The sequence below is a fragment of the Bos indicus genome, chromosome 20, assembly GCF_029378745.1.
Source record: "Bos indicus isolate NIAB-ARS_2022 breed Sahiwal x Tharparkar chromosome 20, NIAB-ARS_B.indTharparkar_mat_pri_1.0, whole genome shotgun sequence".
Classification (NCBI taxonomy): domain Eukaryota; kingdom Metazoa; phylum Chordata; class Mammalia; order Artiodactyla; family Bovidae; genus Bos; species Bos indicus.
Window position 1 is genome coordinate 62,242,080 of NC_091779.1, and position 124,252 is coordinate 62,366,331.

The window sequence follows — 124,252 nt, forward strand, 5'->3', positions numbered from 1 at the left end:
CAGTTGATTATAGAGATCATCTATGATAACAAACAAGCAAGCATAACACCTCAAAAAATCACAGGAATGAGTGAGAAAGGAGGGTGGACTTACCAGATATTAAAACACACTATAAAGCTTCTATAATCTGAAAAGTTTGCATAGGTGCTTGAATAAACAAATCTGTTTGTTGTTGTTCAGTTGCCAAGTCATATCTGACGCGTTGCAACAGCATGGACTGCAGCACGCCAGGTTTCCCTTCCTTCACTGCCTCCTGAAGTTTGCTCAAGTTCATGTCCAATGAGTCAGTGATACTATCTAACCATCTCATCTTCTGCCACCCTCTTCTCCTTTTTCCCTCAATCATTCCTAGCATCAGGGTCAGCTCTTCAAATCAGGTGGCCAAAGTATTGGACAAAGTATTGGATCTTCAGCTTCAGCACCAGTCTTTTCAAAGAGTAAGTACTGAATGGACAGAGAAGCCTGGCACGCTACAGTCCATGGGGTGGCAAAGAGTTGGACATGACTGAGCATGTGCACACACACACACACACACACACACACACATTTCTTGGAAAATACGCTTTTGCATGTCTAGAGTGGAAATACATGAACTGAGTTTGAATATTTTTTGCTATCTGGAAAGCTACACTCTCAAAGGTAAGCTAGGATCTACCAAAAAGGTAAGCTTAGGATCCAAGTGAAAACAACCCAAATGTCCATCAGCTGGTGGACAGACACACGAACTGTGGTACACCCATGGTGTTGTTGTTCAGTCACTCAGCCACGTCCGACTCTTTGCCACCTTGTGGATTGCAGCACCAAGGCTTCCCTGTCCTTCACCATCTACCAGAGCTTGCTCAAACTCATGTCCATTGAGTCAGTGATCCCATCCAGCCATCTCATCCTCTGTTGTTCCCTTCTCCTCCTGACTTCAATCTCTACCAGCATCAGGGTCTCTTCCAATGAGTCAGCTCTTCATATCAGGTGGCCAAGGTACTGGAGCTTCAGCTTCAGCAGTAGTCCCTCCAATGAATATTTAGCATTGATTTCCTTTAGGATTGACTGGTTTAATCTCCTTGCAGACCAGGGGAGCCTCAAGAGTCTTCTCCAACACCACAGTTCAAAAGCATCAATTCTTCGGCGCTTAGCTTTCTTTATGGTCCAGCTCTCACATCCATACGTGACTACTGGAAAAACCATAGCTTTGACTAGATGGATCTTGTTAGCAAAGTAATGACTCTGCTTTTTAATATACTGTCTAGGTTTGTCATAGCTTTTATTCCAAGGAGCAAGCGTCTTTTAATTTCATGGATGCAGTCACCATCTGCAGTGATTTTGGAGCCCAAGAAAAAAAAGTCTGTCACTTTTTACATTGTTTCCCCATCTATTTGCCATGAAGTAATGGGATCAGATCCCATGATCTTAATTTTTTGAATGTTGAGTTGTGAGCCAGATTTTTAACTCTCCTCTTTCACCTTCATCAAGAGGCTTTCTGCCATAAGGGTGGTGTCATCTACATATCTGAGGTACACCCGTAGAATGGCCAAGTCCTTAAATTCATAATAATACTAAAAAGAAAAAAATCTTGGTTATCTTTGGGAAGCAACTAATTATTATTAATATTAAAATCAGTAGGTAAAAACAAAAAATACAAGGCTTTATCCTGCCTTTCCTAAATGAACTGTCTCTGAAGATAATTACATAGGCAATGAGGGAAATCTTCTTTATAGAAATAATTCAACAAATAAAAGAAGACTAAAGACAGACCATCACCATTTTGCAATCTGTAATGAATTAATGTATTTGGTGAGTCAGGGATTGTTCCTACAGCCCACCAGTGATTTTTATCAAGAGTTCTAAAGCAAAACAAAACAAAGGAGGGCGTGCTCATCCACGGTGCTCAGCACCACGGAGAGAGCCAAGCGATCTTTGTGTACCTCTCTTGGAAGGAAGGGGGCTTCTTCGTAGCTCAGCCGGTAAAGAATTCACCTGCAATGCAGGAAACCTGGGTTCCATCCCTGGGTTGGGAAGATCCCCTGGAGGAGTGCATAGCAGCCCACTCCAGTATTCTTGCCTGGAGAATCCCCATGGACAGAAGAGCCTGGCGGGCTACAGTCCATGGCGTCACAAAGAGTCCGACACGACTGAGTCGGACAGTTGGAAGGAAGTTCACCCCAGCGCCTAAGGAGCAGCCTTGCCAAATAAACCAAATTTGAATCTGATCATTCATCTACCTACCACTTCATAGGAAGAACAGCAGACAGAGGGACAGGATGAATATCACAAGGGAGAAAAATCAGCTAAATCCAGGCTGCTGGAGACCCTACAAAATAAAGACCCAGACATATCTGCCAACAAGTGCAAGAAAAACCTGTGAATGAAGGCAGATGTTAGAGAGATGTCACCCAATGCCCTGCCAGGACTGTTTGCCTCCTGATTCAAACGAACAGATGGAGGAAAACCACAGAAATGAACAAGCCAATCAGGAAAGAGCAGCCCTGCTGGGTGTTTAATGATATGAAGACATTCCTGTTACTTTTGTTGGGATGTTACAATACATAATGCATAACACACATATACGTGATCGGTTTTAAAGTTGCCCTAAAACCAGCGTATAGAGCAATCCACCCTGTATACCACCTGAAAGTCATCTCTAACTTGCCTTCCAGCACCGGAGCCCAAGTCCCTCCAATGCACCGCAGCCTCCTTCTCACAAAACAAGAAGAGACAAAGGTGCCCCCACAAGTGTGTCTACTCTTTGGGAACCGACCAACCCCCACCCCCTCAAGGCTAAAGTGCCTTCAGTCAGGAAGAAACACTGCTTCTTTTTATTCTCCAAAGAGCAATGCAGTTTCTCCCTCCTCAACATCACACAACGGGAAAATGAAGTCACTCAGGCATGTCCGCCTCTGTGTGACCCCATGGACTGTAGCCTACCAGATCGCTTTGTCCATAGGATTTTCCAGGCAAGAATACTGGAGTGGGGTGCCATCTCCTTCTCCAACATCACACAAGGAGGCTGGGAGAACCCACTTGCCTCCCAAGAACCTGCCTCAGAACCTCAGAAATGGCTACAGTCTAGGGGGTCCTATTCTTACAAACTGTCCCCTATGCAGAGCTTTCCAGAAAGTGTGTTGGTCTTTAAGCATGGGTGGAAAGGACTTCTGTAAACGCCTTCAGTCCTGCCCTTGGGGTCTGAGATTACTGGATACAGGACATGCAGCCTGAGGGAAGCGGGGAGGCCACAGCAGTGGGGAGAATTCAGGGGGTACCCCAATCCTGTCCCCTCCCCCCATGACATGGAGAAGTAGGGCCTTTGTGATCCAGACGCCTCTGCAGTCATATTGGGTTGGCCAAAAAATTCATTCTTTTTCTGTAACAGATTACAGATGACTTGAAAGAACATTTTGGCCAACCCAATACTTCCTGTTTCCACTTCTAATGCTGATCCTACATTTCCCACCGTTCTGTTTCCACAATGACACCACTTCTTCCAATCAGAGACTATGCTGTCCCCATTCAAACAGGGGAGGAGCATGCTTGCATCTCCAGTCAGGCCCCCTGCCCTTACCATGATCCCGTCCCACCCACCCAGCCTGCCTGAGGCCCCAGGAACTCAGAAAAACTTTCCCCCTTTCCCTGCCTTTCACCTTCTCCTTACTTTTTCCACTCATCTCCTCAGTAGCATGGCCTCCTTGTGGAGAAAAGTGCTTTCCCAACAGGAATCTGTGCTAAGATACGACTGTTTAGCAGCCTTTAGTGCTTTCTGAGAATTATCTCCTCCAGAGGCTGCTGCATTTGAGGAGAAGGTGCCAGAAGAAACCAGTGGTGACAACTAAAATGACCTCACAAGGGCGCTTGCTTTTCAGTTCTATGCAGCGTGGAGGCCAGCGGTGCTCTCCCCAGGTTCTTCTGACCAGCCTGTAGCTGCACCCAGCCCAAGCTGCTGAAAAATGTTGGCTGGTGTTATATTGAGTTGTGCCACCCCAAACATTCTTGTGTTGATATTCTGGCCCCCAGCACCTCATACTGTGACTTTGTTGGAAATAGGGTCTGAACAGAGGTTCAGTTCAGTTCAGTTCAGTCGCTCAGTCGTGTCCAACTCTTTGCAGCCCCATGAATCATAGCACGCCAGGCCTCCTTGTCCATCACCAACTCCTGGAGTTTACCCAAACTCATGTCCATCGAGTCAGTGATGCCATCTAGCCATCTCATCCTCTGTCATCCCCTTTTCCTCCTGCCCCCAATCCCTCCCAGCATCAGAGTCTTTTCCAATGAGTCAATTCTTCACATGAGGTGGCCAAAGTACTGGAGTTTCAGCTTTAGCATCATTCCTTCCAAAGAAATCCCAGGGCTGATCTCCTTCAGAATGGACTGGTTGGATCTCCTTGCAGTCCAAGGGACTCTCAAGAGCCTTCTCCAACACCACAGTTCAAAAGCATCAATTCTTTGGCGTTCAGTTTTCTTCACAGTCCAACTCTCACATCCATACTTGACCACCGGAAAAACCATAGCCTTGACTAGACGGACCTTTGTTGGCAAAGTAATGTCTCTGCTTTTGAATATGCTATCTATATTAGTCATAACTTTCCTTCCAAGGAGTAAGTGTCTTTTAATTTCATGGCTGCAATCAAGTTCAAATGAAGTCATGGGAAAGGTGGTTCACCCACTATGACTGTGGTCTTTATAGAAAGGTCCCCTTTTATTTGGACACTTAGGGGAACATGACATAAGGAGACACAGCAAGAATATTCTTTTTTAGATTCATTCGTTTTTTTGATAGTAGGTTGTTATAAGATATTGAATATAGTTCTCTGTGCTTTACAGTAGGACCTTGTTTATCTGTTTAATATATAGTCATGTATCCATTAATTCCAAACTCCTAATTTATCCCTCCCCCATCACCTTTCCCCTTCGGTAACCCTAAGTTTGTTTTCTATGGCTGTGAGTCTGTTTCTGATTTGTGAATAAGTTCATTTGTATCATTTTTTTAGATTCCACTGTAAGTGATATCCTATGGTATTTGTCCTTCTCAGTTTAAATTACTGCACTTAGTATAATCATCTCTAGGTCCATTCATGTTTCTGCAAATGACATTATTCTATTCTTTTCATGGGTGCGTGACATTCCATTGTATATACGTACCACATCTTCTTTTTCCATTCATCTGTCGATGGACATTTAGGGTGCTTCCATGTCTTGGCATTGTGAATAGTGTTGCAATGATGAACACTGGGGATCTTGACTTTGGACTTCTGGCCTCCAGACGGTGAGTCAATAAATTTCTGTTGTTTAAGCACACTCCTCACCCCACCCCTGGTCTATGGTCTTTTGTCCAGCAGCCTGCATGGATTAATGTACCAATGCATTTTGTCCCAGCTGCCTGCATGGACTAACACAGCTGGTAATGCACCACTGGCCTCATCTGCTGAGCATTCCCCTTGCCCCAGTAGAAGCTGCTCCACTCCTACCCCATGACCAAATATGATATACAGGGCCAGCCTTCTTGCCTCTAAAGGGACCAACCATGCGGTACAAGGCCTGCTCTGGAGTTCCCCGTGGGATCAGGCTGAAGCTGGTCTCCAGTGGAGCCCACATTCTCACCTGGCTCCTCCCCCAACTTGCTCTCTCCTGACTCCTCCTGCCCTTGTCCCGAGAGCACTACCTCAACAAACACCTTGAACAACGTCCTGTCTCAGGCCCTGCCTCTGGGCTGTCTGATATAAGACACTCAGCATCTGAGTCAGGCTGTCTGAGTGGCCGGAGGTCCTTCCAGCCTCCCCCAGCCCTTCTCAGCACAGAGGCACATCCTTGTCTCCACCTCGCCATCCCTTCTCCCTGAAACCTCATGGCTCTGACAGCTGGGACTCTAGAGTACCCTGGAAACCCAGCTCCATCAGGGAGTCTCAGGGCCAGGAAGTCCCCTTCCCCTCCATCTAGCCACATCTTGGGGTCCCAGGGACAGCAGCACATGTTACTCCCCATTGAGGGAGAAAAACTACTGCATGGCTCCTTCCCCTCGAGCACAGCTGCTCAAGGCATGTGTATGTCACTGTTCTGGGGAGGCCTGCGGATCATCACAGATCCTATTCAGGGCCTGCCAGCAGGCCTCACTAATGGGACAGACAAGGGGGGAAGGAAGAAAAATAAAGGTGCAGGGTGGAAATGGTACTGTTTTGAGATTCGCTGCTGCTGCTGCTAAGTCGCTTCAGGGGAAAAAAAAATCCATCCATTTTCCCATTAGATTTCACGTCGTTAAGAGTTTCATCTCTCGGTTTTTTCCTGCAGTAGTGAAAAGAAAGCATTTTTCCTCTCATTTTGCAGGCGTTTTGGAAGAGAGGTAATATTTTTGTTTTTCCTTTTCCTTTTTCTTTTTTTTACCTCTAATTGGGTTCTTCACTCTCATGACAGCCAGAAAGCAAATAGGAAGGGAGAGCTGGTGTAAATCACTCTCCCTTTGATCACGTTTCAGCAAGTCCAGGCCAACCCACACGTGCAATTTATTAATGGTTCCTGTGTGTGTGCAGAGCAGATGGTTTTAAGGGTGTAGCTTTGCACTCAGCAGCCTGCTCCCTGCTGAATACTGTTGCTCTCGCACGCTGCGAAGCATCTCAAAGGCAAGCTAATTTCAGAGGAAAACGACAGAATCCCCCCTTGCCCTGCCCCCCATCCAGCCACCTTTCCGAGGCAGAGCCTCTGTAGGATTGTCTCCAGAGATTAAATGTTTTTCTCACAGAAAACATTCCAGGATACTCAGGCAAAACGCTGTGCTAAGTAGCCTCTATTTTACAACATAGCTACAATAGCAGGTGAAGTAAATTGTGTATTCAGGGTTTCTCCACCCAGAGTTTCACATATTCCTCTGGGTCATTCCAGAAGGGACACAGTTCAAATTCATCTTTCCTGTTTCTTGCTTTTCTAATGGGATTATTTTAAAATTTTGGCTCCTAATTACAAAATAGAATCCAGGGACTTCCTTGGTGGTCCAGGGGCTAAGACCCTGCACTCTCAGTGCAGGAGCCAGAGTTTGATCCCTGGTCAGAGAACTAGCTCCCACAAGCTACACCTAAGAGTTCTCATGCCACAGCTAAAGATCCAGGGGTCGCAACTGAAACAAACAAACAAACAAACAAACACTAAGACTTGGGGCAGTCAAATAAATAACTCTTTTTTTAAAAAAATAGAGAATAGCATTGAAACATGTATATTACCATATACGAAACAGATCGCCAGTCCAGGTTCAATGCATGAGACAGGGTGCTCGGGGCTGGTGCACTGGGATGACCCTGAGGGATGGGATGGGGAGGGAGGTGGGAGGGGGGTTCAAGATGGGGGACACATGTACACCCGTGGCTGATTCAAGTCAATGTATGGCAAAACCACTACAATATTGTAATTAGCCTCCAATTAAAATACATAAATTTTTTTATAATAGTAATAAATAGCATTTCAAAATGGAGCAAAATTGGACTTCCCTGGTAATGCAGTGGTTGAGAACCTGCCTTGCAAGTCAGGGTACACAGATTCAATCCCTGATTGGGGAACTAAGATCCCACACTCTACAGAGCCACTGAGCCTACGCACTGCAACAGATTATCCTGTGTGCCACAGCGAATCCTGGATGCCCTAAATAAATGAATAATTGAAAAAAAAAAAAACAGAGCAAACAAATTATGAACAATGTTATTTTACCCCACTTATCTTTAGGAAAATATGCTATTCATTTACCTATCCTTGAGCGAAGAGGGAAGGCTGAGCAACATGCGGAAGCTGTGCTTAAGAATTTCACAGTCACATATTAAGGTGATCCAAAAAACACTAAGTAGAACACAGGGCAGAATGTGATGGCTGTCATGAGGATTTTACAGAGCAGTACAGGCAAGGGAAAGAGTGGCCCCACCGAATCGTGGGTTTGGGAGAGCAAATGGCATTATAAAGAAGGCATTATTCAGGTCAGACTTGAGTAATAGACATGGTTTCGGCAGTTAGAGATGGAAGGGGCATGGCGTGGGAATGCAAACCTGTTTTCCATAAAGGGAACAACCTGTGTGCATGCCAGGCCACAGAGGCAGGAGATCTCAGGACATATTCACTGCATGAAAATCAGTCCAGAGTTCTGGGCTGATTCTGAGCTGAAGCACAGAAAGTGGATGCATAAGCAGTGAAGACAGTAAAGGCAGGTCAATTTCAGATCCTAAGGTCCCAGAAAGGCCTCCGGGAGGAAGTCTGCTTAATGCTAAGAAACTAGAAACTGTCAAAAAGTTTTGAACAAATGACTGACTTGATCAGAGCTATCTATATTTGTTTCCTAGAGCTTCTGCAGCAAAGTACCATAAGACAGAATGTGTGGTTTCACTTCAGTTCAGTTGCTCAGTCGTGTCCGACTCTTTACGATCCCATGGACCACAGCACGCCAGGCTTCCCTGTCCATCCTCAACTCCAGGAGCTTGCTCAAACTCATGTCCATTGAGTCGGTGATGCCATCCATCCATCTCATCCTTTTCCATCCCCTTCTCCTCCTGCTCTCAATCTTTCCCAGCATCAGGGTCTTTTCCAATGAGTCAGTTCGCATCAGGTGGCCAAAGGATTGGAGTTTCAGCGTCAGCATCAGTCCTTCCAATGAATATTCAGGACTGATTTCCTTTAGGATAGACTGGTTTGATCTCCTTGCATTCCAGGGACTTTCAAGAGTCTTCTCCAAAAGCACAGCTCAAAAGCATCAATTCTTCGGTGCTCAGCTTTCTTTATAGTCCAGCTCTCACATCCATACACGACTACTAGAAAAACCATAGCTTTGACTAGATGGATCTTTGTTGGCAAAGTAATATCTCTGCTGTTTAATATGCGGTCTAGGATGGTCATAGCTTTTCTTCCAAGGAGCAAATGTCTTTTAACTTCATGGCTGCAGTCACCATCTGCAGTGATTTTAGAGCTCAAGAAAATAGTCTCTCACTGTTTTCATTGTTTCCCCATCTGTTTGCCATGAACAACTGAAATTTATCTGGAGTTCTGGAGGCTGGAAGTCCAAGCTCAACATGGCAGCCAGGTTGGTTTCTTCTGTGGCTTCTCCCCAGCTCTTTCTCTGACCCCAGATGGCCATCTTCTCTCAGATTTCTTCACATGGTCTCCCCTGTGTGCACACCTCCATGCCTGAATCTCCTTTTCCTGTAAGGACACCAGTCATACTGGATTAGGGTCTGCCCCAATGACCTCATTTTAACTTAATCATTTCTTTAAAAGCCTTGTCTCCAAATACTGTCATGTTCAGAAGTACTGGGGGTCAGGACTTCAACATTTGAATGGATGGGTTGGAGGTACAACCCAGTCCGTGTTGTAGTCTGTGCAAAATATACCCTTAAAGAGGATGGAGACAAAGAACAAGAAGGTGGTGGTGTCATGGAGGCCACTGGAGGCTGGCACCATGGGTCCAGGGAGAAGCAGTGACCGGACAGGAATGAGGAGGCATTGTGAAAATGGATGCTTAGGGCTTGGCACTGATGGATGCTGGAAATGCTGAGAGGGAAGAAACCAATGAAAACTTCATGCATTTCCATGGGCCAGCCTGCACTGGGCATATGATAGTGCTAGTCACTCAGTAAAGTCTGACTCTTTAAACCCCATGGACTGTAGACTTCCAGGCATGGAATTCTCCAGGCAAGAATACTGGAGTGGGTTGCCATTCCCTATTACAGGGGATCTTCCCGACCCAGGGATCGAACCTGGGTCTCCTGTATTACAGGAGGATTCTTTCCCATCTGAGCCACCAGAAAGTAAAATTCACCAGTAAATTGGAAAGAAGAAATGGAATAATGGGGGAGAAGACTGGGGCAGGGACTAGTGTGGGAGGCAAATTTGCTTTTTTTTTTTACTTTCTGTAATTTATTTTTTGCATTTATTTTACTAAAATATAGTTGATTTACAATGCTGTGTTAATTTCTACCATGCAGCATAGTGATTCAGTTATATATATATATATATACACATTCTTTTTCATGTTCTTTTGCATTATGGTTTATTACAGGATATTGAATACAGTTCCCTGTGTTGTAAAGTGGGACATTGTTGTTTACCAAACCTACTTTTAACAGTACTTTTGTGTTGTGGCTTTTAAAAATTTTTGTGTCAATTCAAAAAATCAAAAACAAAAGTAAAAAAAAAAATTATGGAACTTCAAAGGGTTTTCCCTTCTGGTCTGGCTTTTTATATCATTGGACTCTCTCCTAGATCCCTGGTCATGTATGCTGAGGACATCGTCCAAGATAACAATCCAGGGAAGACATCACCGAGGTCAGAGGTGAGGCCAGCTGCTAGAAAGAGCAGAAGAAACTCACCAGAACCACAACAAAACTGTTATTTAGAGAGTAATTTGATATAAGAAGAATTAAGCCTGGACTCTTCCTAGGAGTTTCAGTTACTCAAGGTCCACCCCTCTTCCTCCAAAACCTTCATTAGAGGGGGACTCCTGGCTGTTGAGATGGTGAATGAGATGACACCTATAAAGCGCTAAGCACCCCACGTGGTACCGAGTAACTGCCCAATATGTCATCATGTCACTGTCACCATGGCACTGACAACATCCTGTCTCTGATGTACGCCTTTTTGAAGAGCATCTCCTGTGAAGCACACGGACCAGAGGGAAGCAGTGGTCCCTGGTTGATGCCCAGCCAGCTCTTTTCTTGCAGCTTCCCTTGTTGCCTGCCATCAGAATCCCAACTGTGTTCAGGGATTAGAAGGCCCTGTGCTTCTGTGGACGAGGCTCACTCTAGTTCCTGGGACAATCTTGACTGGTCCAAGCCAGTCAAGCCATGTTACTCCCCTTGTGGATGATGGATGTAGGTTTGGCAAAGGGATGCAGTCATGGTCAAGGGCAACAGGGGGAGGAATCTGCCAGGAAATATCAGAGAAATTATTTCCTGCTCTTACAAAGGGATAGAGATGATGTCATCTGTGTGATATGATGGGAATCATAGCAACCACCGTTGGACTATGCGGGAAGCCAGTTTAAAAGGACAAACCAAGCCACCTGGCAGCTTAGACCGTAAAGAGTCTGCCTGCACTGCAGGAGACATGGGTTTGATCCCTGGGTCGGGAAGATCCTCTGGAGAAGGGAATAGCAACCCACTCCAGTATCCTTGCCTGAAAAATCCCATGGACAGAGGAGCCTGGCAGGCTACAGTCCATGGGGGTCACAAAGAGTCAGAGACGACTGAGCGACTAACACGCTTTCAAGCCACCAGGGGCAACAGAGACAGAAGGGGGAGTAAATTGAGTCTTAGATGATTCTGCTGAGCTGCTGAAGTAATCAGTCCTGGCACTGGCCCATCTCGGGGCTTCTTTTTAAAGGGTAATGAATGACCTTAGCCTTGCTAGTTGTCTGTTATTTGCGGCCCAAAGCGCCCTAATTAGTATAACTCTGTATGGTCCACATGGAAAAGTTCGTTCAACTCCTCTTCCTCTGGAGCATCTCTGTCTTCTCCGCCCAGACTAGGGGTGGAGTTTGGACACCACTTTGCGGGGCTCTGTACACCAGCCTCCCCAACTTCAGAGCAAGGCACACATCCTGGAAACAGCCACCTCTTGGAGGAGCCTGGGAAAACAAGTGCTATTTTCTGGGAGCCAAAGTTCACACACCCACTCCCTTCCAATCTGGATCTTCCATTCCGGAGTGACTCACATGGCTTTCCCCTGGACTCCTTTCAATGCTTTCAGCATCCTAGTGCTGGTGTTTCTAAATCCCAGTGCAGAATTCCAACTGTGGGCTCGTCAGCCTTCCCCAGACTATTTTCTTTGTGTTTATCGCCTGGCTTCTTTTCTGATCTGAGTCACAATGCTTTGCCTATGTTTATCTGCTGATAAAGAAACAAGTCCTCCTCCCCGCCGGCCACCCTGGGCTGTCTGCCATTTTTCCCAGATCCAGTCTCCCCTGCTGGACCTGAAATAGTAACAACCACAACAATGCCTCATATTATACTATGGAGTTCTTGATAGTTTACAAGGCATTTCCAACATGCCATCTAATGTCACTCTTGCAATGATGTATGAGATAACTAGAGCAGACAGAATTATTCCTATTTTGTGGAAGAAGAAACACATTTACAGAGGATGACTTGTTGGGCCACGGTCAAACGGCAGATACCTGGCACCAGCAGAAATCAAACCCAGAATTAGACAGTTTCTCTCCATCTAATTCCATTCCATTCCCTATGTATTTACTCTGTCTTCCCTCTGTGCTCAGCATTTGGGGGCTCTCCTGAGACAATTGTGAGAATGAGGACTGATGTTCCTGCTTTAAAGAGATAGAGGGAGGTCAAATTGATACCAAATTGCAGTGCCTGGAATTGAGTCGCCACTCATCTTGTACTTTCGTGTCAACATAATGTAGTCCAGCAATTTAATATACTCTCCTCTTTCTCCCACTAGGAAGGAGCACTTTGATTTGTTTTTCTTTTTTCTTTTCTTGGACTCTATATAGGAAAATGAAATGTGAAGAGTAGATGATGTCTAGTATTTATGAAGCTGACAGATGCATGTACTTAGCACAGAGAGCAGAAGTAAATGAGGACTAGAGTAGGGAGACCCACGGGATGGAGACTCACAGTGGCAGATCCAGGGTTTATTTGATGAGCTGAATAAAAATCTAAAAACATTATCTATTTTCACAAACACTTATTGTGCTCCAAGTGTATCAGTTAGTTACTGATGAGTAACAAAAAGCCTCCCAAATTGTGTGCCTTAAAACCACAGCCATGTATTAATATCATTTCTGAATCAGCTAAATGGGCTTGGGTGTCGTTGGCTGCCATGCTCACGTGTCTGCAATAGGTGGGGAGCGTGGCTGGGGATGGGCAGGTCTGTGATGGTCTTGAGCTGGGACATCTTGGGTCTACTTCACATGATCTTTCATCTTCAAATGGGCTAGCCCGGCCATGTTCTCATAGAGACGCATGAGAGAGAACAGAAGTGCACAGGGTCTCTGGAGGCCCAGAGTCAGGCCTGTACCCACAGCCTCATCTGCTGCATTCACTGAGTCACTGCAAGACATAAGGCCAGGTCATGTGCAAAGGTGGGGAAATACACGTTACCTCTTGATAAGCAGAGATGCAAAGTCACCTGATAAGAGGCTGGGAAAGAGGGAGGAGTAAAGAATGGAGGCCCATCCCATGGGCTGAATTTGGAGGGCTGAGAGAAACCGGTGCGTAAGACTGTCTTAGCCCTTCAATGTGCAGACAATTTCAGGTCAATCTTAAGACTGATTCATGCAGGCCATGTAGGATTCCTTAGAAAAGTACCAGCTGAGGCGTCTTTGATGATCACAAGGTCAAGGGGATATTTTCGCATGAGAGAGGGTAGCAGTTCCTACACCTAAAAGATGAAAGAACAGACCAAGAGGTGGCTTTAGCCAAGGTCAGGGCTGCGATCTTGACCTTGACCTTGTCACTTCCTCCTGGGAAGTGCCCCTTGGGGACTTTGGAATGCTCATACATCCAGATGTGGCTCACGCTCACGTGTGAAGAGGACATCACACACACTGTTGTGGGTCATCCCCACAACACCTGGTAGTAAGGACCATTCTGAGATTTGTTGTTGAGTTTTATTCAGCACACCTTTGAGAACTCGGAGGCAGAGAGCAGATGTCAGGTTCGGCTGAGCTCTACTGTACAAGAAAACCTCTTCCTCGGAAGTGAAGGGAAAAAAAAGAGTCTTCTACACTTTGTGTAACACAAAAGGAACCTCCATGTTTCCACCCAGGCCACCCAGGCTACAGAATATTTTAAAGCTTGACAGTCTTCTATACAAAACAAAAGTGAACTGTTAGGAAAATACAGCATCTGAAGTGGATGTTTTCGTAATTATCTAGATATTAATAGAAGTTTCCCTGGTGGCTCAGTGGTAAAGAATCCGCTTGCAATGCAGGAGATCCCAGTTTGATTCCTGTGTCGGGAAGATCCCCGGAGAAGGAAATAGCAACCCACTTCAGTATTCTTGCCTGGAGAATCATCCCATGGACAGAGGAGCCTGATGGGCTACAGTCCCTGGGGTCATAAAAGAGTCTTAGCAAACTAAGCAATGACAAAAAATACCAACAGTCAAATGTTTTATGGCCTGCTGAAAATCAGATTTGATCTAACATCTACTAACAGTAAACAGGTTGGGACAAAAACACACCTCTCCACGAACCCCGACATGTCAGTGCCCTTGTTCTATTACAAAGAGTTTCAAAAAAATAATAATAATAATAAAGAACTGCTGTCTTTGGAACAACTGTCGCCAGGAGGGAGATGTGGAATTAGCCTGGAGACCCTGCTGAAAATCGAAAATATATGAAATTCATGAACCTGTAAAATTTGAGCATATTCCCTTTCACAGGCAGGCAGCAAAATGACAGCCATGCTCAAACAAAACAAGCAATTCCAGTTAAGGAAAGGAGTACAGCCAAGGCTTTATTTGGTCCAGGCTGAGGTTAGACTTGTTAGAAGAGGCAAGATTGGAAAAGAAACCATAGAAGACAGTCAAGCAGGTGCTCCCCCCCACCCCACCCCCGCCACCATCGGGGCTGTTTACCCCTCCTTGCTCTGTTCATCAATCGATGGAGGTTTTAAGCACCTGGATTCCTGGGTTGGGAAGATCCGCTGGGGAAGGGATAGGCTACCCACTCCAGTATTCTTCGGCTTCCCTGGTGGCTCATCTGGTAAAGAATCCGCCTGCAATGTGGGAGACCTGGGTTCAATCCCTAGGTTGGGAAGATTCCCCTGGAGAAGGGAAAGGCTACCACTCCAGTATTCTGGCCTGGAGAATTCCATGGACTATATAGTCCATGAGGTTGCATGCAAAGAGTTGGACATGACTGAGAGAATTTCACTTTCACTTTCACTTTAGGAGGGCATCACCTCGGAGGTAAATGTCTCCCTCTAGCCCTGCGATGGTTCTGAGAGGTCTAGGGGGTGAGGGTGGGCATGGAGGGCCCAAACACCCGGCCTCCGGCAGCCATGGGCTTTCGGTTCATTTCACTGATGCCCACACAGTGCCCACCAATGACACACATCCAGGGCCTCACGTGGCCCTGCCCACCAGGCACCTGGGACATTGCTGTATCTCTTCCTAGATGGGCCCTGTCCTCCTGCAGCAACTCCTGGAGGATGACAGTGGTGATTTCCCACTGCCTTTCAAGCTTCTCATGCACCCACCCCCACCCCCAGCAGTGCCCAGAGGTACCCTCTTGTACAGGGAGGGTACCCTCACAAAGGTCTGCAGCTGGCCTGGTGGAATGTGAAGTCCACAAGCGTCCACAATCTCTACTCACTAGGCTGTAGTTTCCCCCCGAGCAGAGCAAGGGGCAGATTCGGGGAAGGACTCCCACCTCCCTGGGCCCTGCCTGCAGAGTCTAAGAGCAGTGGTCTCCCCAGGGCAGCACAGTTGCACACGTAATGCAGGAAGAGTTAAAGGCTCCTGAAGTCATGGATTCCTCTCCTGGCCTGGGGAAGCCAGCGTTCCTAGGTCACATGTGAGATTCTACATCGGTGGGAGACAGAGTCAAAGGAACCCACAACTAAACTGAACACTTGCCTCTGGCCCCTGAGAGACTGAATGGTGATGAAGGGCTGGAACTTTGGCCTCCAGTTCTGCTTCTCCCACTTGCTGGCTCTGAGATTTTAGACAAGTTACTTCAAGTCCTGGAATCTGTTTACCCACCAGGGAAATGGGAATACGAGTTACCTACCCCAGTGGAGCTGGCCTGATGGATGCGAAGAACTGACTCACTGCAAAAGACCCTGATGCTGGGAAAGACTGAAGGCAGGAGGAGAAAGGGACGACAGAGGATAATATGGTTGGATGGCGAGTCAATGGACATGAGTTTGAGTAAACTCTGGGAGTTGGTGATGGACAGGGAGGCCTGGCGTGCTACAGTACATGGGGTGGCAAAGAGTCTGACTGACTGACCCCAGTGGATCCTTGTGAGGTTTAAGACTTCTATGGTACATAAAGATTGTAGAGAAATGCTGGCAAATAGTAAGCCCACAAAAGGACGGAGCAGCCTAGCCTCGGGGCACAAAGTGGAGGCCGGGGCTCCTGCTCACATCTCTCACTCTGGTGATGACTCAGGCCTCTACCCCGAAGAGCCTAAGCAGTATCTACAGAGGTAGAGGTCAGGCAAGAGCCAAGAGCTCACAAAGGTTCAGTATCCTCAGGTCAGTCTGAATTTTCAGTGATGAGGAGGAAGAGGCCCAGCTGGAAGATTCTGGAGAAGCCAGGAGGCTCTGACACCATGGCCGGTCCAGACTCTCACCCCACTCCCACCCCAACTGCCTGGCATCAGGCCACATCAGCTTTCCCTCCCCCATCATTCCCCACCAATGCCCCGGCCAAGGCATCTTCTCCTGTTTAAAGGGCCCAGAATGTTAAGTTTAATGGGCAGGCAGGAGCGGTGGAGGAGAGAAGGGGAAGGATGTGATTGGCATGGTCCCAGCCTCACATTGCCCTAGGGGTCACTCTTCACTCCCCAAAAGCGTGTTCAGCTCTGAGCAGCTGTTTGCCCATTTGCCTGGCTAATGAATGCCCCACCAGGTCTGGCAGGCTCAGGCAGGGAGGGAAGGGTGAGGAGGAAAGAGAAACCATGCAGAAGGGAGGAGTTGCCTGGGCCTCGGCCACACGCAGAGGCTCACTTCAGTGTTCACACGGGCACATGCACAGGTGCATGCATGAATGCATACAGAGGTGCACACTTGTGCACACACGCACATATATACCTTCTGGCTCACTGATGGCAGAGGCAGTGGTTGTAGGACCATCCAGCATTCTCCTCTGTTGGTGAAACCCCAGACCACGTCCCTGGATGATCACTCTTTGTCCAGCGCTTGTAACATGTCTTCTGGGGCTTGAGTCACTGAGATGTGACAGCCGCAGGCACTGGGCAGCTGTAAATATTTAACAGACTTAATGGCACCCCACTCCAGTACTCTTGCCTGGAAAATCCCATGGACGGAGGAGCCTGGTAGGCTGCAGTCCATGGGGTCACTAAGAGTCGGACACGACTGAGCAACTTCACTTTCACTTTTCTCTTTTCATGCACTGGAGAAGGAAATGGCAACCCACTCCAGTATTCTTGCCTGGAGAATCCCAGGGACAATGGAGCCTGGTGGGCTGCTGTCTATGGGGCCGCACAGAGTTGGACACGACTGAAGCGACTTAGCATAGCATAGCATAGCATAGGGAGCGGTGGGTGGGCCATGATTTGTTACTGTTGTTGTTTAGTTGCTAAGTCATATCTGACTCTTTGCAACCCCAGGGACTGTAACCCGCCAGGCTCCTCTGTCCATGGGATTTTCCAGGCAAGAATACTGGAGTGGGTTGCCATTCCCTTCTCCAGGGGATCTTCCTGGCCCAGGGATTAAACCCAGGTCTCCTGCTTGGCAGGTGAATTCTTTACCACTGAGCCACTAGGGAAGCCCGCCATGATTTGTAGGGCTTGCCAATTTCTGGGGTGTAAATGCTCTCTTGAGGCTAGTTTCAGGCCCTGACATGTCACTGAAAGTGTGGTCAGGAAGAGACTCCTCAGACCAACTGTGGTGAGCATCCCTTCTGCTCGGGTACCAGGGAATCACAGGTGATGTGAATGCAAGTTAAAAGACCACAGTACTCAACCCTCGCAAGAAACAGAACCAAACACCAGCCCAGCTGCTGGCCAAAGTTTGTTTGTTCAACTGACAATATTTATTGAAGTAAACAAAAACCAGGGATAAATCTTAGGGGGAAAAACAGTCCTTTTGACTTTTGCCAAAATACATAATTAACACTGACTCAGTGGACATGAGTTTGAGAAAACGCCAGGAGATAGTGAAGGACAGGGAAGCCTGACGTGCTGCCATCCGTGGAGTTACAAAGAGTCAGCTGTGACTTAGAGACTGAACAACAACAGTTAACGTAGGTGGGATGCTTTTCAGTCTAGAAATTGGCAGGATAAACATCACCAGGTAAGCGTAAGCTCAGGGAGACATCATCTCTTGAAATTTTTGTTTGTTTTGGTTTAGAATAACTTCAAAAGGCTTTATAATGCACAAAGCCAGAAAAGAACTTACTAGAGAGGCACCTCAATCTAACTGAGGTCACGTGGAAGGAGTCTCTGCCTCAGATGTGTGGGATCGCTTTGTATGAAGGGTGAAGGGTCGTGTGAACCTTCTGGAGTGACTAGCTGGGGTGGGCAGATGTAAACTTCCCCCTCCTGAGAAAAAAACTAAGTCCTTCTGTGAGCAACAGCCTCGTCCCATTGTTCTGCAAAATCCTCACCAAACAATTTCTTTTCATTCCTCTGCTTTGGCCTAGTTGTGTGCAGCTCACATTTTTATTAGGTTTTTTAAATAAACCTGAGATGACTCTCAATGCAAACAGAGAAAGCCTCGGTTACAGTCCATTTGAAAAACCGCTCACTAGAATAGGGGAAGCGAAAACACATTTTTGTATTTATCTAAAAGCAATGGAGCCTCAAACAGTAGTTAAGATTATAATATTCTTGAGGGAGGCAAAATCCTCAATTCCAATATAAACTATACAATTGGTTATCTCTATACTGTTAAGAAAGTGTCCCTGCCAAATGAGCTAAATATACTCTGGACAGCCAGGATCCTTCACAGAACAGCAATCTGAATGAAGGCAAAGAAGAGATAGAAACAGAACACCACCCCCAGACAGTAACCCAAAGCAGAAGACTGTAAACCTATTGGAAATGTGGGTTTAATGTCTCATCCTCCAGGAGCTCATTAGTGACACTGTTGGGCTATCAGAGCCTAGATTTATGAGGCTCAAACTTTAGGACTGACAGACACAAAAAGGTGAATGTCCAGCCACAATCCCACTGTGGGAGGTAGGAGTCAGGACCAACCCCAAGTTCAAGCTAAATTGGGTCAGGAGGGCATGCAGATGCTGCCTTATCAAAGCGTTCTTTTCAAAACCTTTCTTTATAAAATAACTTCCACCTCTTGAATTTGAAAGTTACAAGAATCCTATCTTGTACATTTTTCCAGAAACTTGGACATTGAATGAATGGAGGTGAACCTGCTTTTCCAGGTAATGGGGGATAGAACAAGAAAAGATGCAGCCTTGTGTTCCTCAAAAGTCAAGGCATGAGGGTCCTGGAGTCCTCTAGTTGATTCCTTCTTCCACCATTTTGAAGTTGTACAATCCTTGGCAAGTTACTTAACCTCTCTGAACCTCAGTTATCCTCATCTGAAAAATAGAGGTAGTAATAAGTATCATCATACGTAATCAGCATTACTGTTGAAATTATTCATTGAGATACACCAGGCACGTGGTGAAGGCTCACCAGTTGTCAGCCATTGGTTCTACATTTCATTGCTCCAGTTCTCCCACATTTTACCATTTCTTCCATGCATATGACAGTCTGCAGCATCCTGGCACTGTGTCAAACTTTAACTGCACATCTTACAATCAATTGAGTCTTGGTTTGATGAAACACAGTGTTGTAATTATCAGTACTATTATTACCAAAGAGATCTGACCATAAAACAATAATGAGACTGCTTTCACGGGCTGTGGACAATAAGCAGCCTTATTATTTTAAAACAGTGTGGCACAGACTTCCCGGCTGGAAGACTCTCCTGGGGGCCTCCATGCTGTGGGAAAGAGGGATGGATGTTACCTTCTAGCAGTAAGTGACTTGCTACAGATCTGTCTTGTCTTAAGCAGCTCAAGATCTGAAAATCTGGATCTCTAATTTAAAAATTAACTAGCAGATCATACTTTAAAATAGAGACCTTCACAAAAGTATCATCCATTTAAAGTAATGTTTCTCAACTCAATTTTTATCACCTCTACCCCTCAAAGATTCTTTTTAGATATTTTTGTCCTAATTACTCCCCAGTGAAATATTAAGACTAAAGACATACTGTATATCTACTTATGTATTATATATCTGTGCTTTGTTCATAAAAAGCTATACAAATGATGCACTAAAAAATGATTTTTCACCCCCCTTTGAGTGCAGAATTACTCCCCTTGAGAGTGCATGCTTTAGAAACAGATCTTAGAGAGCATTTGAAATACTACATGACAGGACAGTTTTATTTGCGCTCAATTTTTACATGACATGTCAACTCTGAAAGGAAGGAAACCCAAGTACTCCTTGGAAGGAAAGTTATGACCAACCTAGATAGCATATTCAAAAGCAGAGACATTACTTTGCCAACAAAGGTCCATCTAGTCAAGGCTATGGTTTTTCCGGTGGTCAAATATGGATGTGAGAGTTGGACTGTGAAGAAAGCAGAACGCCAAAGAATTGATGCTTTTGAACTGTGGTGTTGGAGAAGACTCTTGAGAGTCCCTTGGACTGCAAGGAGATCCAACCAGTCCATTCTGAAGGAGATCAGCCCTGGGATTTCTTTGGAAGGAATAATGCTAAAGCTGAAACTCCAGTACTTCAGCCACCTCATGTGAAGAGTTGACTCATTGGAAAAGACCCTGATGCTGGGAGGGATTGGGGGCAGGAGGAGAAGGGGACGACAGAGGATGAGATGGCTGGATGGCATCACTGACTCAATGGACGTGAGTCTGGGTGAACTCCGGGAGTTGGTGATGGACAGGGAGGCCTGGCGTGCTGCGATTCATGGGGTGGCAAAGAGTCGGACACAACTGAGTGACTGAACTGAACTGAACTGAAGTAGCATATTTGATAAAATGTTCACAGTGAGATGTCCACACCGTGTTCATTACAGGCCAGTGTCTCTAGTTGTTTTTTAGACCATGCTACCTGAGCAATTCACCAGGAAGGTGGGACATACATCAGCTGGATTTGCCTCTACAATTAATGTAAGCTTGTCTCAAAGTTAGGTTGACATTTTTTGATATGTATAAGTGTTTATTCACCCCGTGACAAGTAGCCCTGGATCATGTCACTCATTCATATGATAGTTATTGAAATCATTTCTGCAGTAGCTCCGTGATAATTTTCCTTATCTCACCTTGCTTTGTCGCTGAAATCAGCATCCTGGTTAACCATCTTCCTGAATATTTTCTACAGTTTAGCTCCAAGGGCAGGATTCTCTACATCCCTAATCTCACTGGTCTTGACCAGGATGAAGTTTCTTGGGCCCCAAAGGAAGGAATCTGGAAGCAGCAGAAACAACTGCTTCCTGCTTCTCACTTCTCACTTGCTGCTTCTAGCTTCTCACTTCCCACTTCCGGCTTCCAGTTTTGGCCCAAGCTTCCGGTGCCTCTGCCTAGAGGCAGAGACTTAGTGTAAAGATGGACAGATGATACTCAGGAAATGAGCTCTGTGGAGCTGAAAATCTTTGCACAGGAGGAGGAAAGAACAGAGGCTAAAGGAAGGGGAGGAATGAGGGGAGAGGGAGCCACAGCCTCTGTGAAGGCAGCAAAGGGAGGGAGCCAGTGGGGAAGAGCCAGGAAAAGGGGTGGTCACCCCACAGGGTAGAACTCCAAGGAAGTTGGAGTGGACTTGGGCCTGGGGCTGCAGCCGGGGGAGGCCCCAGCCCCTGCTTGGATTACCCCGTCAGTAGCCCAGAAGTAACCGAGATGACCTGACCCAATCCAGAGACCACTCAGAAGCAGGCTGGGAGGTTGCCCTGGGAACTGCTCCACCCAGAGCAGGGTCTCCCAGGGACCCAGAGGCTGGGCTCAGGACAGCACCCAGACTCCCCACCCCACCCCCAGTGCCCAGCAGACAGGCAGCTTAGGTGGCTCGTGTCTGAGATGTCATTTAAAGAGGGTAGGCCCTCCCACTCCACAAGAGGAGAGTGGTTCCTAAAATGTTAATTTTAAAAAACAGCCTGACATCATTTTCCCTGAGTTATAGCCCAAGTAGGGGCTCTAGGACACTCAATATGACCATCAGCTCTGTCCTGTCGAACCTCAGGGAAAAGGCCTGAAAGAGCCTTCTCTCCATCCCCGGACTTGAGGGCCTTTGCCCTCCATGGAAGGCAGTATTTGTTCTGATACGGATCCCATCCCTGGCTGCCTTGTCTGGGCCTTACTGATGTAGACGGGGCCAGCACTGGCCTCATAGCTCCTCTTTCCTTGTATGATGACCTGCCAGGGTCCCTGACCTAGAACTTGCTTGGCAAAGCTGGAGGTCCTCAAGAATGAGAACTGTGGAGGTTACTGAAAAATGCACTGTTATTCCTGAAGAGAGGGTCCCAGGCCTGGTAACCATGACCCTGATTTTCCTCCTAATCATAAATAAATGATAGCCTCTTTTTTCTTGTTTTGATTAGTGGAGAGGATCCAGGATGAAGAGGGCTGAGAGGTGGACAGGGGCATTGCCAAGGAGTTGAAAGGGCAGAGGAACAGGAAACAAAGACCATCTTGCTGGACTCTGTAATTTCTCCAGGGCTCTGCTCTGCTTCCACCAACTCTCACAAAATAGAGGTGGTGTTGAGGAGTTCATATCATATCTGAAGTCCAGAATCGTGCCGGGCTGACTGAAAACATTGGCAGGAACCACTTGTAGTTTTAAGCTGATTGATTGCATATTTAATTTAACTCCACTATTGGGGTAAATTCAAAAATCACTTTGCAGATCTTCACCTGACAAACGAAGGGGGCTGAAACAGGTAAGCTGGTACTGACACAGGATGTATCAAGAGACTGTAGGTCTGCTAAGAAAGCAAAAATTAGAAGCTGGAAAGTTGAGCACTGGACAGACTTGGTAGAAGAAGGCTCACACACACACACACACACGCACACACACACACATACACCCTTTGTTATCCTGTTTTATTTCCATCATTGCGGTTAACACAACCTGAGCACACGTCATGGGCTTACTTCGTTTGTCACCTGTCAACCCACCATTAGAACGCCCCTGAGAGCAGGAACCCTATGTGTCTTGTTCAACTGCAGGGACCCCAGAATCTAGAACACCTGGAGCCAGAGCTCATCACTGTTTGGGAGGGAAGGGAAGGAGGGCTAGCAGCTGGGCTCTTGTCCCATTATAGACGCTGAAATCAACCACACTGAACAGCCCTACACAAGCTGGTGATGTCAATCTCCTCCATACGCATCAGGCCAAGTACAAAACCATGGATGTGGGACAATGACCATCTCTAGAATTCTAAGGTTACCTAAAGGGCAACTGTACAAACCAAAGAGAGTAAGATGGAGAGAAGGAGAGTCCTTCCCAGTTCCAGAGGCTGGAATAAGCCCTGGATAATTCCAAATAATTCCAACCATGATAAACCCGCTTAAGAGGGGAGTTTGTGGTCGGCACTGTACAGTGAGCTGGAAACCCCAGAAATGGTCCCATCAGTAGGGTCTTGTCCCCGGAATACTGAGGCTCACTTTCCTTGGTCTGTAACTTTGCCCTGGTCAACACAGTGGGAATGCATTGCTTAGGGTGATGTATACATAGAGTCCTGGCCCACAATGTGTGCTTAGCCCATATTCTGATGTACTTACGTGGAAGGAACAGAAGCTGTGTGGTCTGTCTTGATGGGACAACAAGCACACTTGACTGGGAGATGTTTCTTTACTCTGAGCATAATAAGCCAGCTCATTTATAGCAAGACTGTGTGTAAACCTAGCTCCAGTCTACACCGGGACAACACATTAAGATGCATATCAGCCAACCGGAGAGTCCAAGAGGCGGACTGTGGTCAGAGGATGCTGGGCATGCACCCAAGGAAAGAACAGGGGTGTGGACCCTGGAAAACTAAGGGCTCAAAAGGGCCTAGAAATCTTATGGAAGCATCTGACAATGAGGAAAGAATGTAGTCACTCAGGCTACAGAAGGGGAACAAAAAAGTTAGACCTATGAGATAGGGAAGAAAAACCAGCTAAATGCAAAGAGGCTTTGGTAACAATTAGAACTTAAAGAAAGCTGAGCACCGAAGAATTTATGCTTTTGAACTGTGGTGTTGGAGAAGACTCTTGAGAGTCCCTTGGACTGCAAGGAGATCCAACCAGTCTATCCTAAAGGAGATCAGTCCTAAATATTCATTGGAAGGACTGATCCTGATGCTGGAACTCCAATATTTTGGGTACCTGATGCAAAGAACTGACTCATTAGAAAAGACCCTAATGCTGGAAAAGATTGAAGGCAGGAGGAGAAGGGGACAACAGAGGATGAGATGGTTGTATGGCATTACCGACTCAATGGACATGAGTTTGAGCAAGCTCCAGGAGTTGGTGAAAGACAGGGAAGCCTGGTGTGCTGTGGTCCATGGGTCTCAAAGAGTTGGACATGACTGAGCGACTGAACTGAACTGAACTGAAAACTTCATAACAATTAATGTACAATAGAGAAAAGGATGGCTTCTAGAATTGTTCTGACCTGGACTGGGGCCCTAATCTGTGTCTACTACTTCTGAAAGTGAAAAGTCACTCAGTCATGTCCAACTCTTTGCAACCCCATGGACTATACAGTCCATTGAATTCTCCAGGCCAGAATACTGGAGTGGGTAGCCTTTCCCTTCTCCAGGGGATCTTCCCAGCCCAGGGATCAAACCCAGGTCTCCCACATTGCAGGCGGATTCTTTACCAGCTAAGCCACAAGGGAAGCCTTAGTTCTGAGGTCTTGGCCAAATTACCCAATTTCCTTATGCCTCAGGCTTATTATCTCTAAATTAAGAGACATGACAGCAATTTCTTCAAAATTTGCTGTGAAAGTTAAAATTGTATAATGCATATAAGACACTTTGCACAGATAGTAAGTGCCCATAAACATAGCCATGATCATGTTATTATTGTGGAAAATTCAGGACATACTATTATGGGCTATCACCACCCAGCAACCCATGGTTTCTCAACACCTCAATATTGACTGTTGAGGCAGGGAGCTTCTGGAGGAAGTGAAGGGTAAAACTCCAAAGTTTGGAAAAAAGTCAAAGTTGAATCCATTACCATTCAAAGTATTCAATGGGTTGAATTGTATCCCCAAAAAGACATGTTAGAGTCCTGACCCCAGTACCTCAGACCATGACTGTATGTGGAGAGAGGGTCTTAAAGGCTGTAATCAAATTAAAATGAGGTCATTAGTGTGGGTCCCAATCCAATAAGATGGGTGTCCCTATAAAAAGGGGACATTTGGACACACACGGGGCAAGACCCTGTTGAGAGACACAGAGAAGACGGCTGTCTACAAGCTGAGGAGAGACTCCTGAAATCAAGTTCTCCCTCCCAGCCTCAGAAGGAACGAGCCTGCAGGCATCTCGAGTCTGGACTGCTGGCCTTCCGAGCTACAAGACAGTAAACACCTCTGGTTCAAGCCCGTGAGTCTATGTGGTACGTTGTTACGGTGTGTTTGCTCGGTTGCTCAGTCATGTCTGATACTTTGCAACCCCATGGACTGTGGCCCGCCTGACTCTTCTGTGCATGGGATTTCCCAGGAAAGAATAGTGAAGTGGGTTGCTGTTTCCTCCCCCAGGGGAATCTTCCTAACCCAGGGATCAAACCCATGTCTCCTGTTTCTCCTGCATTGGCAGGTGGACTCTTTACCATTCCGCTACCTGGGAAGCCTGTTAACAGCAGCATAAATAAACTAAAACAGGTCACCACTCACCAAACATATAGGGCCGCTTGGGTGGAGATGGCTATGGGCAAACTACCATCCGTCGTAAATACAGACTCCTGGGCGCCAACACCAACAACTGATCCAACTAGGTCAGGACGGGACTCCAAATCTGCATTTAAAAATCACCCCCAAGGTACGGCAAGGGATGGTCGGTTTAAAGGCACTGGATGGACAAGCTCCAGAGGACTCTTCGGCTCTGTTAACCATCCACATGAAGCAAACATGAGATTGAAGGTGTCTGCACACACATATGTGTCTGCGTGTGTGTCCACGTGTCCAGGGCTGTGTGCTTTCTAAGCATATACCCATGTTCAGAAAATAGCTTCAAGATTCTGCAGATGAGAATGACCGAAGAAGAGCAGAGCATACAAGTTGAGTTGATTTGTCTTTTCCAGAAGCAGCTTATCTTGGGCCAAGCAGCCCTGGCAGCTGAGTCCTGCTCCCGCTGCCGGCACAGCTCTGGCTGACAGCCACTCAGGCAGCTGCCAGGGGTCTGAGGGGCAGCGGGGTGAGCGGATCCAGCTGGGGTGATGCTGGGGCAGCTGCAGCTGCCCAGTGCCCGCTGCGCACGGCTCCTCTGCAGAGCGCAGGTGCTAGAAGCTGCTGGGCACGACAGCTGTTCCACCAAGTGAGCATGGGTCAAAGCGGGAATGTTTGCAAAGTCCACACCTGTATCTGTGATGTGCCATAGTTTCATTTTCAAAGAAAGAAATAGCAGCAGCTCAATACAAAGTAAGCATTTTTCTGGCATTTTCTTTTGTATAAATATTAGCCAGTTCATATGTATAAGGCCATTTTTCCACAGGAGCTTAGATATTAGGTCTGTGCATAAAGATAGCTGAAGACCCAGCACACTATGCAAACCTATGAGAGGACAGTGAGCCCCAGCATGTGTTTAAAAATAGGTGGGGATGTCTGAACTCATGTCAAATTAACAGTCTGCTTCTAAAGGGGGATAATTTATTAATAGCTGCATAATATTCTCCAATTGCATTTAACTTAACTAAAGCAGACTGAACAAATTCTATCAAGCTGAAAGCTATACCATTCCCTCATTCAGCTCTGGGTTGTCGTTTTTTTTTGTTTGTTTTTTTTTTTCCTCCTGTGTAATGGTTATCTATAGCTGCATAACAAATTGTCCCCAAAATGTAGCTACTTATTAACAGATGACTGGATAAAGAAGATGTGGTGCATATATATAATAGAATATTAGCCATAAAAAAAAGCACAAAATAATGCTATTTGCAGCAACATGGATGGATCTAGAGATGATCATACTAAGTGAAGTAAGTCCGACAGAGAAACATAAGTGAAAGTGAAGTCACTCAGTCATGTCCGACTCTTTACGACCCCATGGACTGTAGCCTACCAGGCTCCTCCCTCCTTGGGATTATCTAGGCAAGAGTACTCGAGTGGGTTGCCATTTCCTTCTCCAGGGGATCTTCCCGACCCAGGGATCGAACCCGGGTCTCCTGCATTCCAGGCAGATGCTTTAACCTCTGAGCCACCAGGGAAGCCCTACCCCTTGCAGCTTTTTACATTTAAGAAAAAAGATGTAAAAAGATAATATCATATGATATCCCCATATGTGGAATCTAATTTTTTAATGATACAAATGAATTTATTTACAAAACAGAAATAGGCTCACAGATTTTTAAAACAAACATGGTTACCAAAGAGGAAACATGGGAGGGAGGGGTAAATTAGAAGCTGGGGATTAACATACACACACTACTATATGTAAAATAGATAACTAACAAGAACCTACTGTATAGCACTTGGGAAATCTACTCAATATTCTGTAATGACCTATATAGGAAGAGAATCTGTGCTCGCTTGTAACAGACCACCCCTTGTAGTTTTTTACATTTAAGAAAAAAGGTCTCAGGCTGATAAACCGGAGACAAACAGACCTGATTACTGGGCTACCTGACAGCAGCTTTGTTTTGAAAAAAGGCAAGAAAAAGAAGCAGGCAAGACTCTCACTGCTTTGTTCCTTACCATATACCCCGGACTGTGAGCTCCACCTTTGTGATCCCCCCGACTGCCCATGTTGGGGGTGGGGCACAGTTCTTGAGATGTAGCCTGCCGTGTCTTCCCCCCGTGACTGGCAGAGGAATAAAGCCATCTTTCATTCCCTCCAAACTCTGTCTCTGTATTTCTATTCAGCATCGGTTACAGGGAGCCAAGACTTTGGTGACATGGGCAGAGCTGAAACAGGAAAGAAGCAGCCTTTACCTGATTTCACGTCATAAAGAAGCCAGTCTGTGCCTAACCCTTGAGGCTGTCTCTCTTGGTGTCATTAAGTGATGCAGTTGACAGGGGTGGGCAAACTTCCTGCAAAGAATCAGACAGTAAACTTTTTTTGGCTTTAAAGGCTATATAACCTCTGTCCCAGCTATTCCACCTTACCATGAGAGCACAAAATCAGCATTAAGTAATATGTAAAAGAGTGGGCATAGCTGTGTTCCAATAAAACTTTACTTACCCAACAGGCATCAGGCAAAATTTTGTTCACAGGTGTAGTCAGCCAAACCTTCAGTTGAGAAAAGCATATATTCTATTTGGGAATAAAATAAAAATTAGCAGTAAAGGTACAGTAGTGCTAGTATGATCCTATTTTGAACAAAGGTATTTTGGTCATATGTATAAAATGCTTCATCACAAACAGATGCAAATCATATTGAGTCCGTAAGGATAATCACCGTCCAAGTAGAGGACACATAACCGGCGAATTCTCCTGTTGTTTTTCAAGTCGTGTGACAGTTGAATCAATGGGGTGACCATGGGAAGACCTGAAATTACCTGATACTTTCCCTTTGCCATTCTAATAATGAATTTCTACCAAATCAACCAGAAGAGGAGTACTATTTATGTATTTATTTCAGTTAATGATATAACAGAAAAACATCGTGCTGTCCATGAAAATCCTATGTGTTTGGGGGGTACAGATGAAAGACAAAGCACATGATGGAACTTACTAAACCTAAAGCTGAAACTCCAGTACTTTGGCCACCTCATGCCAAGAGTTGACTCATTGGAAAAGACTCTGATGCTGGGAGGGATTGGGGGCAGGAGGAGAACGGGACGACAGAGGATGAGATGGCTGGATGGCATCATCGACTCGATGGATGTGAGTTTGAATGAACTCCGGGAGATGGTGAAGGAAAGGGAGGCCTGGCATGCTGCGATTTGTGGGGTCACAAAGAGTCAGACACGACTGAGCGACTGAAGTGAACTGAGAGTGAAGACAGAGGAAGAAGGTTGATGGAGCTCCTTTGAGTCTGAGCACCTGGAAACAGGAGTCAGGCCATTATCACAAGATCAAGGAAGTTTGATGGAATCTTTCTGTTAGGGGGACCACTGACCCAAACTGCCCACCGTGGCCAGGCACAGTAGTAACCACTTACATTAGTTATCTTATGACAGGATGTCCTGGTAAGGAACATGGAGCTAACAAGCTACCACCAACTGGAAGAATGTGGGAAAGATTAAGAGTAGAGAGGAGATTTCAGTCTGTATGTCCTACCGACCTCCGGAATCCTTCTCACTGGAACCCATTTGACTGAGTGATGCATGTGCCACCAGGAAGGACCCTGAGTCAGACTGATTGGTCAGAGAAAACCCAGAAACTAAACAATTACCGTAAAGCCTGAGACTGTGAACCATGTGGCAGACCAGTCCTCCTGGGTTCCCCAACCCTACTACTCTCCACTTCGGTGTTCCTCCTCAGTGATGTCTCTTGCTTTGTCAGCGTGTGTTATCTCCTTGGAAAATTCATTTTTGAGCACTAGATAAGAGCTGGCTTCCACAGTGGCTCCGACAGTAAAGAATTTGCCTGCAAGCTCTTGCTCCTTGGAAGGAAAGCTATGACAAACCTAGACAGCATACTAAAAACCAGAAACATCATTTTGTTGGCAAAGGTCCATATCAGTTCAGTTCAGTTTCCCAGTTGTATTCCATTTTTTGCCACCCAATGGACTGCAGCATGCTGGGCTTCCCTATCCATCACCAACTCCTGGAGCCTGCTCAAACTCATGCCCATCGAGTCAGTGATGCCACCCAACCATCTCATCCTCTATCATCCCCTTCTCCTCCTGCCCTCAGTCTTTCCCAGGATCAGGATCTTTTCCAAAGAGTCAGTTCTTCACACCATATGGTCAAATGATGGAGCTTCAGCTTCAGCATCAGTCCTTCCAATGAATATTCAGGACTGATTTTCTTTAGGATGGACTAGTTGGATCTCCTTGCTGTCCAAGGGACTCTAAAGAGTCTTCTCCAACACCACAGTTCAAAAGCATCAATTCTTCAGCACTCAGCTTTATGGTCCAACTCTCACATCCATACATGACTAGTGGAAAAACCATAGCTTTCACTAGATGAACCTTTATAGGCAAAGTAATGTCTCTGTTTTTTAATATACTGTCTAGGTTGGTCATAGCTTTTCTTCCAAGGAGCAAGTCTTTTAATTTCATGACTGCAGTCACCATCTGCAGTGATTTTGGAGCCCAAGAAAATAAAGCCTGTCACTGTTTCCATTGTTTGCCCATCTATTTGCCATGAAGTGATGGGACCAGATGGTATGATCTTTGTTTTTTGAATGTTGAGTTTTAAGCCAACCTTTTCACTCTCCTCTTTCACTTTCATCAAGAGGCTTTTTAGTTCTTCTTCACATCCTGCCATAAGGGTTGTGTTATCTGAATATCTGAGGTTATTGGTATTTCTCCCAGAAATCTTGATTCCAACTTGTGCTTCATCCAGCCTGGCATTTCACGTGATGTACTCTGCATATAAGTTAAATAAGAAGGGTAACAATATACAGCCTTGATGTACTCCTTTCCCAATTTGGAACCAGTCTGTTGTTCCATGTCCAGTTCTAACTGTTGCTTCTTAACCTGTATGCAGACTTCTCAGGAGGCAGGTAAGATGGCCTGATATTCCCATCCCTTGAAGAATTTTCCACAGTTTATTGTGATCCACACTGTCAAAGGCTTTGGCATAGTCAATAAAGCAGAAGTAGATGTTTTTCTGGAACTCTCTTGCTTTTTTAATGATCCAATGGTTGTTGCCAATTTGATCTCTGGTTCCTCTGCCATTTCTAAATCCAGCTTGAACATCTGGAAGTTCATGGTTCATGTACTATTGAAGCCTGGCTTGGAGAATTTTCAGCATTACTTTGCTGGTGTGTGAGATGAGTGCAATTGTGTGGTCATTTGAACATCCTTTGGCATTGTCTTTCTTTGGGATTGAAATGAAAACTGACCTTTTCCAGCCACTTCTGAGTTTTCCAAATTGCTGGCATATTGAGTACAGCACTTTCACAGCATCATATTTTAGGATTTGAAATAGCTCTACTGGAATTCCATCACCTCCTCTAGCTTTGTTGGTAATGATGCTTCCTAAGGCCCTTGACGTCCATGTATTCAAAGCTATGGTATTTTCAGTAGTCACGTACAGATGTGAGAGTTGGTCCATAAGGAAGACTGAGCACAGAAGAATTGATGCTTTTGAATCACAGTGCTGGAGAAGATTCTTGAGAGTCCCTTGGACTGCAAGGAGATCAGACCAGTAAATGCTGGTCTGGAAAGGAAAATCAACCCTGAATACTCATGAGAAGAACTGCTGCTGAAGCTGAAGCTCCAATACTCTCCACCTGATACAAAGAGCCAACTCAGTGGAAAAGATCCTGGTTCTTGAAAAGATTGAAGGCAGAAGGAGAAGGGGGAAACAGAGAATGAGATGGTTGGAAGGCATTACCAACTCAATGGGCATGAGTTTGAGCAAACTCAGGGAGATGATAGTGAAGGACAGGGAAGCCTGACATGCTGCAGTCCAAGGGTTTGCAAAGAGTTAGATGCAACTTAGTAACTAAACAACAACAGATAAGAGCCACTCTCGGACCCTGGAAGGGGTCCTCCTTCTTGCAAAATTTTCACTCATCATTCATCTACATAACCAGGAAAATATTCCAAACAATGGACTAAAGGCTTCCAGTGCTCACTCTTCCATTTCCTCATTTAGACTACACTTTGGAAATCCCAAACATTCAAACTCAGAGTGCCAAGAGGCAGGGGGATTTTTCCTTTAAAAGAGGGTAATAGTGGGTAAAAGTTAGCAGCCTCAGGGGCAGCATCAACCTTACCCTCTTGTGCCTATACATTGTTGCTTTTATTCAGTTGCTCAGTCATGTCTGACTCTTTGCCTTTACATGGGAACCTGTAATGAGACTCATTCACAGCCTCCTGGGATAATATGGGGAGTTGTTTGTAGTCATGGAGCACTAATACACATAATCAATCAATGTCTTCTCCTCAACTGTGATCAAAAACTGAAGAGATTTAACTTTTAAAAGGGAGATTGATGTGATGTTCATAAATCAGTGAGCTAAACATTAGCCCTCGTAAGTGTCATAAAATCAGTTAATGATCCTTTCTGTGGTGAATACAGTTCTTAATCAGTAATGCCATTACTGTATATGATGCCTCCCTTAAAATGTCTCAGCCAATGCATCTCAACATGCAGGATTCACTTTCTTAACAATCACGTGAAAAAATAAGGGTATATCAGGAATTCAAAGACTGCTTTGGAATTTCAACTTCCTAGCAGGTCCTGAAAAATTATAGAAAAAAAAAAGTCAAATGTTTGATGGTTCTCAAACTTTAGCATGAGTGGGAATTAACTGGAAGGCTTGCTAAAATACAGGTTACTGGGCCCCATCCCAGAATTTCTGACTGAGTAGCTCTAGGGTTGAGAGCTTCCATTTTTGCGAGGTCTCAGGCGACGCAGGTGCTGCTGGTCCGGGGACCACACTTTGAGAACTGTCGACTGAAAAGAATTGCACAAGCTAAAAATTAGAAGATGAGCATTCTGCATCTCTGAATGTTTGGAGACCTCCCTTCTCTTCCTTTTCTTAAGCTCCCTTATTTCCTTTCCATTTATCTACTAGTCAAAACCCCACTCACTGTGCTGATGGTGGAGACATTAACTGAAGTGGTGACTGGGGATGATACAGGTAAGAGGTTGAACAGGAAGGATGTGAAGGCAGAGCTCTGGGAACCTGGGCTCATGAAGGGTGAGACTGAGGGGCTGGGACAGAACCCAAGAAACTTCATGGAGCTGGGGACATGGATTTCCAAGGGAAAGAAACTCCTGTTGCACAGAGTTAAATTCCCTGATTTTGGCGGTGTCCGAGTGCTTGTGAGCGAGATACTAGAATTCAATAGTACAAAAGAGCAGGCAAGACTGTCACCTGGAGAAACCAGGGGTAAGCAAAGTGAAAAGCCCCCAAACTGACACAACTTGTTGACTTGAAAAGATCCACAACCTAAAAGCTGAGAATTGTGTTTTATTTGGCAGACACAACTGAGGACGTAGGCCTGGGAAGCAACCTCTCAGACAGCTTTGAGGGATTGTTCTCGAAGATAAGGCAGGAGCCAGGATATATAGGGAGATTTGCAACAGAGACCAGGCAGTCAGAATATCAAAACGCTACTGTTAAACAAAGGAAACCAGACATCTCAAGTTAATGAATTTAACTTGAATTAATGAATTTCTCTGTCAGAAAACTAAGATCATGGCATCCGGTCCCATCACTTCATGGGGAAACAGTGGAAACAGTATCAGACTTTATTTTGGAAGGCTCCAAAATCACTGCAGATGGTGACTGCAGCCATGAAATTAAAAGATGCTTACTCCTTGAAAGGAAAGTTATGACCAACCTAGATAGCATATTAAAAAGCAGAGACATTACTTTGTCAACAAAGGTCTGTCTAGTCAAGGCTATGGTTTTTCCAGTGGTCATGTATTGATGTGAGAGTTGGACTATAAAGAAAGCTGAGCACCGAAGAATTGATGCTTTTGAACTGTGGTGTTGGAGAAGACTCTTGAGAGTCCCTAGGACAGCAAAGAGATCCAACCAGCCCATCCTAAAGGAGATCAGTCCTGGGTGTTCATTGGAAGAACTGATGTTGAAGCTGAAACTCCAATACTTTGGCCACCTGATGCAAAGGGCTGACTCATTTGAAAAGGCCCTGATGCTGGGAAAGATTGAGGGCAGGAGAAGAAGGGGAAAACAGAGGATGAGATGGTTGGATTGCGGCATCACCAACTCAATGGACATAAGTTTGGGTAAACTCTGGGAGTTGGTGATGGACGGGGAGGCCTGGTGTGCTGCAGTTCATGGGGTTGCAAAGAGTTGGATACAACTGAGAGACTGAACTGAACTGAGCTGAACTGTGTATGGAAAGATGCAAGAGTCTGGACTCACTGAAATCATTCCTTTGATCTGCCCTCAACTATCTGGGGCCAGAATCCTCTTCTTTCCCGCCCAGATGCCCTCAGGGTGCACAGTTGGGGGTGGCTGCAATCACAGAGGCAGCCTGCTTGGCTCCATCCTGAGTGCCCTCAAGGCTCACCACTGGGGGCAGCTGCAGTGGCTTGAAGGCTGCAACTTTCTTTGTTTACTGATGGCAGGCAACATTTTTCATGCACAGACCCATTATTCTGAAGGAGTCTGTAAACTTTCTATGAAGGCTCAAATAATAAAATTTAGGCTCTCCAGCCTGCTTCATATCTACCATATCTCAACTCCAGCACTGCAGCATGTGGCTAGTAACCATAGACAATACACAGATGAATGCACATGGCTGAGTGTCTATAAACTTTAATTAAAACCAGAGGCAGGTTGGACTTGGTTCATGAGCTGCAGTGTGCCCATCCCTGCCCCAGAGGAGGAAGGACCCTCACCAACAGACCTACCCTGGCTCTCAGGGTCTGAGTCACATCTGAAAGGCATAAATCCCTCCACGCCCACAGTTTCTTCCTGAAGGGTCTCGCTTGACCTGAACAGAGAACCACAACCACCAGCACACCTGGATTTTATCTTTTAAAATGTGTCCCGGAGGAACTCTTTGTTCAGTACACCTGCACAAACAACACGGCATGTTAACATCTCAAAGCTTCAGGATCTGGGGAGTTGGCCGGGGTTCAGCTGGTTTAGAGCAGAATATCAGAAGCTGACCTCTGTCACTTGTCACCTTGCACCCTTTCAGCCTCCAGTCATCCAGAATATAAGCTCTAAAAAAGCTGAGAAAAGTGAAAAGGAAAGCGACCCCATGGACTATACAGTCCGTGGAATTCTCCAGGCCAGAATACTGGAGTGGGTAGCCTTTCCCTTCTCCAGGGATCTTCCCAACCCAGGGATCAAACCCAGCTCTCCCTCACTGCAGATGGATTCTTTACTAGCTGAGCCACAAGTAGCCCCCCAAAAGCTGAGAATTTATCTTCAATTTCTAGAAAAGTGCTTGGCATGGAGTAGGTCCTCAAAGGTGTCTGCTGAATTAAAGAAAGTCTATAAAATCAGGAAACCCCTTTTTAGTCTTGAGATTTCTAGGTCTGTCCTCAGAGTCTGGTAAGGGACTGTAGTTCCCTCCTCCTGCCCTTATAACCCTGGGATGGTAGCGAAACCGCTTAACTCAGATAGAACTCAAACCCAGCCAAAACCCAGACAGGGGCCTGAACCCACGGGCTGGGATTCAAATCCACCATCTTTTAATTAAAATCACACCCCTGGTCTCAGGACTTAATGAAGCTCAGTTTTTGTTTTTGTTTTTGTTTTTTTTTGTTGTTGTTGTTGTTTTTGTCTCACCACAGAAGGAATTTGGTGAGAGGGAAAGTACATGGGTTTACTTAGTGAGAAAACACATTCCGTAAACAGAATGTGGTCCTTCTCAAAAGAGCAAGAGTGATCCTGGGAAAAACACAATTCACAGACAGAGTATGGGCCATTTCAGAAGGCAGGAGGCTCTGAAATACTGTGTGGCTAGTTTTTATGGGCTGGGTAATTTCATAAGTTAATGAATGGGAGGATTAGTCCAACTATTTCAAGGGCAGGGATTTCCAGGAATTGGACCACCACCCAGTCTTTGGCCTTTTATGGTCGGCTTTGGAACTGTCAACTGGCGGGCATGTCATTAGATGCTAATATATTATAACAGGGGTTTGTTGTTATTTTTCAGTTGCTAAGTCATGTCCAACTCTGTGACCCCATGGGCTGTAGCACGCCAGCCTACTCTGTCCTCCACTATCTCCCAGAGTTTGCTCAGATTCTTGTTCACTGAGTCAGTAATGCTATCTAACCATCTGATCTCTGCTGCCTGCTTCTCCTCCTTCCCTCCGGCTTTACCAGCATCAGGGTCTTTTCTAATGAGTCAGTTCTTCACATCAGGTCTAAAGGATTGAAACTTCAGTTTCAGCATCAGTCCCTCCAATGAATATTCAGGATAATTTCCTTTAGGATTGACTGGTTTGATCTCCTTGTCCAAGGGATATAGGCTATTGGAAGTCAAATCTTTCACTGTCTTGGACCTAGTTGGTTCTAACCAGTTTATGTCACATCTCTAACAGTAATGTCATTCTTTTAAAGGTTATGCCTTGCCCTCTTCCCTTCTGGCTCAGTAGGAAGGACAGGGCTTCCGGGGGCAGGGGGCCAGGGGTCGGGGCGGGGGGGCGACTTGGGGCCAGTATATGTGTATCAGGACCATCCCCTGTGAGTGGGTGATAAGGACAAGGTTCCTTCCTCTTTCTCAGCTACAGTAGCTGAGGATCCTGCTGGAATCTCAAGGACCACTCAGTTCTCCAGCCATGTAAGTGACATTGGAAAAACTTGTGAAGAACACCAGGGAGGAGCCCAGGATAAAAGCAGAGCGCTGTGGGCAGCTGATGGAGAGCCTGGAACCAACACTGTGTCTCATGGGATGGGGCAGATTTTAGCACCAGAAACTCCAGCAGGGTAGTATCAAAAAGAGAGTGGCTGAGGGGAGCAAACCTTCTATTTATGTCACAGATCCACTAGAGACAATACTTTTTATTTACCTGCAACCTGCAAGCATGGAAGGAGAAAAAACTAGACCCTGAAGTCTGAGAATCTTCCAACAAGCAAGAGATTTGACATAAGATATATAATCTATGGTGGTGAGCTAAATTGATACAAAGCCAGGGAGCTTTTGCAGCTTGAGTTCCTAACAGTAGGCGTGATTTATGCACTAGCACTATTCCTCACTAGGTGTGGGTTTAGGGCTCGATGCAATTCTCTTACACGTATTTCTGACTTGGTGTTATACAAGGAATGGGGTTAAAGATTACATTCCCCAATGAGTAAGCAGCAGGTAACAGGAGAACCCTGACTAGTACACTACCTATGGGAGGTCTTTTTTTTTCCCCCCCATTAAGACCTTCAACTGGTTGGAGGGTAAGCTGCTTTACTCAAAGTCTACTGATTTAAATGGTAATCTCATTCTTTACATGTCTTCAGAGAAACATTTACAGTGCTATTTGACCGAATGCCTAGGTGCTGTGGTCTAGCCAAGTAGACACAAAGATGAACATTTGCCTGGAGTTATCCTCTGATGGTGTTGTAGAGAGAGAAGCTCAGGTATTGGTCCACGTTTCTTCCTGAAGTTACAGGAGCCCTCTCCTTAATTCCACGAATTCTTCCAGTATTCTACAAGATTCCAGTAAATATTCAGAGTTGGTTTCTCTTTCTGAGAAGAAAAAGGAAGAAGAGAGGGGAGGGGAGGGGAGAGAAGGTGGGAAGGGGAGCAGAGGAAAGAACAATAACATCCTTAAGTGAAAAGGGAGCAGTGAATAAGCCAAATCCAGCCCAGGTGTGGCCCAGTAATTACTCTCCCATCTTGCTGGAGTGACATCACACCACGTTTTAGCTCTTCTGTGGACCCTGCAAGGATTAGCTTAAGTGTAACTTTTCTTTACCCAAACGTTCCATGGTTCTTTGTTTTTCTTTTTTTTTGTGAAGTTGCTCAATCATGTCCAAATCTTTGCAATCCTGTGGACTGTAACCTACCAGGCTCCTCTGTCCATGGAATTTTCCAGGCAAGAGTACTGGAGTGGGTTGCCATTTCCTTCTCCAGGGGAATCTTCCTGACCCAGGCATCGAACCCAGGTCTCCCGCATTGCAAGCAGACGCTTTACCGTCTGAGCCACCAGGTAGGGAGATGAACAGTTACGTTGTAAATTTCCAGCTACTGAAAGTTGTATATTTTCTTTTATCTTTTCTATAGTCAGTGGCAGTTTATTAATTAATGTCAGTGAAAAACTCTGAATGGTGCCCTGGGGGCCCCTCCAAACCTGAAGGATCAGCTCAGGGTATGTTCTTATCTAAATTAATAGCAATCATATTTCCCAAGCTTGGACCTTTTTTTAAACATTGAGCAACAGTTGAGCTGACTTTTCTTGCAAACACGGTAAGAGCTAGGATACTGGCTAAAATCATCACTTACAGACTTCTCTGGTCTACAAAAATCACACACAGATACTTTAGCCTGCATGGAATAATTAATCAATTATTTGGCTGAGATAAAAAGATGGCTTAAAAAGAAACCAAGGTAACTTCAGCAGGGAAAATAGGCTTTAAATTTGTAGAAGAAAGTACTTTCTATTTCTAACCCCAGAACTGTGAGAGAGAAGAAAACTGCAAATGAAAGAGCTCAAAAGTTATCTTCCAGAATTAAGGCCAGGTATACACTTATTAATAGACTATTATCAGTTTTTTTGGAGAAGGCCATGGCACCCCACTCCAGTACTCTTGCCTGGAAAATCCCATGGAAGGAGGAGCCTGGTAGGCTACAGTCCATGGGGTCTCAAAGAGTCAGACACGACTGAGCGACTTCACTTTCACTCTTCACTTTCATGCACTGGAGAAGGAAATGGCAATCCACTCCAGTGTTCTTACCTAGAGAATCCCAGGGACCGGGGAGCCTTGTGGGCTGCCATCTATGGGGTCACACAGAATCGGACATGACTGAAGCGACTTAGCAAAATTATCAAATTCAAAAATTATCAAAATTAGCCAAATTATCAAAATCAAAAATTATCAAATTCAAAAATTAGCAAAATTATCAAATTCAAAAATTATCAAATTAGGCAAATTCAAGATTAGGGTATAAAAAATTTAGTGTATGTTCACACTGATTCCTAATAAAGAGCTGAATTCATGAACAAATTAACCTAAATCTATAAAATATTTGTGCATACTCAGTTGTGTCCAACTCTTTGTGATTCCATGGATTATAACCCACGAGGCTCCTCTTCCCATAGAGTTTTCCAGGCAATAATACTGGAGAAGTTTGCCATTTTCTACTCCAAGGGATCTTCCTGACCCAGGAGTGAACCCACACCTCTTGGGTCTCCTGCATTGGCAAGTGAATTCTTTACCACTGGGCCACCTGGGAATCCTTATAAATCTATAAAATAACCATATTTAAAACCCTTTCTGAGACACATGTACCCCAGTGTTCATCACAGTACTGTTTACAATAGCCAGGACATGGAAGCAACCTAGATGTCCATCAGCAGATGAATGGATAAGAAAGCTGTGGTACATATACACAATGGAATATTACTCAGCTATCAAAAAGAATGCATTTAAATCAGTTCTAATGAGGTGGATGAAACTGGAGCCTATTATACAGAGTGAAGTAAGTCAGAAAGAAAAACACCAATACACATATATATGGAATTTAGAAAGATGGTAACAATGACCCTATATGTGAGACAGCAAAAGAGACATAGATGAACAGACTTTTAGACTCTATGGGAGAAGACGTGGGTGGGATGATCTGAGAGAATAGCATTGAAACATGTATATTATCATATGTGAAATAGATCACCAGTTCAGGTTCCATGTATGACAGGGTGCTCAGGGCTGGTGCACTGGGATGACCTTGAGGGATGGGATAGGAGGGAGGTGGGAGGGGGGTTCAGGATGGGGAACACATTACACCCATGGCTGATTCATGTCAATGTATGGCAAAAACCACTACAATATTGTAAAGTAATTAGCCTCCAATTAAAGTAAATAAAATTTTTTTAAGCCAGTAACAAAAAAATACAAAAAAAAAATAAATAAATAAAACCCTTTCTATTGGGGAGGTGATCTAGGTGAACATCATCAACATAAAAATGAAACTTCACTTATGTGGCCTTCCATCCCAAAACTCATAACCTCTGTTTAACAATGAAACAACAAGCAAACATAAATTGAAGGATAATTTACAAGATGATATAGTAAGCAAGAATCCTTATCTATTTTTTTCCTGGAAGCCTGAGGGAACATACAAAGAATAAATGATAGACTCTAATGCCTCCAGGGTTATTGATATGTAGTGATTCACTTTCTCCTTTGGACATAGAGAATACTTCTATTTAGTTTTTCCAAAGTATATTGTTTTCATCATTTTTCAAAACATATTCACAGAAAGTATTTCTTGAAAGCAGTCAAGACATTCAGATTGCCTAATGAGAAAAAGGCACATTATGCAGTTTGGAAGAGAAAAATATGGCCAAGAGTATCCTGTTTGAGGTTTTTGCCATTCCTTACTTAAAAGCCTGTGAAAAATGGGTTTTTCTAGTTCTGTGGACAATGCCATTAGAATTCTGATAGGAATTGCACTGATCCAAAGATGGCTTTAGGTATTATGGACATTTTTAACAATATTGATCCTTCCAATCTATGAACAAGGGATATCTTTTCATTTGTTTGTGTTTTCTTCAATTTCTTCCATCAAAGTCTTGTGGTTTTCATATTCATTTCCTTGGTCATATTCCTAACTATTTTATTGTTTTGCTGGAATTGTGAATGGGAAAGACCTTAAGGGCATTATACTAAGTAAGATAAGTCAAACACAGAAAGATAAATATTGTATGACATCACTTACAAGTGGAATCTAAAGGAGCTAAACTCATAAAAACAGACAGTAGAATGGTGAGGGTAGGGGGGAGTGGGGAATGGGAGAAATCTTGTTCAACGTACAAATTTGAAAAGTGAAAGTGTTAGTCACTCAGTCATGTTTGAATCTTTGTGACGCCAGGGACTGTAACCCGTCAGGCTCCTCCGTCCACAGAATTCTCCTGCCTAGAATACTGGAGTGGGTAGCCATTCCATCCTCCAGGGGATATTCCCAGGGATCGAACCAGGGTCTCCTGCACTGCAGGTGGATTCTTTACCATCTGAGCCCCCAGAACTAGTACATAAAATGTCTTGGAGATCTAACACACAGGATAGTGATTATAGTATCTGTATTCTAAATATCACAGTTCCTAGAAGACTACATTTTAATTGCTCTTACCACAAAAAAAGAGAGAGAGAGAGAAATGATAATTATATGACATTATAGAGGTGTTAGCTAACGCTAAGGTGGTAATCATCCTTTGATATATAAATGTATGAAATCAACACATCATAAGTGTTAAACTTACACAATGCTGTATGTCAACTACATCTCAATTTTTCAAGCCTGTGCAAGGCAGCCCTTTTGAAAAATCATGTCAGCGACACTATTAAAACTTGGAGACTGCTCAGACTGCCTTTTCAAAGGCAAACAGCACAGCGGGTGAGTTGTGTGAATCCAGAAACAGCTGTCATGAGTGGGGAAGCCCATCTCTGAAGGCCATCCTCACACTTTCCTCCCAGCTGACATCGCTGGCCCAAGGCCAGTGAGTCAGCCTAAAAGAGGGGAGCCCCTGAGAGTCCCCCTGCTGCCTTGGGCCAACCTGGGGCAACACCCCCAAGCCATTGTAATCCTGGCCGGTTGTAGGGTAGACATTACCACTGACTACAGTGTGGTGATTGTATTTTAATCCAAACATAAATATTTTTCCTATTGTTAAATCAACAAGTGTCTGAAGAATGATCTAGGACAGCAGTTCTCAAAGTGTGGTCCATGGAGGTTTTCTATCTATCCACGGCACTTGTGAGGTCAAAACGAATGTTTTTAAATACTACTGAAATGTTATTTGCTTTTCTTTCCCCCCTCTTATTCTCTCTTAAGTGTACAAGGAAGTTTTCCAGAGGTTGTGTGTGTTAGTTGCTCAGTTGTGTCCAATTCTTTTGCAATCCCATGGACTGCAGCCCACCAGGCTCCTCTGTCCATGGGATTCTCCAGGCAAGAATACTGGAGTGGGTTGCCATCCCTTCTCCTTCCCAGAGGTTACATGACATGATATTGCAAGAGACTGAATGCAGAGGCAGAGATAAGAGCCCAGCGGTCTCTTCAGCGGGACTTAAACCAGGACCTTCTGGTGCATCATTACTCCCACCTCACGTCAGGCCGGACCAACCAGGCCTCTGGCACGTGGGCTGCTGTTCCCTCCACGTTTCTCTCCTGGGGTAACGCCCTCCTGCTGCCTTCTGTCACCAGGAAGGTTCTGTTCCACACACTCCCTCCCTCGAAACCTATTCCTTATCACTATTCCTACCCACTCACAAACCTGCGGGAATCTCCTTTCTGTCCTAGAACTTTCATTGTCTGTTTTGTATTTTAAAATAAATGCCTAGTTGGATGTTGATCTAAAATCTCTAACAAGTAATGTGCTTTGGCTAAACTCATGCTTAGCCCTTTAAAGTGTAGCCAGAACTTTCAATGCGGTGTCACGTGTATAATACTTTCTGTGAACATTCTAGAGGGGCATGTTACGATCCCCACCTTTAGGTGAGGGCGCTGAGGCGCACAGCGAGTGGTTTCTCTGATGTTGCACATTTCGTGTGTGAGAAGGCTGAGACTCAAACCTCAGCCATTCACAGGTTCTCCTCCTCAGACTGATTTCACATGGAAAGCTGAGTCGAGGCTTCTGGGCCTGAAGAGAAAGGAGTGAAGCCTAAGTGTCCTTTGGCTGGTCATCTGTCACTTAAGCTCTCTAAATGTGACATACTCACAGCCTTTCACACACACGCACACACAAACTAAGAAGAAAAGGGTAAAATAATGTCTTAGTACCACTAAACCTGGATGAAAGTGAAAGTTGCTGGGTTGTGTCTGACTCTTTGCAACCCCATGGACTATACAGTCCATGGAATTCTCCAGGCCAGAATACTAGAGTGGGTAGCCTTTCCCTTCTCCAAGGGATCTTCCCAACCCAGGTCTCCTGCATTGCAGGCAGAGTCTTTGCTAGCTGAGCCACCAGAGAAGTCCAAGAATACTGGAGTGGGTAGCCTATCCCTTATCCAGCAGAGCTTCCAGACCCAGGAATCGAACCGGGGTCTCCTGCACTGCAAGTGGATTCTTTACCAACTGAGCTATCTGGGAACCTGGCTAGATTCTTTAAAAAGAAAAAAAAGCTAACAAAAGTACGTTGTTCTTCTATTTCAGGTTTCATACTCCCTTGAGATGATTTTATCCTGCTGAAAGCCTCTTTATTCTTGATATCTTTGTCATGTTTGTTTTTCGTACTTATAGCAATTCATATACGCTTGTAGGACATTTTATACAAGGGATAAATGCTAAGACATAATACTGAGTAACTATTTGAATCCCCGCCTGATAGGTGTATTATTGCCTCCACTATAATCACAGAATGTGGAAGTAGCTTGCGCAAGGTCAAATAATGACTCAGTGAAACAGCCAGAAACAAAATTATCCCTACCCTCCACCCTCATTTCTTGCTAAAACACATTTTTCATAAAGAACTTACGTAGCATTTGCAATTCTGTGCCAAATCAGTATTCATGGTTGTCGTATTCCCATCTTTTTTGCAGTTTCTATTCTCCAACTTCCAAATAAAGATAAGAGGAATATTTTGCTGAGATTTGGGCTGGTTTTTTTTTTTTTTCTTCAAATATCCTCAGCTAAAGGATGACCTCAGATGTGATGAAAAGTGACCTTAAGATCCTCTACCAGCTGTTGAATTACTTTTGCAAAATGCCTCAAAATGCTTTTCAATTACCCTGTGACTAACTGACAAGTTGGGGTCCAATGAAACCCTGAAGGACTCCGTGTGTGTGTGTGTGTGTTTGTGTGTGTGAGAGAGAGACAGAGAGAGAAAGAGCCGGAGGGAGGGAACGAAATAGCCCACCATTCTTATTTGGCTTTGGGACATGCTTATCTATCTTCTTCAAGTATTGTATGTGACTTGTGGGTGTCAAAGAAATTATATTTAAATAAATATTACTTAAACCCCCACAACATAATATACTGAGAAACATCCTGGATGTTACAAAGCAAAGTTCAGAGTGGCTGCTGCCCTCACCTTCCAAGCAAAATCAACAATGGAAGAGAAATCCTGTGAGGTAAGTAAGAATATAAAAATTCTCATCCATTAGACAACAGCACAAGAAGACAGAGGCATGGGTCAGCACGAAATGAAAACGCAATGTTCATCAAACTGATTGATAGGTGCGGTTATTTTAAAACACCGTGGGATAATTCTTGTATTTAATGAATACTACCCAGACAGCATATTAAAAAGCAGAGACAATACTTTGCAAACAAAGGCCCATCTAGTCAAGGCTACGGTTTTTCCAGTGGTCATGTATGGATGTGAGAGTTGGACTATAAAGAAAGCTGAGCACCAAAGAATTGATGCTTTTGAACTGTGGTGTTGGAGAAGACTCTTGAGAGTCCCTTGGACTCCAAGGAGATCCAACCAGTCCATCCTAGAGGAGATCAGACCTAAGTGTTCATTGGAAGGACTGATGCTGAAGCTGAAACTCCAGTACTTTGACCACCTGATGCGAAGAGCTGACTCATTTGAAAAGACCCTGATGCTGGGAAAGATTGAGGGCAGGAGGAGAAGGGGATGACAGAGGATGAGATGGTTGGATGGCATCACCAACTCAATGGACATGAGTTTGAGCAAGCTCCAGGAGTTGAGGATGGACAGGGAGGCCTGGCATGCTGCAGTCCATGGGGTCGCAAAGAGTCAGACACGACTGAGAGACTGAACTGAGCTGAACTGAATAAGAACTGCATATAGATTGCATCACCGACTTAATGAACGTGAATCTGAGCAAACTCCAGGAGATGATGAAGGACAGGGAAGCTTGGCATGCTGCAGTCTATGGGGTCACAAAGAGTTGGTCTATGACTTAGTGACTGAACAACAACGAGAACTTCTTCTGCAGTAACAGCAGTACATACCATAGTATATTCTACTTATAAAGCACTTTTAAAGGTGCATCCAAGGACCGTGGCAAGAGCTGGGCTCTCCTGGGTCTCCCCAGTTAGCTACCAGTCCCTGTGCTTGGCCTTTCACATCCCTGAGGACCAGCCCGAGTTTGGCCTTTCATAGGCTTGGCTCCTTCATCCTTGAGGGCAGAGAAGCTCTGGTATCTCAGGATCTTATGGAGAGCAGATGATGGAGAGCTATATGGGTGTGCAGGGGGCACTGGGAAGGCCCTGGATTCTCCAGGCCTGAGGGAGGGCAGCGTTCACATCTCCAACTTGCACATAAGGAAACTGAGGTTCGGAATGTTTCAGGGACGTAACTGAAGGCACAAAACACACACACACAGAGGAGAGAATCTGCATTTTCTGTTTCTTCTTTGAATACTTTTCCAGTGTTTACAGCATTCATATTAAGTAGTGTCTTAGATTCAGTGCCATTTTCCCCAGTATCATTTGGGATGACAAGAGAGCCTTCTTAAGAGAGAAAGGGAAAATTAGCTCCCAAAACTTACTTTAAAAGGCAGCCAGTGGTGGGAGGCAATGGGTTTGGGGCTTAATGCTCTGGTTTCTGGTACCAGGATGCACTCAACAGGGTTGTGTCCCACATAAGTCCAACGATCCTTTCTTTTCCCTTTTGTTTGCCTTTTTTCTTGGTAAAAATGGGTCAGCCTATCTTACTCCCAGAGGTATGGTGCACTTGTAAGATTATTCACTCAGGAATTCTAATATTTATTGTGTGCACATCCACATAAAGAGTTGTGCCTGACATTTATCCTCAGGATAGAGGACTTGTGTGCCTGGACACACACACACACACACACACACACACACACACACACACGAACATATAACACACAGAGGGACAAATGTACTTATGAGTGAAAGTAGAGTATCAGAAGAGACTCACGGCCACCTGAACTCGCGCCATCTCCATTTGCTGTTGCTGTTCAATCACGAAGTTCCATCCAACGCTGCGACCCCATAGACTGCAGCACGCCAGGCTCCTCTCTCCTCCGTGACTGTGTTTAGTTCTCGTTCTGTGTGTAGACCTCATTTGCTGCTCTTCATTTATGCAACAGTTGTGAGAAAGTAAATGTATCTACACTCCAGAATGATGGGGGAGAATGTCTATCTGTGCCCACCCCGGTTTTGGGTGCTGAGAATGCAGCGGGCAAGCTGGACAGGAACTCTCTCCTTGTGGGGCTGAAACGGACTGTGCATCAGAGGAGAAAGACAGCAATGCCCAGGCAGAGAGATGACTGATGAGGATGAAGGCAAAGTGGTGAGAGTCAAGGGCCTGGGCTGCCTTCTCTAGATCAGGACCTTCTCTAGGTCAGGCTAGGCTCTTTCAAACCCTTATTCAAGAATGGGGAGGTGTTAGCCATGCAAGAATCTGGGGGAGATGATCCTAGGTGGAGGGAACAGCTAATGTTAAGGCCCAGAGGGAAGGACTAGCTTGTCACATGGGAGGAACATCAGAGAGGCCAGTGTCCAGAGTCGCGGTTACAGAGGAGCTTCTGGGGACAGGCAGGGCCCCATCACCGGGGAGGGGTTGCATTTAGCTGCATGTAAAGATACCATCCACAGAGGCTGGATCTAACAGGGGTCTGTTTTCCACAACAGTCTGGAGGCAGGGTCAGCTGCTCTGTAAAGCCTCCACAGAATCTCAAAGCCCCACCTCCATCTGTCTTCCTGCTCTGCCACCTCTTGCATATGGCTTATATGCCTTTGGTTGCCTCATGGGTGCAGTACAATCACTCTGGCTTCTACCTTCTGTATGAATTCAAGGCCATCTGAACAATGAAGTCAACAGGAAGAAGAGTGGTCCTCTTTCAAAAATGTAGAAACTTCCCCAGAAAACCCCAGTCAACTTCCACTTGTATTTCAATGGCCGGAACTGTCTCTTGACCACTCCTAGCTGCAGGGGAAATATCGGTATTTTTTTTCAAGCTCAATTCCTTAAATAACAGTATTTTCTGCAGTAAAATGCAAGGGATTAGGCAGGTACTCCCATCATAATGAATAGTCTGGATTCTCCTTTAGATGGGAAGGTCTCTGTGGGTAGGTGGGTGACTCAAGAGTTCAGGTTCTACATATAAAACTAGGCACAGCTGTTATACCAGAAGGTCTTGATCAGTGTAGTCCCAAAACAGGTCTCAGGCAAGTATATGGATACTCTCAGTCCTCATTGCAGCCCAGTGGGGACCAGAGCCTCCAGGGCCCCTGGGTAGTTAATTCCTTCCTCAGAAGGTTCCTTACCTCCAGGGTTACTTGCAGTATCATGGGTCACTGAATCTAAACTGCCATCACTCTTAACATATGACTTTATGTGCCACTAAGGGGAAAAAAGCCATACCAAAATCAGATTGGTTATATTCTTTGCAGCCAAAGATGAAGAAGCTCTATACGGTCAGCAAAAACAAGACTGGGAACCAACTGTGGCTCAGATGATGAACTCCTTATAGCAAAATTCAGACTTAAATTGAAGAAAGTAGGGAAAACCACTAGACCATTCAGGTATGACCTAAATCAAATCCCTCACGATTACACAGTGGAAGTTACAAATAGATCCAAGGGATTAGATCTGATAGTGCCTGAAAACTATGGACGTAGGTCCATGACATTGTACAGGAGGCAGGGATCAATACCTCGCCCAAGAAAAAGAAATGCAAGGCAAAATGGTTGTCTGAGGAGGCCTTATAAATAACTGAGAAAAGAAGAGAAGCAAAAGGCAAAGGAGAAAAGGAAAGATATACCCATCTGAATGCAGAGTTCCATAGAATAGCAAGAAGAGATAAGAAAGCCTTCCTCAGTGATCAATGCAAAGAAATAGAGGAAAATAATAGAATGAGAAAGACTAGAGATCTCTTCAAGAAAATTAGAGATACCAAGGGAACATTTCATGCAAAAATGGAAACAATAAAGGACAGAAATAGTATGGACCTAATAGAAGCAGAAGATATTAAGAAGAAGTGGCAAGAACACACAGAAAAACTATACAAAAAAACACGGCTTAATGACCCAGATAACCACGATGGTGTGATCACTCACCTAGAGCCAGACATCCTGGAATGTGAAGACAAGTGGGGCTTAGGAAACATCACTAGGAACAAAGCTAATCGATGTGATAGAATTCCAGCTGAGCTATTTCAAATCCTAAAAGATGATGCTGTGAAAGTTCTGCACTCAATATGCCAGCAAATTTAGAAAACTCAGCAGTGGCCCCAGGACTGGAAAAGGTCAGTTTTCATTCCAATCCCAAAGAAAAGCAATGCCAAAGAATGTTCAAACTACTGCACAGTTGCCCTCATCTCACATGCCAGCAAAGTAATGCTCAAAATTCTCCAAGTGAGGCTTGAATAGTACATGAACCAAGACCTTCCAGATGTTCAATCTGGATTTAGAAACGGCAGAGGAACCAGAGATCACATTGCCAATATCCACTGGATCATCAAAAAAGCAAGAGTCCCAGAAAACACCTACTTCTGCTTTATAGACTATGCCAAAGCCTTTGACCATGTGGATCACAGCAAACTGTGGTACATTCTTAAAGAGATAGGAATACCTGAGCATCTTACCTGCCTCCTGAAAAATTTGTATGCAGGTCCAGAAGCAACAGCTAGAACTGGACACGGGACAACAGACTGGTTCCAAATTGGGAAAGGAGTATGTCAAGGCTGTATACTGTCACCCTGCTTATTTAACTTCTATGTAGAGTACATCATGTGAAATGTTGGGCTGGATGAAGCACAGCTGGAATCAAGATTGCCGGGAGAAATATCAATAACCTCAGATATACAGATGACACCACCCTTATGGCAGAAAATGAAGAACTAAAGAGCCTCTTGATTAAAGTGGAAGAGGAGAGTGGAAAAGTTGGCTTAAAACTCAACATTCAAAGAACTGATCATGGCATCCAGTCCCATCACGTCATGGCAAATAGATGGGGAAACAATGGAAACAGTGATAGGCTTTATTTTCTTGGGCTCCAAAATCACTGCAGATGGTGACTGCAGCCACAAAATTAAAAAGTAAAAGACGCTTACTCCTTGGAAGAAAAGCTATGACTAACTTAGACAGTATATTTAAAAGCAGAGACATTACTTTTCCAACAAAGGTCCATCTAGTCAAAACTATGTTTTTCCCAGTAGTCATGTATGGATATGAGAGTTGGACCATAAAGAAAGCTGAGTGCCAAAGAATTGATGCTCTTGAACTGAGGTGTTGGAGAAAACTCTTGAGAGTTCCTTGAACTGCAAGGAGATCCAACCAGTCCATCCTAAAGGAAATCAGTCCTGAATACTCATTGGAAAGACTGATGCTGAAGTTGAAGCTCCAATACTTTGGCCACTTGATACAAAGAACTGACTCACTGGAAAAGACCCTGATGCTGGGAAAGATTGAAAGCAAAAGGAGAAAGAGGTGGCAGAGGATGATGCTTAAATAGAATCACTGACTCAATGGATATGAGTTTGAGCAGGTTCCGGGAGTTGGTGATAGACAGGCAAGCTTGGCGTGCTGCAGTCCATGGGGTTGCAAAGAGTCAGACATGACTGAGTGACTGAATTGACTGACTGAAGGGGAAAAAATGAGTCCAGTTAAACTATAACACAGTGTTTTCTAACCCAGAATGTTTTTCCTGTACTTCTTAGAAATGGTTCTTTTAGACTTAAGTTTTTAACTATATAGCACTCACGGAAATTATTCTTACAATTAATTTGGTTACATGTCCTTCAAGTGTCTATTTAGAATCCAGATCGTCAGTGTCTGTGTATTCCTCAGTATGTTCTATCAATAGTGTTAGTGATGGAGCATCTCTTAAAAGTGTCCCACTATTGATTTCGGATTTTCTTCTAAGCTGCTGACACCTGTCTGCAAGTTTGGATGTGAATGCAAGACAATGACAACTAGATCATGACTGCTGCCTGGCCAACAGCTCTCTTGCTACTAGTGCTACTGAAATGGGGGGAATAGTTCCAGATCCACCCGTAGTGTGTGCATTTCTACACGTGCCCTGAAGCAAAGAGCTGGGCAGCACTGGGTGAGACCTCCAGTTAGGGAGGCTGAGGGAGCAGTGGAATGTGAGCCTGGCGCTTAGTGGAGGGACAGGTGTAGAAAGATAGGTTTGCAGATTTGTGACCCACAAGCACACAGATAATGGGCCTCATGGGCCAAGGAAGCCAAGGCAAGGCGGAGAAAAGGGTTGGTGTTGAGCCTTGGGATTCTCAAGTGTTTAGAAACCTACAAGAGGAGCCAACCAACACCACTGAGAATTAGCAGCAGGTATCCAGTCCAAACCCTGGATATCAAGGCAGTGATAGTGAAGCCTGATGTCAGTTAATGAAGAGGGGCACAGTCAGCGAGGTCAAGTGCTGCCCAGAAGTCAATGAGGATGAGAGCTGAAGAGTGACCACTGGACTGGGCAGCAGAGAGGACATGAGTGACATTGATAAATGGACCTTCCTGGTGGGTGGCAGCCTCTGTGGAGCTGGATGACAAACAGATGGATTGGACTGGGTTGAGGAGTGAGAGTGGGTGAGGTGGTCTTCAAGCAGCTGTGCTGTCAAAGCTAGACATACGGCCAAGAGAGATCACGGTGTTTCCACTTCAAAACCACATGACGTGTGGATACTAACAGTACAGTGGGATTGACTGTGCAGGAGAGGATACGAGTCGTGGCAAAGTGCTTGAGAAGGTGAGAAGGACGTGATCCAGAGCACGAGACCAACTCAGCTTTGGGCAGAACCAAGACCCATTGCAAAGCCATCATCTTGGCACAAACACACAACCTTCCAAAACCTTTATCCAGGTTTCCAGGCTTCACAGCACTGCCTCATCTTCTTTCGGGGGTGGGGGACACCCCCGAATGTCCTGTTTCTAGCATCTTTTCAATAAATCCTGCAGCCATGAAATTAAAAGACGCTTACACCTTGGAAGAAAAGTTATGACCAACCTAGACAGCATATTAAAAAGCAGAGACATTACTTTGCCAACAAAGGTCCTAGTCAAAGCTATGGTTTTTTCAGTAGTCATGTATGGATGTGAGAATTAGACTATAGAGAAAGCTGAGCACCTAAAATTGATGCTTTTGAACTGTGGTGTTGGAGAAGACTCTTCAGAGTTCCTTGGACTGCAAAGAGATCCAACCAGTCCATCCTTAAAGGAAATTAGCCCTGAATATTCATTGGAAGGACTGCTGCTGATGCTGGAACTCCCAATACTTTGGCCCCCTGATGGGAAGAACTGACTCATTTGAAAAGACCCTGATACTGGGAAAGATTGAAGGCAGGAGAAGGGGACGAGAGAGGATGAGGTGGTTGGACGGCATCACCGACTCAATGGACATGAATTTGAGTAAACTCTGGGAGTTGGTGATGGACAGGGAGGCCTGGCGTGCTGCAGTCCATGGGGTCGCAAGGAGTTGGACACGGCTGAGTGACTTAACTGAACTTCAATAAATCCGGGCTATTCTCGTACCCCTGGTCGGTCCCCGTTGGTGTCTCATTTCCTAACTGCGGCTCCAGATGTGAGTTGGACGACGTGGCAGACCGGCCGGTTCCCCGACGACGACACGCACCACCAGCCTGGGCGCCCAGCTCTGGAGGCTCAGCTTCCCCACCACGGTCACAGTCCTTCTGGCGGGTTGGCGGACCACCGCCCACGTGGGTGACACCCTCCCGCTGGACTACGCTCACCCAGTCTCCCGCTCCTGCCTCGCCAGCATAGCCAGCGTCTACCGACGCCCAGCCCTCCCCGCGCCCCCTTCTTCCTCCTCAGCTTCAAGCCTTGGCGTCCTACGTGGCGCTAAGGACTGCGCATGCTCAGTCTACGGGGCGCGCGCGGGGGCCGGCGGGGCGGGGCTGGGCTGGGAGAGCGCGGTGACGCCACTGCGCAGCCGCGGGTGGGCGGGACCGTGCCACGTCGGCGCGCGCCGGCCGCGCCCCCTCCCGGCGGCCGCGGTCGGCAAGTCTGTGCGCGACCCCGGAGCGCAACGCGCGCGCTTCTCGTTGTCGGCGCGCTTCCCTCCTGGCCGCCCGAGCCCGCCGCCGCCTAAGTCCGTCCGAAACCGGCTTCGCACCATGTCTTCGCCTCCCGAGGGGAAGCTGGAGACGAAAGCTGGACATCCGCCCGCCGGTACGGACGCATTCCCACTTTCTCTCCTCTCGCGGGTCCGGAGGGCGGGCTCGAATCCGCGGGCATGGGGCGCGGGGCACGCGGGGCACGCGGGGTGTCGGGCGGGGAGGCGGCGGCCCGCCGGTCCGCTCGTGCGGTCTGAGGTAGACTCAGCCCCGCGCGGGCGACACCTGTTTTCTTTACGCGAAAACATCGCAAGTCCGTGGGAGTTGCGTGCAGATTAGACTGACTTGAAAGAAGCCCAGCCGAACAATGTGTCCCCAAAAGTTTGTGCGGTGAATGCTTCCTTAGAATGCACAGATGCTTTAGAAAGGAAAACGAGGAGCCGAAACAATGACAAATCACAGAGTTCTCAGCGTCTTGGCGATGATTAATTGTAAGCTGACAGCATTACAAAAAAGAACCAAAGGAGTGGAAATCTTTTTTTTTTTTTTCCTTTCGTTAACCACTCAATATGACTTTTTTTCCCGCCCTCCAGTTTCTTTCTCATTCTGCTTTTCCTCAAAAGTGGTTTTGTTTTGTTTTGTTCTGCTTTTTGCTTCTATACATCCTAAACTTCTGAGACAAGGAAGTTAAATGCTGGAGTCTTTTTCTTCGAAAAGGAGACTCTGAGCAGCCTTTATTTTCATATCGTCTCCTCCCCCTTTTGAGCACAGTTCCTGTTTGCTCTTTCGAATCTGCCCAAACGGGTCGATTGCTTTTTTCACCTCTCGTTTGAAATGACCATCAATCCATATGGACGGGCACTAAGGGAATCAGAGGTGACTGACTCCCAGTGGCTTCGGCGTGTGGGGTTTTTAGGGTCTTCATTCCACACGTCAGTGAAGAGTATCAATTCAGTCTGCTAGTAACAGAGGCCTGAGCCAAACATGGCTGCTTTCTGTGGAACATTTATGCCATCTTCTTGTTGAAGGAAAGATTTCCCCAATTTCTGCCTGCCGTCCCCACCATAGGGCACTAATTCTTTGTCTCCACAGTGAATATAGCAGTTCCTTAACATATGTTGCATTCCAGCGTAGGTCATACTTTTCATTAGTGAAACAAGCTCTCAACAGCAAGACAGGCACCAGGAAAGAAAAATGGCTAACCGATGCATGGGGGTGGGGGTGTGAGAGGCATGGGATTGTAGAAAACAGTTCCACTGTAATGGAAAATAGATTTTGGGGACCTCTGTGTTGAATTAGTTTTAAGTTAAAAAAGAACTTCAAAGCGTTTCCTTTCATGATAACTCTGGCCTATAAGTCCTACCACTGCGGGTTCTTGCCCAGCTGCCTGATGACCTGGGCAGCCAGGCAGGAGGGAACACCTTCGTTTACACTGGTGACCCTCAGCCACACAGCCGCAGTCTGCTTGGGGCTCCCCTGTCCCCAGGGAGTGAGTAGCAGTAGAATGTCCGTGTTGGGACGATACCAAAGCAAAGTGGCAGTAATTGCATACAGAGACAGCCATATGGAGATCTTTAAGATCTGAGGAATAAACTGTTGCTATTAACTCCCTGGGAGAAATTTCACGAAGGACTCTGAGTTTTCTCTGAATTGTAAACAGCTAAGCTGTGTGAATCACGAATTAAGTATCTTATTTATGTCCAAGGAGAAGGGAGCCAATGTATTTGTGCTGGCATAGCGGTGAACTTGAGTTCTGAGTTTGAGGCTGGTCACTTCTCTAGGGCTCGGTTTTCCTAATCCGTGAAATGGGAGGTTTGTGCCAGATGGTCCCTGAGGAGATAGCAGGGCAGAGCTTCCTTTCTGCGCTTAATGTCACCATCTATAGGATTGGAGCCCAGGGACAGTCAGTGCCTCAGGTAAACTCCTCCAGTGACTTCAGGTTAGTGACTCTTTAAGGCTTTGAGACCCCAGTCCAGCAGGAGCCACTAAGGAAGCCGTCACTGTCATCCTGGCTTTCGCAAGGGTGGTCACACTTGGCCAGAGCTGGAGGAAGGGCCTGGCATTCTGGCCCAGGGGTGCAGGTTAGAAAGAGACCTTTTGTTGGTTGCAGTGTCTTGCCTCTCAGTTAGTACCGCACAGAGACCTCTGCGTGGAAGCCTTTTCTGGCAGAAAGGTCTGGGTGGTCTTGTTTACTCCAGCATGACCAGAGAACAGACAGTTCTGCAGAGTGAACGTTAAAAGAAAAAAAAACATCTACTATAATAAAGCGTAATCATCACGGATAGCCCAGAACCCAGTTCCTAAGTCAAAATAATAGCCTTGAAACATTGGAAACACTTTCATTAAGTGCTTAAGTTGGATGATAAAATCTTGCGCCTAAGTCTGCAATCAAAAACAATAAAATTCTCCTCCGTGACTCTCTTCATGTTCTTTTGTGTTTTCTCATTATTGTTCTCTGAACCAGGTACGCTTCTCTGCATCCCACAACCTCTACCTGTCTGCCTGTGCCCCTTGCTTCTGGGCCTGGGTCCCGTTGATGAGCAGGGCCTGGCTCTGTGATACCTAATAAATAGCTTGTGAGTTTCTCCACATCCTCTTACTGCCTCTCACTTCCTCCCTGGCACGCGAGGCCCACAACTTCCCTCCACTGCTGAGCTGTCTCCAGCGTGTCCTGGTGGTGCAAGCGGGACTCTCAGCCAGCTTAGGCAGCAGCAGCATCATGGAAATCGTAACTCATGTTTGCCGAGTGTTACAGGGCGTGGGGTGCTTCCCGGGTGGCACTAATGGAAAAGAACTCGCCTACTAGTGAAGGAGACGTAAGAGATGCAGGTTCCATCCCTGGGTCAGGAAGATCCCCTGGAGGAGAGTATGGCAACCCACTCCTGTACTCTTGCCTGGAGAATCCCATGGATGGAGGAGCCTGACAAGCTATGGTCCAGAGGGGTGCAAAGAGTCGGATAGGACTAAGTAACTTAGTATGTGTGCATGCTTAGGGTGTGGGGTATAGGGGAGAAAAATCACTTTCCCTTTATCTTTCTAGGTTTCTGGCTGAGATCCCCCTTATGATAAAGAACAGACTAATAAAGAAAAAGAAGCAGTTCAATAACATATATCTCTCCTGTATGCATAGCAGATGCTCAAGAAAAATGAGTGACTCCCAAGCCCCACCTTAAATACTAATGATAAAACATGCCCTAAAACATGCCCTGGAGAGGAGGTTCCCCTTGTGGGAGGGAGCCAGGAAATGCCTGGTAAGCCAGGGGAAGGTCGTTATGCAGAGTAGGATTCTCCTGTGACTTAGTCATCTTTCTCTTCCTGTTAGAAAAAGAGATACTTACACGTGGAGATCTCCCTTTGGAGTGTAAAAGTTCCCAGCAAGGGTGACTTCTCTGTATCCAGCTTTTCCTTGTGTGCTGTTTCTTAAATCAACTCAAAATCATACTTGCCCAAGAGTCAGGTTTTGGGGGTGGCAGCCTGCTCCCCTTCACCAGTTAGTTCTAAGTGCTTGGCACTAATGAACAGTCACCTTGCAGTTGGGATCAAGGGGACAATGCCGTTTTTAAACCTGGCCAAGCCCTCTGGAGTGTTGCCGACACCCCCAAGTCAGTGACTTCAGGGTGGCTCCCCTGGGCGGGGGGGCGGGGCTTTGCCTCCTGGAACCTCAGCTGCTGCTGCTGAACCTCAGCAGCCCTTCTCAAAGGGGCTCCATTCTTCACCAGGTCCTCCTTCCGGGACGTGAGGTTAACGAGGCTCCTAAAGAGACTCGGAGGAAGGGGACTGTGTGCATAAATACAGAGTCCACCCACTGAGTGCTGGTGGGCACTGCCTGGCATCCTGTGATGTGCTGGTGGCTGGGTCCTCTGTAAAAGTAGCCAAGTCTTCATGATTTGAGAGCTCGCCACTGCTCTCGGCGACCAAGTATTTGTGGAGAAATGAAATGAGATTGCTGCTTTTCTGGGAATTCTTGTAAATAACAGATGAACCGAGTGAGTGAGGTTCTGTTTCATCTAATAGCAGAACTCTGATCCCCAACAGAAGGGGGGACTCGGTGACAAGCCACACTGTGACTCACTCCTGCCAGTTTCCGTGGGTTTCTGGCAGTGGTGGGAATAACGTCTCTTCATAACATACGTTTTGCCAACCCTGGTCCCCTCCCATTTCCCCAGGGGATGCAGACTGTATGTCAGGAAAGTCCTCATAAATCTAGTACGTGATGGCTTGAAGTGTTACTAATCTTGTGTGTGGTTTCCTTTCGAGAGTAGACTTTATGTCCCTTCTAGAACTGAGTCAAATGGAAATACAAACACAATTCTATTCATTATAGTGGAAAAAAGACCACTTTGTTTTTCTTTAGTAACTTCAAAATAATTCAGTTCTCTGGTCTACTGATCATTCAGGATGCATTTAAAAGGTTGTGGGTGACACTTCCCCCTGAATTACCTCCCTCTGGAGGTTTCGTATTATCCAGGCCACTCTGTTGCTAGAAAGGCAAGACTGATTTGGTTTTTATTATATTAGCCATGAAATCAAAGGTGTGCTAATCATGCCCCCCAGTGTGCTCAACCCAGTCACACTGATCAGCGCTTGAAGATACAGGACAGAGGTGTCTGCCTTTGCTCCTGTGTGGGTGTGCTCTGTTGCTAAGACATGTCCGATGTCCGACTCTTTGCAACCCCGTGGACTGTAACGCGCTAGGCTCCTCTGTCTATGGAGTTTCCTAGGCAAGAATACTGGAGTGGGTTGCCATTTCTTCCTTCAGGGGATCTTCCCGACCCAGGGATAGAACCCACATCTCTTATGTCTCCTGCAATGGCAGGCAGGTTTTTTTTACCACTAGTGCCAGTTGGGAAGCTCGCCTTTGCTCCTGAGATGCCAAGTAAAAAGAGAGACCCTTTTAGTCACGGCATTTTTTTGTTTTTTTCAAGAGCTTCCAGTTAGGGTGGACCAGGCACTTCTACGACGTGTTTAAGATTTCCCCTCTGTGCTCTGAGACTTTGGCTGACATGTGCCTCCTCCCCCTCACTTCTGTGAGTGTCCTGTTCAATTCATAAGATGCCTGCACACTCTTACTTGGTCTTGTGAATGGCCTCCCCTTCCCAGCTTCATAGACTCTTTTGTTTGTATAGGGACTATACACTTTTGTATCAGGTCCTGTATTAGTTACAGTTATATCAGCTGTATTACGTTGTATTCACTGTTGTAACAGACAGATCCAAATCGCAGTGGCTGAACAAGTCAAGGTTTGCTTCTGTCTGGACTCCTCGGAGGGGACTGAGTGCAGGCTGAGGTGTGGGGGCCTGGAGATGCCACCTGCAAATGCCAGGTGTCACTGTGTTAGTTTCCCGTGGCTGCTGTAGCAAAGGACGATAAACTTTGTTGTTTCTAACAGCACCGCTCTATCGTCTTACGGTTCTGGAGGTGAGAAGTCCAAAATGAGTCTCACTGGACAGACATCAAGGCATTTGCAGGGCTGGTTCATCTGGTGGTTCCAGGGGAGAACCCCGTTTCTGCCGCTTCCACTTTCCAGACGCCCCCACGCTCCTGGGTGCACGGCCCCTTCCTCCACCGCAACAGTTGTTCCAGCCTTCCTCACAGTAGGCACGCTGATGCTCCTGTGTCACATTTCAGGTTCCCCTTGTGGACACAGTTGCCCAGCCACGTAATCTAGAATAGCCTTCTTATTTTGAGGTCAGCTGATTAACAACCTCAGTACCATCTGCAACTTTAATTCCTCCTTGCCAAGCATAGTCACAGGTGGGGGACTAGAGTGTGGCCAGCTTGGTGGGGAGGGGGACATTACCCTGCTTACCGCAGTCTATTTTCCCTGGAATCAGCCACGACACAGGTAAATGGCCCCACTCACTGCAGGGAAGACTGGGGTTGTGGTCAGTGAACACTGTCGGGCTGCCTGTCCCCGAGAACCTCCAGGCAGGGATCTTGCTCTTCCCTGGGCTTTCTGAAACCAACCTCTCTGAACTCAGAGTTTCCCGTGTCTGCCTCTCCCACTCCTCACCTTTGGACCAGTCACTGTGGCGGGTCTTGGCCCCGTCACCACACGAGCTGAGCACCGAAGAATTGATGCTTTTGAACTGTGGCCCTGGAGAAGACTCTTGAGAGTCCCTTGGACTGCAAGGAGATCCAACCAGTCCATCCTGAAGGAAATCAACCCTGAATATTCATCGGAAGGACTGAAGCTGAAACTCCAATATTTTGGCCGCCTGATGGGAAGAGGTGACTTCCTGGGAAATACCCTGATGGAGGCCACGAGTTGAAGTAGCCAACAGAGGATGAGATGGTTGGATGGCATCACCGACTCAGTGGACATGAGTTTGAGTCAACTCCAGGAGATAGTGAAGGACAGGGGAGCCTGGTGTGCTGCAGTCCATGGCGCCATAGAGTCGGATAGGATTGAGCAACTGAACAACGACCAGGCACTCTGACCTCTGGGTCACAGCCGCAGGGGGATGGAGCCCGCACTGCGTGGAAGACCGAAGGCCTCTCTAGTCCCAGCCCACGCGCGAGGTCTCTGAACCTCACCCCACCTCTGGAGAGCGAGCAAGGTTCCTCCGTGTCAGTTAAGGGCCTTCCCACCCTAACACCTTTCGCCTCTGAGTGGAGAATAGCAGTTTCCCTTCTTTCATCCTCTGTTTTCTCAGAGAGGAAGCCATCAGGGGTGCAAGTTCAGCAATTTATCGGGGACTCATTTTTTTCGGGCAAGCATCACCCGTTGTGGAAAGCCCCTGTGGGGACTGACAGAACGTGGCCGCGGGGCTGGGGAGCTCCCGGGGTCCCCTTAACTCAGAGCCGCTGCCCCTCTTTCTCCCACTCCTTGCGGCGCGCCCCTCGCTCAGGACGCCAGCCTCCCTGGATGGGCGTGGCCTCTTTGTTGGCCAAGGAGCCCCTCTCCGGGTGGGGCCCCTCCTCTTCGCTGAGAATGACCGCCTCCCTGTGCCTTGGTCCCACCCACTGTCCCCATCCCAGGGCCGTCCAGTCTCGTGCCCACTTCGCTTTCCGGCCACAGCGCTGCTCTACCTGGGAGGATTTGGTTCACCCCTGATCTGCACCTTGGGCGTCTCTGGTTTGCTTGCCTTTTGTTCTCGCCGGAACAATTCTCAGAGCCTTTCCTGGCTTCTTTTTGGTGGGTTTGCTTTCCTTTGAATCACATTTCAATAGCACTTCCCTGCAAGAGCAAAGGGAAGCCTCTGCTCGGGGGTCCTGCCCTGCTGGTCCCCGGGGCTGGCCCCTCCCTGGCTCCGGGTGCTCTTACCGTCTCAAGCCCGCTGGGGACACCCTCCTCTTCACCCTGCCTGGCCTGCAGCTGTGGGTCTTCCTGGCCTGCTGTTGAGGGGATGGAGCCGTCTGTTGGGGACCCTTTCACAGCCAGGCACCCCTGCACCTGGGGGGGTGGGGGCTGCCCCGCCCCAGGGCGCACTGTCCTCGGTTGCTTCCTCCCCTGACAAAGGCCGAGGTTTCCTCCGCCCTCTTTGCTCTGTGGGCAGGAAAAGCTGCTTCACAGAGAGCTTTCCACATCAAACGCACTTTCTTCCTGGGCAGGTTGGGCCTAGAACCTGCCCAGAGGCATCTCTCTGAGAAGCACTGATGCTCTGTTTCCTGGAATGTTCAAGCAGGAAAAGGCCTGTGGGGTGAGATTAAGGGCACCGGCTACCTCTGCTCGCTGTGGCTTCCCCTCCTCCTGGGGTTGGGGTTGGGGGGTGATCTGCACCACAGGGTTAGGGTGAGGTGGGTGGGGTGGTAACTGGCCAGTGGTTAGAACCGAGCCTGGCACGTGGCCACCCAGTGGGAAGGGTTATCCAGGGTCCTCAACTCTTCCAAAAGCTTCCTTAGATGGTGATGGGCTGAGGACAGTCCTGGAGGTGGTCAGCTGCTGGGGCGGGGAGTCCCTCACCATGGAGGGCGCACGGCTCCCTCAACGATCTGGTGTTCAGGTCCTGCCACCCCCACTTCACACAGAGGAAACTGGGAGGAGGTGGTAAGCCACCAAGGACACACACACAGAGGGCTCTGAGCGCTGGGTGCTCAGTGTTAAAACAAACCTTAATAACAAACTTAACTAGCTTAATAACAAACCTAGACAGCATATTAAAAAGCAGAGATATTACTTTGCCAGCAAAGTCAAAACTATGGTTTTTCCAGTAATCATGTATGGATGTGAGAGTTGGACCATTAAGAAAGCTGAGTGCCAAAGAATTGATGCTTTTGAACTGTTGTGTTGGAGAAACTCTTGAGAGTCCCTTGGACTGCAAGGAGATCCAACCAGTCCATCCTAAAGGAGATCAGTCCTGAATATTCATTGGAAGGACTGATGTTGAAACTGAAACGCCAATCCTTTGGCCACCAGATGTGAGGAGCTGACTCATTGGAAAAGACTCTGATGCTGGGAAAGATTGAAGGCAGGAGGAGAAGGGGATGACAGAGGATGAGATGGTTGGATGGCATCACCAGCTGGATTGACATGAGTTTAAGCAAGCTCCAGGAGTTGGTGACGGACAGGAAAACCTGGTGTGCTGTAGTCCATGGGGTTGCAAAGAGTCAAACACGACTGAGCAACTGAACTGAATGAGAGTAGCCAGGAGTTGAGCATTTGTGGGAGTCAGGCCCTGATGGAGGTGTTCCATGTGGGCTCCCTCTTCGGTCCTCAGAAAACCTCTGGAGGTAGAGCATTGCCACCCTTTCTTCACAGATGGGACCCGGAGGCAGAGTGCCAGCAGCTTGCCTGGACACTCACAGACACACAAACACATACACATGTAGAGCTGGCACTTGAACCTGGGGATCTGGCTCCCAGAATTCATAACTAAACCTTAACTTCTGCCCAGGATTCCTACCAAGAGGAAGCTTGTTATTCTTTACATTTGAAGCTCACATTTGAATAACAACCATCACAACAAAAGTCTGTTTTAGTTTTTACCACTGTCTCAGAAAAATACTTGCATTTGCAAATAATTCTGCAAAGATTTCTGCAGAAGTAACTCTTCCTTTGTTTTTCTGACCAATGAAGGGTCCTAGTGACAGTGATAAAACAATCGATAAATATATGCTGTCATATTTTTTGGCAGTCATGCAAGTTAAAATGAATCTGTCTCAGCCTTGAGTTATTATTATTGCCACTTTATTGCAGCATTAATCACCACCCATACTGTGAGAGACTGATGAAGTTAATTGTTTTTATAAACTGGATTAAATGAAGTGCTGAAATGGAGGTGTGGGTCTGGGAGTGTGTGCCTACTTCAAGAGAGGAGTGGACAGGCTCCCTGCGAGCTTCTCAAGACTTGATTATTTTGAACATCACCTTGACATTCATCATCTGTTCCTTTTGTAGTGAGTTGCACACCCTTTTTACTTTTAGCCAGTTGATAGAATACACCCGGGACTTACAGTGTCAAGGTGTTTTGTCTGCCAAGTTGAAATGATTCAGAGATTATTTTTAAATGGGCATCTGTATTACTTTGTGCAGGCTGCTATAACAAAATAGCACAGACTGGGTGGTTCCATCAACGGAAATTTATTTTCTCACGGTCGTGGAGCCCAGGAGTCCAAGATCAAGGTGCCAACAGGTGTAGTTTCTCCTGAGGCCTCTCTCCTTGGTTTGCAGATGGCCACCTTCCCTCTGTGTCCTCATGTAGCCTTTCCTCTGTGCACGTGTGTCCCGGGTGTCTCTTCCTCTTCTGATAAAAAGACCAGGCCTATCAGATTCGGGCCACCCTGTGTGTGTGTGAGTGTGTGACTCTGTGTGTGTGTGAGTATAAAGTCAGTCGTGTCCGACTCTCTATGACCCCATGGGCTGTAGCCCGCCAGGCTCCTCTGTCCATGGGATTCTCCAGGCAAGAATACTGGAGTGGGTTGCCATTCCTCTCTCCAGGGGATCTTCCCAACACAGGGATCAAACCCACGTCTCTTATGTCTTCTGTATTGGTAGGTGGATTCTTTACCACTGCACCAGCTGGGAAGCCCTAGGGCCACCCTAACAGCCTCTTTTTCACTTGATTAGTTCTCTTTTTTTTAGCTGCACTAGGTCTTTGTTGCAGCATGCGGGCTTTCTCTAGTTGAGGTGCCTAGGCTTAGTTTTCCTGCAGCATGTGGGATCTTAGTTCCTGAACCAGGATCAAACCCAGATCCCTTGCCTTGGAAGGCAGATTCTTAACCACTGGGCCACCAGGGAGGTCCCCTTAATCACCTCTTTAGAGGCCTGTCTCCACACCCAGTCAGGTCTAAAGTTCCAGAGATCAGGGCTTCAATGTACGAACTTGGGGAGGTCATAGTTCAACTCATAACAGCACCTTTGATCCATTTCTTATGGACATGGGATAGGATTGGGATAAGTGGGGCAGGAAAATGCTTTTTTTTTTTTAATGTTTAATGGGACGATTCTAGCCTTATTGTTCAAACAAAAGCATTCATAATCTTACATTTCAAGAGAGTGGGTAAAGAATAACGTAAACATAATTGTAGAATTTTCAGTCTCCATTTCTTAAGGTTTGGCAGGCTTCATAACCCTGGAAATCTTGAGAAGCCACCTGAAAATGGTATTTTTGTTTTGTTTTTCTTCTTTAAATCTTAGCCCAAAGTGAGGGTGATCTCTAGGAGCAACACCCAAAGAAGAAACTAAATTGAGAACGGTTAGTCTGAGCCTTGGGCCCCCAAGAGGCAGGAAGTGACTTGGTGTCTCCTCTTCTTCCGATAAGAACACCAGTCGTGTTGGGCTTCCCTGGAGGCTCAGATGGTAAAGAATCTGCCTGCAATGCAGGAGACCTGGGTTCGATCCCTGGGTAGGGAAGATCCCCTGGAGAAGGAACGGCTACTCACTCCAGTATTCTGGCCTGGAGAATTCCACAGACAGAGGAGACTGGCAGGCTACAGTCCATGGGGTTGAAAAGAGTTGGACATGACCGAAGCGACTTTAACTCATGTTTAATTAGGCAACCTCCCCCCTCCACAACACACACACAGCCTCATTTAGCTTAAGACCCCAGCTACAAGCTGGGTGCTCAGGAGCCAAACCCGTGGAGAAAGGGTGCAGGAAAGTGTCCAGCAGCACAGTGGGTTGGTGAGGAAGCTGGTGTGTTTCAGCCTGGCCTCCAGATGGAGAACTGAGTCTCCTTGAGAATTTGTAACTGCAGATCTGCCTGTACATGGGCAGTCTGTTCAGATTTACACTTTGGTCTTTCCTGTCCTGAGAAATCAGATGTAAAAAGGATTTTCTGCTGCCCTTACCCTTGGTTTGACAGAAGCATGCATAGCATCTTTCCAAGGGGTGCTGCCTAGACCACCCCCGGAGGATCCCCACAGACAGAGGCTCACTGAAGACGGTCCCCCTAAATGAGCCAGATTCAGAAAAACGAACAGTGGGGGTGAGACTCCTGATGATAAAATAATTACATAGGACTCCCGGGTGGTACAGTGAATAGGAACCCACCTGCCAATGCAGGGGTCACTGGTTTGATCCCTGGTCCAGGAAGATTCCACATTCTGTGGAGCGACTGAGCCTTGCCCCACAACTTCTGAGCCGAGCTCGAACCTGCGAAACTCCTGAGCCCGTACTCCACATGAGAAGTCACCTCCATGAGAAGCTTGTGAACCACAACTAGAGAGGTGCACAGCCCCAACTAGAGAAGCTTGTGAGCAGCAACTAAGACCCAGCACAACCAAAAGTTAAAACTAAAAAAATTAGGTATACAACCATAAGACAAGTATGCCTAGAATGATAAAATGTATAAAAGAATCAAAAACATGGGAAACAAGTAAAATGCTCTCAAATAAAGACCAGATGAATTCGAGGGGGGAAACGCTCTAGAAATGAAAAGATAAAATGATTGGAATCAAAATCAGTCAGGATAATTATTCCTACTTCAAAAAATTTCAGGATAAAATCAGATTTTTGAGAGAATTACTGGACAGGATTATACTTCTTTCTTAACAAATGGAATATCCACACTGAAAAGAAGTGGTGGCGGCAGCAGGGAGAATCTCGTCCCAAACCTAGGCCAGCAGACGTGTCATTAAATGCAGTCTTTTATTTCTCATGCCTCTGCTTTACCTTCCTCTGAGCGAGTGCCTCTGGGTACCACTGACCATGCTGCAGCCACCAGCAGCTTTCTGAGTTCTCCCAGGGAAATTGAAAACTAATAAACCTCAAGTGTATAAGCCTCAAGGTGTCTCACATTCTCCTTCCTGTTTGCAGCATCACAAAGAAAGCAGTCCTGAGCTGTCATCAGCAGGGTCCAACTTAAATTTGGCTGTACCAACTCAATGGACATGAGTTTGAGCAAACTTCAGGAGATAGTGAAGGACAGGGAAGCCTGGCATGCTGTAGTCCATGGGGTCACAAAGAGTCAGATGAGACTTAGCAACTGAACAGCAAGAACAACTTAATTTGAAACGCTGGAAGAAGTGGCCTGACCAGCTGGCTGTACTTTGTGATCGAAGCAGGGCTGTGACAGAACATGGAGTGGCTGTCCTGGGGCAGAGGGGGAGGGGTGTGGGTAGGTTGGGGGGTGGGTAGTGCTGTGAGCCCCACATACGAACCCTGGACAGTGAGCTCAGTTAGCAAAGTCTGCTTTCCATTAAGTGCTGGGAAGCTGCCGTGCACCTCTGTCTTAGTCTGTTTGGGCTGCTACAACTGAATACCATCGACTGGTGGCTATAAACAAAGGACATTCTGGAGGCTGGAAGTCCAGGGTCAGGCCAACAGCAGATTCAATGTCTGGTGATGTCCTGGTTCACAGACAACTATATTCTCTGTCCTCCCTGGCAGAAAGGGTGAGGGAGCTCTCAGGGGTCTCTTTAGGAGCGCGCTAATCCTGTTCATGAGGGCTCCACCCTTATGACCTAAGTGAAAAGGAAGGAAAAAAGTGAAAGCCACTCACTCATGTCTGACTCTTTGCGACCCCATGGACTGTAGCCTGCCAGGCTCCTCTGTCCACGGAATTCTCCAGGCAAGAATGCTGGAGTGGGTAGCTGTTCTCTTCTCCAGGGGATCTTCCCAACTCAGGGACTGAATGGTCTCTTGCAACAAAGGTGGATTCTTTACCATCTGAACCACCAGGGAAGCCTGATGACCTAAGCACTTTCCAAAGCCCCACCTCCAAACAGCATCACTTTGGGAGTTAGGACTTACAGCTTCTCTTCTCATCTAAACTCCTCCAATTTAGGACGTGGCTCTTAACCCCTTTCTGGAGATGAAGCATTGAGACTTTGAGCAGCTGACTACTCTGAGAACATGTAGCTGAGGACATGGAGGGACCTGCTGACTCTAAAACACAACGCTGTCAACTGCTGTGTGACACTGGCTATTCATATAAGGCCAGCATTTCCAAACTTTATCCCGTGGAATACAGGAGTCCGAAAGGATGATAACCAGCATTACTGGGGAAGGAGGGACATTCTGTGGTCAAATACACTTGGGAAAGACTGCATACTCTGTGTGCCCATGTAAAGCTTACAGTGCATGCTAAAGGCAGAATATCTGTCTTGAGGAAACCCACTTAGTTTGTTCAACCTAGCTCTTTCCACACTTACTAGATCCTAGAATCTCCATTTTTATTGCTGCTTTTTCTCTTGCAAAACAGCATTAACGTATTAATTATTAAGGAGATACAAGTAAAACTATAATAAGATACCACACCTACTAGAACAACTATATTTACAAAGAAATGCAATAGCAAGAGTTGGTAAGCATGTGGAGAAATTGGAACCTCCACTGGTTGGAGTGTAAAACAGGGCCATGGCTTTGGAAAGCATTTGAAGATCTTTCAAGAGAGTGAATATGGGATTACTATGTCACTCAACTATTCCACTCCTACATATGTACCAAGGAAATAAGGGTATAAGTCCGTGTGGCCACACAAAACTTGTGCATACACAGTCGTTCATAATGGCTTTATTCCCAGTAGCCAAAATGGAAAAAGCACACATGGCCATGCACAGATGAGTGCATCTTAAAATGTGGGCTATCCATGCAGTGGCATATTATTCAGCCATGAAAAAGAATGAAGGGACTTCCCTGTCGGTCCAGCGGTTGGGACTTTATCTTCTAAATTCAGGATGTGTGGGTTCCATCCCTGGTTGGGGAACTGGGATCCCACATTTCTCGAGGTCAAAAGGCCAAGAGAGAACCAAGACAGTGTTGTAACAAATCCAATAAAAACTTTGAAAATGGTCCACATCCAAAAAAAAAAAATCTTTACAAGAAAAAAGGAATGAAGTACTGACACATGTTACAACGTGGGTAAACCTTGGAAGCATGATGGTAAGAGAAAAATCTTGTCACCAAAGGCAGCGTATTTTACGAATCCATTTGTCAGATGTCCGGAATAGGCCAGTGCAGGTGACTGGTTGCTAGGAGCTGAGGGGAGAGGAGGGGTTGGAGAGGGACCCTTGATGGGTTTCTGTTGAGGGTGATGATATTGTCTGACAATGATTGTGGCCACAGTGGTGTGACTCTGAATATACACAAAACTGCTGAACTGTACACTCTAACTAGGGGGACCACATCGTATGCGAATTATATGTCAATAAGGCTGTTTTTTAAAAACGAACTTACCTTCTGCCAACCCCAGGGTTTCACAGCACAGTCTGGGAAAGGCCGTAACCAGAGCGGGCTTTGTGCTGTGACATGGCCGATGTCCTGTGTCGCCTGTGGCTGTATCCCCATCAGAGCACCATCGGCATTTGAGAGAATGTCACAGGCAGGGATGGAGTGGCCGCTGCTGCCTCACAAAACCGTACAAAACCTAAAAGCCGGCGGCCGCTTTCTCCACATGGTTTGTACTCTGGTACCACCGCTGCTCTTAACCAACTTGAAAGGAGACCAGACACACAGATGAGCCTTGGAAAGTTTCTAAGTGGCTCCAGAGCACGAGACAGTGTTGAGCATCCTATCATACTAAATCTCCCACAACAGTACTGGGGCTTCAACACGGTTCAGTCCCTGGGTTGGGAGGATCCCCTGGAGAAGGAAATGGCAACCCACTCCAGTATTCTTGCCTGGACAATCCCATGGACAGAGGAGCCTGGTAAGCTACAGTCCACAGAACTGCAAAGAGTCAGCTGTGACTTAGTGACTCAAGAACTGCAATAATAGCACTATTCTCCATGATTAATAGCTGTCACTGCCAGCTGGCCTGGACTTGGGGCCACAGGACAGCCACACACCTTTGAGTAGCTCCCCTGCCATCTGGTGGTTGCATGTCCACACTGATCACACACCTTCGTCTTCATTTCAGTGAAAGCTGGTGGGATGCGAATTGTGCAGAAACACCCGCATTCTGGAGACACCAAAGAAGAGAAGGACAAGGACGACCAGGAGTGGGAAAGCCCCAGGTAGGAAAGTTCTGGATTCACAAGTCACCCTTATTCGGTTAAACATTAACGTTTGTTCTCTGCTGCTTGCTTCTGATAAACCCTGAGCTCCTGGGGCCCTGTGCTGTGAGCTTTTCCTCTCCTGCTCAGTGAGGAGGGGGTTCTGTCCCCCAGACAGAGGAGAAACAGGACAGCTGGGGCACGCCTTCTTCTCTTGCCCCGAATAAATCTAAGTGGATTCATCCGTCTTTGGGCAGAAGCCCTCCACCACCACATTGAAATCACCCACAGACCTTTGAAAATGCTGTTGTGGTTGAGTCTCTGGGCTGTCAGGGCAGAGAACCACTGATTTAAATAGTGTTCACAAGCGTTAGAGCTTTGCCAGTTTCAGCCAAACCTTGAATCATTGAGGCCACACCCTGATGAGTAACTGAGTACCCTTAAATGACGTCTTTGCCCCCAGATCCCTGGGTCCCCAACAGCTCACCTTCCTGCAACACCACCATCTCTGTTTACACCTGATTTCCTTGCAGGTTCTGATGTCAAGTTTGGTCCAAAGACCTTGTTACAAGCCCATCTCCTTCCACCTGTAACACACAGCCACACGCCACCAGTCCCCACCTGTCTGAGCGTGTCCCCAGAAAGGGAAGTGAACACTAAGCTTTGCACCATGTAACTCATCTCCAGCCGCGTCTCAGCCAGAAGAAAAGGAAGTGTGGAGAGCAGCCAGCCCATCTTTGTGCATTTCATTCCAAAAGTCCTAAATAGCAGGTGGAATGCTCCCCAGGTTACCCATGGGAGACTGAAGTCCGCAGAGGCCAGTGCTTGCCACACTGAGTAGGAATGAACCCCAAGCCCAGGGTCCCGAGCAGGCCAGGCTTCCAAAAGAATAGCTCCTGACATCAGGCACCCTCCGAGAAGGACGTGCATGGGTTTGGTGACCCCACATATCTGCTTATGTATATGCTGTGCCATTGGGTATTTTCTGGAAAACGTTGAGTGTCACTTAGGGCGGTCCCTGGAGGGGAGGACAAAATCTGGGGAGAAGTTTCTGAGTGATTATTGCCCATTTTAAGTCATGAGATATCAGCACCAGGAAAATCAGCTCAAGTTCTGGTTTTTTAAAAGAAGAAGGTGGTTTAAAGAAAAGTCTCGAATTTTCTTCCACTAACTATTTTCACAGATTTGTGTTTGGAACATAACCACATCACGAATTCTCCTACAGGTCCACGGTCCTGTATCTGAAAACCGTGGGGCCTAATTTATATCAGAATTCAGAAATTCTAATGTCTTGGGAGAGGAAGCAGGTTTTAGCAGAAAAAGACCATATGCATTTCATACAGTACCCATTGTGGGGTCTCGAGCAGCCTGTTGGAATCTGTGTATGATATTTACACCAGCTGAGATGCATTTTAAAGATTTACAGACTTGGACCAGTTCAGGGTAAGTTTTGCCTGCATAAAAGAGTTAGAACGTTAGGTGTTGAGAACATTCTTGGACTTGGAACCGAGGATAAAAACATGTGACCTGTAGCATTCTTCCACTAGAAACCTGGAATGTCATTTCCCTTCAAATCCATGGGTTCCTTAAGAAGGAAGAGAGAGGATGAAACAGAGAGCTGTATCTGGGGGGGGGGGGGGGGCGGGAATCCTGGGAAATTAATGAAATATGCTTTTCTGCATGTTTAAGTGGAATAAGGGACAAATAGCTACTTCTGTGTGTAACACAGTGTCAATACAGTGACAGCTGATCATTTCTTATCGTGTTTAGAAATAACGACAGAACAGCCCATTCATTTTCTATTGATTTTTTTTTTCTCATGAGATGAAATACAGCATTTATGGAAGATGCACAATGTGAATAAACGTTCCAGAGGGTGAATGATTGCAAGAGAAAGGAGGGGGATACCCAGCACCCTAGGTTTTAGTCTCTTACCCACCATGAAGGCTGGTTTGCTCTGGAACCAGGTACTTTTGAATCAGGCTGACTGCAGGGCGGGGTTTGCACATGAGCCAGGGTATGTTTGTTCCCTGCAGTCACACTGTTGCGCCATGTTCCTGGTCCGGCTGATGGCTCTTGTCCTCTGGACAATGGCTTCTCTTCTCGCTGCTGTGGGTTAAACCCCCCACACACCGTTGACAGAGGCGAGGAAGCCTCTGTAGACGCTGCAGCTCTCGGCATATGTTGCCAATACAACTTCCAAACTCCCCGCACCAGACCTGGTATTCTGTGTAACAGTCCACTTCCACCACCACGCAGCCTCCGTTTTTCTAGGGGCCTGATTGAATAATTATAGTTAATAACGATCACTGATGGTATTACAGAGTGCAGGGAACCTAGCCCAGTTCTAATGGGGGCTCTGCCCATGTTGATTCATTTGATCCTTGCAACTACTCTATTCTCATCCCCCTTTGGGAGTTGGCTTTTCATTATTATCCCCATTCTGGATTACTACTCCCACTTCAATCACTCAGAGAGATTAAGTGACTTTTGCAAAGTCACACAGCAAGTAAGGGGCAGAGCCAGCATCCCAGACTGGAAGCTGGGTTCAGAGCCCCCGACTCTTAGCCCCTGGACTATGTGTACCAACTGAGTGTCTGTTTTGTGCTGAGCACTTAGTAAGTGCTCCCCATTGGGTTTAATGTTCACACCACCTAAAAGCTGCCCATTACACAGATGAAGAAACGAGGCTTAGTGAGCTTATCTGACCCAGTCAGTGGTTCAGATAAGGCCAGGATTCAGCCCTAACTCTGTCTTGACTTGGAGTCCCGTGTCCCTCGTGTCATCGTGAAGTCGCTCAGTCGTGTCCAACTCTTTGCGACCCCATGGACTATAGCCTGCCAGGCTCCTCTATCCATAGAGTTCTCCAGGCAAGAATGCTGGAGTGGGTTGCCATTCCCTTCTCCAGGGGATTTTCCCAACCCAGGGATCAAACCCAGGTCTCCTGTATTGCAGGTGGATTCTTTACCATCTGAGCCACCAGGGAAGTCCTAGATCTCTCTATAAAATAAACACTGATTCTGGGGTTGCCCACAACCTTTCCTATATTCCTCAAGCCCACAGTCCCACCCATGCAACCTCACCAAAGTAGATGGCCTAATTACAGCTTGTAACAAGCTTTTGGGACACTGGGCTGGTTTTCCTTTACATATGGAAAGGCCATAGTTATTTCCAGAAATTAGTCAGACATGTGATGTTTTACATTAATTTCTTTTGGAAATGTCATGGCATGTGACTTCAAAATTCACATTACCCTCATCCTAAAGTTTTCTATTGTATCGTGTTTTGAGCCAAGCGTTCTCCAGAAATGAAAATAAACGCATAATCTCAGATGCCAGTTTCCTCCTTGGGTCTGCATTTGCAAAACTCTCTGCTTTCCTTCCTAGATATTTAAAGCTGGCTTTGCGTTTACTGATTCATCTCTGGTGGCTTCCTTTCCCAATCAGAAAATCAAATACTGATTGCAGAGAAAATGAACAACTGGAGCATTAAAGAGGTTGTTGTATGACCCAAAAAAACCTCAAAGCCCTCTTACTTGTACTTTTCTTTTGCAAATCTTTATGTTACCCTTTGTCCCCTGAGTCCTATCATTTTTCATATATTAAAAAGATAATTCCTTATACCACCAAATTGTTTTAAAATGCTATTAAAAAAAAATAATGTAGCAGAAATTTGAAAATGTTTTCCAAACATTCCCATCAGGCTGAATTCTAGTTACCTGCGGCCCTTTGTATCCAAGACGAGTAAGAGGTTTCATTGTTGTGAGCTCATACTTTCCTGAGTGGGTGCAAGACTCGATCTCAGAACTGACCCAATCAAGGAAAGCTGTGATTGTTTTCTCAAATCTGTCTGCTGAGCATATTAAGTCAAAATGTCCAGTTTCATTATGTAACAGAGAAACTGCAGACATAGAATGGACTTCAGGGGTCATTAGCACCCACTAACATACAGTGTAGTGGCGAGCATGCGCTGAGGCCCGAGCGTGAATCGAGCTGGGTAGAAAGTATTTTAAAAGGTAGGCGGCAAGAGGAGTAAAGTAGAAGTGGAAAGGTTAGGTGTGGACTGGGGGTGGATTGGAAAGGGTTAGAAGGAGTGAGGTAGGGGAAAGGGGAAGGGTCAGGAAGGAACAGCCCTTCCTGAGCTCCACAGTTTGTACAGGACTGACTTAGGGCTGTGATGCTGTCTCATGTTCACATACCTCCCCCATCAAAATAAGCAAACAATTCCAATCTTCCAGGATGTGGGAAATACCCAAGATGGAATACACACAGTAACAGATGGCCCTAAGTGTAACACAAATGCTTAGTGTTATCGACTGCAAGGAGTACAGTGGAAAAAAATGACCTAACCTAAGTAACTTCAGGAAACATTATTTTGACTGGATACTATAAGGCTAAAGACAAAAAAAAAAAAAAAAAGGCAAAAAAAGAAATGCATAAATGCTACACTCCAATTAGTCAATGTTTCATACAGGACTTTGGGTTAGTGATTCTGAAATTGCTTTATGTGTGCACCAAGATTGAACAAAATAAATATGTTGTGACTGATGAAGAGTCAAGTTTCTCACGGTCAGAAAAAGGGGAAGACTAAGATAACTGTAATATTTAATTAGAATTAGAGGTATTAGTATGAACTCAGGCTTCCCTGGTGGTCCAGATGGTAAAGAATCTGCCTGCAATGCAAGAGACACAGGTTCCATCCCTGGGTCAGAAAGATCCCCTGGAGAAGGTAATGGCTAACCACTCCAGTATTCTCGCTTGGAGAATCCCATGGACAGACCAGTATTCTTGCCTAGAGAATCCCATGGACAGAGGAGCCTGGAGGGCTACAGGCCATAGGGTCACAAAGAGTTGGACAGGACTGAGAGACTAACACTTTACTTCAGTGTGAACTCATAGCTTAACTGGATGAATAGATGGATGGATGGATGGACAGTAGGTATAGATGCGAACATACATATGTAAATAAACATACATGGAAGAGATACATACATCCGAGCTGTGTTCACTGACAGGGCATTAAAGAACTGTCACCACATAGCCATGAGCACCCTCTAGGGCCAGGATCTTGGTTTCCAAACACCATTCCCCAGTCAAGGGTATTTTGGCTGCTGCTGCTGCTAAGTCGCTTCAGTCGTATCCGACTCTGTGTGACCCCATAGACGGCAGCCCACCAAGCTACCCCATCCCTGGGATTCTCCAGGCAAGAACACCAGAGTGGGTTACCATTTCCTTCTCCAATGCATGAAAGTGAAAAGTGAAAGAGAAGTCACTCAGTTGCGTCTGACTCTTTGCGACCCGTGGACTGCAGCCCACCAGGCTTCCCCGTCCATGGGATTTTCCAGGCAAGAGTACCAGAGTGGGGTGCCATTGCCCTCTCTGAGGGTATTTTGGAGAAGTGGTTCATTCCAGAACCAGGGCTGGAAAAGTACCAGATGAGCCTGGCACAGCTTGTAGTGCCATAACACAAGGAAGTGTTCCCAAAAGGATGGGGACATGTCAGAACAACACAGAAACCAACCAGAAGGCGCACCTAATGGCAAAGCTGGAATAATTTGTGATAACTTAAATAATGATAGTATTAGATTATAACCCCTAGAGTAAAATAGAAATCCATGAGTCCATACTGATATAAATAACTGAATACATAGATGAGAAGGGGCAGCTCTTCTTTATAGAAGAATTCCAATGAATAAATGTGTAAACTAGAATATTACCAATAGGCAAACACCGCAGTAATTGTTGTCGGCAGGATACACCGAGGGATGCTACAATTAGAGGGCAAAAACTCAAGGAGAAATGGGCTATTTGCACAGTCTGTTTCCCCCAATATACTTATTAATTGCTAAGCAAGGAATTTACATGGAGACCACGAAATTACAGTAGAAGACACTCTTTGACAGTAGAAGACCTGAAAGAAGAAGGCAGAGAGTTGCTCAGTGTTATGTGGCAGCCTGGATGGGAGGGAGGGAAGTTTGAGGGGAGAGTAGACACATGTATATTATGGCTGAATCCCTTCGCTCTTCACCTGGAACTATCACAACGTTGTTTGTTAATTGGCTGTCAGTTCAGTTCATCCACTCAGTCCTGTCCACCTCTTTGTGACCCCATGGACTACAACACACCAGGCTTCCCTGTCCATCACCAACTCCTGGAGTTTACTCAAACTCAAGTCCATCAAGGGGGTGATGCCATCCAACCATCTCATCCTCGGTTGTCCCCTTCTCCTCCTGCCTTCAATCTTTCCCAGCATCAGGGTCTTTTCCAAGGAGTTAGCTCTTCGCATCAAATGGCCAAAGTATCGAAGCTTCAGCATCAGCCCTTCCAATGAATATTCAGGACTGATTTCCTTTAGGATTTGATCTCCTTGCAGTCCAAGGAACTCTCAAGGGTCTTCTCCAACACCACAGTTCAAAAGCATCGATTCTTCAGCTATACCTCAATACAAAATTAAAAGTTTTTTTAAAAAGGTAGGGGGAGCAGAGAGTTATCTCGTTGGACCTCAGATGGAACTTGCATATCCATGACGTTCCTTGCTGTTGCTCTGTGTCTGTGAATGACCGTGAAAGTGCTGTATTTGTTTCACAACAAGCTTTCACCTGTTGTTCTTCACCGTCACTGATAACTCCAGCCTGAAACAGTTGTTACTAGATGTAGGCTGAGTTACCATGGGGCTGCTGTAACAAATGCCACAAACTGGGCGGCTTAAAATAGCTGTATTGTCTCACAGATCTGGAAGCTGGAACTCCAAGATCCAGGTTTCCTCAGGGTTGGTTCCTTTGCTGGCCATCTTTGGCTTATAGATACATCACTTTTTTTTGTCTATGCTGTGCAGTACTCAGGCTCTTGGTTCCCCAGAGAATGAACCTCCTGAACTGGGAGCTCAGAGTCTTAACCACGGGACCACCAGGGGAGTCCTAGATACATCACCTTGATCTCTGTCCTCATGTGGCCTTCTCCCTGTGTCGTCTCACCTTCCCTCTGTGTGTGTCTCTCTCCCGTTTTGTAAGGACATCATGCATGCATGCTAAGTTGCTTCAGTTGTTTCCAACTCTTTGCACCCTATGGACGGTAGCCGCCAAGCTCCTCTGTCCATGGGATTCTCCAGGCAAGAATACTAGAGTGGGTTGCCATTTCCTCCTCCAGAAGATCTTCCCGACCCAGGGACTGAACCCTCATCTCTTCTATCTCCTGCATTGGCAGGGGGTTCTTTACCACTGGCGCCTCCTGCAAAGCCCCACTCATATTCGATTAGGACCCACCCTAAAAGCTTCATTTGAACTCATTTACTTCTGTGAGACCCTGTTTCCATAAAAGGTTAAATTCTGAGGTCCTGAGGGTAAGAGCTTCCCATAGTTGGGGGTGGGGAACGAATCAATCTCTAGAAGATGCCAAATGATAATCTGTGGCCATTATTAATGATTCTTTCAGTTAAAGTTAATTCTTAAGTAAAAAATGGAAAATTGAAAACATTGAGGTTAAGAGATAGTACACCCTATACGCCTGAGAATTTTTATCTTTAAGCTATTATCTTCATGTTTGAACTTGAATGAGGCTTGTGAGCCAATTTCAGCATCATCCTTACTTTGCAATAGAATCATCTTTTATATCCAGGCTAGTCGTCAGCTATCTTTTAGAAACATTGTAACCCTTTCCCCATAATGTGTGGAGTTGCCAGTGGACTAGGAGTGCTGAGTGCCAGCCATCCACTCCTATGCTGTTTGGGTGCCCCGGTTAGCAGGCAGAACCCATGACATGGCAGCCAACCCCTGCCCTCAGCCACAGGAAGAGTCTTAATGAGGTGGGGTGTTGAATAACAGGGGATGTCCTTGTGATGGGGCAACGGGTTATCAACTGCTTGTGGACTGAGATGCCACCTCCAGGGAAGAGCCTTCTTGAAGGTACAGCAAGATCCTCCAGATAGAAGGCACATGAGGCACGTTGTCATGGCAGCAGGAAATACGATGGACGGTCCTGTCTGCCTCGATGGGGACACGGGGAGAGTCTCGTTGCTGTTGGGCAGCTCTGTCAGGTTTGCCCGGGAGTCTCAATGGTCAGTGGTTCTGTGTCTGTAGGCCACCTGGGCATGGATGAAGTGGTACAGTTTGTATGCTGACCAGCAAGCTGTGAAAGTCATTGTTTTGCCTGGAGCTGCTTGGGCTGCAGAAGGTTAACAGAGCTCATGCAGATGCCCGGGTCCCCACATGGCAGCCCGGGTCAGTGGGTAGCACGGGAGAACCTGCCAAGGGGTAGGGAGCATCTGTCTGCATCACGGAGTCTGCAGCCCCTCCTCAAGGCAGCCCTCCTGTCCCCATCACTCTGCAAAGGCTCAGGTACACCTGCTGGCATTTCCACCTGGGTTATAGTAGGACCTTCTCACCAGGCAGCCTGCCTCCCCTCAAAGAAGCAGTGAATTCATTTCCTTAGGGCTTCCAGAATAAAGTGCTACAGACCCAGGATTGTCTCACAGTCCTGGGGGTCGAGACATTTGAGATCAAGGTGTTAGCAGGCCCGTGCCCTCTCGGAAAGCAGTAGGGGAGGATCTGTTTCAGTCCCCCTCCTGGTTCCTGGGCTGAGGCAGGAGAACTCTAGTGTTCACACGGCTGTCTCACTGTGTGTGTCGGGGGCCTGTTTCCCTTGTTCATAAGGATGCCAGTCATATTGCATCAGGGCCCACCCTAATGACCTCATCTTAACTAATTCTTGTTTAGTTGCTAAGTCGTGTCCAACTCTATGTGACCCCATGGACTGCAGCACACTGGACTCCTCTGTCCTCCACCATCACCCAGAGTCTGCTCAAATTCATGTCCATTGAGTCAGTGATACCATCTAACTATCTCATCCTCTGCCACCCCCATCTCCTTTTGCCTTCAATCTTTCCCAGCATCAGGGTCTTTTCCAATGAGTTGGTTCTTCGAATCAGGTGGCCAAAGTATTGGAGCTTCAGCTTCAACATCAGTCCTTCCAATGACTATTCGGGACTGATTTCCTTTAGGATTGACTGGTTGGATCTCCTTATAGTCCCAGGGACTCTCAAGAGTCTTCTCCAATACCACAGTTCAAAAACATCAGTCCTTCAGCACTCAGACTTCTTTATGGTCCAACTCACATCTGTGCATGACTCCTGGAAAATCATAGCTTTGACTAGTTGGACCTTTGTCTGCAAAGTTATGTCTCTGCTTTTTAATATGCTGTCTGGGTTTGTCATAGCTTTTCTTCCAAGGAGCAAGCGTCTTTTAGTTTCATGGCTGCAGTCACCATCTGCAGTGATTTTTGGCGTTCAAGAAAGTAAAATCTGTCACTGCTTCTATTAACTATGCAACAAGTTTATTTTCAAATAAGGCCACATGCTTAGCTACTGGAGGTTAGGACTTTAACATAAGAAGCAGGGGAAGCAGAGGGACACACAATTCAACTGTTAACAAGCTTCAGCACCTCATGGCATGAGGCACCGGTTGGCAGTGCCCAGCTTCCGTGACATCCCACAGCAACAGCAGCACAATAACTTAGCAGCTATGAGGCCCACACGGCAAATGGCTCCTGCTTCTGTGCGAGCATGTACAGTTGCCTAGGCGGAGCACTGCAGCAGTCTGCCCCTCCCATCCCGGTGGGTACCCTCTATCAGGGGAGTGACTGTGCACCCCCCAAATTTATTTTTTTAAAAAGTATTTATTTTACTCATTTCCTCGGTTGCACTGGGTCTTAGTTGCGGCACGCGGGATCTTTGATTTTCACTGAGGTATGCAAAGTCTTTTAGTTGTAACATGTGGAATCTTTAGTTGTGGCATGTGGGATCTAATTCCCTGGCCAGTGATCGAACCTGGGCCCCCTGCATTAAGAGCTCGGAGTCTTAGCCACTGGGTCACCAAGGAAGTCCCCCCATCAATTTAAAAATTGCTGTTTGCCTGCACCCCCCATATTTGTATATTCATTTTTAAATTATGCTCTGCATATTTTGCTACTGTTATATACATTGTAAAATGTATACAAAATGAATATTAATGTATGAGATCAAGGTGAAATAAGCAATGTTTTAAATGTCCTGCCAACCATTATGACTTTTTATTGTCATTAGCTCATATCTCAAGGTCCAAATACCCTTGAGGTAGTGTTTCTCATTAATGATTCAGGATGTAAATCTAAATTTCTAATGTCCTTCCTGGTGACTTCAGGTTTTGTGGGAAAGGATGGCTTCCTGTCAAGTCTAATTAGATCTTCAGTGTTTGTAATGTGGTTCGTGAAAGACTTGTACCAGGGCAAGAAGCTTGAGCTTGTCTCTTTTTTTATTGTGCGTATCTTGGTGGTAACCTCAGCCTCTGGAGAGTTCTTTCTACAGTAGTTTTTGAAGCCACATGTTCATTTTGTTATGTGTGTGCTAAGTTGCTCAGTCGTGTCCTACTCTTTGTGATCCCATGGACTGTAGCCCGCCAGACTTCTCTGTCCATGGTTTTCTCCAGGCAAGAATACTGGAGTGGGTTGCCGTGCTCTCCTCTAGGGGATCTTCCCGACCCAGGGATCGAACCCTAGTCTCTTACGTCTCCTGCATTGGCAGGCGTGTTCTTTACCACTAGCGCCACCTGGGAAACCCCCTCATCTTGTCACAGTTAGTTTAAATTCATTCATTGTATATTTGAGCACAGTTCTAGGTTCTTGAAATGTATCAAAGGTAGAACTAGAGAATTTACTTAGCCCACTAACCAGACAGTGTCATGCGTATGTTGTCAGACACAGGAAGCCAAGGAAGGGGCACCGGGCCCTGCGGGTGGTGACCCTGCTGCTCCATCCGGAGCCCCAAGGACCAGGAGGCCGGGTGGGGGACAGTCAGCCCCAGACGGGCAAAATGGTCCCTGTGAGTAAACAGCGCTGATGCTTAGTTGATTGTGTTTGAGGTTTTTTTAGATAGAGGATAGATGTAAATAAAATAATTTGCACGTTTATCCTTTTCCCTGACTGTGCTGTAGCCTCCTGGAGACAAGGACTGCCTTCATCATTGACTTATGGGTGGGGGCTCTGATAGGAGTTCCCTGGTTGTATGCGTGTCCTCAGTCACAAAGTCACATCCGACTCTGCAACCCCATGGACTGTGACCCAGCAGGCTCCTCTGTCCATGGGATTCTCCAGGCAAGAATAATGGAGTGTGTTGCCATGCCCTCCTCCAGGGGATCTTCCTACCCAGGCTTCCCATGTCTCCTGCTGAGCAGGAAGATTCTTTACCCCCATGACACCGGGGAAGCCCCTCTCTGGTTGTATGTAGTTCCATGTCTTCCAAAACCCATGGCTACATGTATTTTAGGATGATCGGGAGGAGCACAACGAGGTACATTAAGAAGTTTTGTCCAGAATTGCTCAATGAATACAGAGCCACTGGTGTGGGATGCAGAATACTTTGTGTCCCAGGAGTCATGGGCAGTGGTGTCATCAGGAACTCAAGAGTCTGAGCTCCCCTTAGATGGGCCCTGAGGCAGGCTGGGGTCTGGTTGGTGGTGAATCAGAACCTCACCATGCAGTGGAGGGAGGAAGCATGTGGGCATCCCTGCGTCAGGGGAGCCTGGCTGGACCCTGCCGGGGTGAGGCTGAGAAGGGATGTGCAACAGGCTCCACTGTCCTCTGGCACCTGGCGCTACTGGTCATGGGCTTGGAGGCAGTATTTAGCCAGTATCTGGTTCCGTAAGGGATGCAGAAACGATGTGTGATTGATGCGCTCTGAGCATCCGCTTCCCTCCCTTCACAGTCCCCCAGCCTCCTGACCAGACCTCCACGCTGCCCTCCGCCTTTCATCAGATGGAAGTAGGGGAGAAAGGAGATGGAGCTATCGGCTTCCGTCTCCAGACACAGCCCTGTGCGTGTGCACCGGAGCCAGCCTCTTGGAATGGATAATTCTTTTGTTTTTATGGTGCTCCTCAGAGGGTTGCAATATTTATCAAGAGCGTTTCCTTATTACATAAACATAGGAACTGAATTTAAATCAACTCTCCAGTGGCTGGATTTTACAGAATGCAATATGTAATAATAACGACATAGAATAATGCTACCTAGAAAAATAACTACATAGAAACAAGAGCCCTTTATTGAGTTTATTACATTACAATGACTATGCCTGAAATTTTTAAGCCCTCTATTTAAATAAACTCTATTTTTAAAAAAAAAGAATGAATGAGGAAAACAAAAATAAACTCTGTTGACTTCAACTGGGTCAGAATGCATAGCACTCAGAAAATGCTTAGTGAATCAGTAATAATGAGCTTAGCATTTGATTCTTTAAAGGTAAATAGTTAATTAACTTAGTAACTTGGTTACCTCTTATTTTCCAGCGGGTGAAAGAGGTGAGCCAGGTAAGGTCGGTGTTAAGGAAGAAAATTCTTCCTCCTTCTGGGATATTCCATTGAGCACTCAGCTCTCTCTAGGGAGAGATTGACTTTGATTTCTGGTTGTGTACATCTTGTAGGGGAAGATATACTCATTAATGTGCGCCAGAGTCATGAGGATGGCATTATACTCAAGAAATTCTCATAGAATCGTTGGATTAGAGCTGGACACACCTGAGAGGTCACCTAATCCAGATTCTCCAGGGGGAGCTCCTGACAGATAAGATGCCAGATTTTATTAAGGACCTAGAAAGGTCAGATACCAGAAGCAAAACATCTATTGGGAAGAGATCCACAGAGATTTTTATGTTAAGAAGAAGCCCTTGCCCACGTATGGGTATATACGCAAAAGTATTGAAAACAGCGTCTCCAAGAGTTATCTGCACACCCGTGGCAGCATTATTAACAATAACCAAGAGGTGGAGGCAGCATAAATGTCCATCAGGGATGACTAGGTAGCCAGCATGTGGTGTAGACATACAGCGGAATACGAGGCAGCCTTAGGAAAGCAGGAAATCCCGTCACAATGCCACAGCATGGATCAACCTGTGTCAAGTGAAATAGGCTGCCCAGGTGCTCGGTGGTAGAGAATCTGCCTGCAAAACAGGAGACGTGGGTTCGATCCCTGAGTCAGGAAGATCCCCTGGAGAAGGAAAAGGCAACCCACTCCAGTATTCTTGCCTGGGAAATCCCACAGACAGAGGAGCCTGGCAGGCTACAGTCCATGCGGTCGAAAAGAGTCAGACATGACTGAGCAACTGAACAATAAAAACAAGTGGAATAAGCCACTCACAAAAGGACAGATATTACACAGTTCTACTTACGAGCTGGTTGGTGTGCTGGTAGGGGTGGTTGGCTTCTTTCCCGGCACTTCAGGTGAGCACAGCCCCACAGGGGAGCATCCCAGAACGTTCGAGAAGAGTATGTCCTTGGCACCCCCAAGAATTTGTCCAAAAGTTGGACCGCCACCACGAACTTTTTATTCTGGCTAACTCTGAACTTGTGTAAGTCAGGACTAAAGATGAAAAGTGAGGGAGCAAAGATTCCAAATGGCATCTGTTGCTCCTTTTGTAGCTGATTCCCTCAGTGTGATGGTGGTGAAATTTAGAGCGTCTTCAGCCAGGCTGACTAAATTTAGAGAAGTAATTGCTGTTTACCCTTCTGGGGACATCGTGGGAGGCCTGAGAATGAAAGGATGGAAAGCCAAGATGACAGAGTAGAGACAGCCAAGTTCTGGTTTGGGTGCCCGTTTTCAAAGATGACAGTGGAGTATAATCTTTAAGTTTGATTATAGGGGGACTAACTGGTTTCCTTGTCTTTAACAACATTCCTTCCTACGGAATAGCTGGACCTTTGCTGCTGAAGTTCACTTTATGACACAGAGATTCAGTAGAAAGCGGACCAGATGCAGTCATTTTTTGACAGTTTTGAAATTACGCTTTTTGCGGAGAAAGTACCATTGATACTCTGCACTATTGGATAAGTTCTGGGAGTTGAGAGAAAAGCTAAGATGGTTAACATGTGAGTGTAGTTACTGAACCTGCTGTTCAGTTAACAATGAAGAGTTGATACTCTGAGCCTGGGAACATATATGAAATTTTGACAGGTAGGGAGAGACTGCAGCTGCCAGGGAACAGCATTAAGGGGCTTTTGCGGACAGGTTGGGTGAGCGATGCTCCTGCTGGAGTGTGAGCTGGGCGGGGTCTCCCTGCCGCCTCCTCCTCCCCATGCCCTCCTCTCCTCACTCACACCATGCCTGAGGTCTCCACGTACAGGTGTTTCTCTCCCAGCGGCTGCAGCGGGTCGTGACCAAAAACACCTACTGTCAGGCAGGATATGCTCCTCCTGGCCTTTGGTTCATTTGAACCTGGGACTTTGATGATATCCATTCACTTGGACTTACTGGCGGGTCACCTGTCCGAAGAACATTCACAGAACAGTGCATATAGATCAGTAGCACTACTTTGACTTCTTGCGCCCAGAATCTACCACTCTGTACATCTATTTATATTTCATTTCCCTGAAGCTCTGGAAAATAAGGCCAAAGGAAAGGAGTGCTGATCCATCAAAGGTACCCAGTGTTGTCTTTCTTGCCTGCCCCTTGGGCTGTCTAAACCTTTTCCCCAGCATTTTAAGTAACTTCATACTTACATTTTTTTCTTTTTTAATAGCTGCTGCTGCTGCTAAGTCACGTAGCAGCAAGTGGAGAAGGAAATGGCAACCCACTCCGTGTTCTTGCCTGGAGAATCCCAGGGATGGCAGAGCCTGGTGGGCTGCCGTCTATGGGGTCGCACAGAGTCGGACACGACTGAAGTGACTTAGCAGCAGCTGCTAAGTGATGCAACCCAGTGATGATTAAAAGCCAAACATGGACTGCAAAAATGAATGGGGAGAATATTGATAGTAAAACTGTCAGAGTCCCAAGGAATTAAAAAGAACATGAATAAACAATTCATAAAACAATAGAAATTTGTCAACAAATATTACTAGTAAACAAATAAAATTAAAAGTAAACAAAAAAATAAGAGTTCACTTTCTGGTGTCTAAAAAAGTGAACTAAAAATATCCTAATGTTATATGTAATTGTCTATTAAATCTCTATTATATAGAGATGGATATCTCAATCCTAAAAAATGTTTTAAATTGCCTACAGATTTGAACACATCATTTTCTTCCACCAAACCTGATCCCCTCCAGATTTTCCACTCTTATTATCTTTTCCCAGCTTTAATGAGATATTACTGACATGTACATAAATTCAAGGTGTGCAGCATGATTTGATAGGTATATACATTGTGAAGTGACCACCACATAAGGTTAGTTAACACCTCCACCCCCTCAAGATAATTAACATTTTTAGTGATGATAAGATTTAAGATCTACTCTCTTAATACAGTATTAAGTTATATAATAGTGTATGTGTGTGTATATGTGCTGTTCTCAGTCATGTCCAACTCTTTTGTGACCCCATGGACTATAACCCGCCAGGCTCCTCTGTCCATGGGATTCTCCAGGCAAGAATACTGGAGTGGGTTGCTATGCCCTCCTCCAGGGGATCTTCCCAACCCAGGGATCAAATGCAAGTCCCCTGCATGGCAGGCAGATTCTTTACTGCTTAGCCATCAGGAAGCTATACATACATACATACATACATACATACATACATACATATATATATACACACACACATATATATGCATACATACATATATATATGACTATATATATATATTGGAGAAGGCAATGGCACCCCACTCCAGTACTTCTGCCTGGAAAATCCCATGGATAGAGGAGCGTGATAGGCTGCAGTCCATAGGGTCGCTCAGAGTCGGACAGGACTGAGTGGCTTCACTTTCACTTTTCACTTTCATGCATTGGAGAAAGAAATGGCAACCCACTCCAGTGTTTTTGCCTGGAGAATCCCGGGGATGGTGGAGCCTGGTGGGCTGCCGTCTATGGGGTCACACAGAGTCGGACACGACTGAAGCGACTTAGCAGCAGCATGTATATATATGACATCTGTAACTGACATCTCCCTGTTTCCCCCACACTGGCTGGCTGGCAGGTAAAGTAAAACCCAGATCCTTTACAGGTTGCAGTTTAACAGGTGGGGTGGAGGTAGGAGGTGTGGACAGCGTGGGACTTGCCCAGTGGTGCTCAGCCAAGCAGCAGTGCTCCTCAGGAGCGGACAGAGCCTCTCAGGTTTCAGAGAATTTATGAATCACCTCGGAATGCCATGGGCTGGCGGGGGCAGGGGGTGTGGTGCGTGGGCCTGAGGTTCCGGGAGGGTGGCATTGGTGCTGCCTCCTCCCACCACACTTAGAGTAGTCAGACCCCATCCCTGTCTGTCTGATGAAGTCTATGTGCCTGTCAGAAGTGTATCAACACTACGCCAAAGGTTGCATATCCAGTCGTGTCTGACTGTTTGTGACCCCATGGACTGTAGCCCGCTAGGCTCCTCTGTCCATGGGATTTCCCGGGCAAGAATACTGGAGTGCATTGCCATTTCCCCCTCCAGGGGATCCTCCCCACCCAGGGATCCAATCCACAACTCCTGCATTGGCAGGAGGGCTCTTTACTGAGGGTTCTCACCTGAGAAGCCCATGTTTTATAAAAGGTAGAGAATGTTATATGAACAATTTACCTTTTGGCTGTTCATAAGTAGTTATAACTTCCTAATTGGTCACCGTATTTATAAGTCCTGCAAAGAGAAGGAGGCAGACACTCTGAGAACTGTCCAGAGAGCAGGACTGAACCCTGTTTCTATGGGACTTGAATCTATTGAGAAAGCATCTATCACTCAGCTGGGTGCGTTTATGACTATGTCTCATCTTAATCAGGCCTCAGGGAATAAGTTTAGAAGATGGTCCCTGCTATCAAACAACCAATTCAACATCATTCAGAAAGTCTGATAGTCAAATAATGATAAATACCGGCCGCTCCTAAACTAGTGCTTTATATACTTAGTCTTATTTTGTCCTCCCAACCTACAGGAAAGGTGGACGTTTATTTTATGAATGAGGAAATTTGCTCAGAAAGGCTAATGATGTGCCCAAGGTCATTCTGATAGAAACTGACGGAAGTAGGATTTGAACCCAAACCTATGATTCCAAAGACTCACGCTGCTATACTTAAAGTGGACCAACGAGGACCAGCTGTACAGCGCAGGGAACTCCGCTCACTATTATATAACAACCTAAATGGGAAAAGAACTTGAACAAGAAGAGATACGTGTATATGTATGACTGAAGCATTTCGCTGTACACCTGAAATTAACACAACATTGTAAGTCAACTATACACACATATAAAATAAAAAGTTTTTTAAAATATCCTTTACTATTACATTAAAAAAAAATCAAAACCCACAACAAAGACTTGCTATTTTTCTGCCCAGCCCTTGTCTTCTGGCAACTGGCCCTCTTTTCACAAGGAGTTGGAGAGCAATTATTGAAAAGAGAGCCTGGGACTTCCCAGGCAGTCCAGTGGTTAAGACCCTGTGTTTTCATCACGGGGGGCATGGGTTTGATCCCTGGTTGGACGAGACTGGGTCCAGCACTATCTGAGAAGCCATAGATTCAAGGTTTCCAAAGTCAGCTGCAAAGAGAGGAAACCAGACCGAAGTACAAATGAGAGGAAGTTGGCGTCAAGGTAAAACCAGTGACTCACGGTTCCTAAATTCGTTATGACTTTAGGTGGAAAAAAGAAATAATGGCCTAAATGGGAAGGGTGGTGCCACAGGGACCCAGAACAAATACTGTTACAGAATGGGAGAGGCTGTTTTCATTTTGCCAGAGCTTCTGAATGTGATTAGAGGTAGAAACAGATGCAAACCACTGCCACCCTCTGCACGGCTGAGCCTGTGGGGTGGATTTCTACGAGAAATCTTTTTTTGCATTTGTGGAGTCAGAGGGGAGCCTGAAGTGGAGTGAGGCTTAGGCCAGCAAGCGTCAGTTGACACCCACCTCTCCTCCTGGGAAGGGGAAGGAATCCCACCCTGAGTATCTCTGGACACTCAGAGCCTGTGGCTTTGTGTCCAGATGTCTGTCATCCTGAATGAGAAGCGCTGAACACCCAGGTGTGGGGCCGAGCACGAGGGCTTCTTAGGGAGACCCAGAACCAGAGCAGAGAAATAGTCCCCTGGAAACCGGCTCAGGCCTTTCATCTGTTGGTTTATCTGTTGGTCTTCTCGGTTTCCTTTTTAAATCTCGACCACCCTTAAGACCGTGCAGTCAAGTCACTTGGGTACCCGTCATCCTCAAGGATCAGGTTTCCACGTTTTCCTGAAATGTGCCTACAGCATGTTGGCTGGGGAGGTGGAAATGGGGGCAGGTGGGGGACATTGGCGGCTCCCTGTGTCCTGGCCTGTGGCCCCTGGGTGGTCCCAGGTAGAATGCTGGCCTTTGGGGCCTATCTCCTCATCTGTAGCACAAGGTTTGTAGACCAATCTGTTTCTCTTTCTGGACTTTTGTAGTGAAACGGGAGGAGGCAGTGAATCTCTGCAAGCTTTGAGGAGAGAGAACTAACAACACAGCATGAATTAACATCAGTCTCTGGTTGTTATGGAGATAGTTCCACGTTCTAGAATTCTAATACACGTGGGAGGAGATGAGAAAACAGAATTCTGTCCTCCAGAAACTTGGGGAGATGGCTTAGTCCTCACTGAGGTCCTCTGCATTCCCCTGTGGGTAGAGTAGTTCCTGGGTGCTCCTGTGTGCTCAGTCGCTTAGTTGTGTCTGACTGTATGTGACCCCATGGACTGTAGCCCATCAGGCTCCTCTGTCCTTGAAATTCTCCAAGTAAGAATGCTGGAGTGGGTTGCCATTTCCTCCTCCAAGGAATCTTCCCAACCCAGTTCTTGGGTAGGTATTTATAAACCATTTCAGGCTTAAACAGGATGAGAGGTGCTGTGCTCTTAAATCTTTTTAAGTTTTTACTAAAAATTATTGTAAGACAGTTTTAGGGTAGCACAGGGAAATGGGCTGCCTGTGCTCAACAGCTCATTAAACAAATCTCTCAGGTTTACTTTTGTGCTATATGTGTCTTTCTGCCCCTGAACGATGCCGCATCTGTATTTCGGCATTTCTTCAATAATCTTCCAAATGGATGGCTGGCAGATGCGCTCGGATGGCAGCCAGGCCCCTTCAGATGCAGGTCAAGATGGATAAGCATCCTTTTCACACATCCTTAGGAGCCCCAGCAACACTGCACTGTGATGACTCTGCAATATAATGAGGAGGAAGATGTTATTGTTCAGTTGCTCAGTAGTGTCTGACTCTTTTCGATCCCATGGACTGCAGCACGCCAGGCTTCCTTGTCCTCCACTATGTCCCAGAGTTCTCTCAAACTCATGTCCATTGAGTCAGTGATGCCATCCAGCCATCTCATCCTCTGTCACTCCCTTCTCCTCCTGCCTTCAATCTTTCCCAGCATCAGGGTCTTTTCCAGTGAGTTGGCTCTTCACATCAGGTGGCCCAAGTTTGGAGCCTCAGCTTCAGCATCAGTCCTTCCAGTGAATATTCAGGATGGAGTTGCTTTAGGACTGACTGGTAGAAGATGGTGACATATAGTAAAATGTAGAGCCAACTCAGACCAAGACTTCTAATGAGACAGGCGCTTGCTTTCACACATTCCTTCTTTTACTTCGGACCCAGAGTCTGCAATACAGTCTCTCCTTGAAAAGCACTGTATGTTAGTGACTGTAGCATGCTGTCTGTTCCTTTACTAAAAATACTCAGAACTGTTGTTTTCTTTCTTGCCTGGTTATTATTTTTTTTTATTGCCTGAGTATTCTTAACAGTTGTTTCTATAAGCACCTCTATTTCTCATCTGTTATTTCTCCCCAAATGTCCCAAGGACGTGGGCTTACCAATAAACATTATGCTGCTCCAGAGGAGCTTAGTATTGTTTCTAGGGTTCGTAGCCACATAATTGTTCTCACGGGGTATCAAGGTAGAATAGAAGGATCCAGCTGGAAGACCTGAGTTGGGCCAGTTGTACCACTACCTAGTTGAGGGATCTTGCACAACTCAAATGATGTTTATAGGATAGGAGACACATAGGCTTCCCAGATGGTGCTAGTGATAAAGAATCCGCCTGTCGATGCAGGAGACATGAGAGATGTGGGTTAAATCCCTGAGTCTGGAAAATTGCCTGGAGGAGGAAATGGCAACCCACTCCAGTATTCTTTCCCGGAGAATCCCGTAGACAGATAAGCCTGGTGGGCTACAGTCCACGGGGTCACAAAGAGTCAGACACAACTGAGTGACTGAGCACAGGAGATGTGTATATAAGGGATTAAATTAATTGCCTTTTTTTTTACATTCTTATTTGTTATCTAATAAGCTATTAATGTATCTTCTCTTTCCTATCAGCTTAAGAGTTTATTGTCATAAATACTGTTTCAGATGAGAGAAATAGTTCGTTGGTTTTCTTTTGTAAACTGCTCGCTCTTTAGGCTTCTCTGGTGGCTCAAAGAATCTTCCTGCAATGCGGGAGACCTGGGTTCAATCCCTGAGTTGAGAAGATCCACTGGAGGAAGGGCATGGCAACTCACTCCAGTATTCTTGCCTGGAGAATCCCCATGGACAGAGGAGCCTGGTGGGTTACAATCCATGGGACTGCAAAGAGTCGGACACTACTGAGCAACGAAGCACGTGATAGCAGGAAGGAAGTGAGGCGGCAGAGGAGTGAGGCATGTCTGACTATATTTCTTTGGCTTGGCCATTTCATCAAGGGGCATGATTCTGAAGGACGGCTGACCTTCTGACGGCCAGGACTCTGCGGCTGCAGCTGCCAGGGGCTAGAAGACATGTAAAGAGCATTTCTCAGTACATTGAACACCGAATGTCTCGCTATGCAGCTTTGGTGATTGATATTTGGTTCTGTGGTCTCATTCCTAACTGAATCCCTTAAAGGGAGGTCGGGAATAGTGATTTCCAGAAAGAGTCAGCGTGAGGGCCCGTTGCTGGGTGGTGGGTGTGAGCTGAGAGGCATCACTGTCAGGGGACAAGTGTCTTCATTTAGACCCTGATATATTTCCCTTGGGCTTCCCAGGTGGCGTTAGTGGTAAAGAACCCGCCTGCCAATAAGAGACAGTGTTCAATCCCTGGGTCCCCTGGGTCCGGAAGATCCCCTGGAGGAGGGCATGGCAACCCACTCTGGTATTCTTGCCTGGAGAATCCCATAGACAGAGGAGCTGGGCGGGCAATAGTCCATGGGGTCACAAAGAGTTGGACACGACTGAAGCGACTTAGCACACATATTTCCCCTAAACCGTTCTCCTTAGGGGGACCAGGGCATCTGCTCTCCGGGGCAGGGGACCCACACACCGGGTTTAATCAGCAGCTGCTTGTCGGAGGGGAGGAGATGGAATGAGGTGGCTGCCCACAGATGTCTAGTCCAAAGGGCGTTTACCTGGCACCATTGATGGGTTCCTGCAAAGTTCATCGTTAATCAGGTTCCCCAACCAAATGCTCTTCCTTCCTGACTTGCTGTCAGAGTTTATTCAGCCTTGCTTTCCCACTGATTCTCCAGCGGTGGCACTCAGTCTCTGCCTGTCCTCCTCACATCCTGAAAACTGTAAATGATCAGTGAGCAACCCTGGGACACGCGCTTCCTAAAATCGTCCACAGCTGTCAGAGGAGGGGGCTGCACGGCCGCCAGCCAGCGCCCAGTTGAGTGCTCTGGGAATTAGAATCAAGGCCCCGGCTGATCCTTGCGTCTCTGCCGGAGAAATTAGAAATGGTGTTCACCTCTGCCGAATACCAGGCGTGCCGTATCATCAAGAGGCTTCTTGTCAGGTCCAATTTGGGATCATCAAATTAATTGTTACATGTGACAAGCTGACATGCAAAGAAAGTGATAAATGCTTCTGTGCAGCCTCCCGGTGAAAATTCCACGGTGAGCTTTCGTGGCCCCAGGGCACGGATGATGGACAAGGCAGGAGAGCTCCCGTCCTGCCCAGCTGCCCAGCTCTTTCCACAGCATGGGAGAAACAGCCCCGTTTGCCTGGAAACCTGCACTAACCCCCTCCTTTCCTGACAGTTGTGTGACTCCTTCACTTCTGTCTTGCTTCCTCCCCAGATAAACTCTTGTGAATTGCTTTTCAAGTAAAGAATCCGCCTACAAGGCAGGAAACCTGGGTTCAACTAGCTCAGAAAGGTCCCCTGGAGAAGGAAATGGCAACCCACTCCACTATTCTTGCCTGGGAAATCCCATGGACAGAGGAGCCTGGCGGGCTACAGTTCATGGTGTTGCAAAGAGTCCTATACGGCTGAGCAACTAATACTTTCACTTTCCTCCCCAGATAAACTTGTGAATTGCTTTCCAGGGGACACCTTTGCAGCTGCTGCTGCTGCTGCTAAGTCGTGTCGGTCGTGTCCGACTCTGTGCGACCCCATAGACGGCAGCCCACCAGGCTCCTCTGTCCCTGGGCTTCTCCAGGCAAGAACACTGGAGTAGGTTGCCATTTCCTTCTCCAATGCATGAAAGTGAAAAGTGAAAGTGAAGTCGCTCAGTTGTGTCTGACTCTTAGCGACCCCATGGACTGCAGCCCACCAGGCTCCTCCCTCCATGGGATTTCCCAGGCAAGAGTACTGGAGTGGGGTGCTATTGCCTTCTCCGAGGGGACCCCATTACCCCCTAGAAATAACCAAGCAACCATTTCATAGGGGCCTTTGCTGGGGTCTCAGGAACTGCTAGTTAAATGGCCTAAGGGACAGGGAGATCACTATCTGAGTTTTTTGTTGCTCCGGGAACCACACTGTTGGCTGCTGCCGATGTCCTGTGGGGAGAGGGCGCAGGGCACAGCCATTAGACTCAGCTTGTCCGAGTGTCACCTGGAGGGGCCGGGAGTGTCAGCAGCCCGTGGGCTGGGAGGTGACCCCCCATGTTCTTTATTTCCTTTTTTAATATTTATTTACTTGGCTGCACCGGGTCTTCACTGTGGCAAGTGGAATTGAGTTCCCTGACCAGGGATCAAAGCCAGGCCCCCTGCATTGTGGAGCTCAGGGTCTTAGCCACTGGGCCACCAGGGAAGTCCCTTAAAAAAAGTCTCTTTTCTTGGCTGCACCACACGCCCTTGGGGAACTTCCCAGACCAGGGGTGGAACCCAGTTCCCCTGCAGTGGAAGCCTGGAGTCTTAAGCGCTGGGCCACCTGGGAAGTCCACTCCCCATGTTCTTTAGAGCCATCTTTGGAGTCATCCCCATCACGTCACAAACACTTTCTAGTATCAGGTGTAGAAGCGTTCCTCCACGGAGCAGACCCAGGCCATCAGGCTACGGCATTCATTTAATTTTTTAATATTTGAACTAGGCTGGGGGAAGACAAACAAACCAAAACCGAACCCTGTCTTTTCATTTTCATTCTCTCACTATGCTCTGCAGCATTGGCCCTCTGTGGTGGTGGGGGCAGGGAGTCCTCCCTTCTCCCGGCTCTAAAAATAGCAGCTCAGCAACTATTCGCTTATTTCCCTCCACAGTGGGTGCGGGCAGTTTAAAGCCACATTTGAGACTCATGCTATCAGAAGGACCCACATAAGAAGCCCCTGCTCTCTTAACAGGAGAGCCTACCGTCTGTCCATCTATGTTTCCTCGTTTTTCAAATTCTTTTGAATTTTTTCCTCTATTTTTTGTTTTTGCTTCCTCCTAATACAAATTTTCTTAGGTGTGCTAAGAGGTATGAAATGCAGTTATCAAAATATTGTGTGTGTGTGTGTTAGTCACTCAGTCATGTCTGACATTTTGCAACTCCATGGACTGTGGCCCGCCAGACTCCTCTGGGATTCTCCAGACAAGAATACTGGAATGGGTAGCTATTCCCTTCTCCAGGGGATCTTCCCAACCCAGGGATCGAACTTGAGTCTCCTGCATTGCAGGAAGATTCTTTAACGTCTGAGCCACCAGGGAAGCCCTATTTTAAACTGGGCTGCATTTACTTAAAGAATTTAATCACAAGATTGCATGATCGCGGCTGTCACTTTGAAATGGTGGTGACTGTAAACTGTTTTTCAAGGTAGCTGTGATGTAAGAGGGAATTAGGAGTTACAGGTTCTGCTCACACTACTGTGGCTTGTTGTCTGAATTCACAGTGAGAGAGAATGAAAATTAAAAGACAGGGTTTGGTTTTGGTTTGTTTGTTTTCCCCTAACCTAGTTCACGGATTGCCTGATTTTTTTATCTCTGGACCCCTCGGATTAAGAACCCTTGTTCTCTTAGAGCCATGTTATAGCAGAACGTCCCTAGTGGTTCAGATGGTAAAGAATCTGCCTACAATGCAGGAGACCCAGGTTTGATCCCTGGGTTGGGAAGATCCCCCAGAGAAGGGAATGGCCACCCACTCCAGTTTTCTTGCCTGGAAAATCCCATGGACGAGGAGCCTGGCCGGCTACAGTCCACGGGATCGCAAAGAGTCAGACACGACTGAGCATCTTTCACACAAGTTCAAATTCACTCTAATTTTCTGGCACATCAGACAGGTTTTCGAAGGTCTGGGTGCTGGCGTGGTTCTCAGGGTTCTACACCCCGTACGCACCTCCGTTTGGGGGGAGGGCCCACCGCTTAGTTGAAGCGACTGGACAGCAGGTCTGCAGCTCTGCCGGTCCTGAGTACCTTCTCCAGTTCCAACTATAACAGGGTGGACTGACGAGACTCCCTCTAGCGTGAAGAGGGCTCTCAGCTCAGCCGCCTGCACTGCCAGTTCATTACAGAGCTTGTGCTTCTTCTTCCTCGGTCCTCGTCCAGCAGGGCTCCCTGCAGCACCACCTGCTCCAGCTCTGCGGCTCCGCAGGGCACCCCAAGCCTGCCCAGAACTGGGGGGACTGCACCCTGGAGGGTCCCGTCAACCTCTGCAGTGGGACGGGGTGCAGAGTTAGGGCCAGAATGCTTATTTAAAATATTTCTTTATTTCCCTGTGCCTTGTCTTAGCTGGGGCTTCCCTGCTGGCTCAGACAGTAAAGAATCTGCCTGCAATGCGGGAGACCCAGGTTCTATCCCTGGGTCGGGAAGATCCCCCTGGAGGTGGGCATGGCAACCCACTGCAGCATTCTTGTCTGGAGAATCCCCATGGGCAGAGGAGCCTGGTGGGCTACAGTCCACAGGTTCGCAAACAGACATGACCGAGCGGCCGCCACACACACTCTTGTCCCGTCATCAGCACCCGCCACACGCGGGAGCAAGTGTTCCCCTAGTTGTTTCTGAAGGTGGAGGAGACTGGACCTCCAGGGTGGCCCCTCTCCCCGTGAGCACCATGACCTTGGGGACAGCTTGGTTCTCAGCCTGAGTCAAGGCGGCATCTCCTGGGAGTAGGTGAAACACAGATCACCAGCCCTGCACCCCCTCCCCACCCGGCATTTCTGGTTGAGCAGATATGGGGGTGGTGGGGGGGAGTGTCTGCCTCTCCAGCCCCTTCCCAATAAATTGACGCTGCCGTGTGGGGCCCATGCTTAGAGCCACTGCCCTGAAGCACACGAGGGACACGTGATAAATTAGGCTGAGCACTGACAGCCATGCTTGCCTTTCGAGGACTCCCCCTGGGACATGTTACAAGGAGCTAACTGTCAGCTTATTTTACATTAGCCATGTTTTTCGATGATACTGTGAGATGTGGGTGCATCCTTGTGTAGAATTTTTCAAGCCTGCTCATCCCAGCCGGCCAGCCCCCTAAAGGATCCTGATAAAAAGTCCTGTGGCCCCAATTTCCCCGCCTCTTTGTCTTCCTGTGCCCTTGGGGTTCCTTGCAGTCTCTCCCAAGAGGCCTCTGGCTGAGAACCAGGGGCCCGCTGGGTGGCCTCAGGGCCCACACCCACTGATTACCCACCAGACAGCGGGTCCCACACAGAACAAGGTAGGCCCAGGAAATAACCTGCGGGCCACCCAATGAACAGGGCACAATCAGAACAGCATTTTTTAAAGTGTTTTTTAATACAAATATTTTTAAAGTTCCACGTATTCTTTTACTGCTTCAAACAAACCAAGGGAAAAAAGATTTTTTATTTTCAGCAAATCAGGAAAATTGAACACATTATTGATTACATACTACTTTTTAAATGAATATTAATTGCGTTGGGTGTCCTAAAATGGTATTGTCTTGTTCTGTCAAAAATCCTTGTCTGTTAGAGGTATCTGCTTAAATGTTTATGGATGGAATGACGTGACACCAGGGATTTGCTTTAAAAGCCACCACGAGACCAAGTTTAGTGGGGAGGCACAGATGATGGAGCAGTGTCGGCATGTGAGCTGTAGGAGCTGGGTGCAAGTGCATACGATGCTTTCTACTCCTGTGTAATTTTGCAAAGTTTAAAGGAAAAAGATAAATTGGAAAAAAAAATTTAAGAGTCCTGCAGTCAGAGAAGTCTCGTCAGTGCCTTTCGTGGTCACCTCTTGGGAATCCCCCGGGCACCTGAGCTGTGACCTGGCCTGGGAGGCCCAGCACAGACAAAACCGCAAACCCCGTGCAGCCTCAACATCTGCCGAGCCCGTCCACAGCCCTCTGCGGGGGGCAGCGGGGAGCTCACGGCGGCGTGGGAGAGGAAGCCTTCTCTGCGGGTGGAAGGCGCTAGCCCTTGGCCTGTTTGCCTCGTTCCTCTCTGGGGCACGCTCTGTTTGGCTCTTGCCCCCTGGGCACAGCTACACAGCCTCCAGGAGACTAACGTGGGGTCAAATGGAATTCACTGGACTTTGACTTGTCACCCGCCATCCCAAGTAATTTGCCTCTTTTTAGAAAAATGTTTGTTTATTGGGTGCGCCAGGTCTTAGTGGCAGCACGTGGGATCTTTAGCGGCGGCATTCGGACTCTTTAGTTACGCCGTGGGGACTCTAGCTTCCTGGCCAAGGACCGAATCCAGGCCCCCTTCATTGGAAGCTTGGGGTCTTAGCCACTGGGCCACCGGGCAAGTCCCCTGCCTGACTGTTTATAGGAATGCGTGTATGTATTCTGAATGGCATACCTAACAGCTCTTATAAAGTATAACCTCATGCAGTAGAACTTTACCAGTTCATATTAATTGTATTCAACAACTGGATACTTTTTTTAGAATTCCAAGTTAGAAAATAAAAAGAAATGTGATGTTGTTGCTTTTGCAACCATACTGTAACTCAGGCTTGTCTAATTAGAGTGTTGCCAGTAAAATTCCTCGTAGAAGAGTCGTGCTTTCATGGCTAAGTAAGAATTCTTTGTAATAAATGTATTCACTATTTGTGTATACAGATGATAGACAGATAATATTTTCACTGTTTAGTGTTTGGGGTTTCTTCCCCAAACCTTTCTTCCGTAAGGGGTTTTAATATCCTTCCTGCCATCTTGTTTATGTTGCCTACTCATCCAGACTGTCTCCTAATGGATATAAACTTCAAATCAGTGAAATCTGACTAAATAAGGTTTTCCTCTAATGGAAAAATCAGTCGCCTGACAACACACTCAAGCCACCCTCCAGCGCCTCACCATCTGGTCCAAGGACACTGTGTCCTGGTCGGAGACCCTTAGCTGTTTGCCAACCGATTCTTGTAACCGCCCTGCAGAGCAGGCATTTCCCTGTGAAGCCCTACAGTGATGTTCAGGCATTATTATAATTACAGACAAAAGTGGAGGCACAGGAAGGCCTATGGTTTCCTGTGACTCCTCAAAGTAAACTGGACTTTCCAAATGCAGGCTATAGTCCATTGGTAGGTCCTGAAGCCTGTTCAGTGGGTGGAAACAGACCAGCATTTTTTTTTTAATGGAATAGGATCAAGCAGAAAATATGTGGGTGCCTCCCAGGCTGCAAGAGTCAGAGCTGTTTGTTTAGGTGTGCCAGTGTGCACACACTGGGTCCCGGTGTTACATGACCCGAGTTTTTATTGTGGGTCTTGATCAAAGCTGTCCGATAGAGAGTAGTTTAAGCAATGCCAGACTTGTTCTGTCGCTAAGTCCTGTCTGGCTCTTTGCAACCCTATGAACTGCAGCACACCAGGCTTCCCTGTCCTTCTCCATCTCCAGAGGTTTACTCAAACTCATGTCCATTGAGTCGGTGATGCCTTCCAACCATCTCATCCTCTGTTGCCTCCCTTCTCCTCCTGCCCTCAACCTTTCCCAGCATCAGAGTCTTTTCCAATGAGTCGGCTCTTTGCATCAGGCAGACTGGAGGATTAATAACTGAAGATTCAGCTTTTTCTCCTTAAGTTTTAATTTGGGTGTCTGTGCCCCCAAGTCATTTCTGTGCCCTGGCACACTCTGGCCTTTCAGAGGCACCTGCTACATGGAGCTGCAGTGATGCCTGGCCATCGATTAGTAAAATGAGTTAGTCTTAGCAACTCATCAGTCACCGTCTGATTTTCTTATCAAATAAGCAACATTTGGGTGAATTCACAGGATTGTGTTGCAACCTCAAAAGACTTTAAAGTATGTGGAGGTTTGGACTCTGAAAAACACTGCCTGTCCCGGAGGGCCCAGATTTGTGAGTGTGGATCCCAGCTTCCCCTCTTACTCGCTGTGTAGCCTTGGGCAGCTTGGTAAACCTCTCTGTGCCCTGGCCTCCTCATCAGTGGACAAGTTGTGGTTGATGATAGAGCTTACCTGATCAGGCCCCTTGTGAAGACTGCATGAGTTAACACACCACCCGCACTTGGATCTGTTCCTGGCACAGACTCAGAGAAACATTAGCTCTTAGCAGGATGTCTGAAACAGACGCTTCACCTCCTTTACGGTCAAAATCCTAGAGCTGAAAGCAGTCCTCCCACTGTAAGTAGATCCCTCTGGTGGTCCTAGAACATTAGGGCACAGGGGGCCGCCGGGGTCTGTTCTGACTGTGGAATGCCATCCACAGGACAGGCTGGCAGGAGGCAGTGGTCCATGCTGCCCCAGGCACTGCCACCTGCTTCACAGGTTTTAGTGCATCTTTTCAGTGTCCCTGGGGCTTCCCTTGTAGCTCAGTCAGTAAAGAATCTGCCTGCAGTGCAGGAGACCCAGGTTCGATCCCTGGATAGGGCAGATACCCTGGAGAAGGAAAGGGCAACCCACTCCAGCATTCTTGCCTGGAAAATCCCATGGACAGAGGAGCCTGGAGGGCTACAGTCCATGGGGTCGCAAAGAGTCAGGCGACACCATGGGCTGAGCGACTGAGTGACTAACCCTTACTTTACTTACTCTTAGCCTTTAGTGTCCCACTGTTTGATACAAGTGCTGACCCTGAGCAAAGCTTGAATTCCCCCGTCCTAACTTTGGAAATAATTGTTGCTTTCTTGTCCCACCTAATAGTACACGTTTGAAAAATGGTTTGTTTCTAGGGATCTCACATATTTTCAAGGGCAATTTTACTATTACCCAAATGAAAGTAAAATTCCTAGTCACCACTTGAATGTCGCTTTGTTCCAGCTCCGGGAACAAATGTTCACCAGTGATACTTGGTCTAGTTCTCCCACCTGACCAAGAATTTCATAATTTCTGGAATTTCCCAGCATGTTGATAGATCAAATAAATTCCAAAGGAAAAATCAGAGCCAAAGGTATAACTTCACTTTGCTTTTAAATCTGCTGCTGTGCCCTCGTCATCTTGCTCAGCCAGGAAAAACGGTATGTGCATTCATGTGTGCAAAGTCATCTCAGTCCTGTCCAACTCTTTGCAACCCTGTGGACCGTAGTCCACCAGGCTCCTCTGTCCATGCAGTTCTCCAGGCAAGCATACTGGAGTTGGTTGCCATGTTCTCCTCCAGGGGATCTTCCCAACCCAGGGATCGAACCCCCATCTCTTAGGTTTCCTGCATTGGCAGGCAGGTTCTTTACCACTGGCAATGGGGAAGCCCCAGGAAAGGGTATACTGGCTTGGAAAGGAACGCTGGAGGAGAGCAGAGGCTTAGACCACAGATGGGTCCCCTTTCACCATGAAAAATGCCCATTGTCCACCAGGTTTTGCACAGACTGTGTGTGCCAGTGAGGACATTCAGCTCTCGGTGGGGGTGCTGTGTCTCCCCGTGAATGACAAGGTGCTCAAGCATCCGTGAGCAGGATTCCCAGCCTTGCTCACACTCAGCAGTAGAGGGAGCCCGGCTTGTCCATCCAGGACTCCAACAGCATGTGGCCGGGGATTACTGGCCGTGAGAAGGAAAAGAAGGAGGATTAGAAAAATGGGTTCTAAATCACTGTGGTTTCTCTTCCAACCCTGGAGATAAAACACTTTCCAAGTGCATCAGCCACATTCACCTCTTTGCACAGCCTGGAATGCAACTGGAGCTGCCTTTAATCAGCGTCCCTGAATGTGTCAGAGCCGATGGGAGTTCTGCCCCAGAGATTTCATATTCAAATGCATTTAAGAAATACATGTGAAATGAAGTTCATCTGGGTTCCTTACGACATCTCGGGGTCCTCGTGCGCTCAGGACATTTAAATCTCCAAGAGGAGGAGATGGGCAGCAGGGTTTCCAAGAATTAGTTGACCAAGGTTATTCGAATCACATTACAAGACTAGAGGTGGCTGGCACACAATGTGTGTGTTAGCCACTCAGTCGAGTCCGACTCTAGGCAGCCCCGTGGACTGTAGCCTGCTAGACTCCTCTGTCCGTGGGATTCTCCAGGCAAGAATATTGGAGTGGGTTGCCATTTCTTTCTCCAGGGGATCTTCCCAACCCAGGGATCAAACCGGGGTCTCCTGCATTGCAGGTGGACTCTTGACCCTCTGAGCCACCAGAGAAGACAACAACAATACTATAAAGCAATTATCCTTCAATTAAAAATAAATAATAAATTTTTAAAAAGACTAGAAGTGATTGGAACATTTGAGGGCCACAGTCCTGAGAGTTGTGCATGTGGCCGGTGTTAGGAGGACAGTTTGTCCGAGAATTTGAGGACCCAGGTTCCTGTCGGGACCCCACTTCCTCTCAGACAGGGGACCACAGGAAACACAGTCTCCTCTGTCACTAGGTGGCTTCCTCATCTGTATAAAAGAGGGCAAGCTCCTCACATGCCACCCACGCTGCCCACCTCACAAAGAGTGGCTGGAGCATGGGCTCTGAGATCAGCTGCAAATGCAAGACTAGGTTATTAGTGCAAGTTGTCTGAACCCAGAAAACACTGGGGCGGGCTGCCAATCTGGGAGGAATTTCCTGGTTGCATCTGTTTCATTCTGCCTTGCCAAAGGTTTGGCTTAAATGCATGAATCAGATTTTGCTGTCTATAGATAAATGTACAGAGCTGACTGCAGCTTCTCTGTATAATCCCAGACTAATGCCTACGATTCTTTTTACCCCTCGACAGCTGTACTGTCTTGTTTATTTCAAATCCATTTCTCTTGCTTGGTAGCAGAGGGAGCCTCCTAGGAGGCAGCGAGCGGAAAGTGCCCCAGTGTCCCCAGAGAAGCAAAGTGCACAGTCCAAGGGGGCTCTGAAAACTGCAGAGGTTTTCATATTTTCACAGTAAAACTCATACGGTGGCAGAAACTGAAGTGCAACTATTTATAGTTCTTGTTTATCCTACTTGGTGGCACCTCCATATGTTTGGCTGTAGAAAATATGAGTGGTTTTGACTAAGGGGTGCTGCCCGGACCCCTTCAGGAATATTCATTAATCACAATTTATGCAGTGTGGTGCCTTTGTAATGTTTGCAACAAAATCTGAATTCTGAAACTTATCTGGCCCCAAGGGTTTTGGTTTGAGGTCAGGGGAGATACTGGAGACTCTGAGGCACAAAGGCCCATGTGAAGATGAACATTACCTGCGTGGGCTCGGGGTTGGGGGTGCAGGCTGCCTTGTTCCTGGGTGCAGGTGGGAGGTTGCTACACCCTGTGGATCACTTGTCACTGTCACAGTCATCATTGTCACGGCACCCAGCAAGAGGCTTCATCTGTGACCCTCTCTCTCTCCTTCCTCCCCGCCTCCGTCTTAAAGTCACAGCCAGCCAGTGCCCAGCCCCGGGCTGGGTGGCAGGGACCCACGTCACAGCACAGGGCCCTGCTCTCTGCTCTACTGGGGCACCTTGGGAGGCCAGCCACGGAGAAGGCTCCCTGGTACCCCACACCCAGGCTGCTGGGTTAAAGAAGCCATTGGCATGCACCCCAGGTGCTGCTCATTGTTTTTGGTTAGCTGCCAAGTCGTGTCTGATCCTTTTGAGACCCCATGCACTGCCAGGCTCCTCTGTCCATGGGATTTCCCAGGAATGGAAATACAGGAGTGGATTGCCATTTCCTTTTCCAGGGAATCTTCCTGACTCAGGGATCAAACCCACGTCTCCTGAATAAGCAGGCAGATTCTTTACCATCGAGCCACCAGGGAAGCCACAAACCAGGTGCTAGCTACCGCCAAAAGCCAGCAGTATTTTATGAGCCTTGGAAGTCTTGTAGAACCAGTCCGTTTTGAGTGATCAAATGAACACTGCTTATTTATAGCAATTTCTTAATGATTTAATGTTTTACTCAGCCCTCATAATCCTGTGGTATATTTCTTTTAATTGTTAGAGGAAAGATCCCTTTTAGAGCTAACATCACTGGGCTCCTTCCTTGGTGATCCTTCCAAAATTCTAAAATAGAATTCCCAACAACTACTCCCGATGCACATATTTGAGAATCCAGCTGAAGAGGCAAGTGTTAGTCGTTCAGTCGTGTCTGCCTCTTTGTGACCCCAGGGACTATATAGCTCACCAAGCTCCTCTGTCTATGGAATTCTCCAGGCAAGAATACCAGAGTGGGTTGCCATGCCCTTCTCTAGGGGGTCTTCCCAACCCAGGGATCGAACCTGGGTCTCCTGCACTGCAGGTAGATTCTTTACTGTCTGAGCCACCAGCAAAGCCCCAAAGGGAAGAGGTAAATGGAACTTAAAAACCTGTCTGTGATGTGAGTTGGAATAGCAGGTGCCCAAGTGCATCTTCCCCAAGCTCTGGAGACAATGCCTTGGACATTATGGTCCCTCTTGCAGTAAAGTGAAGTCACACTTTATTAAAAAAGACTCCAGTTTCTTTACAGGGTTGGCTGCCTTTGAACCTGTGCCTTAGGTCTGTAATTTTTGATATTTTTAGGGAAATGTGATGAGAGTCCTGCAAAGAAACCCAACCCATCTGTTGACATCTACCAGGAATGGCCATAGAAAAAGTTGATGGATTCTTTTCCTGTGAAATTGAATTCGTAGACTCTGGACAGTGGTCTCAGTAAGGTGCTCCCCCCTTCTCTCTCTTCCATCTGCCCTTGGCTAACTGTTCTTATCCTCTAAGACTCAACTCATCGTTCCACCAACACTCTCAGTTTGGCATGAGATGATTTAAGAGGTACCTCTTAGCCTGAGCCCTGTCTTAATAGGGAGAGACTGTTTATTAGTCTTCAAGGTCATTCTGGCAAAAGCTGGGGAAAGAGCCCATTTGATTGAAAACACCATGTCCACCACCCCCTTCGCCAGTGGATCTGGCCCAGCCAGCCTAGTAGGTAACAAAAGCAAAGCTTTGAATTGCTCCTTGCAAGCCTTCGAGGCTCTGGTGCCAGAGGAGCTCTGTGCATTCCTAAGACATGAGCCACAACTCACCCTCCCACACCCCACTACTATAGACTGGTGCCCACCACTCAATTCGTGCTGACGGCATCTGTTAAGGCTCTATGTGCACCAGATACTACGTCAGGTGCTGGGGACAGTGTAAATTCAGCCATTAACCTTGACCTTGAAGGGGCGCTGGGCATGTAAGCACTTCTGCTGTATCACGATACGTGGGAAGTCCTCAGGGGAACACAGCTGGGGAAGGGTCAGTGCAGGGAAAACAATGGAAAGAAAACCCGTGTGCCGCCCTCGAAGATAGCTCAGGTTTTCAGGTTATATGGGCAGGAGTTCAAGAATTGCTAACATGCATGATCAAATGCCTATGAGCCCGAGTAACGGTGAGGATCCTTCTAGAATTCTGTCTTGGCTTGGAGCTGCCATGCAACGTGTTTAGACTGGTATGTCTTCCAGCGTGAAAGGAGGTGCAAATAGTAGTGACACTGTGACCGAGGCCTAAAGCTGGACTGTCCCAGGGAGTCAGGGACATGTGACTCCCACGAGCACGGGGGCCAATTCTGTCTTCTCTCTGCTGGCCAGGGAACAGGCAGGAGGGGGTTGGCTGCTTTGTTTCTTCTTCCAAGAAAGGGTAGTAGACAAATATACAATGCCTTCTGCCCTTGTGATCTGTTTTGAAAACTGTGATGCAGAAAATGTCTGAATTTATGTCACTAGTAATTGTTTTAGGAACTCATAGACCTGTTGTTGCTGCTGCTGCTGCTGCTAAGTCGCTTCAGTCGTGTCCAACTCTGTGCAACCCCATATACGGCAGCCCACCAGGCTCCGCCGTCCCTGGGATTCTCCAGGCAAGAACACTGGAGTGGGTTGCCATTTCCTTCTCCAATGCGTGAAAGTGAAGTCGCTCAGTCGTGTCCGACTCTTCGCAACCCCATGGACTGCAGCCTACCAGGCTCCTCCACCCATGGGATTTTCCAGGCAAGAGTAGTGGAGTGGGGTGCCATTGCCTTCTCCAATAGACCTGTTACTGAACCATAAAGATGTTGCTTTTTTCCCCTTTATATTCAAATCAGTGCCTTTTTGAGGCAAATGCTGAGGAAAGGTAACAGAACATCTTGAGCTTAAGAAGAACTCCTCTTTGACTGGGGTTTCCTATAGGGGATACAAATTATTTCTTTTAAAACAGTGTTTGAATCCCAATTGGAATTGACATATATACACTGCTGGGCATAAATAGGCTTTCCTCCTAGCTCAGTCGGTAAATAACCTGCCTGCAATGCAGGAGACCCAGGTTCAATTCCCCTGGAGAAGGAAATGGCAACCCACTCCAGTATTCTCGCCTGGAGACTTCCATGGACAGAGGAACCTGGCAGGCTACAGTCCATGGGGTCACAAGAGTCAGACACAACTTAGCAACTAAACCACCACCATGAGTAAAATAGGGCTTCCCAAGTGACTCAGTGGCAGAAGAAGCTGCCTGCCAGTGAAGGAGACATGGGTTTAATCCCTGGACCGGGAAGATTCCCTGGAGGAGGAAATGGCAACTCACTCTAGTATCCTTGCTTGGAAAATTCCACGGAGGAGCCTGGCAGGCTACAGTCCATGGGGTCACGAAGAGTCGGACATGACTTTGCACACAGGCACAGCATAATATACATAAAATAGATAACTAACGAGAACCTACTGTATAGCACAGGGAACTCTACTGTCTCCGTGGTGAGCTAAATGGGAAGGAAATCCAAAAAAGAGAGTGTCACCAAGTCCCAGGTCGCTCTGCTCACCTCACGACAGGCCAACAAATCGGAGACAAGGTGTTGAGGCGAGGAGTATTACTTTATTCAGAGAGCTAGCTGATGGAGAAGATGGCAGACTAATGTCTCAAAATAACCATCTTATCGGGATCTGGATGCCAGGTTCCTTTATGGGGGAGGTGAGGAAGCAAAGTAAAAGGGCCGTTAATCTTGCAAGAATCTCCTAGAACAGCAAGCCTCAGGCAGGGGAGGTGTTAATTTCTTCCTGCTGTCCACTTTGAGGACGGGGTGCTAAATGAACAAAAGCGCTTTGGTTTAGGTCAGGCAGAGGGGCAGGATTCTCTGAGGCAGCCCATTATGCGTGATTATAATAACAAAAGCAACGGAAAGCAAGTCAAAGAAACAGTTTCAACGTGGAGTCAGCAATGGCTTTTTCCTGTAACAGGGATATATACACACATATATATATATACTGATTCACTGTGCTGTACAGCAGAAAATAATACAACATTGTAAAGCAACTGTACTCCAGAAATATTTAAAAACAAACCAAAAAACCCACACAAAAAACAAAAACCAGTGTTTCAAGTTAGTACTCCCGTTCCATCCTCTCCTGCCTCCGTGAGAGAAGCACGGACACCGGTGATGTTTATCTGGGTGCTTGGTCGAGTGTCTCATGTGGAACACGGCCCTCTGATTCCCCCAGGCGAATGATTCTCAGCCAGGCACCCACTCCCCAGCAGACTCCCTGCCCCACACCTTTCCAGGTAGCCCCCTGGGAGTCACGTTTCTTAGTCTAGGGCCCTTCCCTCTGGTGTCCATCACAAGAGCTCCAGCATCGAATGCAGTAACCGAGGCTGCGGACAGTGCAAACCCAGGGGACTCATACCCTCTGCTCCAGAGACCACGTGGCCCACATTCCCGGGAAGAGCTCTGGTTTTAAACACTATTTCCCTGTCACACAGGAGTTTCTACTTGTCTGGCAATGTGTCCTAGTTTTCAACAACAAGGTGCAAATCAATGGCAGGGTTCGCTCACCTGTGGCACGTGACCCAGAGAAACCCAGAGGTACCGGGGCCCTGGGTCCACTTGCATGTAGGTCAGATGTGTCCTGAGCCCCAGACCACCCTCCAGAGTTAGGCTCTGTTGATGGTGTTGGGTCTGTAGAACTCAGCCCTCTGGCTGAGTTATTTAGTGTTTATTCAGCACACAAGCCCAGGCACAGAGGGTGGTGAACACACCCATGTGGATGAACCTGCCAAACCCTAGACATCTCTGCCACCCCCGATCCTGATGGCACCAAGTCCAGCTTCCCAGCCAGAACCTGCTCTTCAACTGAACTGCCCGCCTCTCCTAACCCTAACAAAACTCTCCCAGCCTTAGTTTACATCCCAAATCCTTTACGTTTGTGACGGTAACTCACAGTTGCCCTTGACTGAGGGCAACCTTCGGCTCCTCTGAAATGTGACCACACTGTCCTCACACATTCCATCACCCCCTCAGAATAGATGGGCCTTCAGTATGGGTTTATTTGCCCAATGGTGGTGGAAGGCAGGCCCTGGGCGGCGTGTGTAAACGCCTGCCATCTCAAAATAGAGGTTCTTCTTTGATGTCTTAAACACTGAGTTTACATTGGCACTTCCCTGCTGGCTCAGACAGTAAAGAATCTGCCTGCAATGCAGGAGACCCAGGTTCACTCCCTGGGTTGGGAAGACCCCCTGGAGAAAGGAATGGCAACCCACTCCAGTCAGTATTCTTGCCTGGGAAATCCCATGGACAGAGGAGCCTGGTGGGCTACCATCCATGGGTCGCAGAGTCAGACACGACTGAGAGACTAACACTTTCACTTTCAAGCTTACATTTAGCCCTAATACCCCCAGGAGCTCAGTCATCACCAGCCTGCTGAGAGCTCAGCCCGAAGTCTCATCCTGGGCACCCTCTGTGTGACTGTGGCCGTGGGACCATCTCTCCGGGTATAACTAGGCTTGGCAGGAAGCTCCAGGCTGCACTGATTCAGCTTCAGTTCTTCCCCCAAAGCCCCAGGCACAATCCATATCGTGGTCTCCCAAGTACTGCCTCATGGTTACAGGTTACACTTCCTCCAGCCACAAGAATGTGCTTCTCTGCTTTAATTTTTGCGAGTACTATGACCACCGTCCAGTTCGCCATCCACACGGTGACATGGGGATAAATCTGCTTTCGTTCACACGCTAACCTCATGACAGCTCCTTCTGGAGTCCCACCTCGTATGCAGCATGCCTGACAAACAGCGCTCCCCTGATCTTCCTGAATCCCTGTGGGATCCAGGGGTGACGAGCTCCACATCTCAGATGAGGACGCTGAGGCTCAGGTGCTGCATGGCTATTGTTGTGATTGTCATTCAGTCTCTCGGTCTCTTTCCGACCCCATGGACTGTAGCCCGGCTCCTCTATCCTTCACTGTCTCCTGGAGTTTGCTCACATTCATGTCCATTGGGTCGGTGATGCTATCTACCCAACTCATCCTCTGCTGCCTCCTTCTCCTGTTACCCTCCTCACATGTTAATATCGGGTACCATGAATGCATCATCAGTGGCAAAAGGAGATTATCTGGGTGCCTCCATGGAAAGCAAAGGGCCTTCAGGAAGACAATACCCAAAGGGACACTGGAAGGGAGGGTGGCAATGAGAGCTTTGGGGGCTCTGCCCTTCCTTCCCCACTTGGAATCCTTGGTCAAGTTCAGAGTGAGCCTCTGGTCCCCTGCTGGTACTCAGGAGCAGCCCTAGAGGATCCTGTCCCCATTGGAGGATCAGCCTGTGGACCTCCTTCCTGTCGATGAGGACGAGCTTGGTTTCCCTGTGGTTGTCATGGAGACTGGCCACACTGAAATAAGGAAAACCCATTTCTGGAACATGGTGATGAGCCATTTTCCAGTTTGGCATCTGGGGAACCTCACAGGTGTGCCCTGTGGGCTTCCTGATGACATTCGAGGGGTCTCCGGGCCCAGCTCCCTGAGGACTTTCATCTTCCCACCTCCCCCTGGCCCCTAACCCAGAGTGCTGCCCAGTGGGTGTTAGTGGGGGAGAGGAGGACCGTGATGAGAGGCGGGGGGAGGTCCTTGCAGCTGCCGCCCAGGCAGCAAGTGGGAGACGCATCTGATGCAACTTGAGGCCTTCCCAATTCTGAGGCATGTTGGGTACTTAGGCTGTGTACGTGTATACACACACATATTCTTGTTGAATGAATAAGTCAGTGAAACTGATGAATCAACAAATAACCCAACAAATGAAACTGATGAGTCAAGAATAAACCATAGGGTCCTGAACAGTGATTTCCACCCCCGACAGTGACCTGGACTGTGGAGGGAATCTTGGCTTCCTGACTGTTCACCAGCAGGGAGAGAGTGAAGGCTCTGACCAGCGCCCAGCGTGCACTCCCCACGATCGCAGGGACCTTGACGTGGTCTGTCCTGCTGCGCTGCGTGCTAGCAGGATATTCCCAAGAGCTTGCTCTCAGTGCGTGGGACAGGGTGGGAGCTGCCTGACTGAATGGGAGTTGTCCTAACTCACGCGTTGGCTTGTTTCAAGAAGGCAGAATTTGCAGTGCATTTACTTTTCTGTGTACTTGACTCGGCGCCTCTTCTTCTGTTAATTCTGGAAAAGGCAGGAGGGCGTGGTGCAATCTGAAGAGGGTCCACAGAGGCAGGGTTTTAATCAGGCGGCGGGTGAATCTGCAAATCCGCAGACCACTGAGGACCACAGCTTATCGCTTATCGTGTGCACCGGGCTGCCTGGGGAGAGAGCCACGGCCACTATCAGCTCATGGAGTCCCTCTGCGCCGTGAGTTTGGAGGGTGGATTAAGGATGTAATTACTGGGGAATCCAGCAGCAGAGAAATCCAAAAGCTCTCATCCATCTCTCCATGTACTTGACTTTAACCTGAGCTGTGACTGGTCCTCCCAGGCCATGTCTTGACTTTTGTGAGAGGCAAAGCTCCCACAGCCAAGATAGACCTGCTAACAGTCTCCCGGGAGAGAGTTAATCCGGGTCTCCTCTTTCTTGGCTGGGGTCTCCCAGAACCAGCCTAGCGAGAGCTGGTCCCACGCAGAGCCAGCCCCCTGCACCTCCCAGGATGGGAGTAGACCCAGATCAGAGGAGGGTTTTGGTGTCTGTATTTGATTTAACATCAGTGTGTACCTCTTTCTAGTAGGAATTCTACTAACAGTCATCTTGTCAGGGTTTTTCCTACTTACACAATCATTTTCCTTTTTATAGCCATAATAGCTGTCTTCTAGAAAATACATACTTTGTACTTTGAACCATGAACCCCCAGCTCATTATAAAACATAACCTTGACCCTGAAGACAGCCAATGAGATCTGATTTCAAGCTGTAGGCCACAAATATATATATATTTTTAGCACCTGTCTAGTCAGCATTGGAGAAGGAAATGGCAACCCACTCCAGTGTTCTTGCCTGGAGAATCCCAGGGACGGGGGAGCCTGGTCGGCTGCCATCTATGGGGTCGCACAGAGTCGGACACGACTGACGAGACTTAGCAGCAGCAGCAGCAGCAGCAGTCAGCATTAGCTATTCACTGGTGAAAAGTGTTGGTTGCCCAGTTGTGTCCAACTCTTTGCAGCTCCGTGGACTGCAGCCCACCAGGTTGCTCTGTCCATGGGATCCTCCAGGCAAGAATACTGGAGTTGGTAGCCATTCCCTTCTCCAGGTGATCTTCCTGACCCAGGGATCGAACCCAGGTCTCCTGCACTGCAGACAGACTCTTGACCATCTGAGCCACCTGGACTTCCCAATATTGGAATTCAAAAGCATGACACTGAAACAAATGTGTTCAGAATCGAAGATGGGTTCGCTCATTGTAAGTGCTACTTACTGAAATGAGGTAACATTTAGAATATTTAATACATAGAATGATCGCTACACTGAATGTCGGATAGTTACATGAAGTGTTCTCAGGTTAAGCTCAGAGCAAGTCTCTGTTGTAACCAACTGGTTTTGCCAGTGGGGGCAGTATCCTACCGTAAGCACAGTTTATATACATTATTTCACTTGAACAACTCTTCTTTAAAAGAGGAATTGCTCCCATTTTGCAGATGGACACGGAGGCTCAAGGAGGCTACTCCTCTGAACTAAGATTTGAACCCAGAGCCCTTTGTCTCCAAAGCCCAGCCCTCAAACACTCCGTTACACAGCTTTGCTCTCTGCTGCCGAGTCCTCACTGCACTTGGTAGAGACAGTGGCAGAAGGCGGTGCTTTCCCAAGCCCTGCAGATGCTCGGCTCACCCCAGCACGCTCAGGCGACCAGGCTAGGTTTCCCTCATCGGACGTGGTGACCACTCTGTATCGTGATGAATGCAGACACACACACGCTGGCCTGGAACGGCACCTGTGCATGAAATCCTTAGGATGCAAGCTAAGAATTAGAATCAGGACTGTGTTTATCTTATCCTCTTTGCATCCAGCAAGAGAGAGAGAATAAGGTGAGAGCAGAGGGAAGACAGAGGAGGGAACACTTGTTAGGTCACACAATGAGACGGTCCTATGTGTAAAGACACTGGTGGGAAGCTTAGAGTAGCTTTCTAGAAATACGTGTCTAGAGGGAAGAAGGGGCTTCCGAGGTCCTGGTAAGGCAGCTGCCACCGTGGCTAGAGTGTCTGTCGGACACTTGTTTATACATAGTCCATCCTCGCCTTACACAGTCAGTACTAGGGGAGGCAGTCTTCTCGAAATAAGCAGGTGGTGAGGTGCTGGCATCTGGATCAACAACCAGTCTGGTATCTGTGGGCGGAGTGTCATCTGGAGGGCAGACTTTTTGCAATTCCAAAGAGCATCTTCTGGCATGGAGACTCATGTCTGGGACAGACTCAGAGAAACAGGCTGGGCTGGGCTTTGTCCCAAAGTCATGGCCCCCTGGGATCAGCAGGCCTGAGTCAGAGAACTAGAGACACCATGGCTGATGCTGAAGCTCGGTCTTCTTGTTGAAACGAAGATGTAAACACAAATTCAGACTTTGTCCCCCAGAGGAGCGCCTTTGCTCACGCCCTTAAAAAGACATTACAGGAGACTTCCTCAGTGGTCCAACAGTTAAGAATCTGCCTTGCAATGCAGGGGTCGCGGGTTTGATCCCTGGTGGGGGGACCAAGACCCCACATGCCATGGAGCAACTAAGCCCAAGCTCCGCCACTACTGAGCCCACACGTCGCAACTAGAGAGAAGCCTGTGTATCACAACAAAAGATCCCATGTGAGCCACAAAGATCCTGAGTGCTGCAGCGAGACCTGATGCAGTCAAATTTTTTTTTTTAAAGGATTTTGCAAACTCCGAATGCCAAATCCTGGAAGGAGTTGGATTCCTGATCATTTTCTTTAGATCTAGAATTTCTCCTAAAGCCCTTGAGTCGTACTTGGTTTCCCTGTAGTCAGACCCCCTGAACAGTGGCCTCGCCCTTAGGGAGAAGGGGGCACACCCTAGGGTGCCAGTGTCCCCTGCCCACCCTGGACTCCCAGTTTCCTGGGGCAAGTTTCCCGGGCTTGGCCGAGCCGGACAAAGCCTGGCTGGCCTGAAAGTCGCAAGCTCAGAGGACCAGCAGTGCCATCTTGTGGGAGAGCTCTTGAAGCGCCTGACATCAGGCCGAAGGAGGGAGGCAGCCTTGACTGCCAAGCTTCGAACAGTGGGAGACAAAGCGGTGCCTGGGTGCAGTCAAGTGCGAGGGCTCCCTCTGGGCACCAGGCATGCTAATTAGGATTTTGGTGTCCAGAAAATTAATAACTTTAATAAGCGAATGCCAAGCCAGAAAGATATTTCAAGAATTAACAGTGGCCAGGAAGGATTTTTTGCTTGCCTTCCTTCCATTTACTAGGAAATCTATTCAACATCACCCCAGGTGGTATATATTTCTCAGTAAACTCTGAACACAGAGTCACAGACTATAGCCAGAGCTTCAGCTTCTGGACCACCTCCAGGCCCAGTCCTCCCAGCAAGGAGATAGCTTTTCTCAGGAGTCCGTCACAGGACCTGAGCCCAAACTGGCCCACTTCCATCACTAAGAGGTGAGAGGCTTGGACCCCAGGCACTCTGCTGACGACAGCAGATGAAGCCAAGCCCCTTCCTTCTCACTGGGCTGTGGCGTCGTGTCCTTCCTGTTACACACGTGTGTGCACATGCTCACACTCAGATCTCAGCCTAAACTCCACGTCTCAAGGTCTGCTCTGGGTTCCTTCTACAAAGTACCCCCACCCCAACCACCCGCACCCCGCATCCCGGGTGTTAGCCGCTCGTCAGAAAATGAAATCGAGACTCTGATGCAACTTTCTGGGTCCGAGCGTTCATCAGAGCCCTGCTGCCCGATTCCCAGGCAGCTTTGGCCTTTAGGGAGATTTTAAGAGTACAGTCCCTTTCTGAGCACTCACATGCTTTCTCACCAGGAAGAGCGGGAGCATCATGTGATGATGGCTCCCAGGTCCTCACGTAGCCGACATGAGGATGCTCCCGCCGCCACTACCAGCGTCCCCACCAGCTTCCTTGCCGGCTTGCTTCCTGTGCTGTGACCACAGCTGTGGGTGGACAAGGAGCTGGTGGGCCAGGTGGAGCTGCCCGCTGCAGGGCAGCCGCCCCACCTTAAGCTCAAGTGGCCTTATCACTGTCCAGGCTTTGTTCCAGTCTTCCGTGGGCTGGGAAACTAACAAGCAGGCCGTTCCGATTGGGTCAAACAGGAATCAGATAGACTGAGGACCCAGAGGGCTTCTTTTCTTCAAGTCCATGGTTTGGTGACATCTGTGTATGTATCTCAGACCCTCTTTTTGCTTACCTGGAAGCTTCTCTGTCCCGGATCAGCAGGGTTATTCTACACGGTCAGGGGATCTGAAGATGAGACAGAACTGAGCCAGCTGTGAATCAGGGGTGGAGACACAGGAGGGCTGGGGATGTCCTCGTCACCCCGGCACCTGCCATTTGCGGAGCACCTGCTGTGTGCCAGGCAGCGTGCGTATGTGTAGCTCCTGGTGAGAGAGGGTCCACTGCCACCCATTCCACAGGTGAGCAAACTGAGCCTCAGAAGGTCAGACACCAGCCCACCCACCAATCACTGGCAGAGTTGGGATGGTCTGACATCAGAACCCACACTCAGCTGGCATCCACCTGCCACCGTCCTCTGGGCCTCCTTCTTAGACCGTGTAGACTGCATTTTGACTCAATGGATAGTTTGAAACCAAGCTTTGCTCCTGAAGCTTGGGAGCTGAGACGTGGGCAACAGTGGGGCCCATGAACCAACACAGAGCACAGAGCTGAGGGGTCCAGGCCTGCGTCCTCCAGGCTGTGCTTCCAAGGACCACGAACAAAGTGCAGCCTCTTAGCCACCGCGCCTTCACCTGTAACGAGGGAAACACCTGCTGAAGAGCATCAGGTGCATTAATAACTTATATGGAAGTGCTCTGTGCCCTAGTTAAGTGCTAGAGACATAAATGATGGTTTTCAAGGAAAAAGAATCTGTTACCAAGTCAGAAAGAAAGTGCTGAGGCTGATTTGAATACCTTGTACTGTCTGCCTGGATAGTGGATCCTCTGACTGCATGTAGATTACTTACTTTAAAAATCTGCAACTCTAAATCGTGTGTAAAATCCAGAATCTAAAAATAGAGGCTGTTCCATGACCCAGTTCTCAGCCCTGAAATGAGGGCAACAGGCTAACGCTCTGGGCTGCCCTTGTTCCAAGTCTGGCTCAGAGTGCTTATCCACTACACAGGCATCAGGTGACTTACTGGACCTCTCTGATTTACTGTCCCTCACCTGTAAAATGGGCTTCCCAAGTGGCTCAGCAGGTAAAGAATCCATCTGCAATGCAGGAGACCCAGGTTCGATCCCTGGATCGGGCAGATCCCTGTGGAAAAGGAAATGGCAACCCACTCCAGGATTGTTGCCTGGGAAATCCCATGGTCAGAGGAGCCATCATAGAGTTGGACACGACTAAGCACCTAACACATATATGACAGGTGAATACTGGAAACCCACATGCATCAAATGTTTGGCAGCTACACAGGCCAAGTGTGAGAGAGCTGCGATATCTGCTGATGTATGGGAGGGTTGCTGCTGCTACTGCTAAGTCGCTTCGGTCATGTCCGACTTTGTGTGACCCCCACAGACAGCAGCCCACCAGGCTCCTCTGTCCCTGGGATTCTCCAAGCAAGAATACCAGAGTGGGTTGCTATTTCCTTCTCCAATGCATGCATGCATGCTAAGTCACTTCAGTCGTGTCTGACTCTGTGCAACCCCATGGACAGCAGCCCACCCAGGCTCCTCTGTCCACGGGATTCTCCAGGCAAGAATGCTGGAGCAGATTGCCCTTTCCATGGGACAGTTACAGGGGCTCTAAATTCCCGCTAATTCCATCAGGTTTGCGGTTCCTTTAAATTTAAATAAATATGGTTTTCAAAGACTGAAAAGGCCTAAGGATGTGGGGAGGGCAGGAATGATATTTTTCACTGTCTCTGTTTCGTGAAAGTAATGTTGCTTCTTCAAACCAACATCTGTCAGAATGATTCTCATCAGATTAAATAAATCCTCAAAGCTGCTCTCACAGTTTATAGAATCTTGGAAATGTAGGTTATGCTTCACGTGGAACCCTAATGGAATTTAAACAAGTGTGTTTTTGCAAGCACAGCTTGGAGAGCACACACTTTACTGGGGTTTGTGAATTTAAGCTACCATGTCTCAAGTTTAGAGAGGGTTTTTACTACAGGAAGGTAATAGACAATCCCTGACCAGTTTGAGATGCTATTAATTGAAGATGGAAAAGACCAAGTCTGATGAAAACCAGCACTGCACACACACTCTGCCAAACAGACATGTGGAAACAGAGATCGCTCTTAGATAAGACACGAGGGGCTAGCCTTCAGTCGGTCACCTCTGCACAGGCAGTTGCCATGTGTCCTTATGGTTGGTTATGGCCTTTTCGGTGTTTTAGAGGAGAGAGGACTTTGTTGGGGGCAGTGGATTTTATGCTATAAAGATCTTGAATGATCAATACAAATGTTTATTATTCCCTGCCATAAGAAAGCTTATCCTTAAAATTAGTTGCTAAATCTAAGCACAATGAAATACCACTTCACACCCACTGGGCTGGCTTCTATCAAAAAATAAATAACAGAAAATAATTAGTGGTGAGGGGGCTTCCCTGGTGGTCCAGTGGCTAAGGCTCTGAGCTCCCAAAGCAGGGAACCCAGGCTTGATCCCTGGTCAGAGATCTAACCAGTCCATCCTAAAGAAAGTCAACCCTGAATATTCATTGGGAGGACTGGTGCTGAAGCTGAAGCTGAAGCTCCAATGCTTTGGCCACTGATGGGAAGAACTGACTCATTAGAAAAGACCTGATGCTGCGAAAGATTAAAGGCGGGAGGAGAATGGGACGACAGAGGATGAGATGGTTGGATGGCATCACCAACTCTATGGATATGAGTTTGAGCAAGCTCCAGGAGATAGGAAAAAACAGTGAAGCCTGGAGTGCTGCAGTCAGGGGATTGCAAAGCATCAGACACGACTTAGCGACTGACCAACAACAGGGAACTAGATCCCAAGTGCTGCAACTGAAAGCTCCTGCATGCCACAGAGAAGATGGAGGGTCCCAAGTGCTGCAGCCAAGACCCGCCCTCACCAAATGAATAAATTAAATAAATAAATGTATAATTTTTTTAAAGTGGTGAGTGTGTGGAGAAATTGAGCCCGTTTGCATTGCTGGTGTGAATCTAAGATGTGGAAACACTATGGAAAGCCATTCGGTGCTTCCTCTAAAATATTAGAATCCGGAGCATGGTTCTCAAGCTTCCAATGGGAAACCCTTGGCTGTGAAATCCCTGGAGGTGGAGCTGGTGGGTGATTTGGAGCAGTCGAGGCATGGTGTTCTTGGATTCCAGACAAATCCAAACATAATGACATCAGAGACTTACACTTGGACCAAACTTACTCATCCCTGGCTTGCTGTTGATCCTGTAGCCAAGCCATATTTGTAAAAAAAATAACCAACCCAGTTAACCACACAACAAAAGCTAAATAAAACAAAACCAGCGTCATGTGGGGAACATTTCTGTGCTGCTTAGTAAGACTTGAAGTCCTTAGTCTCATGGAGTAACAGAACTTACTTGGGGGAATTTCAAGTGTTTTTGCTAAACTCTTTGGTATTAAAAGACACTTCCTCCTTGGAAGAAAAGCTATGACCAATCTAGACAGCATATTAAAAAGCAGAGACATTACTTTGCCAACAAAGGTCTGTCTATTCAAAGCTATACAGTAGTCATGTATCGATGTGAGAGTTGGACTATAAAGAAAGCTGAGTGCTGAAGAATTGATGCTTTTGAACTGTGGTGTTGGAGAAGACTCTTGAGAGTCCCTTGGTCAGCAAGGAAATCCAACCAGTCCATCCTAAAGGAAATCAGTCCTGAATATTCATTGGAAGGACTGATGCTGAAGCTGAAGCTCCAATACTTTGGCCACCTGATGTGAAGATCTGACTCATTTGAAAAGACGCTGATGCTGGGAAAGACTGAAGGTGGGAGGAGAAGGGGACGACAGAGGATGAGATGGCTGGATGGCATCACCAACTTGATGGACATGAGTTTGAGTAAACTCTGGGAGGTGGTGATGGACAGGGAGGCTTGGCGTGCTGCAGTCCATGGGGTCGCAAAGAGTCGGACACGATTGAGTGACTGAACTGAACTTCCAGTGTAAACAGCGAACTTTCTGAATGCTGGGACTTTTGCCTGCAGCAAAAGAAAGCTAAAACGAGTGATTTCCTTCCAAGGTAGAGCAGCACAGCTGGTGGGAGGTGGGCTGGGCAGCTCAAGCGTGATGATTCCACTCTGTCTGCCCACAGGACCAGCCTTAAGCCAAGCCACCCGCTTCCCAGAACTGCCCTCACCCCACTGTCCACCCTGACTGGCCAGCCTTGGATTCACCTAATGGCTTCTGGGTCCCCTTATCTCTCATTGAGACATTTCAGAAGCGTGCACACCTGTGTACTACCTGGAACTGTGTTGTGATGCTTCTAAACTATGACACGTGCGGTTATTTTTATAAAGGCATATGTGTGAGTGCTAAGTAACCTCAGTCATGTCCGACTCTTGCAACCCCATGGACAGTAGCCTGCCAGGCTCTGTCCGTGAGATTCTCCAGGCGAGAATACTGGAGTGGGTTGCCATGCCTTCCTCCAGGGGATCTTTCCAATCCAGGGATTGAACCCATAGAAGAGTTTATAATATCATAGAAGTATGCTCACCAGATACTAAGTGCAGAATGCAGACTACAAAACAAGGTGACTCTTTTGGTAAGAAGACAATTTAATAAGGAAACAAGTGCATCTCTCTGTCCACAAAAAGGAAGGCTAGAAGGACGTCCCGCACGTCAACAGTAGTTCTCTCCAGGTAGCAGAACTACAAGTGATATTAACGTGCTTGGCTTGTTGCTTTTGAACAATGAACATGTAGTGCTTTCATCCTAAATCCTGTTCCCTCAGTATTGGTGACAGGGTGGGTCAGTCAGTATGATGAAAGAGATTAAGAAATAGCAAGAGCTTCACAAGGACCTTACTTTTTCTTTTCTTTTTTTATTCTTTGGCTACACCATGGGACATGCAGGATCTTAGTTCCCTAAGACAGTGAAGTGAAAGTGTTAGTCTCTAAGTCTTGTCTGACTCTTTTGTGACCCCCATGGACTGTAGCCTGCCAGGCTCCTCTGTCCATGGGGTTTCTCAGGCAACAGTACTGGAAGGGGTTGCCATGCCCTCCTCTGGGGATCTTCCTGACTCAGGGATCGATCCCAAGCCTCCTGCATTGTGGGCAGATTCTTGACCGTCTGAGCCACCAGGGAAGCCCCTCAGTTCCCTAACGAGGGATCAAACCCGTGCCACCGGCAGTGGAAGCATGGACCTTACGTTTTTAATACTTGGCATCCCAGAAAGGCCAAGAGCTTTGCATCAATCGGCTCTGAGAATCTCACCCATTAGAAGCTTCTGGAAGCCAAGGACTCTGGCAAGGGGAGCGCCTCACAGCCCAGAGGACCAGAGGCTCCTTGCCTGGAGTCTCCTGTTCTCTTGTGACCCTGCCCCTTCCCTGCTCCAGGGATCACCCAGGTCCACAGTCTGCTGAGACCAAAACCACTGGGCTTGCCCATAGCTGAAGGATTGACCAAAAACAGAGAGAATGCTTTTCAGCAACACGTCCTCTGTCTGCTACAGCGTTCTCCCTCTCCGCCTGAGCTCAGCCTCAGGAGGAAGGGGACCCCCGGGTGTCTGGAGCATGGCGGCCATCGGGTCCATGTGATGAAATAACGGCCAGAGGCGTGCTCCCGCCTCCCTCCGGGGGCTCCTTATGTGCCATGTGGTCATGAAGTCAGTCTCCCCATTCGCATCACCTGCGTGTTCCTCTCTGAGAGTCGTGGTGGCCCATGTCTCTTCCTTCTTGTCTTCCAGTCCACCCAAGCCGACCGTGTTTATCTCCGGAGTCATCGCCCGGGTAAGAGCCCTTTCATCATTTCAGGGTTTCAGCGCACAATCTCCTGATTCCTCCTGTCCTTACTCCACCCCGCTCATCCACCCGGGAGCCAGGGGTGGGGTGGCTCTTAATTGCCCGCCTGTCCACGGAACGTGCTTCTGTGGTCAGGGACAGACTGGGTGGTGGCCGGGAAGAGCCCAGAGCACCTGCCTGCCTCTCCTCCACCCTCTTCTGTCTTCTTTCTCTTTAGACTTGACCAGTGTCAGCAGCCTGTCCACAGGCCAAAGGGTTTCTGGGGGATCTGTGAGCTGACAATGTTTTTACATTTTTTAATGGTTGAAGAAATTTGAAATAAGAATTACATGGCAATACCTGTGAAGTGTTAGTCGCTGAGTCGGGTTCAACTCTTTTGTGACCCCATGGACTATAGCCCACCAGGCTCCTCTGTCCATGGGATTCAAAACGACCACAAGAACTGCTCTAGCAGAAGAAAGCCACCCAACACCCAAGCTTAGTTCTGAGTGAGTCATGTGGTACCTGACCCCTGGTGTGGGGGCAGAGATGGTGAGCTTTCTCACCTTCTGGAAGGTACATGGGTCTTTGTGCCCCTTTAAACTCCCCAAAAAGCCTCAGGACCTCCCCACAGTCCTAGGAGATGGGTTTCCACCTTCCAACAGGTTGTCCACTCCACCACCCACCCACTCGCACAGGGAAGCCAGAGAATGCTGGGTTTGGTTCTTGCTCATGAACTTATTCAGGCTTCCCTGGTGGCTCAGACAGTAAAGAATCCACCTGCAATGCAGGAGACACATGTTTGATCCCTGGGTCAGGAAGATCCCCTGGAGGAAGGAAATGGCTCCCCCACTCCAGTATTCTTGCCTGGGAAATCCCATGGACAGAAGAGCCTGGTAGGCTACAGTCCATGGAATCACAGAGAGTCAGACATGACTGAGTGACTGAGCAGACAGGCGTGCATGAACTCAACCAGCTGTCCACGGTTGATGAGACAGTGCTTTGAGCCAGTGCTTTCCGTGTCTTCCCACAGGGTGACAAGGACTTCCCTCCAGCGGCCGCCCAGGTGGCCCACCAGAAGCCCCATGCCTCCATAGACAGGCATCCCTCCCCGAGGACCCAGCACATCCAGCAACCTCGCAAGTGACCAGCGAGGACCCAGCGCCCTCACCAGCCACACCTTGGTTCCCTGACACTTTGTATTTCCTCTGGCGAAGAGAACTGGCATCTTCCTCAAAACACTGCCCCATCGGGAAATCTAAGACAAAGCAAAGCACCCATTCTTTAGCCTTCAATTTCCAGCTCTAAAACTAGAATCAGACCCCCAAACCTCACTTCCAGGGAGTCCTGGCTGATGTCTTTCAAGGACCATCACGCCTCTCTCTGTGCCCTGAGCAGAACTTACCAAGACCTGAGTGACGTGACATTGTTCCCAGTTTAGCTTCAGTTCTGGTTCATCAGTTGCCCTGCCAGTGGTCTTAAAAATTAGCAGGCACAAATCTGGGAGGATTAGATTAAAGTCAGGGGAAAGCTCAATCATTGCATGCTTTTTAGTAATAGGACAATCAAATCTTAACACCTAGAGGGAAGAGAAAGAGATGAAGGCGTTAATTTCAGAAAACCTGAGTAGGGAGGATATGCAGCAGACAACAGCATCGCTGAATTTCCCTCCCTTGTGTGAGGAGGGATCCGAGCTCTCCCAGAAAAGCCAGAGAAGAGCCTACCACTTTGAAGAGGCTCTTTTATTCCAAGAGTCACCTGGCTGAAAAATACTGCCCAAACACAATACTTCCAGAATGAGATTTCTCAGTGTGGGTCCCAAGTCCTGCACGGCCCCACCATCCACACAGGCTCGCCAGGAAATCAAGGCGAACCTTCATTTTTTCAGTGATCACCTCGAGAACCGCTTTGGAGTTCTTGGAGTGATCCCTGACCAGGTGGAGGAATAGACACATGGCTAATCCTGGAACGCTAGAGCAAAAGCATTGACCACAGGGAAAGATGGAAGGGATGAAAACCTGCCTTTCCTCCCCGAGGGAAAAGTAGAAGCATCACCCACCACTGGAGCTGGAAAAGCCTGTTTGTCAGTCAGTCAGTGTCAGAACAACCTCTGCCCCAGGGCACCGTTCACTTGGGCACCTCAGATTACCCTCCGCTTTCTGCCTGGGTTTCCTGCCCAGAGCTGCCCTACACTGCTTACTGCCTCACAGCAACCGGGCGCCCTGCTTTTCCGAAAAGCAGTTGTTCGAATCTCCCGGAGCAGATGCTCTGGGAGCTGGTGTGGCCTGACTGGCCCACTTGCCAGTGCGGTATTTGCAGCAGGTCCGCAATGGGGGCAGCAGGCCCCCCACAGCCTTTCTGACACTCTTTCCAACTCCAGGTCCACGACTGGTAAAGGTGACGCAGACCTAGCTTTCGCCCCTCTCTAGGGGAAAAGCCAGCCCTGCTTCACAGCCTAAAGGCGGCTTGGTTTCCCCTCTCGTTGACTTCTGGAGCCGGGGTCTCACCCTCAAGGCAGTGCATAGTCACATCTCATATTTCTTCATCACTGAGATGTTCCTATAAACAGAGGCTGGCTTTTGGAGATGCCACCTGGGTGTGTAGCCTCCTCCTGGCAACCTCCCGGAGCCGGCATCTCTGAAGGATCCTGAGAGCAGGCAGCGCTGGGCCAGTCTGTGGACCGCTGCACACGTGCTGCAGAGATGAAGGCGCATCCTTGGCACCTTGCAGTGCTGCAGCCAGGAGCGCCGTGCTGTGCGTTTTTCTTGTCCTTTTAGCTACATCTGGTGTGTATCTGTGGGCTTCTGATCATTGAAAGCAAATTGTTCCCCTGAATGAATTTATCAATGGTTAACTTCAAGAATAATCATTCTAATAAAGCTCCTGCGTGGTTTGTTTTCTCTTATATCTCAGAGATTGTTCTTTCTCATCTCGCTAGGGTTGCCAGATGGTTTCAAAAGAAATACGAACATGCAAAAATAAGGAGTATGTTCACAAATTGTTTCCCAGACACAAAGCCAAACTATTGGACACCTGGCACCTCGAGTCTAATCGCCTCCTTTGAAATGTCATAAAGTGGAAAAGCTTTAATATGGTGGGTTAAAATGCACTCCTTGGGCCGAGCAGCTGGCCCTGTGCTCAGAAGGTCCTTTGGGAACAGACTTGGGAAGAATGATTAGTAGTAAGCCCAGGGGTGACTGTGAGCAGCGTTTGACAAATAAGACATTCACCTAATTTATCCAAAGATCCCCTGGAACCCTTATGAGCAGGATGAGAAAATAATCCTAATTATTAGCTTTGAGATCCAGAGTCAGACTACAGATGTGAGCTGGGAGGGACCCTGACCTGTTTTCACCCTAGAAGGACAGGGCAGCTTGGCAGCCCTGAGCCAGGGGAGGGCACGTATGACCAGAGTCTGTGTCCCCAGCCCTGGCCTCCCCCAGCCCCTGGTGTCACCTCTGGAGGCTGCTGTTTGCATTCACGCTTCCACCCCCCTTTCTAAGTTGAGGACAGAATGAGGGTCTTGCGCATTTAGTGTCACTGGGTAGAGAGTTGTTCTAGGTACATAACATTGACTTACCAGGCCATGTCACCTTCTGAGAAATGTTTGTGTAGACATTTGTTGGGAGGAGGTTACCAAACACTTTCTATGACTCATTAGGGCCCAGACCCTCCACTTAGAGAATGCAGCCTACCTTCTTCCAAAGTCTGTATTATCTTTCAGAATGATCTATATCTAAGCAGACCTGAGAATGACAAGAGCCACAGGTCTTCCACCATTTATTACACTCATTATATCTAGTTACTATATGACTGTGAAGGGCTTCCCTGGTGACTCAGAGGGTAAAGAATCTGCCTGCAATGCAGGAGATCCAGGTTCGATCCCTGGGTTGGGTAGATCCCTTGGAGGAGGGTTAGGCAACCCCCTCCAGTATTCTTGGGCTTCCCTGGTGGCTCAGATGGTAAAGAATCTGCCTGCAATTCAGGAGCTGCAGGAGACCAAGGTTCGATCCCTGAGTCAGGAGGATCCCCTGGAGGAGGGCATGGCCACCCACTCCAGTATTATTGCCTGGAGACTCCCATGGACAGAGGAGCCTGGCTGGCTACAGTTCATGGGGTCACAAAGAGTCGGACATGGCTGAGTGACTAACACACACAAATAGAAATACCAAGCACACAACAAACGGGGCAGAATTGCCCCCCAGGGCATTCCACATTGTCACAAACATCATTGTCACCTGCATTTGTTAGTTGCCACCATGACAAAGTACCCCAGACTGGAAACAGTGGAAATGCGTGAGCTCCTGGTCCTGGAGCCTAGAGGTTTGCAGTCAAGGTGTGGGCAGGGCCGCCTCCCCAGAAGCGGCAGGTGACGATCCTCCTCGGCCTCGGCCACTTCTGGCGGCTGCTGGCAATGCCTAGTGATCACTGACTTGTTGCAACAGAGACCCAGGCTCTGCTTCTGCTGTCACTGGACTAGAGCCATCCCCATCCAGTGTGAAAAGTGGGAGCATTAGTCATTCAGTTGTGTCCTACTCTGCCACTCCATGCACTGTAGCCCACCAGGCTCCTCTGTCCATGGAGTTCTCCAGGCAAGAATACTGGGGTGGGTTGCCATGCCCTTCTCCTCCAGGGGATCTTCCTGATCCAGGGGTTGGACCCAGGTCTCCTGCATTGCAGGCAGATTCCTTACCATCTGAGCCACTAGGGAAGCCCACCTAGATGACCTCACCTCAACAAATCAGATCTGCAAGAAGCCTAATTCCAAATAAGGTCGTGTTCATGGACCCTGGGAATCAGGACCTGAACTATCTATCTTCTCGGGGGGACACTATTCAATTCAGGACCTCAACCACATGATGAAAAGCCAGAAACCCTGCTCCCAGCTCACACTGTTGGAATAGCTGTTCATTCGGTCAATTGGTTCCTGAGCTTTACTGTGAGAAAGTTTTGCCCACCACAGATTTTGTTATAGTGTTGCTGTACACAGAGCAGCCAAAGCCTGTGTGGGGGGGGACAGGGAAGAGAGCAAGGCAGAAATGCCAAGGGATGAGTGACCCAGGCCGTGGGGGGGCCGTCCACCCCCAGTTCTAGTAGCTCCTGAGATTGCAGCTCTCTGCTGCATGCATCCTCAGGTCAGAGTCACTGTGTCCCAATAGCACATATCGTATCTTCTGTAAGAGTGCTCTACAGGTGGTAGTCAGCCCATTTTTCACAGATGGGAAGACTGAGACTGAAGCTTAGTGCCCAGGGTCAAAAGCCACTGTTAGCCAACACTGGTCCAGGGAAGATACACAAATGGCCAATAGGCACCCAAGAAATGCTCGAGATCATCAGTCACCAGAGAAATGCAAATCAAGACAGTGAGATACCCGTTCACACCCACGGAGATGGCAGGGATCAAAAGTCCAAATAATAAGCCTTGAAGACGTGGGGAAATCAGACCCGTGCGCAGTGACTCATACAGAGAATGAAAAACGGTGCGGCCACTTAGGAAAACAGGCTGGCAGTTCCTCAATTAAACAGAGTTACTGTGTGACCCAGCATGTCTATTATTTCTGTATATACCCCAAATAAATGAAAACACATGTCTGCACAAGAATTTGTACACAGATGTTTAGGGTAGCATTATATATAACAGCCAAAAGGTAAAAACAACCCAAATAGGTCCATCAACTGAAAACTGAATACATAAAATGTTATATACACACATACACACAAATGGAATATTACTCCATTGTAAATATCGTTCCATTATTTGGCCATGCAAACAAATGCAATACTGATCAATGGGACAATATGAGTGAACCTTGAGAATATTATGCTCAGTAAAAGAAGCCGGTCACAAAAGACCATGTATCATAGGATTCCATTTGCATGAAATGTCCAGAATCAGGAGATATCTAGAGACAGTGGCTGCGCAGGGCTGGGGGTGGGGGGGCAGGCAGGATACAGGGGGTGAGAGCTTAAGGAAACAGGGCTTCTTTTTGAGGTGATGGAAATGTTCTGAAATCAACTGAGGATGGACCTAGAGACTGTCACACACAGCGAGGTAAGTCAGAAAAACAAATAGTGCACATTAATGCATGTATGTGGAATCTAGAAAAATGGTATGAAAGTAAAGTCACTCAGTCATGTCCTACTCTTTGCAACCCTGTGGACGGTAGCCTCCCAGGCTCCTCCATCCATGGGATTTTCCAGGCAAGAGTACTGGAGTGGGTTACCATTTCCTTTTCTAGGGGATCTTCACAACCCAGGGATCGAACCTGGGTCTCCCGCATTGTAGGCAGACGCTTTACTGTCTGAGCCACCAGGGAAGAAAAAGGGTATAGATGATCTTATTTGCAAAACAGAAATATATAGACAGACAAATATATGGCCACCAAGGAGGGGAAAGGAGTTGGGGTGGGAGTAATTGGGAGGCTGGCATTGACATGTATGCACTACTGATGCTGTGTAGAAAATAGGTTCCTAATGAGAACTTCATTGTAAGGCACCTCCTCAGTGCTCTGTGTGCGTTAGTCGCTCAGTCGTGTCCAACTCTTTATGACCCCATGGACTGCAGCCCTTTGGTCTCCCCTGTCCACTCAGTGCTCTGCGGTGACCTAAATGGGAAGAAAATCCAAGAAAGGGGATATGTGTACTGGTGCAGCTGATTCACTTTGCTGTACAGTAGAAACTAACACAACATTGTAAAGCAACTCTACTCCAGAAAAAATTAATTTAAAAAATAAAATCAACTGAGAGGATGCTTGCATGTGTCTGTGACTACGATAGACCCATGGACTCTTACACTCCTTTCAGGATCCTTAAGGAAGGTACCAGTCAGAGCAGACATACCAGTAATTATAAGGTGATGAATAGGGGGATTCCCTGGTGCCTCAGCTGGTAAGGAATCTGCCTGCAATGTCTGAGACCTGGGTTTGATCCCTGGGTTGGGAAGATCCCCTGGAGAAGGGAAAGGCTACCCACTCCAGTATTCTGGACTGGAGAGTTCCCAAGAGTCAGACACAACTGAGCGACTTTCACTTTCAATGGGGGTGCTTGAGGAAAGGGTTAGGGTGGTGGGATTTGCATTGGTGCAGGCTCACACCTGCCTGGTTCCAACCTGGCCCCTGTTGGGGTAAGAAGTTTCTCAATCAGCATCTCTGGATCTCAGCCCTTCACCTGTCTAATTGGGCCACTGTGTACGCAGAGTTTGGTAAAAGATGAAAATTGCAGGCATTAACCCCCTGGTTAATAGGGAAACCAGTTTCGGTAGGACAGGGTTTCCAACATGAACAGCATGCTGGAACTGTGCAATGCTGAGACTGTGGGTTAGCAGGGAGAGAAGATTCCAGAAGGAGATGGTTGGCTCAGTGCCACTGTAGATGCTGTGCAGGACCAGCAGCAAGGAAACACAGAGAAGACAGGAGGCATAGTGAGTGACCTGTGGAGCAGGGATGGGCACCCTGGGACCAAAGGACCCCCTGGGGATCCCGTGTGACCCTGAGATCAACCAAGCTGACTTCTGCCCCGGCTCCTGCATGCTGTGCCCTGGTCTCTGTTGGGGCTCATGTCACCCCAGTACAAACTCAGCCCTTGAATGGTTTCAGCAAGAAATGCGATTGTAATTTACAGGTGTTACTGGAGGGAGTCCAGCCCTGGGAGGTACCGGAGGGGAACACGTCATCTTCCAGTGCCTCCAGCTTGCCCAGCTGCTGCTGCTGGAGCCTGAGACCCACCCGGGCACCAAGAAACAGGCACCCTCACGCCAAGTCCCCGTTGGCCCTCTGCTGCCTGGCCTGACCTGGGAAAACCAGTTCACTTTTTGGCACATGCCCTCCTAAAGGAATGAGAAGCCCTGGGACAGTTCCTGTCTGGGGCCAGAGAAAGGAACTTGGGCTGCTTCTCAGGTCCATGTCTGTGGCATCGATGCCTGTCTGCTTCAGAGGACACTCAGCTGCATCCTCAAACGAGGGTCAGAGTCAGCACCCCCGATGCAGTCCCAGGGAGGTGCTCCCTCAGAGTCTATGTCCCTCCTCCCCCAGCTGGGCAGCTGGGTTTTCTTCTCTGGGTTCAGCTTCATCACCAGCAAGAGGAAGCCTCCAGAACCTCCCCGATGGGGCTGTGTAAGCATGCCATCTATGTTCATTTATCATCATTATTGTGGTGGTTGTTAATTGATGATGCAAGACCAGAGACATCGTGAGAGTCTGCCCAATTAAAGCCAATGCCAGGAGGGAGCTGAAGAGCAGGTGCAAAGGCAACCAGGCTCTGAGCTGAGCATTTTGAACCTGCTCAGAGGTTACACTGCCGAATGCTGACTCAAGTGTGCACCGGTGCACACCAGCCTGGAACGATCCTGCTCCCAGACCCAGTCCTGGCTCTCCCACAAGCCGGCAGCCCACGTGTGCTCAGGAGCAAGGCTGCAGGTATGACAGCCCATGCGGCGGGCAGGGACCACCTGACCCCAGTGGGCACTGGGCTCATGCACCCTGACAAAGGGCAGGACTCAAGGGAGAGCCTGCAGGGTGGGAGATACCACAAGACCCAAAGTGTTTTTAATTAATGAATTCTTTTTTAAACATCTGCCTCCTACCTCAGCAGCCTGTGGGGTTCTTCTGCAACCCTGCAGCTTTTTCTAACTTCGCAGCTACTGTGCTGGTTAAATGCTTCCTTCTACAAACCCCAAAGTAAACTTTTCTCCCCCAAGAGTTGGCATCCTGCTGCCCCTGCAGTGTAAAAATGAAAACAAAACAAACAAAAAAATAAAAAAAAACAGGCATTTCATAACCCTCCCAGGAGACATCTATAGCCATATGCTCCTGAAGAACAGAGAGGGAGTGAGTGGGTGGTGGCGGTCAACCAGAAAGTTTTGTGTACTTGAAATATCCTCAATTGTTGTATTAGCTGAGGTTCTCCAGGGAA

General features: G+C 47.3%; 1 protein-coding gene, 1 long non-coding RNA gene and 1 other non-coding gene across 7 annotated transcripts; 1 reads left to right on the top strand and 2 right to left on the bottom strand.

Annotated features, from left to right (window-relative positions):
- Nucleotides 1-17,206: 17,206 nt before the first annotated feature.
- On the bottom strand, nt 17,207-51,293 carry LOC109575084 (uncharacterized). Of its 5 annotated transcripts, XR_011562460.1 has the most exons (7): nt 50,950-51,293; nt 45,386-45,534; nt 42,016-42,166; nt 36,906-37,056; nt 28,005-28,076; nt 27,755-27,853; nt 17,207-19,200 (listed from the first exon to the last, which is right to left on the bottom strand). It is a non-coding gene; the product is annotated as an uncharacterized lncRNA (long non-coding RNA). The 5 variants fall into 5 exon arrangements; XR_011562456.1 differs by having other exon boundaries at nt 45,386-51,293; XR_011562457.1 differs by having other exon boundaries at nt 45,380-51,293.
- On the bottom strand, nt 26,959-27,030 carry TRNAS-GGA (transfer RNA serine (anticodon GGA)). The gene has a single exon. It is a non-coding gene; the product is annotated as a tRNA-Ser (tRNA).
- Nucleotides 51,294-51,414: 121 nt separating the features above from the next.
- DAP (death associated protein) lies at nt 51,415-118,247 on the top strand. The gene is made up of 4 exons (XM_019982916.2): nt 51,415-51,606; nt 66,734-66,830; nt 115,309-115,351; nt 116,376-118,247. The coding sequence occupies exons 1-4, from the start codon at nt 51,552-51,554 to the stop codon at nt 116,487-116,489; spliced, it is 309 nt and encodes a 102-aa protein (XP_019838475.2). The 5' UTR covers nt 51,415-51,551; the 3' UTR covers nt 116,490-118,247.
- Nucleotides 118,248-124,252: the final 6,005 nt, after the last annotated feature.

Coding starts and splice junctions, on each gene's coding strand:
- DAP (XM_019982916.2), top strand. CDS start 51,552: ATGTCTTCGCCTCCCGAGGGGAAGCTGGAGACGAAAGCTGGACATCCG. Junction 66,831..115,308: donor CAGGAGTGGGAAAGCCCCAG/GTAGGAAAGTTC, acceptor CTTGTCTTCCAG/TCCACCCAAGCCGACCGTGT. Junction 115,352..116,375: donor TCTCCGGAGTCATCGCCCGG/GTAAGAGCCCTT, acceptor GTCTTCCCACAG/GGTGACAAGGACTTCCCTCC.